At 45.3% G+C, this 144,179-nt stretch overlaps 1 protein-coding gene across 2 annotated transcripts; it reads right to left on the bottom strand.

Annotated features, from left to right (window-relative positions):
- Positions 1 to 29,270: 29,270 nt before the first annotated feature.
- On the bottom strand, positions 29,271 to 86,829 carry CDX1 (caudal type homeobox 1). Of its 2 annotated transcripts, XM_063928630.1 has the most exons (3): positions 86,397 to 86,829; positions 43,935 to 44,080; positions 29,271 to 30,915 (listed from the first exon to the last, which is right to left on the bottom strand). In XM_063928630.1, the coding sequence occupies exons 1-3, from the start codon at positions 86,827 to 86,829 to the stop codon at positions 30,703 to 30,705; spliced, it is 792 nt and encodes a 263-aa protein (XP_063784700.1). In that variant the 3' UTR covers positions 29,271 to 30,702. The 2 variants fall into 2 exon arrangements, 1 of the variants encoding a protein (XP_063784700.1); XR_010179700.1 differs by lacking the exons at positions 43,935 to 44,080; positions 86,397 to 86,829 and adding an exon at positions 31,562 to 31,854 and having other exon boundaries at positions 30,830 to 30,915.
- Positions 86,830 to 144,179: the final 57,350 nt, after the last annotated feature.

Genomic DNA, 144,179 nt, shown 5'->3' with positions numbered 1-144,179 from the left:
CCACTGCTGTACCTACCTCTGTGTCGTCATTAAGTATACTATCCATCTAGATTCTATACCTGTGGTGCATTTTGGTTTTGCAGTTTGCTGACACAGTGACCACCAGTATACTATATATAGCAGTACGGTACGGAAGGCCACTGCTGTACCTACCTCTGTGTCGTCATTAAGTATACTATCCATCTACATTCTATACCAGTGGTGCATTTTAGTTTTGCAGTTTGCTGACACAGTGACCACCAGTATCCTATATATAGCAGTACGGTACGGAAGGCCACTGCTGTACCTACCTCTGTGTCGTCATTAAGTATACTATCCATCTAGATTCTATACCTGTGGTGCATTTTAGTTTTGCAGTTTGCTGACACAGTGACCACCAGTATACTATATATAGCAGTACGGTACGGAAGGCCACTGCTGTACCTACCTCTGTGTCATCATTAAGTATACTATCCATCTACATTCTATACCTGTGGTGCATTTTAGTTTTGCAGTTTGCTGACACAGTGACCACCAGTATACTATATATAGCAGTACGGTACGGAAGGCCACTGCTGTACCTACCTCTGTGTCGTCATTAAGTATACTATCCATCTACATTCTATACCTGTGGTGCATTTTAGTTTTGCAGTTTGCTGACACAGTGACCACCAGTATACTATATATAGCAGTACGGTACGGAAGGCCACTGCTGTACCTACCTCTGTGTCGTCATTAAGTATACTATCCATCTACATTCTATACCTGTGGTGCATTTTAATTTTGCAGTTTGCTGACACAGTGACCACCAGTATATATAGCAGTACGGTACGGAAGGCCACTGCTCTACCTACCTCTGTGTCATCAAGTATACTATCCATCCATACCTGTGGTGCATTTCAGTTGTGCGCAGTATATATAGTAGTAGGCCATTGCTATTGATACTGGCATATAATTCCACACATTAAAAAATGGAGAACAAAAATGTGGAGGTTAAAATAGGGAAAGATCAAGATCCACTTCCACCTCGTGCTGAAGCTGCTGCCACTAGTCATGGCCGAGACGATGAAATGCCATCAACGTCGTCTGCCAAGGCCGATGCCCAATGTCATAGTAGAGAGCATGTAAAATCCAAAAAACAAAAGTTCAGTAAAATGACCCAAAAATAAAAATTGAAACCATCTGATGAGAAGCGTAAACTTGCCAATATGCCATTTACGACACGGAGTGGCAAGGAACGGCTGAGGCCCTGGCCTATGTTCATGGCTAGTGGTTCAGATTCACATGAGGATGGAAGCTAGAAAAATGAAAAGACTTAAGCTGGCAAAAGCACAGCAAAGAACTGTGCGTTCTTCTAAATCACAAATCCCCAAGGAGAGTCCAATTGTGTCGGTTGCGATGCCTGACCTTCCCAACACTGGACGGGAAGAGCTTGCGCCTTCCACCATTTGCATGCCCCCTGCAAGTGCTGGAAGGAGCACCCACAGTCCAGTTCCTGATAGTCAAATTGAAGATGTCACTGTTGAAGTACACCAGGATGAGGATATGGGTGTTGCTGGCGCTGGGGAGGAAATTGACAAGGAGGATTCTGATGGTGAGGTGGTTTGTTTAAGTCAGGCACCCGGGGAGACACCTGTTGTCCGTGGGACGAATATGGCCATTGACATGCCTGGTCAAAATACAAAAAAAATCAGCTCTTCGGTGTGGAATTATTTCAACACAAATGCGGACAACAGGTGTCAAGCCGTGTGTTGCCTTTGTCAAGCTGTAATAAGTAGGGGTAAGGACGTTAACCACCTAGGAACATCCTCCCTTATACGTCACCTGGACTGCATTCATCAGAAGTCAGTGACAAGTTCAAAAACTTTGGGTGACAGCGGAAGGAGTCCACTGACAACTAAATCACTTCCTCTTGTAACCAAGCTCCTGCAAATCACACCACCAACTCCCTCAGTGTCAATTTCCTCCTTACACAGGAAAGCCAATAGTCCTGCAGGCCATGTCACTGGCAAGTCTGACGAGTCCTCTCCTGTCTGGGATTCCTCCGATGCATCCTTGAGTGTAACGCCTACTGCTGCTGGCGCTGCTGTTGTTGCTGCTGGGAGTCGATCGTCATCCCAGAGGGGAAGTCGGAAGACCACTTGTACTACTTCCAGTAAGCAATTGACTGTCCAACAGTCCTTTGTGAGGAAGATGAAATATCACAGCAGTCATCCTACTGCAAAGCAGATAACTCAGGCCTTGGCAGCCTGGGCGGTGAGAAACGTGGTTCCGGTATCCACCGTTAATTCAGAGGCAACTAGAGACTTGATTGAGGTACTGTGTCCCCGGTACCAAATACCATCTAGGTTCCATTTCTCTAGGCAGGCGATACCGAAAATGTACACAGACCTCAGAAAAAGAGTCACCAGTGTGATAAAAAATGCAATTGTACCCAATGTCCACTTAACCACGGACATGTGGACAAGTGGAGCAGGGCAGACTCAGGACTATATGACTGTGACAGCCCACTGAGTAGATGTATTGCCTCCCGCAGCAAGAACAGCAGCGGCGGAACCAGTAGAAGCATCTCGCAAACGCCAACTCGTTCCTAGGCAGGCTACGCTTTGTATCACCGCTTTCCAGAAGAGGCACACAGCTGACAACCTCTTACGGAAACTGAGGAAGATCATCGCAGAATGGCTTACCCCAATTGGACTCTCCTGGGGATTTGTGACATCGGACAACGCCAGCAATATTGTGCGTGCATTACATCTGGGCAAATTCCAGCACGTCCCATGTTTTGCACATACATTGAATTTGGTGGTGCAGAATTATTTAAAAAACGACAGGGGCGTGCAAGAGATGCTGTCGGTGGCCAGAAGAATTGCGGGCCACTTTCGGCATTCAGCCACCGCGTACAGAAGACTGGAGCACCACCAAACAGTCCTGAACCTGCCCTGCCATCATCTGAAGCAAGAGGTGGTAACGAGGTCGAATTCAACCCTCTGTATGCTTCAGAGGATGGAGGAGCAGCTAAAGGCCATTCAAGCCTATACATCTGGCCACGATATAGGCAAAGGAGGGGGAATGCACCTGACTCAAGCGCAGTGGAGAATGATTTCAACGTTGTGCAAGGTTCTGCAACCCTTTGAACTTGCCACACGTGAAGTCAGTTCAGACACTGCCAGCCTGAGTCAGGTCATTCCCCTCATCAGGCTTTTGCAGAAGAAGCTGGAGACATTGAAGGAGGAGCTAAAACAGAGAGATTCCGCTAGGCATGTGGGACTTGTGGATGGAGCCCTTCATTCGCTTAACCAGGATTCACGGGTGGTCAATCTGTTGAAATCAGAGCACTACATTTTGGCCACCGTGCTCGATCCTAGATTTAAAACCTACGTTGTATCTCTCTTTCCGGCAGACACAAGTCTGCAGAGGTTCAAAGACCTGCTGGTGAGAAAATTGTCAAGTCAAGCGGAACGTGACCCGTCAATATCTCCTCCTTCACATTCTCCCGCAGCTGGGGGTGCGAGGAAAAGGCTAAGAATTCCGAGCCCACCCGCTGGCGGTGATGCAGGGCAGTCTGGAGCGAGTGCTGACATCTGGTCCGGACTGAAGGACCTGCCAACGATTACTGACATGTCGTCTACTGTCACGTCATATGATTCTCTCACCATTGAAAGAATGGTGGAGGATTATATGAGTGACCGCATCCAAGTAGGCACGTCAGACAGTCCGTACGTATACTGGCAGGAAAAAGAGGCAATTTGGAGGCCCTTGCACAAACTGGCTTTATTCTACCTAAGTTGCCCTCCCTCCAGTGTGTACTCCGAAAGAGTGTTTAGTGCCGCCGCTCACCTTGTCAGCAATCGGCGTACGAGGTTACTTCCAGAAAATGTGGAGAAGATGATGTTCATCAAAATGAATTATAATCAATTCCTCCGTAGAGACATTCACCAGCAGCAATTGCCTCCACAAAGTACACAGGGACCTGAGATGGTGGATTCCAGTGGGGACGAATTAATAATCTGTGAGGAGGGGGATGTACACAGTGAAAGGGGTGAGGAATCGGAGGATGATGATGAGGTGGACATCTTGCCTCTGTAGAGCCAGTTTGTGCAAGGAGAGATTGATTGCTTCTTTTTTTGGTGGGGGCCCAAACCAACCAGTCATTTCAGTCACAGTCGTGTGGCAGACCCTGTTGCTGAAATTATGGGTTTGTTAAAGTGTGCATGTCCTGTTTATACAACATAAGGGTGGGTGGGAGGGCCCAAGGACAATTCCATCTTGCACCTCTTTTTTCTTTAATTTTTCTTTGCATCATGTGCTGTTTGGGGACAATTTTTTTGAAGTGCCATCCTGCCTGACACTACAGTGCCACTCCTAGATGGGCCAGGTGTTTGTGTCGGCCACTTGTGTTGCTTAGCTTAGTCCCACAGCGACCTTGGTGCGCCTCTTTTTTTCTTTGCATCATGTGCTGTTTGGGGACAATTTTTTTGAAGTGCCATCCTGCCTGACACTGCAGTGCCACTCCTAGATGGGCCAGGTGTTTGTGTCGGCCACTTGTGTCGCTTAGCTTAGCCATCCAGTGACCTCGGTGCAAATTTTAGGACTAAAAATAATATTGTGAGGTGTGAGGTGTTCAGAATAGACTGGAAATGAGTGGAAATTATGGTTATTGAGGTTAATAATACTATGGGATCAAAATGACCCCCAAATTCTATGATTTAAGGTGTTTTTTAGGGGTTTTTGTAAAAAACACCCGAATCCAAAACACACCCGAATCCGACAAAAAATTTTCGGTGAGGTTTTGCCAAAACGCGTCCGAATCCAAAACACGGCCGCAGAACCGAATCCAAAACCAAAACACAAAACCCGAAAAATGTCCGGTGCACATCACTAGTTTATGTGGGTAAGTTCCTTGTCACATTGTCTACCTATTGTATTTTTTGGTCCTGACGACGGGGCTTTAAGCCCCGAAACGTTGACTGTCATATTACACAGACTGCTGGATTCGGGCACCTGAGCAGGCTGTGTGTTTTTGTGAGTGCTGGCTGCTGCTGTACTGATATATATATGTATATATATATACATACACACACACACACACACACACATATATACCAACATGCCCGACTCTCTCAATACTGAATTAAATGCACCAGGTGCCCTCACGGATAAGTCCATGCAACATCGAGGGTGCGGCATTCCTGGCGACTTGGAGAAAAAAAATTGTTAAACCTGATGAAAATGACGGAGTAAAAGTAATTGAAACGTGGCTTCTACACGCTGTTTAGCAAGTTTTTTCTCCAAGTCGCCAAGAGTGCCGCACCCTCGATGTTGTGTGTGTGTATATATCTGCAAATGATGAATGGCATTCCTTACTAGTACCGCACAACATGCTCCGGTGCCCGTCAAAGTTAGATAATATGTACGGAGGCAGGACGGCACTCAGAGACTGGTAAACCATAGAAAATCAGCACAGGACGCTGTAGCTGTTTGTCAACGTTTCAGAGTTAGACTCTTTTAAAAGAGTCTAACTCTGAAACGTTGACAAACAGCTTCAGCGTCCTTTGCTGATTTTCTATGGTTTACCAGTCTCTATGAGTGCCGTCCTGCCTCTGTACATATATATGTACTGTATGTATGTGTGTGTGTATGTACAGTATGTATGTATGTATGTATGTATATATATATACACACAAATATATATATACACACATATATTTATTACACATACATGCGCATATACATACACACCCACCCACGGAAACCCCCTTCACTAAATCCTGCGTTTGCCCCTGCTGGGGGCATATAATGTGTATCTGGCATTGCACTGCTGGGGGCATATGTGCATCTGGCACTGCACTAATGGGGGCATACAGTATGTGTAGTACGTTACTGGAAGTTTTGTGTATCTGACACTATACTGGGGACATTATATGTAAGAAACACTACTGTGGGCATTATGTGTAAGGCTGCTAATTGTGTGTGTAGAGGGTGTGTGAAAATAAATATATATTTAGAGTTTGATTATATAAAATTGCAAAGCCATGCCCACTTTCCCCGGAGCACACGTGGCTTCGGCGCACGCATTAGAGGGGTAGGGGGCGCTTCAATATTTTTCGCTCTGGGTGCTAATAGGTCTGGAGTCGGCCCTGCCGGGACTGACCACACAAGGTACAGCTCCTTGAAAATGATTGTGGCCGTTACATGCCCATCCCTTTTTAAACTTTGTGACAAACCAAAATTGACTCTATGAAATGACATGGACAGTGTGAACTGGGGACATGTTTACTACGTCTGAACTGGCATAAACAGGTTTAATTATTACTAGTTACTTTCTACAGCAATGTTGTTTCTGATGGTTCTAAACGCTGTCCACACTGTTGACATTTTGTCTAGGTGTAACTCTGTACTACCATAGATACTGGGAGCATGGCCTTACTGCAAATACTGAACTGTTTTCCAGAAAGTATTATGAACACCATCTGGGATGTGGTCCAAATGTCGATATTTACATTGTTAAAATGCCACAATTGAGCATGTCAACATGTGCACAATGTCTATATTCTGCATGGACCGGCAGCAGAGGGTCAGGGTTGGGCTGTGCCATGGAAGGGTTAGAGTTAGGCTGCAAAAGGGCAAGGGGTAGGCTGTGACAGGATACCGACGCCGGAATCCCATCAGCCGGCAATGCCAACAGCCGGAATCTCGGCGCAGAGGGGCTAATTCCACTCGTGGGTGTCCACGACACTCATAGCGTGAGAATAGAACCTGTGGCATGTGCAGCGAGCCACCAAGCCCTCTGCGTGGCGAGCACAGCAAGCCCGCAAGGGGACTCTTAGCGATCACCCCGCTGCCGGCCTACTGACGGGCAGAATGCCGCTGTTGGGATCTTGACAGCCAGCATCCCGCCCGTTGGTAAATAGTATGTAATCCGGCTGTGAGAGGGGAGGGTTAGGCACTAGGGGATGGGTTAGGGCACAGGTTCTCAAACTCGGTCCTCAGGACCCCACACAGTGCATGTTTTGCAGGTCTCCTCACAGAATCACAATAGAGATGTGCACTTGAAATTTTTCGGGTTTTGTGTTCTGGTTTTGGGTTCGGTTCCGCGGCCGTGTTTTGGGTTCGACCGCGTTTTGGCAAAACCTCACCGAATTTTTTTTGTCGGATTCGGGTGTGTTTTGGATTCGGGTGTTTTTTTCAAAAAACACTAAAAAACAGCTTAAATCATAGAATTTGGGGGTCATTTTGATCCCAAAGTATTATTAACCTCAAAAACCATAATTTCCACTCATTTTCAGTCTATTCTGAATACCTCACACCTCACAATATTATTTTTAGTCCTAAAATTTGCACCGAGGTCGCTGGATGACTAAGCTAAGCGACCCTAGTGGCCGACACAAAAACCTGGCCCATCTAGGAGTGGCACTGCAGTGTCACGCAGGATGTCCCTTCCAAAAAACCCTCCCCAAACAGCACATGACGCAAAGAAAAAAAGAGGCGCAATGAGGTAGCTGTGTGAGTAAGATAAGCGACCCTAGTGGCCGACACAAACACCGGGCCCATCTAGGAGTGGCACTGCAGTGTCACGCAGGATGTCCCTTCCAAAAAACCCTCCCCAAACAGCACATGACGCAAGGAAAAAAAGAGGCGCAATGAGGTAGCTGTGTGAGTAAGATAAGCGACCCTAGTGGCCGACACAAACACCGGGCCCATCTAGGAGTGGCACTGCAGTGTCACGCAGGATGTCCCTTCCAAAAAACCCTCCTCAAACAGCACATGACGCAAAGAAAAAAAGAGGCGCAATGAGGTAGCTGTGTGAGTAAGATAAGCGACCCTAGTGGCCGACACAAACACCGGGCCCATCTAGGAGTGGCACTGCAGTGTCACGCAGGATGTCCCTTCCAAAAAACCCTCCCCAAACAGCACATGACGCAAAGAAAAAAAGAGGCGCAATGAGGTAGCTGTGTGAGTAAGATAAGCGACCCTAGTGGCCGACACAAACACCGGGCCCATCTAGGAGTGGCACTGCAGTGTCACGCAGGATGTCCCTTCCAAAAAACCCTCCCCAAACAGCACATGACGCAAAGAAAAAAAGAGGCGCAATGAGGTAGCTGTGTGAGTAAGATAAGCGACCCTAGTGGCTGACACAAACACCGGGCCCATCTAGGAGTGGCACTGCAGTGTCACGCAGGATGTCCCTTCCAAAAAACCCTCCCCAAACAGCACATGACGCAAAGAAAAAAAGAGGCGCAATGAGGTAGCTGTGTGAGTAAGATAAGCGACCCTAGTGGCCGACACAAACACCGGGCCCATCTAGGAGTGGCACTGCAGTGTCACACAGGATGTCCCTTCCAAAAAACCCTCCCCAAACAGCACATGACGCAAAGAAAAAAAGAGGCGCAATGAGGTAGCTGTGTGAGTAAGATAAGCGACCCTAGTGGCCGACACAAACACCTGGCCCATCTAGGAGTGGCACTGCAGTGTCACGCAGGATGGCCCTTCCAAAAAATACTCCCCAAACAGCACATGACGCAAAGAAAAATTAAAGAAAAAAGAGGTGCAAGATGGAATTGTCCTTGGGCCCTCCCACCCACCCTTATGTTGTATAAACAGGACATGCACACTTTAACCAACCCATCATTTCAGTGACAGGGTCTGCCACACGACTGTGACTGAAATGACTGGTTGGTTTGGACCTAGAGATGAGCGCCGGAAATTTTTCGGGTTTTGTGTTTTGGTTTTGTGTTCGGTTCCGCGGCCGTGTTTTGGGTTCGACCGCGTTTTGGCAAAACCTCACCGAATTTTTTTGTCGGATTCGGGTGTGTTTTGGATTCGGGTGTTTTTTTCAAAAAACCCTAAAAAACAGCTTAAATCATAGAATTTGGGGGTCATTTTGATCCCAAAGTATTATTAACCTCAAAAACCATAATTTCCACTCATTTTCAGTCTATTCTGAATACCTCACACCTCACAATATTATTTTTAGTCCTAAAATTTGCACCGAGGTCGCTGTGTGAGTAAGATAAGCGACCCTAGTGGCCGACACAAACACCGGGCCCATCTAGGAGTGGCACTGCAGTGTCACGCAGGATGTCCCTTCCAAAAAACCCTCCCCAAACAGCACATGACGCAAAGAAAAAAAGAGGCGCAATGAGGTAGCTGTGTGAGTAAGATAAGCGACCCTAGTGGCCGACACAAACACCGGGCCCATCTAGGAGTGGCACTGCAGTGTCACGCAGGATGTCCCTTCCAAAAAACCCTCCCCAAACAGCACATGACGCAAAGAAAAAAAGAGGCGCAATGAGGTAGCTGACTGTGTGAGTAAGATAAGCGACCCTAGTGGCCGACACAAACACCGGGCCCATCTAGGAGTGGCACTGCAGTGTCACGCAGGATGGCCCTTCCAAAAAACCCTCCCCAAACAGCACATGACGCAAAGAAAAAAAGAGGCGCAATGAGGTAGCTGACTGTGTGAGTAAGATAAGCGACCCTAGTGGCCGACACAAACACCGGGCCCATCTAGGAGTGGCACTGCAGTGTCACGCAGGATGGCCCTTCCAAAAAACCCTCCCCAAACAGCACATGACGCGAAGAAAAAGAAAAGAAAAAAGAGGTGCAAGATGGAATTGTCCTTGGGCCCTCCCACCCACCCTTATGTTGTATAAACAGGACATGCACACTTTAACCAACCCATCATTTCAGTGACAGGGTCTGCCACACGACTGTGACTGATATGACGGGTTGGTTTGGACCCCCCCCAAAAAAGAAGCAATTAATCTCTCCTTGCACAAACTGGCTCTACAGAGGCAAGATGTCCACCTCATCATCATCCTCCGATATATCACCGTGTACATCCCCCTCCTCACAGATTATCAATTCGTCCCCACTGGAATCCACCATCTCAGCTCCCTGTGTACTTTGTGGAGGCAATTGCTGCTGGTCAATGTCTCCGCGGAGGAATTGATTATAATTCATTTTAATGAACATCATCTTCTCCACATTTTCTGGATGTAACCTCGTACGCCGATTGCTGACAAGGTGAGCGGCGGCACTAAACACTCTTTCGGAGTACACACTTGTGGGAGGGCAACTTAGGTAGAATAAAGCCAGTTTGTGCAAGGGCCTCCAAATTGCCTCTTTTTCCTGCCAGTATAAGTACGGACTGTGTGACGTGCCTACTTGGATGCGGTCACTCATATAATCCTCCACCATTCTTTCAATGTTGAGAGAATCATATGCAGTGACAGTAGACGACATGTCCGTAATCGTTGTCAGGTCCTTCAGTCCGGACCAGATGTCAGCATCAGCAGTCGCTCCAGACTGCCCTGCATCACCGCCAGCGGGTGGGCTCGGAATTCTGAGCCTTTTCCTCGCACCCCCAGTTGCGGGAGAATGTGAAGGAGGAGATGTTGACAGGTCGCGTTCCGCTTGACTTGACAATTTTGTCACCAGCAGGTCTTTGCACCCCAGCAGACTTGTGTCTGCCGGAAAGAGAGATCCAAGGTAGGTTTTAAATCTAGGATCGAGCACGGTGGCCAAAATGTAGTGCTCTGATTTCAACAGATTGACCACCCGTGAATCCTTGTTAAGCGAATTAAGGGCAGCATCCACAAGTCCCACATGCCTAGCGGAATCGCTCCCTTTTAGCTCCTTCTTCAATGCCTCCAGCTTCTTCTGCAAAAGCCTGATGAGGGGAATGACCTGACTCAGGCTGGCAGTGTCTGAACTGACTTCACGTGTGGCAAGTTCAAAGGGCATCAGAACCTTGCACAACGTTGAAATCATTCTCCACTGCACTTGAGACAGGTGCATTCCACCTCCTATATCGTGCTCAATTGTATAGGCTTGAATGGCCTTTTGCTGCTCCTCCAACCTCTGAAGCATATAGAGGGTTGAATTCCACCTCGTTACCACTTCTTGCTTCAGATGATGGCAGGGCAGGTTCAGTAGTTTTTGGTGGTGCTCCAGTCTTCTGTACGTGGTGCCTGTACGCCGAAAGTGTCCCGCAATTCTTCTGGCCACCGACAGCATCTCTTGCACGCCCCTGTCGTTTTTTAAAAAATTCTGCACCACCAAATTCAAGGTATGTGCAAAACATGGGACGTGCTGGAATTTGCCCATATTTAATGCACACACAATATTGCTGGCGTTGTCCGATGCCACAAATCCACAGGAGAGTCCAATTGGGGTAAGCCATTCTGCGATGATCTTCCTCAGTTGCCGTAAGAGGTTTTTAGCTGTGTGCGTATTCTGGAAAGCGGTGATACAAAGCGTAGCCTGCCTAGGAAAGAGTTGGCGTTTGCGAGATGCTGCTACTGGTGCCGCCGCTGCTGTTCTTGCGGCGGGAGTCCATACATCTACCCAGTGGGCTGTCACAGTCATATAGTCCTGACCCTGCCCTGCTCCACTTGTCCACATGTCCGTGGTTAAGTGGACATTGGGTACAACTGCATTTTTTAGGACACTGGTGAGTCTTTTTCTGACGTCCGTGTACATTCTCGGTATCGCCTGCCTACAGAAGTGGAACCTAGATGGTATTTGGTAATGGGGGCACACTGCCTCAATAAATTGTCTAGTTCCCTGTGAACTAACGGCGGATACCGGACGCACGTCTAACACCAACATAGTTGTCAAGGCCTCAGTTATCCGCTTTGCAGCAGGATGACTGCTGTGATATTTCATCTTCCTCGCAAAGGACTGTTGGACAGTCAATTGCTTACTGGAAGTAGTACAAGTGGGCTTACGACTTCCCCTCTGGGATGACCATCGACTCCCAGCAGCAACAACAGCAGCGCCAGCAGCAGTAGGCGTTACACGCAAGGATGCATCGGAGGAATCCCAGGCAGGAGAGGACTCGTCAGAATTGCCAGTGACATGGCCTGCAGGACTATTGGCATTCCTGGGGAAGGAGGAAATTGACACTGAGGGAGTTGGTGGGGTGGTTTGCGTGAGCTTGGTTACAAGAGGAAGGGATTTACTGGTCAGTGGACTGCTTCCGCTGTCGCCCAAAGTTTTTGAACTTGTCACTGACTTATTATGAATGCGCTGCAGGTGACGTATAAGGGAGGATGTTCCGAGGTGGTTAACGTCCTTACCCCTACTTATTACAGCTTGACAAAGGGAACACACGGCTTGACAAATGTTGTCCGCATTTCTGGTGAAATACTTCCACACCGAAGAGCTGATTTTTTTGGTATTTTCACCAGGCATGTCAACGGCCATATTCCTCCCACGGACAACAGGTGTCTCCCCGGGTGCCTGACTTAAACAAACCACCTCACCATCAGAATCCTCCTGGTCAATTTCCTCCCCAGCGCCAGCAACACCCATATCCTCCTCATCCTGGTGTACTTCAACACTGACATCTTCAATCTGACTATCAGGAACTGGACTGCGGGTGCTCCTTCCAGCACTTGCAGGGGGCGTGCAAATGGTGGAAGGCGCATGCTCTTCACGTCCAGTGTTGGGAAGGTCAGGCATCGCAACCGACACAATTGGACTCTCCTTGTGGATTTGGGATTTCGAAGAACGCACAGTTCTTTGCGGTGCTTTTGCCAGCTTGAGTCTTTTCAGTTTTCTAGCGAGAGGCTGAGTGCTTCCATCCTCATGTGAAGCTGAACCACTAGCCATGAACATAGGCCAGGGCCTCAGCCGTTCCTTGCCACTCCGTGTGGTAAATGGCATATTGGCAAGTTTACGCTTCTCCTCCGACAATTTTATTTTAGGTTTTGGAGTCCTTTTTTTACTGATATTTGGTGTTTTGGATTTGACATGCTCTGTACTATGACATTGGGCATCGGCCTTGGCAGACGACGTTGCTGGCATTTCATCGTCTCGGCCATGACTAGTGGCAGCAGCTTCAGCACGAGGTGGAAGTGGATCTTGATCTTTCCCTAATTTTGGAACCTCAACATTTTTGTTCTCCATATTTTAATAGGCACAACTAAAAGGCACCTCAGGTAAACAATGGAGATGGATGGATACTAGTATACAATTATGGATGGACTGCCGAGTGCCGACACAGAGGTAGCTACAGCCGTGGACTATTGTACTGTACTGTGTCTGCTGCTAATATAGACTGGATGATAATGAGATGTAGTATGTATGTATAAAGAAGAAAGAAAAAAAAACCACGGGTAGGTGGTATACAATTATGGATGGACTGCCGAGTGCCGACACAGAGGTAGCTACAGCCGTGGACTACCGTACTGTACTGTGTCTGCTGCTAATATAGACTGGATGATAATGAGATGTAGTATGTATAAAGAAGAAAGAAAAAAAAACCACGGGTAGGTGGTATACAATTATGGATGGACTGCCGAGTGCCGACACAGAGGTAGCTACAGCCGTGGACTACCGTACTGTGTCTGCTGCTAATATAGACTGGATTATAATGAGATGTAGTATGTATAAAGAAGAAAGGAAAAAAAAAACACGGGTAGGTGGTATACAATTATGGACGGACTGCCGAGTGCCGACACAGAGGTAGCTACAGCCGTGGACTACCGTACTGTACTGTGTCTGCTGCTAATATAGACTGGATGATAATGAGATGTAGTATGTATAAAGAAGAAAGAAAAGAAAAACCACGGGTAGGTGGTATACAATTATGGATGGACTGCCGAGTGCCGACACAGAGGTAGCTACAGCCGTGGACTACCGTACTGTACTGTGTCTGCTGCTAATATAGACTGGATGATAATGAGATGTAGTATGTATAAAGAAGAAAGAAAAAAAAACCACGGGTAGGTGGTATACAATTATGGATGGACTGCCGAGTGCCGACACAGAGGTAGCTACAGCCATGGACTACCGTACTGTGTCTGCTGCTAATATAGACTGGTTGATAATGAGATGTAGTATGTATAAAGAAGAAAAAAAAAACACGGGTAGGTGGTATACAATTATGGACGGACTGCCGAGTGCAGACACAGAGGTAGCTACAGCCGTGGACTACCGTACTGTACTGTGTCTGCTGCTAATATAGACTGGATGATAATGAGATGTAGTATGTATAAAGAAGAAAGAAAAAAAAAACCACGGGTAGGTGGTATACAATTATGGATGGACTGCCGAGTGCCGACACAGAGGTAGCTACAGCCGTGAACTACCGTACTGTGTCTGCTGCGACTGGATGATAAATAATGATATAAAAAATATATATATATCACTACTGCAGCCGGACAGGTATATATTATATAATGACGGACCTGCTGGACACTGTCTGTCAGCAGAATGAGTTTTTTATTTTATAGAATAAAAAAACACCACACAAGTCACACGACGTGTGTTTAACTTTTACAGGCAGACATTCACAATACAATATAGTATACTATATACTGGTGGTCAGGTCACTGGTCAGTCACACTGGCAGTGGCACTCCTGCAGAAAAAAAGTGTGCACTGTTTAATTTTAATATGTACTCCTGGCTCCTGCTATAACCTAACTGCTCCCCAGTCTCCCCCACAATTAAGCTGTGTGAGCATAGTCAGATATTATACATAGATGATGCAGCAGCACACTGGGCTGAGCACAGATATGGTATGTGACTGAGTCACTGTGTATCGTTTTTTCAGGCAGAGAACGGATTATATTAAATAATATAAAACTGCACTGGTGGTCACTGGTCAGTCACTAGTATAACTAACTAATACTATCAGCAAAATTCTGCACTCTCTGTCTGAGTACTCCTCCTAAGCTCCAGTAAATGAAGTGTCACTGTCTCACTCTGTCACTAGTATAACTAACTAATACTATCAGCAAAATTCTGCACTCTCTGTCTGAGTACTCCTCCTAAGCTCCAGTAAATGAAGTGTCACTGTCTCACTCTCACTCTCCTATCTATTTCTTCTCTAAACGGAGAGGACGCCAGCCACGTCCTCTCCCTATGAATCTCAATGCACGTGTAAAATGGCGGCGACGCGCGGCTCCTTATATAGAATCCGAGTCTCGCGATAGAATCCGAGCCTCGCGAGAATCCGACAGCGTCATGATGACGTTCGGGCGCGCTCGGGTTAACCGAGCAAGGCGGGAAGATCCGAGTCGCTCGGATCCGTGTAAAAAAAGCTGAAGTTCGGGCGGGTTCGGATTCCGAGGAACCGAACCCGTGGACCCCCACCAAAAAAGAAGCAATTAATCTCTCCTTGCACAAACTGGCTCTACAGAGGCAAGATGTCCACCTCATCATCATCCTCCGATATATCACCGTGTACATCCCCCTCCTCACTGATTATCAATTCGTCCCCACTGGAATCCACCATCTCAGCTCCCTGTGTACTTTGTGGAGGCAATTGCTGCTGGTCAATGTCTCCACGGAGGAATTGATTATAATTCATTTTAATGAACATCATCTTCTCCACATTTTCTGGATGTAACCTCGTACGCCGATTGCTGACAAGGTGAGCGGCGGCACTAAACACTCTTTCGGAGTACACACTTGTGGGAGGGCAACTTAGGTAGAATAAAGCCAGTTTGTGCAAGGGCCTCCAAATTGCCTCTTTTTCCTGCCAGTATAAGTACGGACTGTGTGACGTGCCTACTTGGATGCGGTCACTCATATAATCCTCCACCATTCTTTCAATGGTGAGAGAATCATATGCAGTGACAGTAGACGACATGTCCGTAATCGTTGTCAGGTCCTTCAGTCCGGACCAGATGTCAGCATCAGCAGTCGCTCCAGACTGCCCTGCATCACCGCCAGCGGGTGGGCTCGGAATTCTGAGCCTTTTCCTCGCACCCCCAGTTTCGGGAGAATGTGAAGGAGGAGATGTTGACAGGTCGCGTTCCGCTTGACTTGACAATTTTCTCACCAGCAGGTCTTTGAACCCCAGCAGACTTGTGTCTGCCGGAAAGAGAGATCCAAGGTAGGCTTTAAATCTAGGATCGAGCATGGTGGCCAAAATGTAGTGCTCTGATTTCAACAGATTGACCACCCGTGAATCCTTGTTAAGCGAATTAAGGGCTCCATCCACAAGTCCCACATGCCTAGCGGAATCGCTCTGTGTTAGCTCCTCCTTCAATGTCTCCAGCTTCTTCTGCAAAAGCCTGATGAGGGGAATGACCCGACTCAGGCTGGCAGTGTCTGAACTGACTTCACGTGTGGCAAGTTCAAAGGGCATCAGAACCTTGCACAATGTTGAAATCATTCTCCACTGCGCTTGAGACAGGTGCATTCCACCTCCTATATCGTGCTGAATTGTATAGGCTTGAATGGCCTTTTGCTGCTCCTCCAACCTCTGAAGCATATAGAGGGTTGAATTCCACCTCGTTACCACTTCTTGCTTCAGATGATGGCAGGGCAGGTTCAGTTGTTTTTGGTGGTGCTCCAGTCTTCTGTACGTGGTGCCTGTACGCCGAAAGTGTCCCGCAATTCTTCTGGCCACCGACAGCATCTCTTGCATACCCCTGTCGTTTTTTTAAAAATTCTGCACCACCAAATTCAAGGTATGTGCAAAACATGGGACGTGCTGGAATTTGCCCATATTTAATGCACACACAATATTGCTGGCGTTGTCCGATGCCACAAATCCACAGGAGAGTCCAATTGGGGTAAGCCATTCCGCGATGATCTTCCTCAGTTGCCGTAAGAGGTTTTCAGCTGTGTGCGTATTCTGGAAAGCGGTGATACAAAGCGTAGCCTGCCTAGGAAAGAGTTGGCGTTTGCGAGATGCTGCTACTGGTGCCGCCGCTGCTGTTCTTGCGGCGGGAGTCCATACATCTACCCAGTGGGCTGTCACAGTCATATAGTCCTGACCCTGCCCTGCTCCACTTGTCCACATGTCCGTGGTTAAGTGGACATTGGGTACAACTGCATTTTTTAGGACACTGGTGAGTCTTTTTCTGACGTCCGTGTACATTCTCGGTATCGCCTGCCTAGAGAAGTGGAACCTAGATGGTATTTGGTAACGGGGGCACACTACCTCAAGAAATTGTCTAGTTCCCTGTGAACTAACGGCGGATACCGGACGCACGTCTAACACCAACATAGTTGTCAAGGCCTCAGTTATCCGCTTTGCAGCAGGATGACTGCTGTGATATTTCATCTTCCTCGCAAAGGACTGTTGGACAGTCAATTGCTTACTGGAAGTAGTACAAGTGGGCTTACGACTTCCCCTCTGGGATGACGATCGACTCCCAGCAGCAACAACAGCAGCGCCAGCAGCAGTAGGCATTACACTCAAGGATGCATCGGAGGAATCCCAGGCAGGAGAGGACTCGTCAGAATTGCCAGTGACATGGCCTGCAGGACTATTGGCATTCCTGGGTATGGAGGAAATTGACACTGAGGGAGTTGGTGGGGTGGTTTGCGTGAGCTTGGTTACAAGAGGAAGGGATTTACTGGTCAGTGGACTGCTTCCGCTGTCACCCAAAGTTTTTGAACTTGTCACTGACTTATTATGAATGCGCTGCAGGTGACGTATAAGGGAGGATGTTCCGAGGTGGTTAACGTCCTTACCCCTACTTATTACAGCTTGACAAAGGCAACACACGGCTTGACACCTGTTGTCCGCATTTCTGTTGAAATACTTCCACACTGAAGAGCTGATTTTTTTGGTATTTTCACCAGGCTTGTCAATGGCCATATTCCTCCCACGGACAACAGGTGTCTCCCCGGGTGCCTGACTTAAACAAACCACCTCACCATCAGAATCCTCCTGGTCAATTTCCTCCCCAGCGCCAGCAACACCCATATCCTCCTCATCCTGGTGTACTTCAACACTGACATCTTCAATCTGACTATCAGGAACTGGACTGCGGGTGCTCCTTCCAGCACTTGCAGGGGGCGTGCAAATGGTGGAAGGCGCATGCTCTTCACGTCCAGTGTTGGGAAGGTCAGGCATCGCAACCGACACAATTGGACTCTCCTTGTGGATTTGGGATTTCGAAGAACGCACAGTTCTTTGCGGTGCTTTTGCCAGCTTGAGTCTTTTCATTTTTCTAGCGAGAGGCTGAGTGCTTCCATCCTCATGTGAAGCTGAACCACTAGCCATGAACATAGGCCAGGGCCTCAGCCGTTCCTTGCCACTCCGTGTGGTAAATGGCATATTGGCAAGTTTACGCTTCTCCTCCGACAATTTTATTTTAGGTTTTGGAGTCCTTTTTTTACTGATATTTGGTGTTTTGGATTTTACATGCTCTGTACTATGACATTGGGCATCGGCCTTGGCAGACGACGTTGCTGGCATTTCATCGTCTCGGCCATGACTAGTGGCAGCAGCTTCAGCACGAGGTGGAAGTGGATCTTGATCTTTCCCTAATTTTGGAACCTCAACATTTTTGTTCTCCATATTTTAATAGGCACAACTAAAAGGCACCTCAGGTAAACAATGGAGATGGATGGATACTAGTATACTTATGGATGGACTGCCGAGTGCCGACACAGAGGTAGCTACAGCCGTGGACTACCGTACTGTGTCTGCTGCTAATATAGACTGGATGATAATGAGATGAAATCAATATATATATGTATATATAATATCACTAGTACTGCAGCCGGACAGGTATATATTATATATTTATTATGTAATGACTGATGACGGACCTGCTGGACACTGTCAGTTCAGCAGCACCGCAGACTGCTACAGTAAGCTACTATAGTAGTATGTATAAAGAAGAAAGAAAAAAAAAACAACCACGGGTAGGTGGTATACAATTATGGATGGACTGCCGAGTGCCGACACAGAGGTAGCTACAGCCGTGGACTAACGTACTGTGTCTGCTGCTAATATAGACTGGATGATAATGAGATGAAATCAATATATATGTATATATAATATCACTAGTACTGCAGCCGGACAGGTATATATTATATATTTATTATGTAATGACTGATGACGGACCTGCTGGACACTGTCAGCTCAGCAGCACCGCAGACTGCTACAGTAAGCTACTATAGTAGTATGTATAAAGAAGAAAGAAAAAAAAAACAACCACGGGTAGGTGGTATACAATTATGGATGGACTGCCGAGTGCCGACACAGAGGTAGCTACAGCCGTGGACTACCGTACTGTGTCTGCTGCTAATATAGACTGGATGATAATGAGATGAAATCAATATATATGTATATATAATATCACTAGTACTGCAGCCGGACAGGTATATATTATATATTTATTATGTAATGACTGATGACGGACCTGCTGGACACTGTCAGCTCAGCAGCACCGCAGACTGCTACAGTAAGCTACTATAGTAGTATGTATAAAGAAGAAAGAAAAAAAAAACAACCACGGGTAGGTGGTATACAATTATGGATGGACTGCCGAGTGCCGACACAGAGGTAGCTACAGCCGTGGACTAACGTACTGTGTCTGCTGCTAATATAGACTGGATGATAATGAGATGAAATCAATATATATGTATATATAATATCACTAGTACTGCAGCCGGACAGGTATATATTATATATTTATTATGTAATGACTGATGACGGACCTGCTGGACACTGTCAGCTCAGCAGCACTGCAGACTGCTACAGTAAGCTACTATAGTAGTATGTATAAAGAAGAAAGAAAAAAAAAACAACCACGGGTAGGTGGTATACAATTATGGATGGACTGCCGAGTGCCGACACAGAGGTAGCTACAGCCGTGGACTAACGTACTGTGTCTGCTGCTAATATAGACTGGATGATAATGAGATGAAATCAATATATATATGTATATATAATATCACTAGTACTGCAGCCGGACAGGTATATATTATATATTTATTATGTAATGACTGATGACGGACCTGCTGGACACTGTCAGCTCAGCAGCACCGCAGACTGCTACAGTAAGCTACTATAGTAGTATGTATAATGAAGAAAGAAAAAAAAAACAACCACGGGTAGGTGGTATACAATTATGGATGGACTGCCGAGTGCCGACACAGAGGTAGCTACAGCCGTGGACTAACGTACTGTGTCTGCTGATAATATAGACTGGATGATAATGAGATGAAATCAATATATATGTATATATAATATCACTAGTACTGCAGCCGGACAGGTATATATTATATATTTATTATGTAATGACTGATGACGGACCTGCTGGACACTGTCAGCTCAGCAGCACCGCAGACTGCTACAGTAAGCTACTATAGTAGTATGTATAAAGAAGAAAGAAAAAAAGAAAAAAACACGGGTAGGTGCTAGGTGGTATACAATATTATATATATATTATATACAATTATATATATATATATATATATATATATTAAACTCATAAACTGGTGGTGATTATTAAACTGGTGGTCAGGTCACTGGCCACACTATCAGCAACTTGCAAGTAGTACTCCTGAGTCCTAAGCAGACAATCACAATATATATTATACTGGTGGTCAGTGTGGTCACAAACAATGGCAGTGTGGCTGGCACTCTGGCAGCAAAAGTGTGCACTGTACGTTATATGTACTCCTGAGTCCTGAGTCCTGCTCTCAGACTCTAACTGCTCCCCACTGTCAGTGTCTCCCCCACAAGTCAGATAATACAGTCACACTATCTCTCTCTATCACTTCAGCAAGTACTAGTAGTAGTAGTACTCCTCCTAATGCTCCCCAAAATTACTACTGTGTCTCTCTCTGTCTCACTCTCTTCTCGAATCTCTATAAACGGAGAGGACGCCAGCCACGTCCTCTCCCTATGAATCTCAATGCACGTGTGAAAAATGGCGGCGACGCGCGGCTCCTTATATAGAATCCGAGTCTCGCGATAGAATCCGAGCCTCGCGAGAATCCGACAGCGTGATGATGACGTTCGGGCGCGCTCGGGTTAACCGAGCAAGGCGGGAAGATCCGAGTCGCTCGGACCCGTGTAAAAAAAACTGAAGTTCGGGCGGGTTCGGATTCCGAGGAACCGAACCCGCTCATCTCTAATATCACAAGTGAAATAATTAGCTCCACCTGTGGACCTTTTAAAATGTGTCAGTGAGTAATTAATACACCTGTGCACCTGCTGGGTTACCTGCAAAACATGCACTGTGTGGGGTCCTGAGGACCGAGTCTGAGTACCACTGGGTTAGGGCATACCTCCCAACATGACCCTCTCCAGGAGGGACACAATGCTCTGCTTCTGGACTTTTCTCTTAATTTATGATTACCATCACCTGTGCTGAACAGGTTAATGGATAAGAAAGGTGTTTCATCACAGGTGATGGCAATCATACATTAAGGGGAAAGTCAAGGAGCAGAGCATTCTGGTCATGTTGGGAGGTATGGTTAGGGTCAGTCTGCAGGAGGGGATGTTGGGGTTATTCACTAGGGAGAGAGTTAGGGTTAGGGGTTAGGATTAGCGATACTAACCACAGGATGCTCCGCTGGAACGCCCAGAAGTCCTTGTTAGCTGGCCTCCGGATATAGGACGTTTTGTTGACATTTTAATAATGTTGACATGTCATCAGTGTCAACATGATGTATGTCAATATGGTCAATGTCGACACACAAAGCAATATTATGGCCATGTGGACCTTCTCATGGCGACATTATGAATGTCAACAAAATACACAACACCCCTTTGGGCTCAGCAGCTGTTTATTTTCTACAAAAAGAGACGACGATTGGAAATAGAGGAGTTTCATGTGTTACATACAGTATATGTGCTTTGCCGGTCCATAAATAATTACTCTCTTGTTCTTCCCGGTGTATTGACCCTTAACTCACGTACAGCTTACCTGTTGTGCGATCTCAGCTCTGCCAGCTGCTTCCACTGGTATCTCGGAATGTTTCAAGTTTATGACAGTGGGATTCAGTCTGTTGCAAGTCATAAACACTGATTAGACCAGGTTCTGTGACACTGGTCAGAATCCAAAGATTGTATATGGGCTTGGCCTTGTTCTTTAACCTCCTGCTGGCTGTTTATCTACTCGTTCAGCACACCTGTCCTTTCACTGGTTAATAATCCATTTAACCCTTTCTGTGCATTGGCCTAGGATATTTATGTAGCTTTTTAAACAGTAAGATCTCATTCCCATTGGTGTCAAATTTATATTTATGTTTATTGTCTTTAACACTAGAACCATTGGCGTTTCTATAATGGGTGCAGTGTGTGCGCCGCACACGGGCCCCTGAGTCCCGGGGGGGGCCCACACCGCACACACTGCACCCATTTCTCCTATACTTACCTTTCCGGAGTCCATCGCTGACCGTGTGTGGGCCCCCTCCTCTCCCGTAGCCGTCGTGCCGCTGCTAGCGCACTGACCACTAGAGACTCTGGCACAGTACCAGAGTCTACAGCGCATGCGCAGGACTCCGGAAAAATGGTGCGCGGTAGACTCTGGCACTGTGCCAGAGTCTAGAGCACTGAGAGCGCTAGCAGCGGAGTGACGGCTACGGGAGAGGAGGGGGCCCATACACGGAGTCTGCACATGGGTCCCCTCCTCTCTAGAGACGCCCCTGACTAGAACAATGCACAAAAACAGATCTGAAACCAGAATACATTGGTTTCAGTGTCCCCAGGTACACCTGTAACATAACTGACGTCTGGGAGAATTGCAGCAGTTGTTTTCCAAACCCAGGGGACGAATTAATGAGTGATATTCATGTTATCATCTGTTAAGAATGTTAAATGGGGCTCAATCCAATCAGCAGTGGTGCTGAGATGGGATGGGACTTGGGAGGGGAGGGCTGTTTATCCGGGCCCAGGACTGTTGGAGGGGCCCAGAGGTCCTGGGAGAGAGAGAACTGACTGCCCCTGCAGCAGCATGTTTCCCCAGCCCAGCACACGCTGCTCAGTGCTGAGCTAGGGAGAGAGGCTGCGGCAGTCAATCCTCTCTCTCCCTGCTTGAGCATTGGTGCCCCACCCTGTGCAGCGTACGCGGGCGCGTCGTGGCTGCACGTAGAGCAAAATTTATATTTTTTTTTAAGGAGGGTGTCCAGCCACGCCACCTCCTTTGGCCACGTTCAGGGCCGTCTTTTCGTATGGGCTCAATGGGCACTTGCCCAAGGGCCCCAGTAGTATAAGGGTACTATGCTGATAGCTGAGGGTCCGCTCTTTCCAGGGGTACCAGATTTTTGAAAATCGGCCCTGGTGAACCGGAGATATCCAACTTCAAAGCAGTGGTCCCCATCCGAGCCTGTTAAATGCTCTTCCCCCCCAGATATCTCGGGCTCTGTCTGACTTAGTTCTGAGGGTATACTCCAAAAGCTGGGACTCTCCCCTTTCACTGGACACTGGCCTATCAGCCTTCCAGCAGCTGCTCCCTGCTCCAGCTCCACATGCCTGGTATGCAGTTTTATAATTTCATCGGTAGATTGCTCTGGCTCCTGATCTCTGATCCCCAAGTCCCCAGTACCTCCTGAAAGGGACTCTCTAGTTTTATATCCCATTGAAAGCTAAGAAATCTATTTCCAGGAATTTGAGATATCTGCAATCAAGCAAGCTGCCCTCCCACCAGAAAATTATGAATATTAAGCCCACTCCACTATCTACCCTCCCCTGCGTATTAAACACCCCCTACCGCCCTGGAAGTCAAGTACTGGGGCCCTTTCATTCAGTGCAATGCCTCCTTCTACAGTTTAGTGTTCTCCCTCTCACCGCATCTCTCACCATCTGTGCAGTAAAGGAGTAATTAGCAGAAATTACTGCTCCAGGTCCTACATGCTGAGTGGAAGATATAACACCCACTACCGCCGGCGGGTCATCAAAGCTGTCGCTGATAGCACCCCCCACCCCTACTGCTGGAGGATGGGTAGGGGCCACAGTGCATTGCTGTGCCCAGGGGCCTACACTGCTGTTAAGACGGCCCTGGCCACGTCCCTTCCTTGTACCAGGGCCCTGCAGACCTGTTGGCGCCCCTGCCAATCAGCTCCTGTCATTTTTTTAAACAGTTAGGAGCTGATTAGTTGGAGCACCATATAACATTTAAGTGATAAAAAGAATATGACTCGTTGTTAAATCTGCTATGGGCAACTTCTCCTCTAAGGGGGAGATGTACTAAGCAGTGATAAGTGTGGAGAAGTGAGTAAGTGGAGAAGTTGCCCATGGCAACCAATCAGCTGCTCTGTATACCTTTATTGTATGCAAATTATAAATGTTACATCAATGCTAATTGGTTGCCATAGGCAACTTCACCACTAGCTCATTTCTACACTTTTATCACCTCTTAGTACATCTCCCCCAAGTCACTAGCTGGATGCAGCTCAGACAATTGGTCAAGAAGGAATAATTGTTCTATGTGGTGATGTAAAAACAGACTGGTGTGACTGCAGCTAAAACTGCTGCATCATAGACAGGGGTGCTGAGGTGGGAAGCGAAGGCAAAGTATAAGGGGCTGGGCCTGAGCAAGGTAGTCATAACCCTGCATCAATATGGTGTGGTCACACCTCCTTTAAGGGTGAATGCAGCTTTTACACAGGGCCCAAGTATTCAAAAGCAGCATGGCCATGCCCCCTACACACTTGGCCACAAACCCTAATACCAGGGCCCGATAAATCTCTTGACAGCCCTTATCACAGATGCTGAGCAATGATGCATATATGCAGCCTGAGACCAAGATACTACACATACATCATCTGATATTTACTGTAATAGGCTCCATGTGCACACAGGAGAGCGGGGAATGGGGGGGTAAAAAGTAGGCTCACCCCCAAGAAGGTGTGGCCAGTGGCCGCTCCACTGCAAAAGTGGTGGTACAGTATCTGCAACACTACCCAAGATTCACAACGGAATGTGGCCACTGTGCAGGGCAATGGGGCACATGGAGCTCCAACTCCAGGCCTCCATATAAAAATAGGCCCATCATGGCAGCATGATAATGACCAGCTGCGTAGCTGGACACACATAGGGGTCTATTTACTAAGCCTTGGATGGAGATAAAGTCGTTGGAGATAAAGTACCAGCCAATCGGCTCCTAACTGTCATATTTCAAACTCAGCCTGTGACATGGCAGTTAGGATCCGATTGGCTGGTACTTTATCTCCAGCGACTTTATCTCCATCCAAGGCTTAGTAAATAGACCCCATAGTTTGCCTTAAATCATTCATATTAGAATTGTATTTCTAGTTTTCTCACAAAATTCTGAAATGTTTCTATTTGTATTTAGGGAGGTGGCGGGGCTGATAGTGTAGGGTGGTGGTTCCCAAACTGAAGGAGCACTAACAGGTCATGTTTTCCAGATCACCCGGCAGGTGCACTGTGTATCACCAACTGTCACATTTCAAAAATCCACAGGTGACCTGGAAAACATGAACTGTCAGTGCCGAGTTTGGGAACCAAAGGTGTAGGGGGTTTACATGCCCACATGACTCTGGCCACACCCACACATCGTGGTCACAGCTCCTCCCCTTCTCAGTACAGGCCATTGAACATATTCAGCCCCAAGTTTATGCAGCCCCTACGTGTCCTCTCCACTGTGGAGCATGTATACTGTGCCTAATGAGCTGTCTCTTAATGGAACCACAGGGATGTAACTAATATGTACTGTAAGTAACTGACATTACTGATGAGAAAGCTCATTGTAAATAATGATACCATAAAATCAACCGGCTCGGGCACAAAAGAGAGACTGACGTTTATGAGGCTAAAGATTGACATACAGTATTTGCATATGTCCGACTCCTAAGCACATTTTCTAGGTCCATGTTTTTTCCTGTATTGATTTATTATTATGTGTAAAATACTGGTTGGGAATTTATGAATGTGTCCTTTTCTGAGCAGCAGATGTACTAACCCTTAAAAAGTGATAAAGTGGAGAGGGATAAAGTACCAGCCAATCAGCTCCTGTCATTTTTCAAACACAGGGGTCTATTCATTAAGCAGTAAAAAGAGTGGAGACGTGAGCCTGTGAAGTTGCCCATGGCAACCAATCAGCTGCTCCGTACAATTGTACAGTATGCAAATTATAAATGTTACTTCAATGCTGATTGGTTGCCATGGGAAACTTCTCTACTGGCTGACTTCTCCACACTTTTCACTGCTTCATGAATAGACCCAACAACCTGTAACATGGCAGTTAGGAGCTGGTTGGGTGGTACTTTAGCACTCTCCACTTTATCACTTTTCAAGGCTTAGTACATCTTCCTCTTAATGTCATTGGATTATGCCATCAAATTATCCTGCAATATAAGTTTTCTCACTGTGTGCATTCTAGTGTATGTATTATTTACGTTCTGCTTTCGCTGTGTAAAATTACCCCTACACCTAAATCAGAAGTTCCCTTACATGGACAGGAGGCTCTACTAACTTCCTAATGTTCTTCTTGTAGGAGCAATTAAACATATTCGCGTAGTACACAATGCACAAATCCCAGGAAAAGTATTAACGTAAACTAAAATAAATCCAGACCCTATGGGTGTGGTTCCCTAATAACATGAAACTAAACATAAAATACCAACCGATTCAATTAAAAACTTATATTGTAAAAATGTGAAATATATACATCAAAGGGTCCCCTCTGCTTAATGAAATGCAACAATTCACCCTCGCAGCAGAGCCCTGGGTGCCCTTAAGATTTCTCCATGCTCCTGCACCGAAACTCCCGGGTGTGGTATGGAAGGTAGATAGTAACTAGGTCGACAGTGTCTTGGTCGACCACTATTGGTCGACAGTAACTAGGTCGACAGGGTCTTTCGGTCGACATGATTTTTTTCTTTGGGTGTCTTTTCTTTGTGGAGTGACCGGGAACCCCAATTAGTGCACCGTGTCCCCTCGCATGGCTTGCCATGCTTTGGGCAAGGTGCATCGCTCCGCTACCGCTTCGCTCGGCACAGATTACCGTTCCAATCGTAGTCCACATGGATCGTTAGGTATGAAAAGGTTCAAAAAGAAAAAAATCGTGAGAAACTCATGTCGACCTTTTGACCTGTCGACGTAGGAACATGTCGACCTAGAGACCCTGTCAACATAGAAACCCTGTCGACCTAATTACTGTCGACCAGTAGTGGTCGACCTAGATAGTGTCGACCTAGTTACTGTCGACCTAGAGACCGGATCACGAAACTCCCACCTTAGTAAATTTGGCCCTCTGAATCAGGCTCATTTAAAAGCCTTAATAGACACAGCTACTTTAATACTCCTAATATTGTTTATTGCCACTGTCTGCCATTTAAAAAAAATAATAAATCATTAATCAGTGAATTCAAACATTTCAGAGCTGGAGATAATTTGGAGAAACCAAACGAAACACACGGCGGCTTTATAAAAATTTATCAATTATCACCTGAAATTATTAGTACAAGAATAATGACATAGAAGAATAGAAGATAACATTCCTGTGGCCTGAAATAAGTAAAACAAAAATCAGTGTCATTTTTACAACTAGAGTTAAGTCAAGACTAAAAGATTTACACCAAAATAAATAGGGAACTTTTCAACATAATATGTCCTTTTTATACAATAAATATCTGTGTCCAAAGACACGGCCATGAGGTCCTCTGCTTGAGCATCATACATCTGTGGGTTCTATTTATGAAGCAGTGAAAAGTGCGGAGAAGTGAGCCAGTGAAGAAGTTGACCAAGGCAACCAATCAGCTGCTCTGTATAATTTTATAATATGCAAATTCTAAATGTTACTTGAATGCTGATTGGTCGCCATGGGCAACTTCTCCACTGACTCACTTCCCCACACTTTTCACTGCTTCATGAATAGACCCGAGTATCCCTCGTCGCCGCGGGCCAGTAAAGCTGCAGCTGCATCTGAGGACACGTAAACTGGTTTTGGCACGTCCAAAAAATAGGAATGTATTTGATAAATGCTGCCTGGAAACTGATTTTATTGCTATGATCAACTTCCCCAACTGGTCCGCTCCCGTCCTTGCACTGCTTGATACATTAACCTATATAATAGGTATATTGTATGTCATACTGTAATATTGTAGAATCCACTTAATGTCCCAGTTTATAATACACAAAGATTTTACTGGATCACACATCCTACGCAGTGGCAAGCCCCCCCCTACCCAGTGGCAAACGCAGGATTTGCATGGGGGGGGTTTCCAGAACTGGGCGGAGCCAATCACGGGGGTGGGGACTGAGGTGACCCAGTATATGCTGGGTCCGTAAAACTAGTGTGTCTGTATATATATATATATATATATATCTACACACATATATATATATATATATACATATACACACACATACATATACACATAGCATATTAAACTTGCATACATACATACATATATATATATATATATATATATATGTACACACACATACAGTACACATATATATATATATATATATATATATACACATGTATATATATCACATGTGTGTGTGTGTGTGTGTGTGTGTGTGTGTATATGTATGTATGTATATACATGTGTATATATGTATGCACATGGATATATATGTACTATAATTAAAATAAAGTAAACTTTTATTGCACTTACAAGTGCCACCAGGAAGACAGCAGGCTGCAGAGGACGCTAGACAGCCATTAATAATACTCATGCAGCTTAAAAAAAAAAAATAATAATAATATTTTTTTTTTAAGTGGAGGGGGGTTTCTGGGTGCTCGGAAACCCCCCCTGGGTGCGCCACTGCTACCCCCCCCCCCCCCCCCCACCCCACCCCAAAAAAACAAACAAAAAAACAAATACATCAAAACCACAGAATGTTAAGGGAACATCATCATGATATTTGTGCTCTATAATAACTGTACATTATAATAAAATGTAAAGATAATATTTTTATGTCTCTTTTGCTTTCTCCATCACTGTAATTCCACAGGATCCTTCTACAACAGCCACTGTCACGGGGAATGCGTTTAATTTGCCGGCTTTCGGGATCCTGGCGGTCAGGATACTGACGCCGGAATCCCGCCAGCCGGCAATGCCGCCAGTCGGAATCCCAGCGCAGCAGGGCTATTCCCACTTGTGGGTGTCCACGACACCCATAGAGTGGGAATAGATCCTGTGGCAAACGCAGATAGCCACCAAACCCACAGCGTGGCAAGCCCAGCCCGCTGCCGGCATTCTTCCCGTCCACCAGTAAAGCATACTTAGGGGTATATTCAATTGAAGTCGGATCCATTCCGACATTCATTTGTCGGAAATGGATCCGACCCGGGCTATTCAACGCATTCACAATTCAACTTTAAAAAAAGTCGAATTGAGACGCGGGAGCTGAGACGGGGGAGAGCCGCGGGCAGACGGGGTAGAGCAGTGCTACAGCAGCAGCTTAATAGCCGCTGCTGTATCGCTGCTCTCCCCGTCTGCCCGCGGCTCTCCCCCGTCTCCCCTCCCCCCTCGTCTCTGCCTCTCCCCGTCCCCACATCTGCCTCTCCCCATCCCCGCATCACAGCCGCCGCTTGCTGGAGCCGGGTGGACGCTGCTGTGAGCGGCGGCTGTGACACATCCTCCGGCGCTGCTCTCCCCATCTGCCCGTGGCTCTCACCGTCTCTGCTCCCGCATCTCACTTCGACTTTTTTTAAAGTCGAATTGAGATGGTCGAAAAGGGGGCGCCCCATTTTCGACACAAGCACGCGGATTGACAGCTATTCCGCCGATCCACGTTCCTCAACTTGTTGAATCATTTGGGGTTAGATTGAATAGGTTGGAAGCCCTTCTGGCCTAAAAAAGTCGAAAACTGACGTCTTTTCGACAGACAGCAGCTTTCGACTTCAATTGAATATACCCCATAATCCCTGTCACGTATGTCTCTTGCAGTATTCATTCAAGGAGTGTTCCACATATGTACAGTACAACATTATTCACCAATTAGTGACTTTTGATGTGGCTACTGATGAGAGGAAAATCTGGGTATAACTGTAGCTGTACCATCCAAAGACTTTTATTCCAAAACTAGAACAGTTCAAAAATAGATTGTTTTGTAAACGTTCATCTATAGAAACAGGTAACAACTATACTCTAATTAAATTTACGTTAAACATACAAATTGTATACATTATGCACAATTGTGATGATAGAGGCCCTTTAATCTGGAGGAAAAAGAAACAATTTCTTCTTATATGAATAATTAGGCCACTTGACTTTCATCAAACATTTACACAAAAACATCACAGTAAGAAGAAATTTTCAAACATTTTACAATAACATAAAGCTCGTTACTGAAACTAAAAAATAAATCCCAATGTACATGTAAAAAAATGCCTTCTGTCGGTAACACCCTTTCTTTTAAATATACAGTAACACAACGATATGTCAGAAAGAGTCCAGCCGCACGCACAAATCATTTCACCTTCTTTTCTCTGGGTGTGGAGAGAATTATATCACCAGTTCTTCAGGAAAGGAGAAAACTCTATGATCAGTTCTGAAGTGACAGGATTGGCACCGAAATGCGTGGGTACCTTATTACTGAAGAGTATTCAAGAAATGCGTGGGTACCTTATTAAAGGATCTTCAAGAAATGCATGGGTACCTTATTAAAGAAGAGTCTTGAAGAAATGCGTGTGTACCTTATTAAAGAGTCTTCAAGAATTGCATGGGTACCTTTTTAAAGAAGAGTCGTCAAGAAATGCGTGGGTACCTTGTTAAAGAAGATTCTTCAAGAAACGCGTGGGAGCCTTATTAAAGAAGATTCTTCAAGAAATGCGTGGAAGCCTTATTAAAGAAGATTCTTCAAGAAACGCGTGGGTACCTTGTTAAAGAAGATTCTTCAAGAAACGCGTGGGAACCTTATTAAAGAAGATTCTTCAAGAAACGCGCGGGCGCTGTAGTAAAGAAGATTCTTCAAGAAACGCGTGGGTGCCTTATTACACAAGATTCATCAAGAATCAGGTTTGTTGAATCAAAATTTCTGGAAATAAGGAGCTTTTTTGTAGTCCTTGGTATTTATAGATCTGCAGACCTTATGGAAGGTACTCTTCTTTGATAGTCAGTGCTGTTGGTGATACCAAGTTACTATTGCTGCTACTGCTGCTACAAATGGCACCCATCCCTCCAGTGGAGCCGACGGTGGGTGGGGTAGGGACTGTGGTGCTGGCCTGTTGACTCTGCTGCTGCATTTTTTTCTTGTTGACTTTCCGTTCTTTTGCCCTTCTATTTTGGAACCAGATTTTTACCTATTGAAACAAAGATATTCAGACTGTAAGAAGTTTGCTATGGAAGCTGTGCACACAGTAAGGAACTACCAGAATTAAAATGCAAGCAGGCTATATATAAGCATCACATCACTTGGCTGGACTGAAATACAATTTATGGCTGTAAACATCTAACGTCTTCCAGCCCAACTCATCACTTACATGTCTGTGGGCAGTGATACACTGGGGCATGAAATGCCCACTGGGATAATGCAGTGGTAGGGGCCCATGCTCAGGGGTGTGGCCAGCCTCCAGAGAAGGTGTGGCCAGCCACCACAGAGGCTTGGGTAACCATAAGATAGTGCATGATCTGGGCCTCTTGATGAATATACTGTATATATAGTATATACTGCTAGTGCATGCATGATAATGTAGTAATGTGTCAGATTAATAACAGCACCTCAATGTAGAAAATACACCAGAGTTCTGTGCAGTATAATGTAATTCAAGTATACAGTCATAAAACCGATTCCTAGAGGAGGGGGTGGGCCCTCAGGCAGTGGGACCCATCGGGGTATTCCGATGTACCCCTGTGGGCTAGACCAACCATGTCTGGGTGTATCCATTTTTTAAACATGAATAGAATAGGGGCTCATTAAAAGATACCAGCAGCATTCTCAACACATACCTCCCAACAGCATATATTCTCAAGTAGGGACGCTCAGCAAAAAGGGGGTGTGGCCCCAGGGAAGGGGCGTAGCTTCACAGGAATGCCCGCTATCATGAGCCATGGCCCCATTATCGTCACAATCAGTGGCGGAACTGTGGGAGGCAATGGAGTCGGCTGCCGCCGGGCTCCTGACCTGCAGGGGGCACTTCTCCATTGCCTCCCACCCGACAATCCATCGCCGCGAGTGGACGGAGGAGCTGTGGACACGGCAGCAGCAGCAGCTGCCTCCTCGTATCTATGCACAGAGACGAGAGCTCAGCTGACAGCTGGCTGCAGCTAGGGGGAGCTCTAGCGCACAGCTGCTCACAGGACTTCCAACAGAGCTGGCCGGCTGAAGCTTTCTCTTCCTCCGTCCTGGGGATAGCAACAGGTAGGCACTGGCACCACCTGCCTCCAGCTGCTGCATTGTGTGTGCATGTGTATGTTTGTGTGTGTGTGGGGGGGGGGGGGGGGAAGGGGGGGGGGTGTATCTTTAATAAATGTTGGCAGCACTGTATGTGTCTGAATGTTTTTAAGTGAGGTGTGTGTCTGTGTTTTTTAAAGGAAAGTTGTGTGTTTAAGTGAAAGAGGCGTGTGTGTGTAATTGTGTGTAAGTAAAAGTGGCATGTGTGTGTTTGTGTAATTGTGTGTGTGAAAGTAATGTGTGTGTAATTGTAAGTGAAATTGGCGTGTGTGTAAGTGAAAGACGCATGTGTGTGTGTGTGTGTGTGTGTGTGTGTGTGTGTGTAATTGTGTGTAAGTAAAAGTGGCATGTGTGTGTAATTGTGTGTGTAAGTGAAAGAGGCATGTGTGTTTGTGTAATTGTGTGTGTAAGTGAAAGTGACGTGTGTGTGTGTGTGTGTGTGTGTGTGTGTGTGTGTGTGTGTGTGTGTGTGTGTAATTGTGTGTAAGTGAAAGTGGCGTGTGTGTAAGTGAAAGTGGTGTGTGTGCAATTTGTGTGTGTGTGGGTGTGTAAGTGAGAGGCATTTGTGTAATTTGTGTGTGTAAGTGAAAGTGACACGTGTGTGTGTGTGTGTGTGTGTGTGTGTGTGTGTGTGTGTGTGTGTAATTGTGTGAAAGTGGCGTGTGTATGTAAGTGAAAGTGGCGTGTGTGTGTAATTGTGAGTAAGTGAAAGTGACGTGTGTGTGTAATTGTGTGTAAGTGAAAAAGGCGTGTGTGTAAGTGAAAGAGGCGTGTGAGTTAGTGAAAGAGGTGTGTGTAAGTGAAAAAGGCGTATGTGTAAATCAGGGATGGGGAACCTTTGGCTCTCCAGCTGCTGTTGAACTACACATCCCAGCATGCCCTGCAACAGTTTTAGCATGGCCAAATAGCAAAAATGTAGCAAGGCATGCTGGTATGTGTAGTTCAACAACAGCTGGAGGGCCGAAGGTTCCCCATCCCTGGTGTAAATGAAAGAGACGTGTATAAGTGAAAGAGGCGTGCGAGTTAGTGAAAAAGATGTGTGTGTGTAAGTGAAAGAGGTGTGTGTGTTTTAAGTGAAAAAGGCATGTGTGTGCAAAGAAAAGAGGCGTGTGTGTGTGTGTATCTATACTATTTTGAAAGGCGCCTGAGTACACTGCTACTGTTCACCCTGTGTACCAGATATCTACATATGGCGTATGTGTATATATATATATATCCCTATATGTATATATATATATATATATATATATATCCCTATATGTATAGGGGTGGTGGGGGGTACCAACATTTTATCATGCCTCCGGGCGACTGGGGCGAACTTACGCCACTGGTCACAATGGAGGCATGCCCAGTACTCTGTGAGCTCCTGGCCATGCCCCCAGACTCTCTGCCTCCCGTGAATAGACGCTGTACGCATGTGCACAGCGTCTATTCACCGCTGTAGCAGCTTAATGTGTGACAGGAGTGTGACACCAACCAACCAGCTCCTGACATTTTTCAAACCCAGCCTGTGACATGACATTAAGAGCTGATTGGCTGGTACTTTATCTCCGTCCACTTTATCTCCATCCAATGCTTAGTAAATAGACTCCTATATTCCCTATCACACACATGGACACACAGGCATGTACTAAGATTATACTGTATTTTTGCCAGAATCCAGTTACTCTACCTGTATATTCTTGGATTGTGCGAGGAAACAGCAACAACCACTGGGAGAACATACAAACTCCACACCGTTATACCATGTTGGGAATTGAACCCAAGACCTCAGTGCATTGGACCAACTTGTATTTCTTGTATTTTTGGGTTGATGCCCGTTATAAAAGGTTAGCTCTCTTTGGGGTAAATTTATTAAAGCCCCTGAAACAGAGAATTGGTGATGTTGCCCATAGCAACCAATCAGATGCTGTCTATCATTTCTGCATTGCCTTTTAGAAAATGCTAGACAGCATCTGATTGGTTACTATAGGCAATATCACCAATTCTCTGTTTTAGAAGCTTTAGTAAATTTACCCCACAGTGCACAACCACGACTCTCTAAATCAGGCCCATTGAGTGTTGTATAAATTTCACACAGCATTAAAGTCAGTGGGCATAATTCAGACCTAATCGTAGCAGCAACTTTGTTATCAGATGAGGAAAACCATGGGCCTAATTCAGACCCTGACGCTGCTGTGCGAATTTGCACAGCAGACATTCAAGGGCTGAATGCGCATGCGCCGCAGTGCACATGCTAGATATGCGATCGGCATCTCAGCCCAGCGATCGCCTCTGCCTGATTGACAGGCAGAGGTGTTCGCTGGGCGGGAGGAGGTGGGCCGGCGGCGTTAAGCCGCTGTTTTGGGGTCGCGGTCCGGGCAACGCAGGCGTGCCCGGAACATGCGGGGTGGGGGTGGGGGCAGGCCGTGGCAGCTGTGTGACGTCACACGCATCCACTGCGACCCAGGACGAGGTGAAAAGTTGCCTACCAGCGCAGCAATGCTGCGCAGGTAAGGACTTACTTGCTTGGTGCGATGCATAGCCGTCGTGCGATGCTATCGCACCCGTGCGGCGGGGGGAGGGCCAGACATGCGGGGCGGACTAGCCCTGTGCTGGGCGTCCCCCCGTATGTAAGGATGGCTGATTGTAGCCGTGCAAAATTTTGCACGGCTTTGATCAGATCTGAATTAGGCCCCATGTGCACTGCAGGTGGGGCAGATATAACATGTGCAGAGAGAGTTATATTTGGGTGGGGTGTGTTCAAACTGAAATCTAAATTGCAGTGTAGAAATAAAGCAGCCAGTATTTACCCTGCACAGAAACAATATAACCCACCCAAATCTAACTCTCTCTCTCTGCACATGTTATATCTGCCCCACCTGCAGTGCACATGGTTTTGCCCATCTGCTAAAAAATTTGCTGTTACGATCAGGTCTAAATTAGGCCCAATATTTTTACTGTGTTAGTTGTAGGTCAGAAGTGGCACTGGCGTATATATAATGGGTGCAGTGTGTGCGGTGCACATGGGCCCCTGGGTCCAGAAGGGGCCCACACTGTACACACACTGCACCCATTTCTTCTAAATACTTACCTTTCTGGTATCCGGGTGTGGGTCACCTCCTCTCCCGAGTCCCGTAGCCGCAGCAGCGCTGTTAGTGCTCTGTCTGAGCACTAGAGACTCTGGCACTGTGCCAGAGACTACACACGGGTCCCCTCCTCTCTAGATACGCCCCTGAGAAGTGCACAGATCTATTATAAATCTATTTCACTGACTCTTCGGAAACAGAATGGGTGGATGGCGCTATGAAATGTCATTTCTATATTATATTGGGTGTCTGTAATATCAGGCTTAACATGTTTAGACTGCATGGAACCATTTTCAGGTACCTTTGTGTGGCTTGTAAACCAATACTACAAACCAGATTGTGTATTTAATAAAGGGTCTATCAGAAATGGGTGTGGCTACAGCAGATGGTTTGAGATATGGGTTTAGCAAATCAGAGTGCAGTTTTGGTATATCAGACCCTGGTATAACTATTGAATACTGGCAAATGTGTAAATGGGGGGTGGTATATTTTGTCAACATTCATTATGTCCACATTCATAATGTTGACATGAGAATGTCAACATGGCTGTCAACATGCTTGTCATGAAGGCATTGGCCATATTGGAATAAATCATGTCGACACTAACCTTAATCCTCCCCTCCCATATCCTAACTCTCCCTTCCCATAGCCTAACCCTAACCCTCCCACTAGTGCTTAGCCCTAACTCTCCCCACCTGTAATCTAACCATAACCTTCACCTTGTGCCTAATCGTCCAACAGCCTAATCGTAACCCTCCCCTTAGTGCCTAACCATAACAATCTTCTCCCATATCCTATCCCTAACCCTCCCATAGTGGCTAACTCTCCCCTTCCATAACCTAACCCTAACCCTCCCCCTAGTGCCTATCCCTAAGCCTTCCCCTAGTGCCTAGCCCTAATCCCCCCTAGTGTCTAATCCTTCCTTCCCGTAACCTAACCCTCGTCCTAGTACCTAACATAACCCTCCCCTCCTGTAACCTAACCCTCCCCCTAGTGTCTAACACTAGCCCTTCCCTCCCGTAACCTAACCCTAGTGCCTAACCCTAACCATCCCCTCTCTTACCCAACCCTTGTTTTGTTCATACGTTTGTAAATCCAGTCATTAGAACACAGAGACATGTGAGGTCACTGCTGTGCTGTTTATTCCATCACCAACTCCAGGCACACTGGACCACCCACTTCCCAGCATCCCCCTGGTCCCAGGGACCATCACTGAAGATTCAGGCTTACACAGATTAGTAAGGGAGTGTCTACAAATATTAAGCATTCTAATACACTAACATCACATCTTCTTTTCTTTAAAGCTTAGCCCTGTACGCTTCAATGCAACAATTAACAACGTCAGATTAAGAACATCATCTACCACGTTTCAATGAGTCTCTCAGGTCTGCGTATTTCCCTTTTGGGTCTTACATACACAGTCTGTGTTTCATCGACCATGTTGGACCTTTCTAGAATCGTGGTTTGTTCACCATTATCAGGATCATCATACATGTCAGATGAAGGGTATCCTTCAGTCATGTTGTCTTCAATATGGTTAGGTTCAGATCTTAAATCCACCCGATTTCTTCTTACTTCCGTTCCACGCTCTGTACGTATAGTATAGGATCTTGGTGCTACTTGTGCTTGCACAATACTTTTCTGCACCCAAATACCTTTCTCATGATCTCTGAGACGGACTTGGTCACCCGATTTTAGATCAGATAAGCTTTTTGCTTGCCTGTCATGGAACAGTTTCTGTTTCGCCTGTTGACGTTCCTTACTCAGTCTGACCAACCCTGAGTTATGTGTATTAAGCAGTTCCTCATGTATCGGGAGATTTGCTCTAATCCTCCTTCCAATCAGCATTTGTGCAGGAGAAAGTCCATTCTGTAAAGGTGTACTGCGGTAGATTAAAAGACTTTTGTAGAAATCTTCTTTACCTTCTTGAGCTTTTTTCATGAGACTCTTTACAGTTTTTACTGAACTTTCCACCAACCCATTTGAGCGTGGATAGTGGGGACTTGACGTAGTATGGACAAATTCCCACTCATCAGCAAATTGTCTAAATTCAGCACTGGAAAACTGAGGTCCATTGTCAGTGAACACTTCCATAGGAACACCATGCCTTGCAAAGATTTACTTCATGCAATTGATTACGGCTTTACTAGTAGTTGTATGTAGTGTCTTCACCTCAGGGTAGTTAGAGTAAGAATCAGTCACGACAATGTACGTTTTCCCATTACAATCAAACAAATCTGCGCCAGCTTTCTGGTACAGTCTCTCTGGCACTGCGTGAGGACTCAGTGGCTCGACTTATTGTTTCGATCTATACGTAAGACATAATTCACATGTAGCTGTAGTCTGTGCTATGTCTTGGTTCATTCTTGGCCAATACATAACTTCACGCGCTCTCCGCTTACATTTTTCTTCTCCTAAGTGGCCTTCATGTATCTTGCACAGCATAGTTTTTCTTAGTCGTGCAGGTATGACAAACCTATTGCCTTTGTAAATAATACCATCGACAACTGTAAGGTCACTGCGGTACATCCAATAATCATGGATAGACAGCGGGCACGCATGTTTTTCTGCTGGCCAACCTTTCAGAATATCTTTCAACACTTTCATTGTGTCATCTGTCTGTTTCTTTCCTAATCTGTTCTTGTCTTGCAAGAGACACTGGTAGAGAAGCTACGATCAAATTAACATAGGCTTCTATCTCTTCATCCATCAGACTTTTGGAACCTTCACTTTTGTCCACAGCATGAGAAAGTGTATCAGCAATGTGCATGTATTTGCCGTGACAGTACAGCAAGTGTACATCATATTTCTGTAGTCTGATAAGCATTCGTTGAATTCTCATGGGACAGTCATGTAATGATTTAGTCATGATAGCTACCAATGGCTTGTGGCCAGTTTCCACTGTAAATGTTTGACCATACACAAACTGATGAAATCGCTCACATGCATATGTGATCGCTAGAAGTTCTTTTTCTATCTGAGCATACCTTGTTTCAGCACTTGTCAGTACTCTTGATGCATAGATTACTGGTTGCCATGTATCCTCATGTTCTTGTAAGAGCACTGAGCCTAGGCCAAATTGCAAAGCATCTGCTGAAATTCTTATTCTTTTCGCAGGATCAAAGAATTTTAGCACTGGTTGCTCTGTAATGATCTGTTTCAAGTTTTGCCAACTTGCTTCTTGTTCATGTGACCACATCCACTCGTTATCTTTGTCCAACAACCATCTAAGACAGGCTGTTCGTTCGGAGAGTTGAGAAATAAACTTTCCTAAGTAAGTAAGCATCCCTAGGAATCTTCTGACGTCGTCTTTGTTGTTAGGACATTCCATGTTCACTATGGCGGATATTTTCCTTGGGTCTGGTTTTACACCTTGATCCGAGACCACGTCGCCCATAAAGGTTAAGTGTATTCACGCCAAATTCACATTTGTCCTTGTTTAGCTTTAGATTCACTTTCTTGACAAGTTCCATTACTTGTCTCAATCTAGAATCATGTTCTTCCTTTGTAGATCCTCAGACAATAATGTCATCCATCATTGTTTCAACACCTGGAATATGTTAAAAATCATGTGTATCTTTTTGTGATATACTTCTGGAGCAGACAATATTCCATATGGTAGTCGAAGAAATCTGTATCTACCTTCTGGTGTATTAAATGTACAAAGCTTTGAGCTGGCCTCATCTAGCTTCATTTGCCAGAATCCTGAAGATGCGTCCAATTTACTGAACCATTTTGCTCCTGCAAATTGCGACATGATTTAGTCCGTCTGGTTCGGGTTAATGCCTTTTTTTTTCGTTTTGCCAAGTACGTCCACAATAAAGACACTGGATCAGGTGAGTATAATTTTATTTTCAGGTACCCCGGACGTCGACATTGGAGATGTGGCCAGAGTCGGTGTGTCAACATAGGTAAGTATGTATGTGTCGGCATGTGTGAAATAAAGTTGTATTTTCACGGTGTGCAGGTCCTGTTTTTATTTGGGTATTTTTTTCCAGTAGAACTACAGGTACCAGCGGCCCCCCGCCCCCCCCCCCCCCCCGCATGCTGGTACTTGTGGTTCTCCAAGTACCAGCTTGCGGTGGAGGCTTGCTGAGACTTGTAATTCTTCTGCAAAAAACAATATTCTTTAATTTTTACACATGGCTATCAGCCCCCCATCCGCAGCCCTTGGATGGGTGGGACAGCCTCGGGCTTCACCCCTGGCCCTTGGGTGGCTGGGGGGGGACCCCTTGATTGAAGGGGTCCCCACTCCTCCAGGGTACCCTGGCCAGGGGTGACTAGTTGGGAATTTAATGCCACGGCCGCAGGCCGCTGTATAAAAGTGACCCCCGGCTGTGGCATTATCTGTCCAGCTAGTGGAGCCCGGTGCTGGTCCAAAAAATACGGGGGACCCCTACTCTTTTTGTCCCCCGTATTTTTTGCACCAGGACCAGGCGCAGAGCCCGGTGCTGGTTGTTAAAATACGGGGGATCCCCTGTCATTTTTTCCCCCGTATTTTGGCAAACAGGACCGGCTCAAAGAGCCCGAGGCTGGTTATGCTTAGGAGGGGGGACTCCACGCAATTTTTTTTTCAGGTTTTTTACCGTTTTTCTATAAAAAAAAATATATATATATATATATATATATATTTTAAAAAATATATAAATAATACTTGTGCCTCCTAAATAGACAAACCAAGTACCTAATCCCTTCTAATATAAATAGATATGCTATTACCAATAAAAAAAAACACAAAAAAAACATGTTTTAAATTTTTTTTATTAGATTCCGCCAGTAAAGTGTGTCGGATTGAAAATGACGAATTTACTGTCTAAAAGTACTGGTGTCGAATTTACAATCTTCAATTGAATATACTTTTGTCGAAATGCCGCATATGTACCATTGCAGAAATGTCGAATTTGATAAATGTCGAATTTCAAAAAGTTGAATTTGGAATGGCCGTTTTTTTGACGAAAAGTACTGTATTGCATTGTCAAATTTTTTTGGGGAGGCAAAAATGTCCCGTTTTTCGACATTTTCGGGAATTCGACCGCAATTGCATATACCCCTTAATCTCTGGTTGGTAGTTTGTAATGTTCTTGTTTAATAGCTTTGTTTAAATCTCTGGGGTCTAGACATATTCTGAGTTGTCCATTTTTCTTTTCAACAATTACTAAGGAGCTTACCCATTCAGTAGGCTCATCAACTTTCTGTATCACACCCAAGGCTTCCATGCGATTTAACTCTTGTTTCAGTTTTTCTCTCAGCGCAAATGGCACTTTTCTACAGGGGTGTATCACTGAAGAAACTTGCGTTTCTATATTTATTTTATACTATCCAGGCAAACAACCTAGATCTTCAAACAAATCTCTGTATTCTGTAAACATCGATTTGCAGTCATCTTCTACTTGTGATGTCACCATAAAAACTTTCTTTAGCAAGCTTAGTTTCTCACAGGAACTTAATCCTAGAATCGGTTGCATATTTGTATCCACAATCAGTAGAGATGTTTTAAACTGTTGTCCCTTATATTTCAGTGTCACTAAGCATGTACCTTTCACAGGAATTTCCTCCCCAGTGTACCCTGTAACTTTCACTTTGGCTGGATGAATTTTAGGTTTTACTCTAAAAGTCTTATAGTCTTGAAATTATATTAAATTCACCTGCGCGCCAGTATCAATCTTAAAGGGAATGACATTCTCGTTCACAGTTAAAGGGACAATCCATTCTTTCTTATCTGCACTGCAAATTTCAATGCAATCCACAAAGAATTCATCTGTTTGTTTAACAGCATGCACTTTGGTTGTTTTACTTTTAATTTTACAGCATTTGGCAAAGTGATTAATTCTACCACATTTCATGCAGGTTTTACCATAAGCAGGGCACATTTTAGGATTGTGAGCATTTCCACATCTACTACACATTTCCTTATTAGACTGTGGCTTAGACTGCTTCATTCTTGAGAATGGAGATTTGCTTTGCTCTGTTTTCTGCACTACATATACAGCAGCATCAGCGTCTTTGTGTAACTTTTTGGCTTGAAATCTAGTTATTTCTGCAGATCTACACATAGTCACTGCCTTTTCTAGTGTTAGGTCTTGCTCTCTCAGCAATCTCTCTCTGAGTCCATTATCAGGTATTCCACAGACAATACGATCTCTTATCAGTGAATCCTTTAAATCACCAAACTCACAGGTTTTACTGAGTGATTGCAGCTCTGTAACATACTGATCAAATCCATCTCCAGACTTCTGATCACATGTGAAAAACTTATATCTTTCATATGTCACATTTTTCCTTGGCACAAAGTAATCTTCAAACTTTTGCATTATAGAAGATAGCACCATATTCTGCCCCTCAGCAAACTGAAAACTATTATAAATGTCCAGCACATCCTCTCCTATCACATGGAGAAAAATGGATGCCTTCGTTTTGTCAGCCTCCGAATCAGCTCCACATGCAGCAAGATATATTTTAAACCTTTGCTTAAATCTTTTCCAGTTTTCAGACAAGTTACCAGACATCAGCATGCCGGTTGGAGGAGCTAGTTTATACATGGTTACTTACTGTTTGAAGAAAGGAGCACACGGCAGGCTTTGCAGACACTGAGTATCAGAGCCTTACAGACTTCTGCAGGATTCTTTCACACTCTGAGAGCACTAGCAGTCCAAGTTAAACTTCTTCTGACACCATGTTTTGTTCATACGTTTGTAAATCCAGTCATCAGGACACAGAGACATGTGAGTTCACTGCTGTGCTGTTTATTCCATCACCAACTCCAGGCACACTGCACACTGGACCACCCACTTCCCAGCATCCCCCTGGTCCCAGGGACCATCACTGAAGATTCAGGCTTACACAGATTAGTAAGGGAGTGTCTACAAATATTAAGCATTCTAATACACTAACATCACAACCCTAACCGTTCCCGTAGCAACTAAACCTAACTCTTCCCTCCCTGAACTAACCCTCCCCATAGTACCTAACTAACTCTCCCCTCCCTAATCTAACACTCCTCATAGTGCCTAACCCTTACCCTTCCGGGCCTCCCCTCCCACACCTTAACCCTCCCCATAGTGCCTAACCAATCCTCCCCTCCCTAACCTAACACTCCTCATAGTGACGAAACCTAACCCTCCCCTCCCTAACTTAACCATCCCCATAGTGCCTAACCCTAACCCTCCCCTCCCATACCCTAGCCCTTCCCTAGTGCTTACCCTCTTCCCCTCCCACAGCCTATTCCTAGCTCTCCACTGTTGCAACCTAACCCTCTGGTCCCTGCATTTCACATGATGGCATTGTGAACATGTTGACGTTATGCAGTTGCCAGTGTGTTCAGTGTCAACATTTTAGCATGCATTATAAATGTCAACATTGTGGTGTCGACAGTATGTCTGCATTATTCCAAGCAACCTCCCAATCAATTGTGTTGACTTAATGAAATACTACCAGAGATGCCAATCCCCTTTTTAAGAAGATAAGGATAGAATAAAAATCCCACAGACATAGGGGTATTTACACCTTTTGGGCTACATACAGCCCGGCGTACTCAGTACGTGCAATCATTGCCATAACAGGGCTCAAATGCGCACCTGTGCCGGACATGCCCCCTGAGCTCTTGATGTCATGACATGATGTCACTACGTCACGCAAAGGGGGTAAGTGCAGCGCTGACCGGAGCATCCTGATGGCACTCCGATTGGCTGTACAGACTATAGAGCGCCTGTCTGGTGCGTCCTGAAGATGCTGCAGCAGAGATCCTGACTGCAGGGTGTCGTTCCAGGCATCCTGCTAGCCAGAAGCCCTGGTCTCAGTGTAGCAGCACCTGCTGACCACCCCTAGTTATCTCCCAGCGTGCACATTGTAATTGCATCTGCACTTACAACTGAAGAGATGTAACTGGGCTGTAGCGGGAGTTCATGATGTAGGCAAAGCTCATTGACGGCGTGTCAGCGGAACTGTAAATATGGTGAGAGGTATATTTCTTGTTCATTTCAGAACTGTGGGGCATATGTATCAAAGCTTGGAGAGAGATAAAGGGAGCCATTTACTAAGCAGTGATAATAGCGGAGAAGTGAGCCAGTGGAGAAGTTGCCCCATCAACCAATCAGCAGCTCTGTATCATTTTATAGTATGCAAATTATAGATGTTACTTCAGTGCTGATTGGTTGCCATGGGCAACTTCTCCACTGGCTCACTTCTTCGCTGTTATCACTGCTTAGTAAATGTCCCCCAAAGTACCAAACAGCTTGCTCCTAACTGCCATGTTACAGGCTGTGGGGTCTATTCACGAAGCAGTGAAAAGTGTGGAGAAGTGAGCCTGTGGAGATGTTGCCCACGGCAACCAATCAGCTGCTCCGTACAATTGTATAGTATGCAAATTATAAATGTTACTTCAACGCTGAATAGTTGCCATGGGAAACTTCTCCACACTTTTTACTGCTTTATGAATAGACCTCTAAGTTTGAAAAGTGACAGTTAGGAGCTGATTGTTATTTTATCTCTCACCACTCTATCTCTCTCCAAGCTTTCATACATAGTGGTCTATTCATGAAGCAGTGAAAAGTGTGGAGAAGTGAGCCAGTGGAGAAGTTGCCCATGGCAACCAATCAGCTGCTACTTATAATTTTATAGAATGCATTTTATAAATGTTACCTCAACACTGATTGGTTGCCATGGGCAACTTCACCACTAGCTCACTTCTCCACACTTTTCACTGCTTCATGAATAGACCCCATATGCCCTTGTGTCACACTCTGCTACATAACATGCCTACAGGGCTTAGAACATTGAATGAATCAATGAGGGTGGGCATCCACAGAAAAGACGTTCTATGGCCGTAACATTAACCATCAATGCTTCAGAGGAACTGTCTTACCTGTCGTTCTGTGAGAGACAATGTAGCTGCGAGCTCTGCCTTCCTGCGGATTGTAATGTAACGGCTGTAGTGGAATTCCTTCTCCAACTCAAGGCGCTGGTGATCTGTGTATACAACGCGATATTTATCTTTTGTTCTGGTTTTACCTAGTGGAACAAAAAAAGAGACAGATGTGTTTGTCATTGAGATGTTATACCTATTGTGTTGCCGGTATATTGTCATTTTGGTACACCAGTTAAACCGTCAACGTTCCCTATACTAACTCAACAGTCTGCATTTGAGAGAATAGGGGGGTTGGTCATCGACCATTGAGTGCTAGCAAACATTGATGTCTTCTCCCAATGGTCTATGGTGTGAAATTACACACCCATTGCTTTTCTGTATTGGGCATCTGTGGCCAAGGTCCCATTGGTTTCTGCATGTCCAGTCTTGAATTATCGATGGTTGGACCATTGATTGTTTCCCCTGAATGTTATAAACCATCAACCAATACTAGTTATCCCATCCATGGGAAACTATATTCAGCCTAGTAGGCAGGACTGGGTTTTCCTGCAGACTTTCACTCAGCACCTGATACACTCAATTCCTCTAACCCTAGAAGACAGACACTGTAGCTTGAGTTTAGGCAGTGTCGGACTGGGGCATGTAGGGTCCACTGGGGGAATGCAGTGGTAGGGGCCCATATTAGCGGTGTGGCCAGTCTGCAGAGGGTGCGTGGCCTGCCACCTCATTGGTTTGAGTAACCATTAGAGAGTGCAACGTCTGGGCCCCTTCATAAATATATACAGTAAATTCGTCTGCTGCATGCATGACAGTGTACCAGATTAATAACAGATTAATAACAGCAATGCACTGTAGAAAATACACCATAGTCCAGTATAAGGTAATATATGTATAATGTATAATTCAAGTGCACAGTCTGGAACCTGATCCTTAGAGCAGGAGGTGGGCCCCCAGGCATTGGGGCCCACCGGTGGTTTCCCCTGTACCCCTGTGGGCCAGTCCAAGCCTGGGTTTAGGCCACCATGGCTAACAGCTCTGGTACTAATTTTGCTGTAGGGCCCTGATGAAGAGCTAAATGGTGGGTGGTAGATGAAGTTAATTAAAGAGATAAGCTTACATGAAAACAATTTTTATAATAATATTCCAATAAGGCAATCTCAATATAAGATAATGGCACACACGCAAGTATTACTGCCTGCAGGACCAATTTGGAAAAAACAATCACAATGCGCTACCAATGGTGTAGGAGCAGCCTACCAGTGACACAGGAACCTTCACCAAAATTCCAAGTTATACATATACAAAGAAAAATGGAAAGTGGTGGGCGCAACACCATATAATCTCACATATAAGAAAACGATGGACTGAAGGATTCTCTCTTAGTCCGACAGCAAGGGCTTAGTGGGTCTGAAGTGAATTCTCTCTGTATGTCTTCTCAAGGTATGGTTTTTATCTCGGTATGAAGAGACAAATCATAGAACAGACCAGTTTGACAAAAGACAACAGATTTATTCACACTAAGCACTCACAATTTGACAGTTAAAACGAGCATGTAACCACATGTAAAGTGGATGGGGCTAGCTGGCATCTGGTACTCAAATTACCCTCCCAAAAGGTACTGGAAACTCCGGAATCCACAGCACATCAGGAGATAACGACAGTCCAGGTCAAACAGCTAGAGCCCTTCACAATCGAACGCCACCAGCTTAACGCGGGCTTGTGTAGTCCGAAACACGTTAAGCTGGTGGCGTTCGATTGTGAAGGGCTCGTTTTAACTGTCAAATTGCGAGTGCTTAGTGTGAATAAATCTGTTGTCTTTTGTCAAACTGGTCTGTTCTATGATTTGTCTCTTCATACCGAGATAAAAACCATACCTTGAGAAGACATACAGAGAGAATTCACCTCAGACCCACTAAGCCCTTGCTGTCGGACTAAGAGAGAATCCTTCAGTCCATCGTTTTCTTATATGTAAGATTATATGGTGTTGCGCCCACCACTTTCCATTTTTCTTTGTGCAGGACCAATTTGGTCAAATCAGATGTTTCCGGCCAAATGGATGAACCAATCCCAGACCACACTGCAACCTATAAAGAAGACTGGCTAAATCTACGTTTTAAGAATCAGCACGTGCTTTTCCGTTTACTGAAATAAACCATTATATAAAGTAAGTTTGTCTTTCTGCCAGCTAACTAAATAACTATTGTGTTATAGCTATATAGCCAAACATCACTGAATTATGGCCAATATAACATTTACAGGTATATTACAGGATAAACTTTATTTAAGTTTGACAACCAGGGATTAAGTTTAACTACATTCTTCTTTCATGATATTCTGTTATGATTTGACAGTATGGATAGTATTCTGCTAGTCGAGCAGAGCTATATTGTTTTATTTTGTTTATAATTGCCCATCTCATCTGTCTGCTTTGCGGCTGGTCCATGGTAAGTCTAAGGGCCTTTACACAAAGACATTCATTTTATGAATTCAATGTACATTCTCACAGCCTAGTAAACACTGTAATACTGATAGTCATCAAATGAACCAGTACAATCACATTTTCATACAAGCTTTTGCTGTGAAGCATTTTTGCGCATGGACTGCAGTGCAGAGGAAAGCGGAATGGCAGCACTGTATGTAATGGTGTTCTTTTGGAATGCTCAGTAATCACGTTGTATAGTGGGCTGCAGGGAGACTACGGGATCACACCTGGGCGTAGCCAGAATTTTGTGGGACCCATAGCGCCATTTTAAAGGGGCCCCCCGTCTCTGCTTCTAGAGAGACACTTCTCTGCAACAGTTGTTCATTTTATGCCCTATAATAGTGCCCTAGTTCATTTTCGAAACCATATTAGAGCCTTATTTAATGTTATGCCCCATAGTAGTGTCCTAGCTTCTTTTATGAATCACAGCTGCCAGTACACATTATGCCGCACAGTGCCCCCAATCCCCATTATGATATATAGTGCTCCCTGTTCATATTGTGCCACATTACAGTACCCCGGTTCATATTACATAACATTAAAATGCCCTCCAATTAATTTTATACCAAACTACTATGAGCAGGTCCAGGGGCATACCTAGATATACTGCAGGCCCCAAGGAAAAAGTTTGAAAAGACGCCTACATACCACCCAATGGCGGAAAATGTATATAACACATGTAACTTTGACAGTAAAGATGGGCCCCTCTCAGCTCTGGGCCCCATAGCAGCTGCACTGCCTGCACCTATGGTAGCTACGCCCTTGGGATCACACCTCTAATACAATCAGAACAACATACTGTACAAGGTTTTCTCTGTTTTTGACAGCTGTTGTTTTTCAAAGCATAGAAGCCAGATTCTGAGCCACACGTAATGCAGAAGAAAAGTCGGACACCCGCTGCAAACAGATTGTGAATGGTATACCAAAGAGACTATACCCATCTTGTCTACTTTAAGAAGCTCGGAGAGGAGACGCAGGTGATAACTGTGATGGTAGACAGGGATGCAGAGAAGGACGCGGGGCTGGTTCTGATTACCCGGGAGGCTGCACACAGTATTTTTTTTTCCTGAGGGGGCGTGGCCATGTCACCCAGATTTGTTCACGCCCCATCCCAGTACCGAGGTGCTGTTAAGCTCTCCCTGGGGACCTAGCTGAACTAGTTGTGTCATTAGGCCACGAATGCAGAGAATTAGGGCTCTGTGAAGAGGAGATGGGGCCAAAATGATTTTCAGAAGATCGTGTCAATGGACCGGGATGCCAGGTTATCCAGTCTCTGTAATGAAGGAGAAGTAGCCAATAAGCTTCTTATATGTTAAGCTACCGGCTGCTGCTCTTCCATGACTGTGATGGGCTGGGAGTGTGCAGCCTACCAGTGCCAACTTCCACCTGCCTAGGTAAGAAGCGGGGGATGGAGGACTCAATTTGAAGTGGGGTCTGGCACAGACCCTGGAAGCGCTTAATCCATGCTCTGCAAGCAATGTCCTCCAATCTAGCAAACCTCTGCCACAAAAACCATCACCCTGGTCTATAGGTCCATCAGTAAAACTTGACGTAGTTGAACAAAAGTAAAAGTGTGACATTTCAGAAGAACAGTCCAAAATTCAAATAGGGGAGCCACATCAACTGCCACCACAAACACTGCCAAACATTACCGTTTGGAACTCACTGGCCAGAGCCGGCCCTAACCAATATGATGCCCTAGGCAAGATTTTGGCTGCTGCCCCCTAGCACCGCCGCTAGTTCTGCAAGAGATGTCTGGCATGAGTCAGCTGGCAGCTCTGCTAACGTCGGGCACCTTTTGTTTATGAAAATACATCTTATTTGCATTACTATGTGGCTAGGATGCACAAGCAGCTTCTGCTGATTAAAATGATATGCAGCATGCCTATATTCTGTGTGCGACTGCGGCTGTACCTGTATATGAAATGCTACATTACAGTGATTTCCAGGAATACCCACAGAATATAGGCATGCTGCATATCATTTTAATCAGCAGAAGCTGCTGGTGCCCCTAAGCATACCAAATGCCCTAGGCATTTGCCTAGTTTGCCTATGCCTAAGGCCGGCTCTGTCACTGGCAGTTGGTGTGGCTCCTCTATTTGCATTTTGGACTGCAGCCCCACCTCAGGAGCAGCCACTGGCAAGGCTGTCCAGGAACAGAGCATCTTGGGTTCTATTTACTAAGCCTTGGAGGGAGATAAAGTGGATTTAGATAAAGTACCAAACAACCAGACCCGTACTGTCATTTCTCTGACGTCCTAAGTGGATGCTGGGGACTCCGTCAGGACCATGGGGAATAGCGGCTCCGCAGGAGACAGGGCACAAAAGTAAAAGCTTTAGGATCAGGTGGTGTGCACTGGCTCCTCCCCCTATGACCCTCCTCCAAGCCTCAGTTAGGTTTTTGTGCCCGGCCGAGAAGGGTGCAATCTAGGTGGCTCTCCTAAAAAGCTGCTTAGAGTAAAAGTTTTGCTAGGTTTTTTATTTTCAGTGAGTCCTGCTGGCAACAGGCTCACTGCAACGAGGGACTTAGGGGAGAAGAAGTGAACTCACCTGCGTGCAGGATGGATTGGCTTCTTAGGCTACTGGACACTAGCTCCAGAGGGACGATCACAGGTACAGCCTGGATGGGTCACCGGAGCCGCGCCGCCGACCCCCTTGCAGATGCTGAAGAGAGAAGAGGTCCAGAAATCGGCGGCTGAAGACTTCTCAGTCTTCATGAGGTAGCGCACAGCACTGCAGCTGTGCGCCATTGCTCTCAGCACACTTTACACCAACGGTCACTGAGGGTGCAGGGCGCTTGGGGGGGCGCCCTGGGTAGCAATGAAAGTACCTATGCTGGCTAAAAATACATCACATATAGCCCCTGGGGCTATATGGATGTATTTAACCCCTGCCAGGTTGTCAGAAAAACGGGAGAAGAAGCCCGCCGAAAAGGGGGCGGGGCCTATTCTCCTCAGCACACAGCGCCATTTTCCTACACAGCTCCGCTGCTAGGAAGGCTCCCAGGCTCTCCCCTGCACTGCACTACAGAAACAGGGTTAAAACAGAGAGGGGGGGCACTTATTTGGCGATATTATTATATATTAAGATGCTATAAGGGAAAACACTTATATAAGGTTGTCCCTGTATAATATAGCGTTTTGGTGTGTGCTGGCAAACTCTCCCTCTGTCTCCCCAAAGGGCTAGTGGGGTCCTGTCCTCTATCAGAGCATTCCCTGTGTGTGTGCTGTGTGTCGGTACGTGTGTGTCGACATGTATGAGGACGATGTTGGTGAGGAGGCGGAGCAATTGCCTGTAATGGTGATGTCACTCTCTAGGGAGTCGACACCGGAATGGATGGCTTATTTAGGGAATTACGTGATAATGTCAACGCGCTGCAAGGTCGGTTGACGACATGAGACGCAATTAGTACCTGTCCAGGCGTCTCAAACACCGTCAGGGGCTTTAAAACGCCCATTTACCTCAGTCGGTCGACACAGACACAGACACGGACACTGACTCCAGTGTCGACGGTGAAGAAACAAACGTATTTTCCATTTGGGCCACACGTTACATGTTAAGGGCAATGAAGGAGGTGTTACATATTTCTGATACTACAAGTACCACAAAAGAGGGTATTATGTGGGGTGTGAAAAAACTACCTGTAGTTTTTCCTGAATCAGATAAATTAAATGAAGTGTGTGATGATGCGTGGGTTCCCCCGATAGAAAATTATTGGCGTTATACCCTTTCCCGCCAGAAGTTAGGGCGCGTTGGGAAACACCCCTTAGGGTGGATAATGCGCTCACACGCTTATCAAAACAAGTGGCGTTACCGTCTCCAGATACGGCCGCCCTCAAGGAGCCAGCTGATAGGAGGCTGGAAAATATCCTAAAAAGTATATACACACATACTGGTGTTATACTGCGACCAGCGATCGCCTCAGCCTGGATGTGCAGCGCTGGGGTGGCTTGGTCGGATTCCCTGACTGAAAATATTGATACCCTTGACAGGGACAGTATTTTATTGACTATAGAGCATTTAAAGGATGCATTTCTATATATGCGAGATGCACAGAGGGATATTTGCACTCTGGCATCAAGAGTAAGTGCGATGTCCATATCTGCCAGAAGATGTTTATGGACACGACAGTGGTCAGGTGATGCAGATTCCAAACGGCACATGGAAGTATTGCCGTATAAAGGGGAGGAGTTATTTGGGGTCGGTCCATCGGACCTGGTGGCTACGGCAACAGCTGGAAAATCCACCTTTTTTACCCCAAGTCACATCTCAGCAGAAAAAGACACCGTCTTTTCAGCCTCAAAAAGTCCTTTCGTCCCCATAAGGGCAAGCAGGCAAAAGGCCAGTCATATCTGCCCAGGGATAGAGGAAAGGGAAGAAGACTGCAGCAGGCAGCCCATTCCCAGGAACAGAAGCCCTCCACCGCTTTTGCCAAGTCCTCAGCATGACGCTGGGGCCGTACAAGCGGACTCAGGTGCGGTGGGGGGTCGTCTCAAGAGTTTCAGCACGCAGTGGTCTCACTCGCAAGTGGACCCCTGGATCCTACAAGTAGTATCCCAGGGGTACAGATTGAAAATTCGAGACGTCTCCCCCTCGCAGGTTCCTGAAGTCTGCTTTACCAACGTCTCCCTCCGACAGGGAGGCAGTATTGGAAACAATTCACAAGCTGTATTCCCAGCAGGTGATAATCAAAGTACCCCTCCTACAACAAGGAAAGGGGTATTATTCCACACTATATTGTGGTACTGAAGCCAGACGGCTCGGTGAGACCTATTCTAAATCTGAAATATTTGAACACTTACATACAAAGGTTCAAATCAAGATGGAGTCACTCAGAGCAGTGATAGCGAACCAGGAAGAAAGGGACTATATGGTGTCCCTGGACATCAAGGATGCTTACCTCCATGTCCCAATTTACCCTTCTCACCAAGGGTACCTCAGGTTCGTGGTACAAAACTGTCACTATCAGTTTCAGACGCTGCCGTTTGGATTGTCCACGGCACCCCGGGTCTTTACCAAGATAATGGCCGAAATGATGATTCTTCTTCAAAGAAAAGGCGTCTTAATTATCCCTTACTTGGACGATCTCCTGATAAGGGCAAGGTCCAGAGAACAGTTGGAGGTCGGAGTAGCACTATCTCAAGTAGTTCTACGACAGCACGGGTGGATTCTAAATATTCCAAAATCGCAGCTGTCTCCGACGACACGTCTGCTGTTCCTAGGGATGATTCTGGACACAGTCCAGAAAAAGGTGTTTCTCCCGGAGGAGAAAGCCAGGGAGTTATCCGAGCTAGTCAGGAACCTCCTAAAACCAGGAAAAGTGTCAGTGCATCATTGCACAAGGGTCCTGGGAAAAATGGTGGCTTCTTACGAAGCGATTCCATTCGGCAGATTTCACGCAAGAACTTTTCAGTGGGATCTGCTGGAAAAATGGTCCGGATCGCATCTTCAGATGCATCAGCGGATAACCCTGTCTCCAAGGACAAGGGTGTCTCTTCTGTGGTGGCTGCAGAGTGCTCATCTACTAAAGGGCCACAGATTCGGCATTCAGGACTGGGTCCTGGTGACCACGGATGCCAGCCTGAAAGGCTGGGGAGCAGTCACACAAGGAAAAAATTTCCAGGGAGTGTGATCAAGTCTGGAGACTTCTCTCCACATAAATATACTGGAGCTAAGAGCAATTTACAATGCTCTAAGCTTAGCAAGACCTCTGCTTCAAGGTCAGCCGGTATTGATCCAGTGGGACAACATCACGGCAGTCGCCCACGTAAACAGACAGGGCAGCACAAGAAGCAGGAGGGCAATGGCAGAAACTGCAAGGATTCTTCGCTGGGCGGAAAATCATGTGATAGCAGTGTTCATTCCGGGAGTGGACAACTGGGAAGCAGACTTCCTCAGCACGACCTCCACCCGGGAGAGTGGGGACTTCATCGGGAAGTCTTCCACATGATTGTGAACCGTTGGGAAAGACCAAAGGTGGACATGATGGCGTCCCGCCTGAACAAAAAACTGGACAGGTATTGCGCCAGGTCAAGAGACCCTCAGGCAATAGCTGTGGACGTTCTGGTAACACCGTGGGTGTACCAGTCGGTGTATGTGTTCCCTCCTCTGCTTCTCATACCTAAGGTACTGAGAATTATAAGACGTAGAGGAGTAAGAACTATACTCGTGGCTCCGGATTGGCCAAGAAGGACTTGGTACCCGGAACTTCAAGAGATGCTCACAGAGGACTCATGGCCTCTGCCGCTAAGAAGGGACTTGCTTCAGCAAGTACCATGTCTGTTCCAAGACTTACCGCGGCTGCGTTTGACGGCATGGCGGTTGAACGCCGGATCCTAAGGGAAAAAGGCATTCCGGAAGAGGTCATTCCTACCCTGGTCAAAGCCAGGAAGGAGGTGACCGCACAACATTATCACCACATGTGGCGAAAATATGTTGCGTGGTGTGAGGCCAGGAAGGCCCCACGAAGAAATTTCAACTCGGTCGATTCCTGCATTTCCTGCAAACAGGAGTGTCTATGGGCCTCAAATTGGGGTCCATTAAGGTTCAAATTTCGGCCCTGTCGATTTTCTTCCAGAAAGAATTGGCTTCAGTTCCTGAAGTCCAGAAGTTTGTCAAGGGAGTACTGCATATACAACCCCCTTTTGTGCCTCCAGTGGCACTGTGGGATCTCAACGTAGTTCTGGGATTCCTCAAATCACATTGGTTTAAACCGCTCAAATCTGTGGATTTGAAATATCTCACATGGAAAGTGACCATGATGTTGGCCCTGGCCTCGGCCAGGCGAGTGTCAGAATTGGCGGCTTTGTCTCACAAAAGCCCATATCTGATTGTCCATTCGGACAGGGCAGAGCTGCGGACTCGTCCCCAGTTTCTCCCTAAGGTGGTGTCAGCGTTTCACCTGAACCAGCTTATTGTGGTACCTGCGGCTACTAGGGACTTGGAGGACTCCAAGTTGCTAGATGTTGTCAGGGCCCTGAAAATCTAGGTTTCCAGGACGGCTGGAGTCAGGAAAACTGACTTGCTGTTATCCTGTATGCACCCAACAAACTGGGTGCTCTTGCTTCTAAGCAGACGATTGCTAGTTGGATGTGTAGTACAATTCAGCTTGCACATTCTGTGGCAGGCCTGCCACAGCCAAAATATGTAAATGCCCATTCCACAAGGAAGGTGGGCTCATCTTGGGCGGCTGCCCGAGGGGTCTCGGCTTTACAACTTTGCCGAGCTGCTACTTGGTCAGGGGCACACCCTGGCTGAGGAGGACCTGGAGTTCTCTCACTCGGTGCTGCAGAGTCATCCGCACTCTCCCGCCCGTTTGGGAGCTTTGGTATAATCCCCATGGTCCTGACGGAGTCCCCAGCATCCACTTAGGACGTCAGAGAAAATAAGAATTTACTTACCGATAATTCTATTTCTCGTAGTCCGTAGTGGATGCTGGGCGCCCATCCCAAGTGCGGATTGTCTGCAATACTTGTACATAGTTATTGTTACAAAAATCGGGTTATTATTGTTGTGAGCCATCTTTTCAGAGGCTCCGCTGTTATCATGCTGTTAACTGGGTTCAGATCACAGGTTGTACAGTGTGATTGGTGTGGCTGGTATGAGTCTTACCCGGGATTCAAAATCCTTCCTTATTGTGTACGCTCGTCCGGGCACAGTATCCTAACTGAGGCTTGGAGGAGGGTCATAGGAGGAGGAGCCAGTGCACACCACCTGATCCTAAAGCTTTTACTTTTGTGCCCTGTCTCCTGCGGAGCCGCTATTCCCCATGGTCCTGACGGAGTCCCCAGCATCCACTACGGACTACGAGAAATAGAATTATCGGTAAGTAAATTCTTATTATTTCAAACACACCCTGTGACATGGCAGCTAGAAGCTGATTGGCTTGTACTTTATCTCTGTCCACTATCGCTCGCCAAGGCTTTGTATTTAGACCCCTTAGTACCTAATGAAATGGGTCATGTTGGAGGATATGAAAATATTGTAACTTTATCTCAAATATCTTCAGGTCTGAACGTTTTATAGTTTTTCTTATCTGTTAGTTAATGTTATTTGTAGCCATTTTATAGGTATACTCCCTACTGTAAATTACATAGCCACTATTATTAATATATAGAAAACATTCATTATGAGATCAGCACAAGCTTGGACAGCTCACCATGGCGAATACAACCTTCATGACTTGGTAAAGCTGAGGAAGAATGCCCTGTTTTGGGATATGATAGTATCTTTAAAGGCTGTTGCTCATTGTAAAATATACTAAGTTTGCATGATGATCATGTATTGTTCTGTATTTGCATTACTTACATTAACTGATAAAACACTATACAAACGTAAACTTTATTCAGTACTTAAATGCCGACGCAATATACATTGCCAAAAAACTATTATTTATTGTTAACTGTTTACTGTCTTATTTAGTTTATTGTTGAGTTGTTAGTCTTATAATATAATATGCAATAATTATGTCAATGCAGTGCCGTTTCTTGCGGCAGGCAAACTGTGCGATCGCACAGGGCACCCGTCACGACACCTGCTGGCTGGTATCCTGCTGCTCCCCCTCCTCCCATCCACAGTACTCCACCCGAGGGGCGGAGTTTTGCTAAATTGCGTGGTTGCGTTGTGACGTCATGACGCAACCGTGTCATTTCGCAAAAATCTGCGCCCCGAGCAAAGTACTATGGACAAGAGAAGGGGGATAAGCTAATGGGCATGGGATGAGGGGGAGCAGAACATGGACGAGGGCAGGTGGAGCAGAGACTGGCACCAGAGCATGAAACCACTGGCAATGAGAATGACACCCAGTGCATGAAACCACTGGCAATGAGAATGACACCCAGCGAATGAAACCCCTGGCACACGAGCATGACACCCAGAGCATGAAACCACTGACAATGAGAATGACACCCAGCGAATGAAACCCCTGGCAACGAGCATGACACCCAGCGCATGAAATCCCTGGCAACGAGCATTACCCATGGCAACGAGAATGACCCCCAGCGCATGAAACCTCTGGCAACGAGAATGACCCCCAGCGCATGAAACCTCTGGCAACGAGCATGACACCTAGCACATAAAACCCCTAGCAACGAGCAGGTAATTGAAAAGTAATTAGAAGCCTTACTGTAGGGCATAATGTATCACGGGCATTGCGGTGTGTGGCATAATATGGTGCAGGGGACATAATATGGTGCAAGGGGCATTACTGTGTGGGGCTTAATATAGTGGAATTTTTTTCTTTCCTGAGGTAGTGGAGGTCTGTTGTTGCAGGGTCAAAAACTGGGGTGTAAGATAGTCTTTTCTTGTGAAGCTGCGCCCATTTTATCGAGACCAAACCCATTTTAGTGAGGTTACACTCCCTTGTCGGGAGCGGGTTCACATATTGAATGTCTATGGGAGGGGGGGCGCATTTGGTTACTGCTTGCACTGGGAGCCAAATTGTCTAGAGACAGCCCCGTGTTAATGTATTATATGTATTATACAATATGCTGCATTTCCATTTTGGATAATTCTTTTTTCTGTCCAGTCCAGTTCCAGGCAGGCACATGCTCCCATATAATTGTGGTCGACTTTATTGGTCAAGTGTTTGACACTTACAACTTCTCTTTCATGTGAACATACAATAGTTACTAAAGTATATTGCAACCAGATTAGTGAGCAAAATTCAGCCATTCAGTACTCAGGCACCGGACCTGGGACCATTCCAGCTGAATGAATCTACTGATGACAGTGATTATCAGGAAATGCAGATAGATTAGAGTTACCTCTGGGAGGGGTCAGTCAGGTCGGTCAGTGTGGAGGGGCGATGCATAGCTAAGTAGGCAGTCACCGGGGGGGGGGGGCATGATGCCGCGTTTGTGTCAGCATGACCTCACCCCCGCTACTCATTGTCATAATTGCTGACATTGTTAAGCGGGAGCGAAGTCCTTGATGATGCGAATCGGCACAAATGAAAGTCGGAGTGGCTCCAGGAGACTTTTTTCTTGGTTGGACGGGAGAGTCACCCAGGATTCTGGAGTCTACTGGATGTTCCGGTAAAGTAAACAAGTATGTATCAATGTAATATTAGGCTAATTCTTCTGCAAGATTCCAGGTCGTGTGGTTGGTCAGTTTGTCAACCTAAGGAAATGTCGTCACTTTTTGTTTTTTTCAGAAATTAATAAAATAGGCGTTTGCACACTTATCCGTAGTAAGTGCTAAAAGTCCTGCATCACCTTGTAACTGTAGGTGAGTACTGGCACTGTCACAAGCAATTATATTTGGAACAATCAATGAAGTGGTCACACTTAATTACAGTCTCTTTACTTTAGGAAACTTGGATTGTCACAAGTCAGACGTGAAGTGGTTAATTGTCACCCTTTAAGATCAAAAGGTGTAGCAAAGTTTGCCAAGCACTTATTTATTGATTTCTCCATTCTTTAGCAACCTCTACTGTCAGTAATGTTAGGCTATCCCTTGTAGACACGGAGTCTTATTGTCTACGAGTGGCATTTTAATTATTACATTTGCAGAAATCAATAAAATCTTTTGCTGACTTACAAACTTCCAACAGTCCCGGGACTTACAAATTTGTCTCTGGAAAATGTTTTTGTTTTTTTGTCCCAAAATTATTTTTTCATATAGTATTATAGATACTTTATTTTACTTTACGTAAAATACAATTACTGGTACGTACCTATTTCGTGTTCCAGTGTTGTAACGTATCTGGGTGTAAAATAAAATGTTGGTGACATAAAAATGAATGAAAGAACAAACATTATTTTTATTTGCAGGCTTGTTAACCTAGATCAGTGGTTTCCAAACTCAGTCCTCAAGGCATCCTAACAGTCCAGGTTTTAAGGATATCCGGTTTTAAGGATATGCAACCCCTGCGAACAAAAACATGGTGGGTAGCTGCCTGTCTCGGCAGCTAAGCTGTGTAGGCAGGGAGATACTCGCCAGGTGCGAAAGCATCGCCGCTGTGCGATTCTTTCGCACTTGTGCAGGGGGGTAGGGCCTGGCACGCAGGCCGGACTAGCCCTGTGCTGGGCGTCCCCCCGCATGTCAGAGTCTTTGATTATAGATGTGCGTTTTTAGTACAGGGCAAGCAGGATTTTTGCCCGGGGCGCCGCCTTCCGGAGGGCGCCGCCGTGGCAAGATCCATTCCCATAGATTCGAGGAGCGGCGCTGGCGGACGGAGACGGAGGGCAGCAGCGGCCGGGAAGCAAGAGCGGGGATTGTAAGTATTAATTTTTTTTTGTAAGTGGCGCAACTAGGGGCACAACTCTACAGGGGGCACAGTACTGTGACAATACTACTGGGGGCACAACTGTACTGGGGGCACACTACTGGGGGCACAACTCTACAGGGGGCACAACTCTACAGGGAGCTCAGTACTGGGGGCATAACTGACCACGCCCCTTCTCCATGAAGCCACGCCTCCATGTTTTTGCCCTGGGCGCCACAAGGTCTCGATCTGGCCCTGGTTTTTAACACACATGTACGATCAGGCCTGAAGCGGGCCCCTAGTTTGGGAACTGCTGACCTAGATTGTGGAATTTATTTATTTTTGTCCTTTTGATCTGTTCTACGCTGCCCTTAGTAGAATGTCATTTTTAGCACCATAATAGATCCAAAGACTCATATAAGAGCCAGCATAATAACCCCAGTGTCCAGCATAGATGTAGGCCCAATGTCAAGCATGGTAGCTCTAATGTACAAGCTGCTTGCACAAATGGCTAGTATAAGATCCTCCAAACTAATGCTGATAGGGGGAGATGTATCAAACCTTGGAGAGATATAAAGTGGAGAAGTTTCCAGAAGCAAGCAACCAGCTAGTTTCATTTATCTAGAACAGCCTTTGAAATGACAGCCATGACACATTCCGTCCTCAAGCAGTCGTGCTGAACATTTGGTTACCATAGTCACTTGCCCCGCACTAAGGGGCTAATTTATCAACGAGTTTCATCATACACAGCAGGGATTTAAATCTCGTTGCGTATGATAAGTGGTGCTCTAGCCAATTATCTCCTAACTGTCATGTGTTTGAAAAATGACAGTTAGGAGCTGATTGGCTGGAGCACCATTGATCATACGCAACGAGATTTAAAACTTGTTTCGTATGATTAAATTAATTGATAAATCAGCCCCTAAAGTTTGAATGCCTAGGATAGTATCTGCAGTGTCTATCCTAGTAGATAGCGTAGCAGCCTTCATGCATGTACAGTAACGTGTTGCAGACATCAGTCAACAGTTCAGCTTTGGCTATTGTCAAAGTAGACATTGGAGCAATGGATTGGGTAACTGTATAATGCTGATGTCTACTTACTGTACAGTGCATCCTGATTAGTAGATTGTGAGCACAGCGCTAGTAGCCATTGACACAGCCAGATCTGCGTCCATCTCCTCACATGCTGGGGGCCGCCCAGCAGAGGGCAAGGCCACCCAGCATGTGTGACAGGCCGCCTCCCAAAGCGTCCGCAATTAGATGACGGATGCATCAAACTAAGGTTGACCCCTGGCGCGCTGTCAGGTGGTCGGCCATTATTTTTTAGATCAGAGTGCCTGCATGTGACGTCACACAACCGCCCTGAAAATGGTCAAGGCACGCTCCTGATTGGACCGTCCTGCCCCCCCAAAGCCGTGCGCCGTGAACGCCCACCACTGTCAATCATCTTGCGGCCGCATCCTTCCTGGATGCAGCCGCAAGGAGAACGGTCAGCCGCGTCCATCTTTAAATCAGCCCCTTAGTCCCCATGTCTGCTACAGCCCCCTTTATCTTAAGCTGGCCATACCTCAGACCAATTGTCCTTCAACCGTCCAACTAGTTGGCTGATTGGAATGAAAATATGGTAATATATGAGAGCAAATGATAATCAGCAATTTGCTCCCAAGTTCCAGAAAACAGACAAAAATGGTCGTTAAGTCAAGTTGGTTAAATCTGTTTGATCTGCACAACTTGTCTGAATGAAAGTTTTTGTCCATTTTCCAGTGTTTGGGAGCAAATGGCTGATTGTCAATATCTGCCATGGGATGGTATCGGGATACCGGCGCTTGAGACGCCGGTAGTTGAAATACCGATAGTTTGTTAGTAAATGTTCTAAGTCACTCCCTCTACCCCCCTAACCCTCCTTTCCCAGAGACTGACCCTAACACCCCCCCCACACACACACACACACACACACACACACACACACACACTCTCCCAGCAGCCTAACCCTAACACCCCCTACTCAGGGGCAGAAGTATTAAGCTTGGAGAAGTGATAAAGCAGTGATAAGTGGAAAGTGATAACGCACCAGCCAATCATTACGAGTTAAAAAAAAAATGACAAGAGCTGATTGGCTGGTGCGTTATCACCTTGCACATATCACTGCTTTATCACTTCTCCAGGCTTAATACATCTGCCCTTCAGTGCCTAAAACCTAACCGCACACCCAGCCATGTCACAACTGTTTACACCTAAACAATCAGGAGTGTTAGGAGCAATGGTTGCATAGTTATGTAGCTAGTTATGCAAAACAAAGAAGCTGAATGGAGGAAGAGGAGGTTTGGGCCCATACGAGGGACCACTGTCACTTACAAAAGGAGCAATCAAAGGGAATGACCACACGGCGGGAGTAGCTGCAGGAGAATGGGACAGCACCTTTGAGCCATGTTCACATTAGTATCCACGTAAGCCGCCTGTTTCTTTATCGACGTTAATGAGCCACTTCATAGTCCTCTGATGTATTATGATTTACAGCTGTCCATATGATAAGCAGGGGTATTAATTTCCTATACCAGCTGCAGACAGCTGGCTAATCAGAGCAGCCTTTTTTGGTCCCACCTATTATTGATTACCAAGCATAAGCTGTTGTGAGTAAAGTACTAATCATTGGCACATTAACCCGATGGTTAATTATGTGGTGTGAGAACTCTGGCAAGTAGAGATGCATCAGGTCATTGTAGTGCAGAGCAAGCGTCAGTAGTGCTATATCCCATCTGTTTCTATAGCCACTGATCCTAAAGGCAAATTGCCTTTGAGATATATATATTGGTTGGTATCGGGAGACCGGCGTTTTGGGTCCCAGAGGTCACCATACCGACCCAATGGATCCCGGCCGTCAGAATACCGGCGAGGGGTTGAGCGTGACGGAGCCCCTTGCGACACCCGCGATTGGGAATAGTCCCTGTTAGTCGGCATGCCGACTGTCGGGCTGGCCAGAGATTGGGATTCCAGCATCGGTATAGTGACCGGAGGGATCCCGACCGCCGGTCACATGACTACATCCCATATATATACATACACATACAGGGAACCGCCGCACTCGCCATACCCAGAAATGGGGTGCACATCTCTGCACTCACCACCCCCAGGCGGGGTGCAATGGCCTGTGATTACATTGCTTAAATAACATCACACCGAGAGCCCAGCACTCACCTTAGTAAGTTCATTCACCTCTATACATCAGAACATAAATAAATAATGGGTTTTAGAAGTTCCTGGATTGTACAATGCATTTAAGCTTGCAGCCCAACTTCACGGGACCCCATCTGACTACAAGTCCTACTCTATCACCTTGACTTTTAAAACCTGCCCATTGCTATCACATCAGAGACAAATTAAAACTGTGCTTCCAGGTTTAAAGCTCACCTGACATCAGATGCGACTACACCAGGCAGTGTTTTATCTGACCTGGTCGCACAGAATGCGACCAGTCAGATAAGCAGTGCTATCAGCGGCAGGGAAGGAAAACTTCCATCCGCTGGTGCTGTCAGAGGGACCGGAAGGTCCCTCTGCCTCCCTGCACCCTCCCCACAGTGTTGCTGTGCACAGCACAGCGGGATCCACCCTCCCCCAGCAGCTGCAGACTATAGCAGCCAGTGGGGAAGTGTAAAACAACCCCCCCCCCCTCCGAAGCCACCGCCAGCCACCCCACCCCCCTCTTGTGTTCCTGGCGGCTGTCCAGGCTCTACAAGCTAAAATCACAATGGGCCCAATGTTACTGATGTTCTGATGGTTGCGATGTTTACAATCAATGTTTCAATGTTTGGGGGGGAAATTATTTAAACAAGAAAAGTTTTTTGTTTTTTTTACTAAAATCATTTTGCATCGGGTTAAATTCATGTTCTTCACCTAATTCACTCAGTCAGTTAAGTGGTTAAAAGCCATAAGTTAGTTGGCAGGTGAGCTTTAAACCTGGAAGCACAATTTTAATTTGTCTCTGATGTGATAGCAATGGCCAGGTTTTAAAAGTCAAGATGATAGAGTAGGACTTGCAGTCAGGTGGGGTCCCGTGAAGTTGGGCTGCTAGCTTAAATGCATTGTACAATCCATCCCCACCCCAATGCAAATTTGCTCCAATCATGACGGTTTCCACATGAGGGAGTGGGGCCTAATGACGTAATTAGCCCTGCCCAATTGCCTCCCACCTGCTTCTCCTCTCTCAACATCTCCCATAGAGGAAAGCATTAATGTCGTAAGTATGTACTTGAGTCTTCCAGAAATTACTGGAGAGTGGGCAGGTATGACATTATGATGCCTTTATAGAAGCTTGGCTAATTATTTTACTGTGCATACATCTTTATATTACAAACTGCAATAGGTCTACTTTACATCATTTACTATGGCAGTGCAGTATCTTCTGCACACATGCAGGTCTTCGGGAAAATGGCGCCTGCACCTTATTCCCTGGGACTTTTCTACTGTGTATTTGCAAATCACTTGGAAACTGGCAGCCACACCATGTTCCCTGTGATTTCTGCAGCGCCGGGCTGGAGGTATGACTATGTATGAGCGCTGGGTGTGCAGTGTGCACCCCCCTTGTCCCAGGGGCTCCTGCACCCATAAGATATAAATATATTGGCTTTATATCTAATAACTATCTCACTGGAATTGCACTGGGTCCCACAAATCACAGACTTTTACATTTGGGCCAATGTCTCATCACCAAACCAATACCCTTAAAGTGCACATTCCCTACAAGAAGTAGAAGCATGACATTCGGCAGTGATGGTTTAATTGGTCCAATCTCACAAAAGTAATAATAATAATAATAATAATAATAATTTCATTTATATAATACTTGAGAACGTGTGGTGCTCTGTTACCTGTACTATTTCTGTTATTTATTTATTGTAATGCTAAGTTTTGTCTCCCTGTACTGTCCTTTGTACAGCGCTGCGAAGCACATGTGGCGCCTTATAAATAAAATGTAATAATAATAATAATACTTTTCTCCCAGTAGGACTCAAAGTGCTTTACATTTGCATAAAAAAAAACTCACAAGAAGCAAAATAAGCTCATCAGAAAGAGAAAATAGCATTTGGGTTGATTTTTTTCTTTAGATACTAAAGGGACATTAGTGAAACGCGTGAGTAAACAGGTAAGTCTTCAGTATGTATTTGAAGAACTCATATATAGCTTCTGCTGATGACAAAATGGCTGCCTTTACTGCATGTAGGTGACAAGTGCACTTCAACTTACAGTAATTACCCGTCACACATAACAGGAATAAGAAACTACAGAATTGGCCTACAAACAGACTTCCTACCATTTTATAGGTTTATGTCTGTATATGTATAGTTATACAATTGCATTTGAATCGTTATATGATGTCTGTATATGTATTACTCCTGACATTACACTGTTTCTCGTAAAAGAAACATAAGTTATTACTATAATTGTTTTTTTTTCTGAGAAAAAACAGTATATGTCAATTGGAAATATTGTAAACCAATTAAAAGTAGCAGACTTTAGTTTTAATAGTAAAGGCTTTTGAACTTACAATTCAGGATTACTACAACAACTAAAGGTGGCTACCACTGGCATCCATTTTGTACGTATGGTATTAGGCACCTACTGACACAGATTTGCAATATGCAGAGAGATTTAGAGCTGGAAAGGGATTGCCCTAGCTTAATTATATATTTCAGTGTAAAACAAAGCTGTCCGGTATTTGTTCTCTACATGCACAGGCAAACAGAATATTCCTGCATGTAAATACATAAATACATTTACACCCTCTGTGTTGCAGAATGGTTTATTCTAGAAGCAAAGTGCTCTTTATTTGCTCCTTTATTTCATTTGTCCCTAACTCTGAATCAGGACCTTAATACAGTGGTTCTCAAACTGTGTGCCGTGGATTGATGGTCCAGGACAATTAAAATTATTTATGGTCAATGGGGGTCATTCCGACCCGTTCGCATGCTGCGGTTCATCGCAGCGGTGCGAATGGGTCAGAACTGCGTATGCACGGCGGCCGCATTGCAAAGGCGCGTCATTGCCCGGTGATGGCTGTCGCCAGGCAGCGCTGCCGCGTATGAATAAAGCGGTCACAGCGGCGACAGCAAGAAGATTGACAGGAGGAAGGCGTTCCGGGGCGTCAACTCACTGTTTTCCGTGCGTGGAGGCCTTTGGAGGGCGGATGTCTGACGTCAATTCCGGGACCTTCATCGCTGGATCCATCGCACAGGGTAAGTAGCTGCAGAGCTAGTCTTGTTTTACACAAAACTTTGTTAGCATAGCAGGGCTCCACAAGCGATCGCAGCCCTGCTATGCTAAAATACATTCCCACATAGGCGGCGTCAAGTTGATCACACGAGCAGCAAAAAGTTCCTACGTGCGATCAACTCGGAATGACCCCCAATGTAATAGGCAAAACCAGTGCTGGTTGTTACCAATCATAAAATATGTGCACAAACAGAAGCAAATCTTGTCTCTCACCACACAATTGAACCTAAGGATGATATATTAATTCAGTTAGGAGAAAGAATTGACTGCATAGGAGAGGAATGGGTTAAACATCCTGTGAGGGGGTGTACCCAGAAGTGAGGTAGTACAGCCTTAGGAAAAAGGGGAGGGTGAGGTATATATAGACTGCAGCGGCCATTTTAGGCCTCTTTGCTGCTTGAATCTTTTTGGGGTAAGTCTGCCTAGCAGATCGTTTCCCCTTTGAAACTTTAACCATTTGTTATGGCCTCCAGCCGCCCTCGTCGTTCTGCGGGCGCCCCGGCCCGTTATCAGGCCAGCGAAGCCGAACCCGGGGCCGGGATCTCCGGTGCGGGGGAGGCTGTGTCTGGGCTTGGGGCTGCTGCAGGACCGTCGGGTGCAGGGCGCCGGACGCGCTCATCCGGCGGCACTGCGGTCGTGAGTGAGGCTACTGGCGGCCGCGGTGGGCGGCAAGGGACGGCACGGAGGTCTGGTACCCTGGAGGGGGGGGACCAACGGTCCTCACCTCCGGGCTCAGCTGCGGGCGTCGGGGCGGTGGTGGCCCGCGGGCGCGCGCTGGCGCGCCTCGCTGGACGCCGCCCGGCTCCTGTCGCGATGTCCATCAACCAGTCTCCTCTGCCAGGGCCGCTTGCAAGGTCCACGCGGCGGGGGAGAACTGGGAGAGCAGCAGAGACTACGGCGATCCGGCCTGGGCCCGTTGAGGCGCCCAGCGCGGGATCGTCGGGTGCAGATGATACACAACAGGCCGCTTCGGCGGCGGAGGACGCCAGGATGGGAGGCGCTGGGGCGCGCGCACGGCTGGCGCGCGCACCAACGCGCGCCTCCGGCGGCGTCACGCGCACACGTGTGCGCGCAGCGCCGCCGCATGGTTCAATGTCCCCTCATCCCTCCTCGCAACGGAGTAATTCCGGCGGGGCGAGGGGGGCAAATAGGCCTGGCGGTGATCAACCAGGTTTGCGGCACTTGTCCGCCAGCAGGGTGGACGGGAGGGACAGCATAGCACCGCGGCCTTCACATGAGGCACGGAGCAGGGCCCTCATCGCCGCAGGGGTTCCTGGGCGGGCGGGCTCGGCAAGCGGGGGGGGGTTTAGGTCCGGGGTGAGGCACCCAGTCAATACGGACCTTTCCCCGCAAGGCCGACCGGTTTGTGGTCCTGATGGGTCATGGCTTCCCGTGCCCATCAGCGGGTCCACACGGCGCGTTCCACCCGCTCGACACCCAGCGGGGGACGCTCCGTCGCCAGGGGGTGCGGATGTTGATCAGGACGCGTTCACTACGGCCCTCGCCACGGTGGTCGCAGCTTTGGGCCCGCTCTCAGCGGCCCCCGACCGCGAGGTCGGGTCAGGGGGGTTTCCTAGCGGAACGGGCGCGGGCTCAGCCGCGCAGAGGGTCGCGCGGGCGTGCCGTGAGCTTGGTGCGGCCGCGGCTCAGCTGCAGCAGCAGCCACGGCGGGGTGGGAATGTGCGTTCACGTAGCACGCCATCGCATGGTAGGGCTAGGCCCTCGCCACTCTCTGTCTCTGGGTCCTTTTCCCCCTTTTTGCCCGCAGTTGATCGGAATGATACGGAAGAAGCGGAATCGGAAGTTGAGGACGTTTCATACATCGCCCCGGATGAATCTGGATCCGATCATTCTACGGCTTCAGGTGAGGCGGAGCAGTCAGTGTCGGTCGCGAGTACTTCCTCAAGTTCTCGCAGCTCGTCCTCTTCTTCCTCGTCTTCCTCCTCCTCCCTTTCCTCGGCAGTGTCCGACATAAGTAGCACGGCCAGGGCGAGGAAACGGGCGATTAAATACGCCAAAAAGGCAGCCGGGAGACAGGAGCGGCATAAGAGACGAAGGCGGGTTAGCAAAGAATCTCGCAAGGCTAGGAAGCGACGCGACTTGCCGGGCGTGGTCCGCTGCGAATATACAGCTGTCATGCGAGGGCTCAGGGATAGCTGCAGCAAAAGCATTCGCAAAGGAGACTTCGTGGATATCTTCGTCTTGACGAAGGGCGCGAAGAAGGAATTCAAGGCAGCTACCGCTAAGGAGGGCATAGGGGCCGAGGCATTTCGCACGTTCGATAATTGGCTTGCAGGGTTCTGGGTTTTCGCAGCTTGTTACCTCGAGGACAGGCCAGACGAGCACATGAACATCATCCGGTACCTGCACCTCGTACATGACATGCAGCGCACGTCGGCGGATGATGAATGGCGTAGGTATGACGAGGAGTTTAGAGAAAAACAAGATGGGTTGTACATTATGGACTTTGGGTTCAAAGACGTGGAGGTCTGGCTTAGGGTCACCAGGGCCTCACAACAGACCACGGAGCCCCGGGGCGCTGGGGCGGACGGACCCCGGGTTGGTCCGTCCGCCCAAGCGCTCGGCGGGGTCGGGGGGCCGGCCAAGCAAGTTAGGTCGGCCGTCCGGACTGGTAAACAGGCAGGAAATAAGGGGTTATGCTTCGCGTTTAACAACGCGGCATGTACATACGGCAAGCAGTGTCGGTTCCGCCACGCTTGCCTGCATTGCGGGGGTTTCCACCCGGCCTCCTCCTGTTTCAAGAATGCTCGGCAGGGTCCCCGCGCTAAACAACCCTATTCGAAGGGAGCTCCCGGCGGGAGTGCTCCGCAGGGCACCAACGCCAGTTAGGATAGAAGCTATGCGCAAATGGCTCAATTGGTATCCGAATAAGGACGATGCCAGGTTTTTGTTAGAAGGTTTTAGTTTTGGTTTCCGCTTGCCTGTTGCAAGCGAGGTTACAGTTAGGGCGCAGAGGAACCTTCAGTCGGCTAGGTCCTTGCCTTTAGTGTTGCGGGAAAAAGTCGATAAGGAGGTCAGGCTGGGCAGGATGGGGGGGCCTTTTGCTGCACCCCCCGTGGCTGACCTCGTCATCTCCCCGGTGGGGGTGGTGCCCAAGAAGACACCTGGGGCCTTCCGTCTGATACAGCACCTTTCCTACCCACCGGGGGCCTCGGTAAACGACGCTATACCTCAGGGCCATTGCTCGGTAGTATATCAATCGTTTGACGAGGCGCTCAATTTGGTCCGCAGCTACGGAAACGGGGCCCTCATGGCAAAGATTGACGTCGAATCCGCTTTCAGGTTGCTACCCCTCCATCCGGACTCATTTCGTTTTATGGGATTCCGGATTGGATCGGAATATTTCATCGACAAATGTTTGCCGATGGGATGTTCCGTTTCATGCTCGTATTTTGAACGTTTTAGCACCTTCCTGCATTGGTGCGTGGAGTCTTCGTCGGGTGGACACGGAGTTGCCCATTACCTCGATGATTTCCTTTGTACGGGTCCGGCAGGTTCGCCGCGGTGCGGCAACCTGCTTTTCAGTATACGAGCTTTGTTTTGTCACTTCGGAGTGCCAGTTGCCGAAGACAAAACGGAGGGGCCGATCTCTTGCCTGTCATTTCTGGGTATCGAGATCGACACAGTGGCGGGCGAGTGTCGCCTGCCTTTGGACAAAGTAGCTAAGCTTCGCGAGGTCATTGGACAGTTCCTGGGCTCGCGTAAGGTTAAGCTGCGGCAGGCGCAATCCTTGCTGGGCATGTTTAACTTTGCTTGTCGGGTCATCCCGATGGGCAGGGTTTTCTGCCGGAAGCTGGAAAGAGCAACCGCGGGATGTTCCCGGCCGCACCACTTTGTAAGGTTGCCAGCCGAGATAAAAAGAGATCTGGCAGTCTGGGCCTCGTTCCTGGAAGATTTTAACGGGGTTCGGATATGGCTAACACCAACGACAGATAGCGCCAGATTGCAGCTTTTCACAGACGCGGCGGGAGCATCCGGTTTTGGGTGCTATCTTGAAGGAGCTTGGTGCGCAGCAGCATGGCCAGCGGAGTGGCATCAGGCTGGTCTCACTAGGGACCTTCTGCTCCTGGAGCTTTTTCCCATCATGGTTGCGCTGGAGATTTGGGGCGAGCGGCTAGCGCATCGCAGCATCCTCTTCAGATGCGACAATCTGGGCGTGGTACACGCGATTAACAACCAGAGGGCTAAATCGCTCGTGGTGCTGAGGGTCCTAGGGCAGTTGCTGCTTACTTGTTTGCGCAGGAACGTTTGGTTCCGTGCGCAGCATGTGCCGGGTCTGGAGAACGGGGTCGCTGATGCGCTATCGCGAGGGCACTGGGATAGGTTTTACTTGCTGGCTCCCGAGGCCGATCAACAGGGTTTTCCTTGTCCCGGTTATGTCTGGCAGGTCATCGAGCCGGAATGGAAGGGCTAGCGCTGCGGTCGGTCGCGCCATCCACGCTTAAGGCTTACGAACAGGCCTGGAGCGAGTGGGAAGACTTTACCAGAGGACGGAAGCAACGAGGTAAGAGCGGGCATCGGATGATGCTTTCTTTTATTTGGCAGCTTTATGTTTCGGGTAGGTCCAGAGCAGTGGTGTCCCGGTACCTGGCTGGCATTGCGTTTTTCTGCAGAATTAAAGGTGTTCCAGATCTGACAAAAAGCGGGATTCTGCTTAAAGCTATGAAAGGATGGGCGCGCGTTGCACCTACGCCACCTGACAGAAGGAGGCCCATTGATGCAGCACTGTTGCCGGACATCATTGGGTCGGTGGGAGCCATAGCATCGTCTTTGTTTGAATCGCTGCTTTTCAGATTGGCTTTTTCTATGGCCTACCATGGTGCCTTTAGGATTTCGGAGTTGGTAGCGCCTTCTAAGCGTACGGATTCGCGCATGCTGGTGGGTGACGTGGTGGTGAGTGAGGGGTCCCTGCTGTGCAGACTGCGACGCTCTAAGACGGACCAGATGGGAAAGGGCCGATGGGTCACCCTGGTTCCGGCATTGGATGAGAGCATATGCCCAGTACGGTTGGCGGTACAATATGAAGCAGTAAGGCCCGACTGTCAGGGGTCGTGGTTGATGCACTATAATGGGCTGCCAGTAACTAAGTTCCAATTTCGGTGGATGATGGGTCGCTGTCTGACGAGCTTGGGCCTTTCCCCCTCCCACTTCGGTACACACTCCTTCCGCATTGGGGCTGCTACGGCGGCAGCGGCAGCGGGTTTTTCGGGAGCCCAGATCCAGGCGGTGGGACGATGGAAGTCGTCCTGTTATAAGCGATACATTCGCCCCGTCGCCTGAGATTTGTTGCAGAAGCGTAGCTGGCATCGATAAGTTAGAGTAAGTTAAGGTTTGCTGTTTTTATGATCATGTCATGTTCACTATATGTTGGTTCGTTTACCAGTTTGTGATCCTACTCAGGGATTAGCCACTTGCCGCTGCGGGCGTGAGCCGGCAGCGGGGGTCTGGAGTTATTTTGCTATTTTTGCCTGACTTGACGGACTGAATTCTAATCATTTAATTCGGCTAATCTGTGCTATCAAAGTCCCTCAGCAGGTTTTTATGCTTTCACCTCCAGCTGAGTTATTTCATGTTTTACCCTCTTTTTTCATACCCCCTCCCGCCCCCCCCCCCCCCCCCCCCCCCGTTTTTATTTTCGTTTATTTTACCTTTCCCCTAAAGCCTTAATTGCTTTGCTCTAAATTTAATAGTATATCGGGAGATCGGCTAGGCCGTGACTGCTGCGGCTTAGGAACTATGGACAAAGAAATTTTTCTTTTTTGGCAGATCCTTCAGGTTAATGCAATTTCTATCTTCTGGTATAGATTTTAGTAACACATTTTACCCCTTTTCCCTTCCATTCAGGTTGTTGCGCTGATGGCTTGCGCGTTTGGGTGGTTGGCCACTCTTATGTCTTTTGGGCAGCTAGGTCCTTGGCCTCGGATACGGCTCAAAGGTTCCCTGGAGGTCAGGGAATCAGATGGCTTGGTTGGCGAGGAATGATGTGGACAGATCTATTGAATAGATTAGTCAGTCAAGCTAGGAAGCATGGAATTCCCAAGGTATTGGTTGTCCATTTAGGTGTCAACGACTTGGGGAAGAGGACTTCTTTGGAGCTAAGGTGGGCCATGATACAGGATCTGGCGAAGGTGGCCGCAACATGGACCAATTGTGTATTGGTTTTTTCCCTGATGGTGCCAAGGTTGAGTTGGCGCGGTGTGGAGGACGGACGCGTAATAGATGAGGCCAGGATAAAGGTGAATGGGGCGGTGGCGAAGTGGGTCTTGGCTCACGGAGGCAAAGTGGTTCGCCACCCCAGGATTCGGTTCCGAGACAAACACCTTTTTCGGCCTGATGGTGTGCATCTATCCGATGAGGGGATGATGTTTTTCCTGGAGGATCTGTTCCTAGTGTTGCAGGAGTTAGGGTAGTTTATGGTGGCGGTGCGAGGACTCTGGGTGGGAGTCCTTCGCTGTTGGCGGAAAAGAACGGCAGTTTGTAGTTGTATCGCTTATATATAGGTAGTAAGCTTCAGTTTATTTGGTTTAGGTGCACTCACCTCCATCGACTTAATGGCCGCTCGACCACCCATCCGGGAGGCAGCGGCAGGGCACCCAGGAGCGGTGGGAAGTCACTGTGGGGGTTGTGTTGACACCTATTACCGGTTTTTGATAAGGTGTTGGACGGTTTCGGTCAGTTTAATAATTTAACCTTACCAATAGTTAATTGAGCCGTTCTTTTTTCTGCCACCATTTTGCCGGCTGATTCGGCAGCTTAACAAATTTTTCCATTCACAGGTTTGCTATGGTTAGGGTCAAATAAATAGCTAGCAATTTTTCTGCCAAAATCATGTCTCCGTGTCTTTATTTACTGAGTTTTAGAAGGTAACTAAGGTTTACTTTAAGAAGGGGGTACACCAATTACTACTAGGATGTTTAGGAGAAAGAATTGACTGCATAGGAGAGGAATGGGTTAAACATCCTGTGAGGGGGTGTACCCAGAAGTGAGGTAGTACAGCCTTAGGAAAAAGGGGAGGGTGAGGTATATATAGACTGCAGCGGCCATTTTAGGCCTCTTTGCTGCTTGAATCTTTTTCCCGCCCTCCCGCCCTATGGGGATGAAGGTTGTCTTAAATCATGCGGAGTGCATTGGCGTTTTGATTGCTGGCTGGTTTTTTCATTCGTTGGCTATTTATTGGCGGAAAAGAACGGCAGTTTGTAGTTGTATCGCTTATATATAGGTAGTAAGCTTCAGTTTATTTGGTTTAGGTGCACTCACCTCCATCGACTTAATGGCCGCTCGACCACCCATCCGGGAGGCAGCGGCAGGGCACCCAGGAGCGGTGGGAAGTCACTGTGGGGGTTGTGTTGACACCTATTACCGGTTTTTGATAAGGTGTTGGACGGTTTCGGTCAGTTTAATAATTTAACCTTACCAATAGTTAATTGAGCCGTTCTTTTTTCTGCCACCATTTTGCCGGCTGATTCGGCAGCTTAACAAATTTTTCCATTCACAGGTTTGCTATGGTTAGGGTCAAATAAATAGCTAGCAATTTTTCTGCCAAAATCATGTCTCCGTGTCTTTATTTACTGAGTTTTAGAAGGTAACTAAGGTTTACTTTAAGAAGGGGGTACACCAATTACTACTAGGATGTTTAACTTAATTTAATATTTATTTCTACATTTCTCAATACGAAACTTTTGACCTAGGGGTGCCCTGAAAATAAAAAAATTCCGATACTCTAGGGTGCCGTGATTCTAAAAAGTTTGAGAACCACTGCCATAATTTGTATACCTGCAACCTGTTAGAAAAAATAATTCCTGAGCAATATATTGTCAAGTCGCCATGTAGTGTGGATTTCTCATTATAAATACATTTTGTGGGTTTTTACAAGTTATCAAGAATTTATACCAAAATGTTATCCTGTATACTTTTTTATTATTATTATTATTATTTACAAAGTGCACTAAAAAACTTTTGAATTTGTTATTACCTGGTTATTTATTAGAAGTACTGGAAATTAACAGTTTGAGGGCAACCTTATAAAAATCATGTCAATTTGGGAAAAAAGGGTCGGAGCAGTCACTCAGATGTGGACAAAGGGGGTAATTCAGACCTGATCGCTAGGCTGCGATTTCATATAGCGGGCGATCAGGTCTAAACTGCACCGCAATGCGCAGGAGCGTCGCACGGGCACAAAGCGGATCGCCGCTCAGCGATGGAGATTGGAGGAAGATGGCGTTTGTGGGTGTCAACTGACCGTTTTCTGGGAGTGTTGTGCAGGCGTGTCCATGCGTTTGCAGGGAGGGTTCCTGACGTCACTTCCGGTCCCGGACAGGCTGATGTGATCGCAGTGGAAGAGTAAGTCCTGGGCTGCGCAGAGACTGCACAAGATCTGTTTGTACAGCTCTGCTACACATGCGTGCACACTTGCACAGCTTAAATACACTCCCCCGGTAGGTGGCGACTATCTGTTCGCAGCAGTGCAAAAATCGCCTGCTAGCGATCAGGTCTGAAGTAGGCCCATGGACACATATGGGGAAGTCAATTCCAGGCGAAGGGTGCAAATTGCCATTGCTGCAGAGTTTAAGCGGGAAGTACGGATGGAGTAATAGTTAGCATTGCTGCCTCACAGCACTGAGGTCATGGGTTCGATTCCCACCACGGCCCCAACTGTGTGGAGTTTGTATATTCTCCCCATGCTTGCGTGGGTTTCCTCCGGGTATTCTGATTTCCTCCCACAATCCAAGAATATACTGGTAGGTTACTTGGCTCCTGACAAAAAAAATTAACCCTAGTGTGTAAGTGTGCATATCTTGTTTAGGGCAGACTAGATGGGCCAAGTGGTTCCTATCTGACGTCAGGATATAATCTAATCAAACTGCACCACATCCCACACCATTAGCCCACCTGGCCAAATCCTGAATATGCACAAAAGTGCTCACTACCCTATAGGGTAGCAAACAGTTCTAAGCGAGCTTGGGCTGCCGTAAAGTGTGGCAGCTGATTCAGCCAGACAGATGACTTAGCCCGTATTTGAATTCCCCCCATACTATCCACAGTATGACTGGAACTTAGCATTGGTCGATATCATTATTAGGTATATCAACACTACATCTGTCAATAGTTCCAAATTTCAGAGACACGCTTTAAAAAACTGTTTTGGGAAATTATAGGCAAAGTAATATTTACCTAAAGAGCTTGTTTTACTGTCTATGCCAGAGGTTCCCAAACTGTGTGCCGTGGCTCCCTGGGGTGCCTCGGGACACTTGCAGGGGTGCCCTGGGTTGGTGGTCCAGGACCAAATTCTAATTATTCATGGTCAATATAATAGGCAAAACCAGTGCTGGTGGCTGCCAATCATAAAATATGTGGCCAAACAGCAGCAAATCTTATCCCTCACCACACAACTGACCCTAAGGGTGACATATAAACGCAATATTTCTTTCTAAATTTATCAATAAGAAATTTTTGGCCTAGGGGTGCCGTGAAAAAAATTCTGATATTCTAGGGCGCCGTGATTCAAAGAAGTTTGGAAACCACTGGTCTATGCTGTAATATGCATTTTTATATACATTTTATTTTTGTCATTATTAGTACTTTGCTACACTGATGACATAAATATATGAATATTACATATATATATATATATATATATATATATCTGTCAGTGAGGTGTGGTGAGGTAAATGGCTCAGGAGGCACTGGCTAGTACCAGAGCTAGATGTACACACAGATATATAAACCCAAGGGGTTCATATGGGCATTATACACAGGTGCAGCAGTGTATACTGCTGGAAATTTGAGTTTTGATCAGAGGTGTGTGGAACAGGAAGGCATCTGTCACAGACCAGTATACTCCAGAGTTTTGACTATAAAAATTATTCAAATAATACATAGAAGATATTTATAATATCTTCTTTGTATTTTTCATTTAATTTTTATATTCCAAACCCTGGAGTATACTGGAGTATGACAGGAGAGGCTCTGCCTCACATGCCTCACCTGAGAATATATATAAACACAGTTCTAACAGCGTTTCATTTCTGTTATCTATAAAAAAAAAGGGGGATTACGGTCCTTAGGTCGACCTTACTCGACATGCATTAGGTCGACACCTAGAAAAGGTTGACATAAGCATTAGGTCAACATGGCAAAGGTCGACACATGAAAAAGTCAACATGATGTTTTTAACAAAAAAAATATTTTGAACTTTTTCAAACTTTACCATCCACGTGGACTACGATTGGGAATAGTAACCTTGCCCGAAGCATGGCGAGAGAAGCGAGCCATGCAAGGGGACATGGTGCACTAATTGGGGTTCCCGGTCACTTTACGAACAAAACAACACTAAAAACAAGCAAAAAACTCATGCAAACATTTTGCATGTCGACCCTTTTAGGGTGTCGACCTTTTGCCTGTCAACCAATAGTGGTCGACCTAATGAGTGTCGAACTCAATAGGGTCGATCCAACAAACCCATTCCAAAAAAAAGCTCTCGGCCTACAGACACTTCTTACCACATGGTCATAGAATTCCTGTATGACTTCTAATATCCATATAATGTACAGTAGTAAGTCTATTATCTATGATTTTAACACAAATAGGAAATCTGCACAGAAACTCAATGTGCGAAAATCAGAAAGTAAAATATGTACAGGGGTAGTAATTTTTGGTGGTAATATAATACAGAGTGTGGGAGATATAGTATATCAATCCTTCTAAAGAGGGCAAGTAAAAATGTTGCCATAGAGACATTCCGATTCTAGCAATCACTTTATAGAATGTACTGGGTAAATGACAGATATGTTTGGTTGTAACGGGCAGTTTCTCCATTTGTCCTCTGTAGATGGCTTGATTCACTTCCCCCAGTATCGCTGAAATGTCCTATTGTCACTGTGAGGCGCATTGCTAAGTCAGATGTAATTTTTTTTTTATTTATTTAAAGAAAATTTCATTTTAAATATTTGAGGCATAGTACTCTAAACTAAGGGAACATATTTATCTATGGAACCTTGGATAGGCATTCTGGATAATAGATTCCATACCTGTATTATTATCTTTCATTTTTATTGTGCCAATATTGGGCTAGATGCATCATCGCTTGGAGAGTGATAAAATGGAAAGTGATAAACTACCAGCCAATCAGCTCCTGTCATTTTTCAAACCGAGCCTGTGACATGGCAGTTAGGAGCTGATTGGCTGGTGCCTCTTCTCTTTCCATATTATCAATCTCCAAGCGATAATGCATTTAGCCCAATATATTTCAATATGATATCTCCCCAGTCGGGTGGTCTTCAGGTTGCCGGCTGTCAGGATCCCGGCGCACAGTATACCGGCGCCGGAATCCCGACAGCCGGCATACCGACACTTTTTCTTTCCTGGAGGGAGAATAGATAGCGTGGCACACGTAGCGCGCCACCGTGCCCACAAGGGGCTCATTTGCGCTCACAACGCTGTCAGTATGACGGCGGACGGGCTTCCGGCGCCGGTATGCTGGTCGCCGGGAGCCCGGTCGCCGGCATACCCTACTACACCCTCCACAGTCAATAAGGCTCCCTGAAAGCAGCCTAAGCAAAAACATAGATCTTTTATTTACTACGGCTACAAAATATTCTCTAAATATCTTGAGAGGTTAACTATATTTTCTAGTTATTCTGTACCATGATATCCAAACTCAGCAACTTATGTTTATTATACCGAGAACAAGAAACCTGACCACAGTTGGCTAAATGTACCTGGACTTTCTCATGCAATTTTTTTTTTTTAAATGTATTCTTTGTATCCAATGAGCAAGTAAAACCTTCTGAATTTAAAATGGAAGGATTGTGTCAAAGATCAAAGCTTTTTCCTGTTGTATCCCCGCCCCAGAACAGGTCAGCATAAAGCCTTAGAACAATTGGAACTATTAAGGCTTTCGTCTGTCTCCACCCTCTTCCTGCACAAGAGCCTGTCGGAGACATCTCTAGAAACTGATTTGCATCAGAAAAAAAGGCGCTCGTAACATTTTGATTTCTCCAAAGAGAGTCACTTACAGATTCAACCATTAACCTGTCCCTCGTGACCTTTATAACCTGAGCACGTTGCTAGCTAGCACTCATGTAAAGCTCTATAATACAGGATATTTGCATAGGTGTGAACAGACTTGCTCCTAATTCTATCTTGCAATACTCTTATGTAGCTTCAGATGTATCTATGAAAGGGGGGATATTGTGTCAAAATGGTATTTCGAATTCGGGGAAAACTCTTTGCATAAAAACACCAGAAGAAAAGAATAAAAATATTGCGCACCAATTTTAGTAACATGATCAGTTCAAAAAGATTCCTCTCCATAAAACCAAAGCGATCATTTCAAAAAAGGAAAAACAAACCAAAGAAAAACATTCACAATGTGCCATTTGCAACTTGTTGGAACATTGTATCTAGTGGCAAATCTTGACCAACATAAGAGATTAAATGTAAACTATTTAAAAGATTAAGGGGTATATTTACTAAGTGATGGATTTTCAAAACCCACAATTTTTGCACATTTTGCCACCTGCCATATTTAAAAGGGGCACTGATAGCAGTCATTTAATCATGAAAAATAATACCAAAAATAAAATAGGAAAATGCTGACCAGACCTTGTTTGACACTACAAAGCTAATGTTAACGACTCTCTAGAACAATAGCTGTATAGAATGAAAAAGGGTTAATCTATTGCCTGCTTTCAAATGCAGCCCAGGCACCCTTTGAACTGCAATTTGCAAAACATGCTTATTTGGTTTTTCATGTGGATTCACTTCCACTTTCTTTAAGGAGGGAAACCAGTTACAGTCTTACCTTGTCCGCGTTCCTCACCCTTGTACTTGCTGGGGCTCAATATAAGATTCTCTATGAGACAACAGAAACTAGGTATAATAACCAGATACTGGATCCTGACAGCTTAGAATGCGGTTCTACAATTATATACATATTATATATATTATATATACAGTATTCACGCATATGCAAGATGTGACAGCCCAAATAACATGTAATATGATAACTGAAGACATTATGGTTTTTCCTTCTATATGAGCTTCAGGATTACAAACAAACAAAGTTTGTCACTGCAAAATACATTTTCCTCCAAAATTCAATATTTCGTTTTAGGTGGAATTTAATGGCAAAGCGTTCTACAAAGGTTACATATCTGGTGCCTGGAGGTCAAAATATACTGTGGTACCCTGATATCTTCTGCAAGATGCTGTTGACATATCCACTCCCATGTGTAGCATATTGTTGATGGACTACACCAGTGCTTCTCAATCTAGTCCTTGGGACACACTAGCAGTGCATGTTTTCCAGATCTCCTTGCTGGAGTCCAAGTGTATCCTTTGAAGACTGACATATTTTAAAAGGTAAACAGATGGTTCTAATTATTCCACTTGTGATTATTTGAGGAGACCTGGAAAACATGCACTGTTAGGAGCTAATTATTTTCGCCAGAATCCTCCTAGAGCCTTTATCTCGCAGCTTGTTTCATAAGTCCCTTCTTGTGTTCTCAGGACTGGATTTAAGGAGCCCTGGTCTACACAATGTTTGTCCGAAATAAGACCAGGTCAGCAGGTGCCAAGAGAGAGTGGCAGACACTCCTGGACTCTTCACGCTTCTGCCATTCCAGCCTTTTACCAGCCAAGCAGCACATAATCCACTGACATTTGTGAATTAGAATCAGAATCAGCTTTATTGGCCAGGTGTACTCACGTACACTAGGAATTCTTTGTGGTACAATGCATCGCCAAGCAGCAACATGAAGGAGGAAAAACGTAGCATACATTACAAACATTACACATATGAGTTCATACTGCACATATGCAACTGTACAGTAGACATATTATACATTTAAGACTAAAAACGAAGGCTGTTTGGCAGAGCAGCACCGAGGCAGCCATCCGCGGCGCCAACTAGAACTCACACAATGCACATAATACAGAAGATTTAAGCATTACATCAAAAGATAAACCATACAGACAAAGACACAGAAAGAATAATGCATGATTGGTGTAGGCATTTTGGGTAATAACCTCCAGGGGTTGTGTATTCCACCCTCACAAGGCACCAGGTGCGGCAGCCATCTTAGGCGTACTGCGTAGGATTACCCAGGGTGGAATAGTCCACCCCTAGAAGAGAACACAAAATGGGGAGATTGCAGAGTCCTTAAGTTCAGAGTAGGGTTCCAATAAAAACATCAGGTCCACGCATTTTTCATCCCATCCACAAGCGCACCAGATAAGGCAGCCATGTTGGGCGCACTACAAAGGTTACACAGTGGGAGATGAGCCATACAGGGGCCAAATGCATGTATGGGAGAACTGACACGTGTGTAGGAGTATGCTATACCCTGCATGGAAAGATCCAAATGAAGCACACCTTTTTGTGGCCATAAAGGTCTAGGCAAGAAGAACTGATTCAGCCGCACAGGTGGCATGTGCGCAATTGTCTAATGCTGGCCGCACATACTGCCATATTGCAGCTAACATTGTAACGTGACTGCCCTGCAATCACTCACAATGCCATTCAGTTCAGCATTAGCCAAATATAAGACAAAATGATCTTAGATATTAGAGTATTATTATTATTAGCATTAGCATTTATTTATATGGCGTCACAAGGGCTGCACAAAGCCTTACAAAGTACATAAACAAAAGCAGTGTAAACATACCAAGAGAAAAGTGCAATAGGCTCACAGTACAAAACATAGCAGAACATGGGATCCACACTAAATAATCATTACTGCACATGCAGGGATAACACCCAGAGAAGCAGTGACGGCTGAACCCAAAGGGAGAGTAGAGGACGGTATAAGTGAAGGAAGGATAAGCACATGAGAAAAGAGGGCCCTGCTCGTAAGAGCTTACAATCTATAGGGGAGTGGTAGTCTATCTCAGAGTAGTGTACTGGATCATATACATTAGTCTGATTACTGTTTATTATCATTTACTAATACAAATATGTTTCAATCTATATACAGGTTGAGTATCCCATATCCAAATATTCCGAAATACGGAATATTCCGAAATACGGACTTTTTTGAGTGAGATTGAGATAGTGAAACCTTTGTTTTCTGATGGCTAAATGTACACAAACTTTGTTTAATACACAAAGTTATTAAAAATATTGTATTAAATGATCTTCAGGCTGTGTGTATAAGGTGTATATGAAACATAAATGAATTGTGTGAATGTATACACACTTTGTTTAATGCACAAAGTTATAAAAAATATTGGTTAAAATGACCTTCAGGCTGAGTGTATAAGGTGTATATGTAACATAAATGCATTCTGTGCTTAGATTTAGGTCCCATCACCATGATATCTCATTATGGTATCTAATTATTCCAAAATACGTAAAAATCCCATATCCAAAATACCTCTGGTCCCAAGCATTTTGGATAAGGGAGACTCAACCTGTAGTATATTTTCCAATCAGGCATGCCGATTTTATAATTTGCCCCCCTGCATTTACTGTATCTTCTTGATCTCTACAAATACTGCACCTCTCATGGAATAGTTTTGGGCCCAGTTCTTTAGGGGGTACAGTCAAATGTTAGGGCACGTGGACACACCTCCAGTGTGAATTTTGTATCACTGGAAGGGGGATACCCTGCCATCTCGGGGGCATGACTGCACTTCATTGCAAGCTGTCCTTTCCAAACTGCCCTTACCACCCGCCAAAAATCTCTGCATGCCAAGTGTGTTATCTAGCAGTATGGAAGATGGATGAATGCCTTTGGATAATAACCTTAATAATAATAAAATACATATCACTAAGATCAACAGCATTGTCAGTGTTTCCTCTAAGCTGGGCGGCTTGGGAATGAGTTATTATAATGAGAACTCTACCCTACAGGTGGGTATTGAGAATCCAATGCTCAATGTAAGGGCCTGATCACAGTTGGTGCAAATAAAAAAAAATAGAGCAAACAAGGAGCAATTTGCTCCTGAGACAAACCATGTTGCAATACAAACAGGCTGCAAATTCATTTTTTTTTTTTTTTTTTTTGCATGCATGCAGGGAAAATACTGACTGCTTTTACAAGGAGCGACACCAACATTTAGAATTAAGCTAGCTAGGACATGCCCATACTAAGGGCCTAATTTAAGGTTGATTGCAAAATAACATTTCCGTCTAATGGGCAAAACCATGTGCAGTGCAGGTGGGGCAGATGTAACATTTGCAGAGAGAGTTAGATTTGGGTGGGGTGTGTTCAAACTGAAATCTAAATTGCAGTGTAAAAATAAAGCAGCCAGTATTTACCCTGCACAGAAACAATATAACCCACCCAAATCTAACTCTCTAATACCACTTTCACATTGCACAAATAAACCGGTATCGACACGGCATATTGCCGTGTCGACACGGGTCAGTGTGCGATGTGAAAGCACTTTGCACTAATTAGCGGGTCGCCTGACCCGGTAATTCAACCCGGTAAAAAAGAAGGGTTATTACCGGGTTGAATACCGGGTCAGGCGCAGTGTGAATGGGAGCCGCGTCGATGCGACACGGCTCCCATTCACAGCATAGGGAGAGGCGGCGCAGGAGATGAGCTTATCTCCCAGCGCCGCCTCCACCCCCGCCCCTGCTGCTGCTGCACCCCCCCCCCCCCCCCCCCCCACTGCTATGGCAACCGACCCGGTATATTTTCGGGTCGGAAAGCCAGCAAAGCAGAGCAAATGCCGGATCCCACCCAGTAAGGACACGTTTCTCGGGCATTTGCGATCTGAAAGCGGTATAACTCTCTCTGTACGTTATATCTGATCCCCCCCCACCCCCACCCTGCAGTGCACATGGTTTTGTCGATTAGAGGAAAAACATTTTTGCAATCTACCTAGAATTAGGCCCTAAATCTAAATCTCTGCACATTTTATATTTATATTTCCCCATCTGCAGTGTAGCATGGTTATGCCAAGATGCAAATTGCTCCTTTATTTTAATTTGCTTCTAACCCTGAATCAGGCGCAAATGCTCCTAGTTTAAAGCTAAACGTAATACCAGCTAGAAGGTGGAAATTTGCACTATGGCTAAACCATATTGATCTGCAGGAGGCACAAATGCAAAATGTACAGGTAGCTTAAGACTTAAGGGGGGTACACACGGAGAGATCCGTGCTTAAAATCTAAGCAATCTTGCTAGATTGCTTAGATTTTAAGCACGGATCTGCCGTGTGTATGCCCTCCAGCGATAGCGATGCGCGGCCCCGCGCATCGCTATCGCCGATGCTAGATTGAGCTGCATGCAGGCTCAATCTAGCGGGTCGCTCACTTCACCGTTGTGTGAAGTGAGCGGCCCCCCGTCGGCTTTCCCCCTCGCTCAGCACATCGCGCTGTGCTGAGCGGGGTGAGAGATGTGTGCTGAGCGGTCTGTGTTAAGATCGCTCAGCACACATCTCTCCCGTGAGTACCCCCCTTTAGGACAGGGACGTATCCTAACTCATTGCTAAATCGCATTGTTAAAATTAAGCTGCCCAATGTTTAAGTAGTACAAGCAAGTGTGAGGTGTGTGATCATTAGTCCTGGATGTGAGCACAAGTCACCGCCTGCATTTGCAATCTGGTTTGCCAAGGTACGAATGTACACCCATTCTATTTATTAAGGTGGATTTCAATTAAAAGTGTAGAATTGAGCCAGTGGAGAAGTTGCCCATGGCAACCAATCAGCACTGATTTAACATTTATAATTTGCATACTATAAAAGAATACAGAGAAGCTGGTTGGTTGCCATGGGCAACTTCTCCACTGGCTCACTTGTCCCCCATAATCTCCGTCCACTTTATCTCTTTCCAAGGCGTATTACATAGACCCCATAGGGGTTATTAAATTGGCTACATGTTTTTATACAGGCAATGGATAAAAGCGATATATGAAAGAAATCACCTCATTATTATGTGAATACTTTTTTGTTTGGTTCTCAACATTTTTAAATCACAGTTTTAATTTGTTTTTAAAGATAACAGTACTGAAGATATGTGACAACTTTGTTGAAATAAAATAAATCATTTCAAATAAATATAATTTAAAGAAAAAAATTATTAGTGTGAATATTGTAGATGGAACTCCGTCAGTGACAGGATGACAGCTTATGATAGAACTATCCAGACTCTTTTTCAAGCTTTACAGAATTGTCATCATAAATGCATTTTCTGCCTTTGTGTGATAGTGTTTTTATATTTTAGTGGAAGGAGAAAAAGTAGCAGCCAATCAGCTCCTAACTGTTATTTTTCAAACACAGCCTGTGGCATAGCAGTTAGGAGCTGATTGGCTGGTACTTTTTCTCCGTCCACTTTACCTCTATTCAAGACTTAGTAAATAGACCCCTTTGTATATTGACCGTAAATGACATAATAATGGAGCTTAGGCGCACAGAAAAACCTTGAATAGTCATATGGTTGGAAGACGAATATTAACATACAGAGCAAATGTTTTTCTCCCTGCTGCAATATAAGTCTTTTAATTATAAGAGTTATTACAATATTTATATGATCTGTGTATATCAAATAGAGATGAAGATTCATGTAACAAACAATTCACAGCTCATTTAGTCCCCCATACAGCAATGGTTCTTTGTGTGACTGCAGGTGATCCCAGATGTACAAGTACTTGGTTGAATAGGAAATACGTAAATGTCTGCGTTTAGTGGTAAACCCAGGTAATGTAGTAAATATTTATAAAATACAAGCATGAATGTTCTTCACCTGCCCATGTCCAATCTATAAGGGGTAATGTACTATTGTACATTCTATATATATATTAGAGGTCATTCCTTTGCATTATAAAGCACAAATCGACAGGCAAAGTTTTTTTTTCTAAATACAGGTCATGAAAATCGTAAATGAATTCTAATGCCCGTAATAGAGAACTGTAGTGGGTATTTATTTAATTACTGATAATACACAAATGTTATCCACACAAAACCACACACACAGAGAATAGCAATGCAGCACGCTGACACACATTCATATTATAGCATAACTAGAACTTTATATTTATATAACGCCAGAACATTCTGCAGTGCTGTACAATTGGGACATACAGTAGAGTAGAAATATACGCTGCAACCAAACAAACACTGACACTCATTGCCACATACATGTGAGGTCACATAACCATTTTTACACAGGAATTATAAATTGTTTATTTTTAGTTTTTTTTTATGATAGATAGATAGATAGATAGATAGATAGATAGATAGATAGATAGATAGATAGATAGATAGATAGATAGATCTAGACATAAAATGATGCATCTGTACAAGACTTTCTTCAGAGAATTTTTTGATCCCTGGATAAAGTTTTGTATTGAACACTGAAATGTTGCAATTAGAATTTGTGCTTTTGTGAGTTCCATCATTCTATTATATTATACATTTTGTTGTGCTGGCTATGACCATAAAGTGTAATTGCCGGATTTCATAAAACATATTCTTTAATCCTGTTTTTGGATGCCACATTACAGCCAGGATTGCAAATTATGATAGTATTTAGATGGTGAAACCATTGTTCAATAAAAGTATTGAGAGATTACACCGACCAGACTCAATTTCTTAATTCGATTTTATTCCTGGCACTTCAAACAATTGCTTTTGAAACTTTTTTTCTTCCTTTAAATGACTTTTGTTTACAAAACTATTGTTGTCCCCCACCTCAAACTGTAGGGTCTCTCAGTGTCAAGACACAATGCGGTTAAAGCCACACTGACACATATATATTATCTATAAATTGCATTCAACGAGCAATATCAATACTAAGCATTGTGGTTATATCATTTGTGGATTTCATAATTAAGATCCCGGTATTAGATTTATACTGCACACTTCTTTATACTAAAGACTAAAGATTGCAAGCTCTAAAGATCGTTATAATATACATATATCACCAAGTCCCAATGTATTGGAACAATTACTATGTTTAAAAAGAAGACATGAGCGTATATCTAAATGTTACATTCAACAAGGAACAAGGAAATTGAAAGTGAAAACACCATTAAACAACAAAAGCAAATATTTTAATTGACCTTGCTAAGTATAAAGGCTTAATTAAGTGTAATAACGCGTAAATTAATGACTGGATATATTTTCTGCTAAGACCATTTCTATTTTAGGATGTTTTTTTTTTATATATATTTTTTTAACTAGATAAAAATAGCCAATGAATTAGGCCTATAAAACGGATAATAAAAAATTACAAGGAACATGGCAAACAAGATCCAAACTGTGTGTCGTTCCTATGTAAGCAAGTGTTTGACCAAACTACTTTATTATTTATTTATTTATTAACAGTTTCTTATATAGCGCAGCAAATTCCGTTGCGCTTTTAGGATTTGATTTGACAGATTGTATAATACTTGGGAACTGATTTCACCAGTCGGAAAACCCTGGTTCGTGACGGATACTCTTCTAACTTGAGTTTTAGTAGGAGGGTGATTCTTAGTAATTTAGTTTGCTTCACCAGACCTTCTCCTTTTTTTCTTTTTTTATAGGATGGGGCGGGAGGGATTTGGGATTTTATATATTGGTAATCGTTATATTTTACCCTGATTGTGTATATGATCAGCTGGCTCGTCATTAATGCCACGATTTCTAGCCTATATGGTCTTGATTCTCTCTTCTTCATTATACGTCATTTGTAATACTGCTTATATTTTCTGTTTCATGCTTCTGTGTACAAAAAAAAGGGGGGGGGGGGGGCAATCTTCCCTTTCTACATTTTGTGCCAAATGAGATATCTGTATTTACTGATTGCCATGCTCAATTAAAGCAAAAAATAAATCATTATAGCGCCACGGACAATGTGGTAACTCAGTGCCGATTTCCTCCCAAAATCGAAAGACGAGTGACATTTTGTTTGCATTCAACAGTTGGACTAAATTGGCCCCGTTGCTGCATGGTCGTGCGCCCAAAATAGGGGAATTAGACTGTACGCTCCATTCCGACAGAGACGGGCTAGTATAAATAAAATTTTCTGATTGTCCAGTGTTGTGTAATTTGTGTTGTATTAAATAAAATAACATAATATAATAATAATAATAATAATAATGTATATAAGTCTGAGAGCAGGCCCTTATGACTCTGACAGTTATTACGCTATTTTGTTTTATTTTGTTACAATGTTTCTTCCTAATATTGTAAAGTGCTACTGAATATAAACTTAATATAATATAATATAATATAATATAATATAAAGTAGTTACTGCCAGGGTACACCACTGTCAGATTTCACTCTCTCAATAATAAACCTGATTTTCTTTAGCATACCTGAGTAATAGTTGAGGATTACTTTACTATACTATTGCTTTTTATATATTTTTTTTTATCTTGCAACATATTTTGTGTGTTGCGCATCTGTGTGTACACATATAAACCATAAATACAACATAACCTAGAGAATGCACCATACACATTATAAACAGAGGCTGAAGTTCATATTTGCTGACAGAAGCGCTCAGGTACGCTGAGATAATATATATCCTGCAGAAAAACTGAGCAACAGTGCAAAGATGGTAACTTTGGCTTGTTATAATAAAGCTGCCTTTGTTATTTGTTAACAATTACATATCTATAGCGCCAGAATATTCTGTTACGCTTAACAGTTGTGAATAAATAAGTAATAAAACAGACAAACCGGAAAGATTTTCATGTTATGTGAAAGAATATTAAACCCCAGCGGGATAAGATTTACCAACTTAGACTAGGGAAAGCTGTGGCTAGCCAGTTGCTGTGGAACTGTAAGTACCAGCATGCCATACTCAAATTATATTATCTGGCCACAGGCCGGGATGATCTGCTGGGACTTGTAGTTTTAGAGACACACGTTGTCTAAATGCAGCTGAGAGGACACATTGTGCCACTAACTACTGAGTATTATCCAAACCTTATATTATTTCATAACAATAGCACATGCAATAATGCCGTCCTATTTACATTACTGGCCCAATTCTTCATCATTCTCATAGGTGTTATATTTCATTTTCCTCTATAACAAATTATTTTCTGCAACTAAAAAAATAATTATTTCTGCCAAACCAACAGTCCTCAAATATCTTACAGTGTTATATGTATCTGTAACCAATATATGGGATACTCTTGGCTGCAAGAATACTTATTATAAATAAGTTTGTATTTCCTAAAAACAGTAAGATTGGTCAATGGAATGTTTCTCCTATGTAACCATCATCTAGAATAATTCCAATAACAGTGTATTTTAATATAAAAATAGAATTGCAGTTTCTGATATAATAATGAACACACACACACACACACACACACACACACACACACACACACACACACATATAAATAGTAAATATATATATATATATATATAAAAATAAATCTATTATACATATATATATATATCTATATATAGCCATATATCTATCTATATATATCGAATATCTATCTATCTATATATATATATATATATATATATATTTTCGCGCCTTGCCAGATTTTTCCCACCAGCCATTCCGTATAGCAGTGTACTCACCACTGCTTGGGTTGCTAGGGGGAACGCCACTGCGCCTCATCCATTCATAGGGGTTGCGCCTTTGCGCATTGGGAGATAAAGGGGCCACTGAGCTGTTGATAGCCGGTGGCAGAAGCCCTGAGCCTGGAGGCTGTACAGGATTGAAGTCAGTTGGGCTGAACCCAATCTGTCCAGGGTTAGCTGAAGATGCTGCTGGACCTGGTCCATAGGAGTGCCAGTCTTCTCTGCTTGGTGCGTAAGGAGAGCTCCAAGTGCCCCCCGGCTGCCCATGGTGGGGATCACTGTTAATTCCAGGGACGTGATGATAGCTGGCAAAATCTGAATACTGTGGGGGTGCTGGAACATAATTTTGGGGGTTCAGGTTGAGACCAGGGTGCCTGACAGGGTTGGGGTACATGTTGTTGTCCTTATCCAAAAGATAGCCCACGTACATGTTTGCCAGTCAGTCCTGTGCACATACTGTGCCTGCCCGGCTGTCCTGAGTCCTGGAGGTTTCTTCAACTCTGTCCTACTTCTTCCTGGTTGACTGCTGTTCCCTTCACCTTCCTTGGCAGCTCACAAGCAATCACTATGATAGGCACCTCCCTGTCTAAGCCCTTTTATTGGGCAAGTAGGCATAGGATTTGCATTGAAAGGCAGCTTTGCATTTCAAAGGGACTCAAGTGCAAGAATCAAAGTGGAAGCCACTAGGTGAATTCAAATGGTACAAATTGCTTAACAGATAGCCCTGGTGTGTGTCCGTGTGTGTCTCCAAGGGAGGAAGAAAAAAAAAAAACCATCCCTGGGACAATACTATAAACTCAATTAACAAACCAAAGCACTTGTGCATTCAAGTCAAACACTAAAATGTTTTACTATGTTAAAGTTACAAACCTTCCAGTGCTCACATTGACAAGTTGTGTAAAGAGCAGGTGTATGTAGCCCAGGGAACACTACAACAGCCCCACACTGCCAGGGAAGCTGGGAACCGCTCAGAGCAACCACTGAAAAGAACCTTTAAATGCATATTTATACTGCCACATATTGAGAGTAGTCTTTATTAATTCTCTTATCTGACCTACGTCAGATCACCTTTGTACATTTATTTATTCTTACAATTGTAAGACGGTGCTCATTACTATACATACGCACCAGATTAGTGTTGTTTATGTTATCTGTCTTGTGTTTAAGTGGTCAAAGGTTATACTTATGTATGCCGGGTACTTTTAATTTAATATGGAAAAAACAATGTAAACTCAATTTACCTATTAATTAAATTTCCACATAAGATTAAGGCTCAAATGATGAGTGTGAATCTGGTTCACAACAAGCTGGGCCTGTATAATATTATTATTATACTTTTTGTTTTTTTATTATTATTATTATTATTATTATTATTACTATTATTATACCTTTTTTTATACATTATGGTATTTCTTTATATAGCGCCACTGAATTATGCATTGCTGTACAGAGAATATTTGTCACCCAACACCAGTCCCTACCCCATTGAGCTTACAGTCTAAATTCCCTCACACAAAAGCACACCAATATAACAGCCGGAATATCACGCAGGGCTTTACAGGGAATGTTTTTTGTTATTGTTTTTTATATAATATACATCACTCATGGGCATTTTTTGATTATGATGATGATGGAGGTTTCCTGAAGTGCAGTAGAACAAAAACTCAGCCCATCTGTGCGGATTTTGCTCCAAACACCACACTGGAGGGTGAGAAAGGGAAATGTATATCACTCCAATGCTTCTTAAGGCCAGTATACACTAGAGAAATGTGTGCTGAGCTATCTGTCACAGACTGCTCAGCACACATCTCTCCCCCCCCCCTCCCCCGCTCATCACAGTGCAATGTGTGCTGAGTGAGGGTGGGTGGACGGGGGGGCGCTCATTTCGTGAAATGAGCGATGCGCTAGATTGTGCCTGCATGCATTCACTTTCCATGTAGAGTGCCAGGGGCGCAGGTATTGCGCTTTTAAGATGACATAGTCAGAAATGACGCTGTTGGCTGTATTTCTCAATGCTAAGGGGTCGATTTATCAAAGGCTAACTATTGCAATTGCCTTTAATAGGATGAGGAATCCTATTTATTATCATCAACTTCAGTGGCAGACTTTGTGAGTTGTGGACCAAGGTGCAAAAATATAATTTGGGCTTCCCCCCTCCTCCACCCGGACCCAAGTTCACAATATGCCACATGCATGTTTCTTGGCATCATAGGCAAAACTTCAGCCACACCCCCTCCCCACTGCAACCACCAATTCCCACTTCCCAGTCCCTCAGGTGAAAGTGTGGAGGCAGCATTTTATAAGTTCCACAGCTGCATTAAGTACAACAAGCAGGTCTCTCTCAGAAACATCCTTAATTTTGTGATCGCAGACCCAAAATGACGGTGCCCTCGGCAGTGGCAGATTCAGTGGTGCCCCCTAAATACTGGTGCCCTAGGCAGCTGCCTAAAGCTGGTAGAGCCGGCCCTGGTCAAACAGCAGTGGGTGACAGGGAGAGGCAGAAGGTGACAATGGAAGAAGAAAATAGGCAGGGGGTGACAATGGAATGCAGGGGGAGGCAGAGGGTAACAGGGAGAGACAGTTGGTGACAGGGAAAGACAGTGGGTAACAGGGAGAGACAGAGGGTGACAGGGGTAAAAGCACAATGTCCTGTGTGGTGTGAAGAACAGGGGGCATGCACCTTAGTGGGGGCAGGAACATTCTGCTCTGTCTATGACAGGGGCCCACACCCCTTGTGCTTTCCTCAGTTTGGCACTCAGTCAGACAAAAGAACAGCAGTTACCTGAAACATCTCCCTGATGCACCAATTTGTTTTTTCATGTTCATATAATGCATGGGTTTTATCCTGTGATTGCGCTCTTCATGTTTTCTTTCTGCCGGTGACTGGCAATATAACTGTGCACAGACTTTTATCTAATATATATTTTTTTGTATTTGGGCTCTATTCCTACTGTGGGCTCCATTCCTACTGTGTTCACCATTCCTACGTGTTTTTAGTCACAGATTAGTGGATTGAGCCACAGGGGTGCAGAGAGGCAGGGCCCTAGCAATCAGGGTCCCAGAGCTGCTGAGGAAGCACAGCCACACCCACAAGATGTGTGGCCACACCCACTTTAGTGTGCAGCGCAGCATATAAAGGGGAATCTGGTACTCCCAAAAAAGTGTGTCCAGGGTGAAAGTCAAGGGGTCTTTTTGACACCTGCATTTGGCTTGCAGCATACCTGAATAGTGGACATACAAAGTGGATAGTGGATTTAAAAAATAAAAATGTATTATTATTGTTATTATTACTACTATTATTTTTATTATTAACATATCTTATATAGCGACAGCATACTCTACAATGATATGTATGGGTCTGCATTATATTGACTGTATGAACCCTCACTCCTATCTTATTACCACATTCCACATTTTAATGACTCATTTTTTTTAAGGCGCATTGCTGACCTGTCCTCAGTCCTGGCCAACATACTGTATATTAGTTGTGCATACAGCCCATAATTATCCCCAAATAGTCTAATTTATCGCACAGTCTAGTTTTTAATATATGTGATGGTCATGTGGCCTATGATAAGGGTTTGATTTGGGTAAATGGCTGGATGTGAATGATCAGTGGCAGGATCTGGCTGGATTATGGACATGGCCTTGGTGGACTGAGACCTTGGCCTGGATGGATTCAGGATATAGTATAGGTGGTTTGAAGACATGCTAGATGCATCATCGCTTGTAGAGTGATACAATGGATAGTTATAAACTACCAGCCAACCAGCTCCTGTTATTTTTCAAACAGGGCCTGTGACATGTCAGTTAGGAGCCGATTGACTGACACTTTTTCTCCATTTTATCACTTTCCAAGCGATGCCGAATCTACCCATTGTATGAATGGGTTAAGGGCTAGGTCTGGATTGTCTGAGGTCTTTGTATGGAAGGATTGAGGGCATATTCTGGGTACAAGTCTATGTGGATTGGCTTGTTCCCAGAACAGGGGTCTGGGTGGTTTAAGGACACATTTTGGAAGATTTTATGGCATGTTCTAGGTGGATTGATGGCATGGTCTGGATTGATTAAGGACGTGATTTTACAGGATTGAGGGCATGGTTTATTAGGATTGAGGGAATGGTCTTGGTGGATTGAGAAGATGATCTGAAAGAATTGAGGTCATATTCTGGATCAGTTAAGGGCAGGGTCTTTGTGATGAGCACGTTTCTATAGGATTAGTGCATGATTTGATGGAATGAGAATCTGGGTGGACTAAAGGCATGGTTTTGGTGTAGGTTGTGGGATTTGGTGTAGGTTCTGGGTGAATTGAGGACATGATCTGGATAAATTTAAGGTCTGGTTAGATTGGGGACATGACCAAATGCAACTAGATTAAAGCATTCTAAAGATGAAAAAAGGAAAAGAGACAATCTTAAAAATAATCATTTTTATTTATTAGTACACTTCTTCTAAATCACTTGTCTTTATTGACATGTTATTTATGTTTAGGGGATCCGGTCTCTAGGTCGACAATGTCTAGGTCGACCACTATTGGTCGACAATAAGTAGGTCAACATGGTTTCTAGGTCGACGGGGACTCTAGGTCGACATGACAAAAGGTCGACATGAGTTTTCACATTTTATTTAATTTTTTGAACTTTTTTATGCTTTACGATCCACATGGACTACAATTGGGAACGGTAACCTTGCCCAAAGCACGGCGAGCAAAGCGAGCCATGCGAGGGGACACGGTGCACTAATTGGGGATCCTGGTCACTCTACGAAGAAAACGACACAACATTTTTAAAAAAAACTCATGTCATGTCGACCTAGAGTCTCTGTCGACCTAGAAACCACATTGACCTACTTACTGTCGACCAATAGTGGTCGACCTAGACACTGTCGACCTAAGTCTAGTCTATCTAACATACCACACCCTATGTTTAGGTCTAACCACTCTTTGCTGGTGAAAGTTTTCTCTTTATGTACAGTACTTGCTCTTGATCTCAATAAAAGTGCTAAAAAAAAATCACATTGTTCATATCTGAATTAGTAGCCTTTATTTCTATTGCACCAAAATATTACACCAGGGGTGGCCAACCAGTCAGAGACAAAGAGCCAAGAAATCTTGTTAGGTACATCAAAGAGCTGACTTCGAGCCGAAGGCGCACTTGCAAAAATGGGGTGTGACCTTGTGCCTGCTAGGCCACGCCCCTGGTATAAAATACATTGAAAAAGCCAGATCCAACATAAAATACAATGAAAATGCCACTTCTACATCAAATAATTGAAAAAGCCAGATCCGCATAAAATATATTGAAAAGCCAGATTCACATAATACACTTCAGTTCCCCCATGTGTCCCTCCAGCCAGCACCCTCTTGTCACTCCAGCCAGCACCCGCCTGTGTCACTCCAGCCAGCTCCCCCATGTGTATTTGGCTCCCTCAGTTCTCAGTCTACGTAATGCTGCTGCATGTCTGGCTGGAGTGCAGCTGTTTACAGATCTCTTGTGGTCACGTGACTTTGAGTGTTGGGAGCCACATTTGAATAAAGAAAGCCGCATGTGGCTCTAGAGCCACGCGTTGGCCACCACTGTATTACACAGTGCTTCACATGACATGTTTAATCTTTCACATCAGTCTTGTCACTCACGGCACCAACAGAAAAAGACCTTAATTTAAACCTGATAAGTAAATTAATTGTGACTAATAGGACACACTGAAATATTTCCTACAGATTGTATTTTAACAAAAATATATTTCAGTCTATCTCAAATATTTCTTTTGCCATTTTGTGAAGTTTGTAATACACAAAAAATTTATATCTCCTGCTACACCTTGATAAAGACTTTGTCGAAACGAAACTTTATGTCGAAACTAAGGACACTGCTACCTACAGTACTTACACAAGACATTTGACCATTGAAATAGCTGCAAGTAAAGCCTTTTTGAAACTGCTGTTTTCCCCCAAATCTTCCCCGTTCTCTTTTTCTTTTCTTTTTTTTTTTTTGCATAGGAGCCAATGATGTCATAGGTCATGTTACTGTAACTGTTGCAATAAAGTTTTGCAGAGATTGTTCTGTAATCTTCCAGACATTTATGTTTTATATACTACTCTTTACTGCTCCAGACATTTCCATTTATGTTCCTCTTTATCTTCTTCAACTGTCCTATGGATGTGACGTGTCAGATCCCAACCAAATAAAAAAGTATCTTATGATGTCATGTGATGCTTCCTAAAGTCACTTGATATACCGTAGCATAAATAAATATTAATACAATTATGAACCCATTTCTGAGCTGCCTGTTTCAAATAAATTGTGACAAAGAGCCCACTCACGCGGACTTATACACAGGCCCAAATTCGACAGCTCCCAAACTCAGAGATCAGTACAATGTAGTATATATATATATATATATATATATATATATATATTTGTTTTTACACTTCCCATTGACATTGATATATGGCCCTTATTGCAGTATGCTTCATATGCCACATAACATAAAATGGCGCCATGAAGTGTGTAAATTGACCATAAACTTTCTAAGTAAAGATATAACCCATTAAGTCATTATCCAAAATCTATGAAAGGCTTTAACCAGGACAGGTTTATGGAAGTTTACATGTTGATTATCGTCTGTCTGTCTCTTATGAACTGTTATGTACTAAGGAACTGTGCAAATACTGAAGGTTAAGTGACGTTTCATTGTAACGTCGCTGAGTCCTGATATAGCACTGATTATAATGGAGATCTAACTACAACTAAAATAAATAAAATAATCCACATAAAACATGAATTGTTAAAAAAAGAAAGTAATAAAACAATAATAATAATAATACATTCAATCTGATATCAGCATGTTTATAAGCGTAATAACAGTGATAGACATCAGCAAGTTTATATGCGTGTAGCAGTTGACAGCAAATAGAACTGTAGGACATTATAAAGGATACGAGTAATATAATAGTTATATTAGTTTATATATTCATTCACAGAGTTCCTTAATTGTAAAAAAAAATCCCTTGTTCAGTATTTTTTTTCTCATAGCTGTTTTATTATTACTATTTGTAGTATTATTATTATTATTTACATTTTGTTATAGTGTTTGTTTGTTTTCACCTTTCCATTTCCACTGTGACACAAGATCAGAATCAAAAGCATAAACTACTATAATTACCGACTATAACCATAAATATCACACCAGCTATTTGTTCTAATCAATACAACTACAGCAATATACAGGGCAACATCAGATACAGGAGATTTATGGTGATCAAATTAATGAAATTAAATTATTCCTATGTCTATGGGTGTGTTGTCCACTTATTACTGCTGTCGTTATCATTTATGTTATTATTATTAGTGCTTTTAGGTGTTTCTATTTTGTATGTAGTATAGTAGTTTATGATGGCTAAGACTATGAACACACACACGCACACACACACACACCTACGTATATATATAATTACACACACGTGTATATCTATATATATATATATATATATATATATATAAAATTATTAGAATAATACAAAGAAGATAGTTATGACTTATTATAAATATAATTGTTGTATTATTAAACTCATCTTTGTATTATTGTAATCATTTTTATAGTCAAAATTAATCACCAAATCATATATGTGCGTTTAAATCTGGCTTTTATACTAGCTAGTGCCTCCCCTAGCATTGACCTCAAGGCACCTTTAAGCGAGACACCAACTCACACTAAGACCATATAACAACAAATAACGACACATATGCCCAAGATTGAATGTGTGTGTGTCTGTACCTATATATATATATATATATATATATATATATATATATATATACATTTTATATATATATATAGAAATGGGGGGAATAAGGGTACCGGCGACTTGTGTTGTTTAAAATGCAATAGTTAAAAATAGATTTTAAAGCCAAAAAATATGTAATAATACAAACGAGCTTTATTATCACATAAAAGCGAATTACAATATAAAACGTACTTCAGAATATTAATAAAAGCATAAAAACATAAACATAAAAGGTCTTTGTAAAAAGGTAAGGAAGTTCTGACTTAACTCTTTAAAAATAGGCAAGGGAGTCACCACAGGGAGACCAACGCGTTTCGTCGCAACTGACTTCTTTGAAGTTTTATATTGTAATTCGCTTTTATGTGATAATAAAGCTCGTTTGTATTATTACATATTTTTTGGCTTTAAAATCTATTTTTAACTATTGCATTTTAAACAACACAAGTCGCCGGTACCCTTATTCCCCCCATTTCTATACATTTCCCAGCAGTACTGTACCAGGACTGCATTCTTAAGGGTTGGCAGACACCTTCTAGCGAGGTTACGTGTGTTTTATCAGCAATTTTGTTTTATATATTTTATATATTTTACTGAGGACCCACCTCACAAGTGGCGCTGTGTCATTCTATTTTTTTCGCATATATATATATATATATATATACACAGGTTGAGTCTCCCTTATCCAAAATGCTTGGGACCAGAGGAATTTTGGATATGGGATTTTTCCGTATTTTGGAATAATTGCATACCATAATGAGATATCATGGCGATGGGACCCAAGTCTAAGCACAGAATGCAATTATATTTCATATACACCTTATACACACAGCCTGTAGGTCATTTTACCCAATATTTTTAATAACTTTGTGCATTAAACAAAGTGTGTGTACATTCACACAATTCATTTATGTTTCATATACACCTTATACACCGCCTAAAGGTCATTTAATACAATATTTTTAATAACTGTGTGTAATAAACAAAGTTTGTGTACATTGACCCATCAGAAAACAAAGTTTTCATTATCTCAGTCTCACTAAAAAAAATTCTGTATTTTGGAATATTCCGTATTTCGGAATATTTGGATATGGGATACTCAACCTGTATATATATACATACTGGCACTGAGAGAGCGAGAGAGAGAGAGTGATACAAAATACAATTAAATATGAACATGAGTCTTGATTTATTTGTAAACTTGTTAAGCAATGTACTTTTGGTATTTTTTATTTTATTTGTTAAAATGTTAATATATCAGGTTTATGTGTTTGTTTTAAATATACTTTTTTACATTTTCTTTTGTTAACATAACTTAATGTTGTGCACCAAAACTTAGAATTGATGTAGTCCTGATAGGTGCCATTATACTGCAATGTAAAAGAAGCAGATTGCTGCTATAGCAGATGCATTATAATACGATACACAGATAATGACGTCAGTGACGTGGGGTGAGGCAGGATATATATATATATATATATATATATACATGTTTCTATACACACAACTATATATAAACATATCTGTACATATATTTATAAACACTATATATATATATATATATATATATATATATATATATATATATATATATATTCATTCCGTCCCCTCTTCTCCCCTACCCACTGAGAGATCGGGGGCAGGGGCTCCTGCCACGTGCCGGCCGTGGCTTTGTCCTTTTGGTCACCCCACCCCTCCAGCCTCTATCCCTTGTCTGAGCCCCCTGCCCCCTCCTGTCCCTATTCCACCGTCAGAGACTATCAGGCTCCTGGATATCGGGAACCGGCCCTGCCAGACAAAGAGATCCCACTCTGTTCCTCTAGGACATCCTTTCATCCCTTGGTTCCACCTCACACCTCAGCCCTGGAACCAGCTCTCCTGCTATTGTTTCACGGGTGGCAGGAACTGAGAGAGCCACATGAAATACAAAGAGCCAACAGCTCTCCTCCAAATCATAAAATGCTAAATAAATGTATTTCCCAGCCGCTGTCCCCGCTCACTGCTCGCATTCCCCACTGGTGCGCTCTCTCTGCCTTACAGTAACGTAACTGCGTTATCTCCATTCCGTTCCAGGCGCACACTGCGCAAAGGCGCAAACCAGGGAGCATGGAGCAAAAGTGTTTGTAGTGAAGAAAATATAAATGTATCAAATCATTATTAAACTAAACTATTGTGGATTTGTATTTGTAATGTTTATTTCACGGCTATTGCAGAGCCTGAGCAAGTGAAACAATATGCAGCAAGCAGGCAGGGGCACTTCTCGCAGGAGATCCTCAGGAGACATCAGTGACTGCTGGGAAGTGCCGGAGTGGCACATTGTTATCAGCTCGTAGACTGCTCAAAGTACCAGAGTGTGAAAATAAACAGCTTTAACTGCTTCCATCCCGCTGTGACCTGCACTGGTGTCACCGACAGACCTACAGCCCTGTCCCCTAATAATCCAGCAACCAATGCTATACTACGATACAGTCACAGCTCCACAGCACCACTGACCACCTACATTATTATACAGAACAGGAATAATTATTTTCCCTTACCGCAGCAACTATAACCCCAGAACACTTTGCTAAAACATAGTAAAAATAAATAAATAAATACCTATATCTATCTTTTTATATATATATATATATATATATATCACAGAATTGCAGGCGGCACTCACGGACTCACTTAGAAAACGACCAGGGACCCCAGGTCTGCTTACTTATAGTAAGCAGACCTGGGGTCCCTGGTCGTTTTCTAAGTGAGTCCGTGAGTGCCGCCTGCAATTCTGTGACATGCTTCATTAACAAGAGGAGGGCACCCGGCATTGAATCTGGTTGTTGTTTTGGAGTGCCGGATATCATTTGCTATATATATATATATATATAATTTTATATATGTATATATTAGATGCATAGGTAGATAGATGTAGATATAGATGTATAGATAGATTAGATAGAGTGATGTAGATATAGATGTATAGATAGATAGATAGATAGATAGATAGATAGATAGATAGATAGATATCCCTGCACTCTCCTTGGCAGCTTCATTCACCTTAATGCTTTAGTATACATCTGAATAAACTTTAAACCAGGTAAGCACATTTGTCCCTATGAGACAGCAGTAGCCAGGTCCCTAAAAAATCTGTGAAAGTTTATGTGATAGAGTAGGACTTGCGGTGAAATGGGGTCCCGTGGAGTGGGCTGCAAGCTTACATGCATTGTACAATTCATAAACCAAAAGCCCATTGTTTATTCACTTTATTCAGATGTATGCTAAGGCATTAAAGTGAATGAAGCTGTCAAGGAGAGTGCAGGGTTCTCTGTACATGTATATTTGAGTCCGGTGGTCACAGCCCACCGCACACCAACCTAGGGGTGGGGAGTACATGAGTGCACCCCTCTCCTTGAAATGGCGAGTGCAGTGGATCATTGTATGTATATAGAGAGAGAGAGAGAGAGAGATGTATATATATATATTATATATATATATATAGAGAGAGAGATGTATATATATATATATATATATATGTAAACTATAATGTTATTTGCAGGTGATCAATTTTGGATTATTGATTGCGTGGATTACTGTTTTTGTTGTGTTGGGACTACTTTGACACTGTCAGGCGTTAAAGACATAACATAGGATTGTTAACACATTACTTGAATTATATGACACAATTTTTAACATGGTTACATTTGAGATTTTTTTTTAACTGTATAATATTAATTAATTATTATCATTGTATTTGATACATCTGGAAAATACATGCTGATAGAATGAAGATTTGGTGCTGAGCTAGTATATAAATGCAGTCAGCTCTGCAAAATTTGTATATATGTACAAATTCGTTTTAATGATTTGGTTATTTATTTATTGGGAAACATTGTGTAGAGTGATCAGTAGAAGTACGATGTAACTGAGACCTATGGTGATGATTTAGCAGAGTATGAAGTAGGAGAGATACAGTGTAATAATTATTTATTTATTTATTACCAGTTATTTATATAGCGCACACATATTCTGCAGCGCTTTACAGAGAATATTTGGCCATTCACATCAGTCCCTGCACCAGTGGAGCTTACAATCTATATTCCTTATCACATGTACATACACACACATTCACACTAGGGTAAATTTTTGTTGGGAGCCAATTAACCTACCAGTATATTTTGGATTGTGGGAGGAAACCGGAGTACCCGGAGGAAACCCACGCAAGTACGGGGAGAACATACAAACTCCACACAGTTAGGGCCATGGTGGGAATCTAACCCATGACCTCAGTGCTGTGAGGCAGTAATGCTAACCATTACACCATCCGTACTGCCCTAATAATAATAATAATAATAATAATATCTCATACATACATATACCCCATTACAAACATCACCACAGTAATACAGAAAGGTACACACCCTGCCAATTGCAGTAGTGATACCTGATATGTAGCAATCTACACAAAGCACATATAGCTATATACATCTGTGAGCCATTACACTGAACAGCAAGTGCCCATGTGACGGCACAATAGCATGTGGAGTGGATATAGAGCATCCTATATTATAAAAGTACATTTTATATATATATATATATATATATATATATATATCAGCAACAATTTGCTATAAGGTGAGCATTATTCACATTCCTTATTATATACAAGTATTACTAATGACCATCAAGGTAATGACATCAGAACTCACAAATAATAATAGATGAAACCACAACTCATCATAAATATATACTTATACATGCACTCATATATTTAAATAGATATGTATGTGTGTGCCTATATACAGGTGAAACTCAGAAAATTAGACTATCGGGGGGTAATTCTGAGTTGATCGCAGCAGGATTTTTGTTAGCAGTTGGGCAAAACCATGTGCACTGCAGGGGGGGGGGGGGCAGATATAACATGTGCAGAGAGAGTTAGATTTGGGTGGGTTATTTTTGTTTCTGTGCAGGGTAAATACTGTTTGCTTTATTGTTACACTGCAATTTAGATTGCAGATTGAACACACCACACCCAAATCTAACTCTTTCGGCACATGTTATATCTGCCTCCCCTGCAGTGCACATGGTTTTGCCCAACTGCTAACAAAAATCCTCTTGCGATCAACTCAGAATTACCCCCATCGTGCAAAAGTTCATATATTTCAGTAATTCAACTTAAAAGGTGAAACTAATATATTATATAGAGGGTGCGCACGGTTGCTTACACTTGTTGTTATAATATATTATATAGACTGATTACATGCAAAATGAGATATTTCAAGCCTATATTTGTTATAACTTTGATGATTATGGCTTACAGCTTAAGAAAACCCCAAATCCAAAATCTCAGAAATGTAGAATATTACATAAAATTAATAAAAAAAAGGATTTTAAATACAGAAATGTCGGCCCTGTGAAAAGTATAATCATGCATATGTACTCAGTACTTAGTTTGGGCCCCTTTTGCAGGAATTAGTACCTCAATGCGGCGTGGCATGGATTCTATCAGCCTGTGGCACTGCTGAGGTGTTATGGAAGACCAGGATGCTTCAATAGCGGCCTTCAGCTCTTCTGCATTGTTCCGTCTCATGTCTCTCATTTTTCTCTTGGCAATGTCCCATAGATTCTCTATGGGGTTCAGGTCAGGCGGCACTCCGGCACTTCAGGAATCCCCACGGTATATAGCTTGCTCAGGTGTCACCCATAGGGGCTTTCACCCCTAACATGCAAGTAAAAAAAAGTAAGGTGGCACTCAGAGGCTTTGAAACACATCAAAAGGTGTATTCGTACCATAAACGTTTCGGGGACCTCCTCAGGACCTGAAGACAAGGAGGAGGTCCCAGAAGAATACACCTTTTGATGTGTTTCAAAGCCTCTGAGTGGCGCCTCATTTTTTTCTCCACACACACACACACACACACACACACACACACACACACACACACACGCGCACACATACAAGCACACACAATGTATTCATTTGGATCAATTATTATTATTAATAACAATTACATTACAGTAAAATGTTTTAAAGCTTTTAAAAATCATTCTTCAAGAAGCTTTCATGCATTTAAGTGAAAATGTCATTTGTCAGTAAGAAAGCATAGATGTCAGTATAATGCTACATGACACTTTTACAGAGGTATCTAATTACCCGCAATAGTGGCGCGGCCGAAAAAAAATGGTGTTTTTCACCCCCTATCGAATTAGGTAGTGTGAAAAACACCCATTTTTCATGCAAAAATACATAGGTCCCACGAAAAGCCGCAGACCTACAGTATGTATTTTCACGGCACTTATCAAGGGTCTAGGGTCATGTATTACAGATTATATTTCGCGTGCCTGATATGTGCCAGCATCAGGGATAAGCGACGGCTTATCGGTGCTAAGTGGTAATTGACCGCAGGTAATTGGATACCGCCCTTATGCTAATAACACTTACTGCAATAATATCAGAGGATTGGTTCCGCGTCTCTAGCCCCATAAGCTGCCAGATAATAATGAAAGTCAGTGGGATCACTGTTATTAATTCTCTACTCTTAGTAAATGATGAGGGTTCAGAGGCACAGAAGTAGCTGTCTCACACCAGTGTTGGTTCCCTTTCCAGGAATAAAAAGCCAGACGACGTTTTAAAAATGTTCAGGCTTAATTAATTAATAATAATAATAATAACAAATATTATTAGTATTATTATTATTATTATTATTATTAATTAATTATTACCAGTTATTTTATATAGCGCACCCATATTATGCAGTACTTTACACATAATAGTCAATCACATCAGTCCCCGCCCCACACACATACAGTACTGTACAGTATACACTAGGGTTGTTTTGTTTTTTGTTTTTGTAAAAAGGCAGTTAAGCTACTGTACCTCCATGTTTTCAGATTGTGGTAAGAAACCAGAGTACCCCTATGGAAACGCGGGAAGAACATAAAGATACCCACACAGATAGGGCCTTGGTGGGAATTGAACACAAGACCTCAGTGCCGTGAGGAAACAAGCTAATCATTGGGCCACCATTCTGCCCCATATATTTGTCAAAGCTAATATAGCTATCCAACGTGCAGCACTTAAACATCTTGTGTACTGTTATGGGGTGGTGGTGGGGGGGGGGGGGGGGGGGTCAGGCAGGATTGCACAACCTGGCTAAAATTGAATAACACCAAAAAAGTGAATTCAAAGTCCAGATTTATGGGTAGCGTCCTGGTTCCACATTATGTCAGAAGTTCTCCCTGGTAGTGGAGGAAGCAATACAGATGGTTTTTGCAGCTGATAACCCATTGGAATCCCAGTGGCACTATTAATTCTGGAATGGTGGGATTATGGATACTTTTTTTTTTTTTTTTGGAGTTGCCCTCGTATCTCTAATAATTGTTCTGTTCTTCCTAAAAATCTAGAATGTCTGGAATCATCTTTATTACGGGTATGGGTCATTGGGTCGACACAACTTAGATCGACAGTCATTAGGTCGACCACTATTGGTCGACATGCACTAGGTCGACAGGGTCATTAGGTCAACATGTACGAGGTCGGCAGGTCAACAATGTTGACATGAGTTTTTTTTAACTTGTTTTGGTGACGGGGAACCCCAATTAGTGCACCGTTTCCCCACACAGCTTTGGTAAAGGTGGCTCGCTACACTCGGCACAGGTTACCGTTCCTAATTGTAGTCCAGGTGGATCGTAAAGTATGAAAAAGTCCTCAAATTGCAAAAAAAGTGAAAACTCATGTCGACTTTTTGAAATGTCGACCTAGTACATGTCGACCTAATGACCATGTCGACCTAATCACCATGTCAACCTAATGCAAGTCGACCAATAGTGGTCGACCTAATGACTGTTGACCAATAGTGGTGTCGACATAATGACCGTATCCCTTTATTACTATTCAACTATTTTAACTACAAAGTTTCCATATAGGGCCAGTTTATGATAAGTATAGAGGTCATATATATACACAATTCAGTGCATCTCCACTTGCGATTAAGGGGCATGACTGGCCTGTGACAGGGTGTTCTCACTTACTACCTGAGCATGTGCCATCTGAACTACAGAATATGCAGAGTTCTACAGAGATTCAGCGGGTGGTGCGGGGGGGGTGAGGGTGAGGGGAGTGTGGTAGCCTGCTGTGCTGCCTCCAACAAGTGGTGCCCCAGGCATGTGCTTCACGTGCCTAGTGGAAGATCCTCCGCAGAGTGATGTCGGCATAATGGGGGCATGGCTACGGTAGTGAGGTGAAGGCTTGGCTATTCTTGAAACCTCCAGAGACCTGGCCCGGGCAATTACTACTCCCCCCCCCCCCCCCCATCCCCCTCCTACACTCATGGAGATACTGGATTCATCCCTTATTAAAATTTACTGATACATAAACCATGCACAAACTGATGTTTCTGCATGATTTTCAGGGGAAACAGGGGAGGGATAATTAATACATAGACCCCTAAGATGGGTACGAGTCCATTGTACATTGCTCTTGAGTTGTCATTTTTACAGCTGGGAAAACGGGGCCCAACCATATAGTATACACATTGAACCTTATATAAAAGCTTGATGGACTAGGATCGGAACAATCTGCTTTTTGTAAAATTCTATTTATGTGGATGCCTTTCAGAAAGCGGCTGGTGGCAAATGCTGGCGTACGGGCCCTAAATGTAACCACAACCCATTCAGAAACCTTTTACAGTTACACTTTTGCCAGTGACGGGACTATTCTGTGCAATCTGAGAATAATCTTTTTTTTTTTTTAAAGACATGGGGTTGATGTATTAAGCAGTGAAAAGAGTGGATAAGTGGACACATGGAGAAGTTGCCCATATCAACCAATAGTGAAGAAAATATTATCTGCGCAAGCTCCTTAAAATGAAAGAATTTCAGAATTTAAAGGTGCAGCCGTAGAACGAACCGGTACCCTTACTGGTTATGGATTAGAATGTAAGATCTTGGCGCAGCATTAAATTAGAAAGATAGAAAAAAAGAAAGAATGTAGGAAAATGTCAGACTGAATAAATTAAAACACGTTTAATCATCACAAATAATTAAAATCTATATAAGCACGATTGATACATATGGGGATTTGACCGGTACACACAATTCGTATCTATAAACTTTTTCCCGGTACCAATACCCTCTATTTAAATGGATAAAAAGTAAAACTCGTCCACAAAGTCACAGCCTAATCGGCTTTAAATGTCCTGAGACCTGATATCCTTTGCCATAAGGGCTTCCAGTATTTTTAACCGGGCTGGTCTTTAAAAATGATATGCTTATAAAATCATAATGTAATCTCGTTTAGTGCTTGTATAAATGAATGGTCCAAAGCAGCAAGACCTTATACACCCTATTTGAAATGATGTATGCTGACACAGGTAGGTTAACCCTGCTGGTTCCTGATAGCAGTATGTGTTTGATGCTGGTGTACCTTTCACCCTCCGCTCCGTTCGCCGGATCTCCGTCTCCGTCCGGACCCCCTCCTTGGTTGTTAACCGGCCGCCGCCTCCCAGAGCCACAGTGCTTCTCCGCTCTGCACTGCTCGTGGGCTTTGGAACGCACCACTGTAGCTTCCGGTTTCGCGGTCCGCGGCTTCCGGGGGTGTGAGCGAGGTGTGTGCAGTCAGCGTTTACTCAGGTGATTCCGTCCACTTGGAGCTGCACCAACGGGGGTCCGGACGGAGACAGAGATCCGGCGAACGGAGCGGAAGGTGAAAGGTACACCAGTATCAAATACATACTGCTATCAGGAACCAGCAGGGTTAACCTACCTGTGTCAGCATACTTCATTTCAAATAGGGTGTATAAGGTCTTGCTGCTTTGGACCATTCATTTATACAAGCACTAAACGAGATTACATTATGATTTTATAAGCATATCATTTTTAAAGACCAGCCCGCTTAAAAATACTGGAAGCCCTTGTGGCAAAGTATATCAGGTCTCTGGACATTTAAAGCCGATTAGGCTGTGACTTTGTGGACGAGTTTTTATCCATTTAAATAGAGGGTATTGGTACCGGGAAAAAGTTTATAGATACAAATTGTGTGTACCGGTCAAATCCCCATATGTATCAATCGTGCTTATATAGATTTTAATTATTTGTGATGTTTAAACGTGTTTTAATTTATTCAGTCTGACATTTTCCTACATTCTTTCTTTTCTATCTTCCATATCAACCAATCATTAAAGACACATTTGTCAAGTACATTCTGTAAAATGATAAGTAGAAGCTAATATAGGAACTTTTTTGTTCACACAGGTGTTTGGAAAGCTTCTCACTACCATACTGGGAGGGGATCTGATCAGGATCCCTACAGTTGGGATCCCAGCAGTCAAAATACTGACACCGGAATCCCAACACTACACGGAATGCCAGCATCAGGTCTCGACCACCGGAAGGATGACATATAATCACTATCCTGGCGCCAGGTTCTCGACCATTGAAATCCCAAATGAGAGGTAAGCCGTGTGTGTGTGTTTGGGGGGGGGGGGTAGGTTAGGTGTAGGCTGCGGGGAGAGGTTAAGGGTTAGGCTGCGGGGGCGGTTGAAGGTTAGGCTGCGGGGAGGGAGGGTTATGGTTTGGCACCCCCAGGGAGAGGTTGGGTATGCGTGACCAGTCAGCATACCGACATCGGGATCCCGGCATCGAGATTGCTGGCGTGGGTGGGGGTTGAGTGCAACAAACCCCTTGCAGGCTCGGTGGCGAGCTGTGCTCACCATAGGTTCTATTCCCACTCTATGGGTGCTGACTTTCGGGATTCTGAGGGGGTGGGATGTAGGGGGAGGGAGTCCGCCGGTCATATAACTACATCCTCCAGGGAGGGTTAGGCTGCAGGAGAGGGAGTATTAGGTTTAGGCTGCGGGGAGGTAGGGTTAGGCACCCCCGGAAAGGGTTAGGGTTAGGCTGTGGTGGTGGTGGGGGGGAGGGAGGGGGTTAGGTTTAGGCTGTGGGAAAGGTGGGTTAGGGTTAGGGAGGTTAGGGATCAGGGTTAGCTTAGTTAATTAGTTTATGTCAGTATTTTAAACTTTGGGATGCCGCTGTCGATATTTTAACAGTCTGCATCCCAACCGTCAGGATCTCGATACCCACCCACTGAGAGGGCACAGGCCACTTTGATTCAGTTTTGTACATAGAATTCATATCAGTCATACTCAAGTAATCTTAAAGGCTTGCACTTAAAATGTTTCCAGTTGACCAATACAGAATATCACTTTTATATTATTACTTCACATATGAGTCTGTTGTAATTTGTACAGCGATTTGTGCCCCATGGCAAATAAACAGTACATCATTATTACATTTATTAATTTATTTAATTTTAAAGGCATAACTTCCCTTTTCAGTGTGTTGATAAACATTTTCATTTATTTAAGGGTGATATTTATTTAATTTGCTTTTATTGATGTCATAAAAATTAATAAAGTCTTTGATCGATGGCCTAGACTTCAGCCGGAAATTACAATTATAATGTTACTTGATTGTGAAAAGTTCAATAAAAATTATGTTTCATAGAAAATATATATATATATTTTTTTGGTCTTCAATTAGCAAATGCCTGCATAACGACTGGGACAGACTGGGACAGAAAGTCAGGTAGCTTTTTGTGTGTGGGAATAGCTACAGGGGTGGGTGGGTTTAGGATGTGGCAGGTGGGTCTGTTTGAAGTGGACAATTTACATTAATGAGCCCCATCAACCTCTGAGTGACCTTCAATAAATGGACAAGTCAGGAAGACCTGGGACAAGCAGTCTGTTCCTCTTTCAGTGATGAGTAAAAGGGTCTTGGATGTTTCTTTTTTTCTTTCTGGTCAGGTAGGAGATCAAAAACACACAAACAAAAAGTACCATAGATTGGAAGCAAGCTCTGTTTTTTTAGATGTTTGTAACATCTTTATAGTGTAAAGTAAATTCATAACATTAAGCTATACTAGATTTGTGCCAAATGTACTAAAGTAGCCATGCTACCATCTCCTTGATGTGCATAGAAAATGCTTCGTACTTAGGGCATGATGTATCATACTGTACATCCCATATTGTATGCGATACATCCCACTACGTTTCACATGTACAGAGGCGTTTATTAACGCTGTATGGATGAATCATTGTAACTATTTACATAAAGGACAGCTTTTCCAGTAAGAGCTGTCCTTTGTATTGTGTGGACTTCCAAATTTATAACACAGCAGGCCTATTGCGCATGCGTGGCCATTGGCCCAGCAGCATCGCCCAGCAGAGCTCAGCCAAGCCCAGCAGTGATGGCCATGAGCAGCACTACTGGGGACATTATGTGTATCTGCCACTACTGGGGGCATTATGTGTATCTGGCAATATTGGGGGCAATATGTCTATCTGGCACTATATTGGGGACATTATGTGTATCTGGCACTATTGGGGGCATTATTTGTATCTGGCACTACATTGGGGGTATTATGTGTATCTGGCACCATATTGGGGACATTTTGTGTAATTTGCACTATACTGGGCGCATTTTGTGTAACTGGCACTATACTGGGGGGCAGTATGTGTATCTGGCACTATAATGGGGGCATTATGTGTATCTGACACTATACTGGAGCATTATGTGTAACTAGTACTATACTGAAGGCATTATGTGTAACTGGCAGTATACTGGGGGCATTATATGTATCTGGCACTGTACTGGGAACATTACGTGTACCTGGCATTATACTGGGGGCATTATGTGTATCTGGCACTATACTGGAACATTATGTGTAACTGGCACTATACTGGGGGCATTATGTGCATCTGACACTATACTGTGGACATTATGTGTAAGGAGCACTACTGTGGGCATTATGTTTAAGGCTGCTAATTGCGTGTGTGTGCGTGTGTGTGTGAATGTATGTGAGTGTGTAGAGGGGGTGTGATAATATATATTTAGAGTTTGATAGCATAATATAGAGTTGCAAGGCCATGCCCACTTTCCCAGGAGCAAGCACACCGAAGGCTTTAAAATTTCTCACTGAGGGTGCTAGTAGACCTGGAGCCAGCCCTGGATACAACGGGGTAAATTCAATTGTGGCAAATTGTGGCAATGCTAGCAATATGACTTTGCAACGATGCTGGAACACCTGCAACTAAATCGCCCTGATTTTGCCTCTTAATCAGTAATCAGGAATTTTAGTTTGTAATCCTATAGGGGTGCATATTACACTACGCAATTCAGGGGCTACCGTAAATGCAGCTGATGTGCGCACCACATTTCTCCTTATTGAACTGACCCCAGTTCACCAACTGGCTCTACAACTGCACAAGTATCACCTTATTATTCGAGATACCAATACTCACAATTGACTATGGCTCTCATTCCGAGTTGTTTGCTCACTAGCTGCTTTTAGCAGCATTGCACACACTAGGCCGCCGCCCTCTGGGAGTGTATCTTATCTTAGCAGAATTGCTAACGAAAGATTAGCAGAATTGCTACTAAATAATTATTTGCAGTTTCTGAGTAGCTCCAGAACTACTCACAGATTGCGATCAGCTCAGTCCGTTTAGTTCCTGGTTTGACGTCACAAACACGCCCTGCGTTCGGCCAGACACTCCCCCGTTTCTCCAGACACTCCCACGTTTTTCCCTGACACGCCTGCGTTTTTTAGCACACTCCCGGAAAACGCTCAGTTACCACCCAGAAACGCCCCTTTCCTGTCAATCATTCACCGATCAGCAGAGCGACTGAAAAGCGCAGCAGGATCCACAGCAAATCTGCTAAGTTTTTAGTTAAATAACTAAGCGCATGCGCCCTGCGTGCCTTGCGCATGCGCAATTAGCAACAAATCGCAGCATAGCAAAAATCAGCAACGAGCGAACAATTCGGAATGACCCCCAATATTGGGTACCTTATGATACATATTTATATAGCCCATATAGTAACTACTAACCACCTATTCCCTGGGAATCGTAAAAATTGTATTTAATAATCCCTAATAAATTATTTCCAATAGGGTGTTACAAATTTGTTTTTTCATTCACTTTATTATCTTTTATGCAATATTTTGCTGTTTCGATACATGAATATAATTGAACAACATGAATATAATTGAACAATTTTAACATTGAATAAATAAAAGGTATATTTTAAAACATTTTCATTCCCTAGTGCGCTAGAATCAGACACCTTGGCCTATATTTACTAATAATCCGAGTTTGTCCGATTTGTGTTTTTTTTTTCTAAGTCCCAACACGGGAATTCACTAAGCACAAATCTCGGCAGTGTTTGGGCTATTTGTAATGGTTTTACCGGCAAAGTTCAGAAATCCGAATGAATAGACCATCGGTCAAACGCGGCTGTTATTTCATACAACACGGGTATTCACTATTAATTCGTATTTGGGTGTTAGTCTCTGAGTGCTCAAGTGCGGGTGTATTTTTTTGCGATTCGTTAAAAAAAGCAGCAAAAAAATAGACCTGCTTTTTCCAGGCGAGTTTGGATAATCATGCACGGATCAGTGAGATCTGTGCATGGTTATCTATGGGAAAGGGTCTGTTTACTGTAAAAACTGAAAAAAAAATTGCGTGGGGTCCCCCCTCCTAAGCATAACCAGCCTCGGGCTCTTTGAGCTGGTCCTGGTTGTAAAAATACGGGGAAAAATTTGACAGGGGATACCCCATATTTAAACAACCAGCACCGGGCTCTGCGCCAGGTCCTGGTGTAAAAAATACGGGGGACAAAAGACGTAGGGGTCCCCGTATTTTTCACACCAGCACTGGGCTCCACTAGTCAGAGAGATAATGCCAAAGCCGGGGGACACTTTTATCTTGGCCCCTTGATTTAAGGGGTTCCCACTCCTCCAGGGTACCCCGGCCAGTGGTGACTAGTTAGTGATTTAATGCCAGGGCCGCAGGGACCAAGATAAAAGTGTCCCCCGGCTGTGGCATTATCTCTATGACTATTGGAGCCCGGTGCTGGTGTGAAAAATACGGGGGACCCCTACGTCTTTTGTCCCCCGTATTTGTTACACCAGGACCTGGCGCAGAGCCCGGTGCTGGTTGTTTAAATATGGGGGATTCCCTGTCAAATTTTTCCCCGTATTTTTACAACCAGGACCGGCTAAAAGAGCCCGAGGCTGGTTGTGCTTAGGAGGGGGGACCCCACGCAATTTTTTTCTGAATTTTTAACACTTTAAACAGTTTTTTAAGGTACACAATGAAGCCCTGCACGGATCTCACAGATCCGGCCGGGATTCCTTGTGTTTTGTCAGGCAGTGTTTTACTTATCACTCCCGTAAAACACTGCCTGACATTACGAATCACATCGTCATCGGAAAAAACGAATGTGGAAAACTCGGCAGCTTAGTAAATGACCGTATCAGGATTCAAAAAGTTGCAGTAAAATGTACCCGATACCATTCAAGATCAAACACCCTTAAAAACGGCTAAAACACGAATATTAGTAAATAAACCCCCTTGTCTTTCCTTTGTTCTTATTGCCACTTAACTTGACCTGTAGACCAGCCCTGTTTCAGACTCTTGTCATGGTAGCTCTCTCTCTATGGAGGAACCTCATTCTCCTGGCTGCTGTCCAATTTGTCAGTGTTTTATACCAGCACTTCACCTCTCTCTGTGCTGCTTCTATCCACTGACTCTGGCTTCTACTTAACTCCTCCAGCTTCCACTCTCCAATTCTCTGTACTATCACTCCTCTCAGACCAACTGCCACTCACCAACTGCCTCTAATATTTTATCAACTATCCCCAAGCTTCCATATGACCTCAATGCTTGTGCAATAGCAGTAAAGTGCAGTGCTGTATGGATATCGTAATACCCCACTTTGTGCAAGTGGTATCGCTGCCCAGAGCACAGAAGCCTTGGAGGGATCACTGTCATTCCCCATAGCACCCGCATTTAGCATGCAGAAAGCACTAGAATGGCTTCCCAAGGCCACTAGAAATACTGGCAAACTCAGTGGTGCAATAGACAAAATGTCATAGTGGTACTGTGCATACAAACAGTGGACGTGTCCACATGGCACAAGGTGCATGGCTACTCAAAATGGGGGCATGTCTGCAAGATACACCACCCATTTCTTGTCAGTCTTGCAGCATGGTTGTTTCTCAAATGGGGAACCTCTGAAGAAGTGTATGCTTCCTGGGAAGATGGCATCTTCAGTTGGTATTCACTATTCATGAAGGAGATCTCATGGTCTGGAAGATGCTTGTTTGTCTAGGAATATTACCAAGGTTATTATCATACAACAGAGGTTCAACCTGACTCATGCCCTAGCCTGTCAACTCCTCCCCCTGGGTCTCACAGCCACATCATTATATCCTCCCTGCATCTCACAGCCACACCATCATCTCCTTCCTGTGTCTCTCAGCCACACCATCATCTCCCCATGTCTCTCAGCCACACCATCATGTTCCTCCTGCATCTCTTAGCCACATCATTATCTCCCCCCTGTGTCTTTCAGCCACATCAGCATCTCCCCTGCATCTCTCAGCCACACCATCTTCTCCACCTGCATCTCTCAGCCACACCATCATCTTCCCTCTGCTTCTCTCAGCCATGCCAACACCCTTCCCCCAGCATGTCTCACCATCCCCCTCACCATGCATCTGTCAGCCTTCCCATCCCCTTCACTCTGTGTCTCTCAGCCTTCCCCCTTCACTCTGTGTCTCTCAGCCTTCCTATTCCCTTCAATCTGTGTCTCTCATCTTCCCCACTCCCTTCACTCCCAAACCCTTCACTCTGTCTCTCATCCACATCTCTGCCTTCTTTGTCTGAGGCGGACATTGAGACCAGGCAGGTGCCGCTGGAAGAATATAGCAGGTCCGACTCTCCTTTGAGCGTGATGTGATGTCTGCGTCTTCTGGCAGCCCTGGCTAAATGCTGTCTCGCCCCCATGCACTGCGACATAGTGTAGAATCTAATTGCAGCTAATGGCAGCTGCAAAGTTGGCGGGCAGTGCGGTGTACCAGCTGTAAAATTCTTAACGGTACACGGTACCCGCATACTTGCACCAGTTGCTAAACCTTTGGATGCTGCAGGCAGTGCTTTCTTTTCTAATGTCGATGACTCCGCCTCCTCTGTGTAATGTCATATGTTCGTGGGGAGGAGCTTGCTGTTACCGGAGGCACTGCTGCCAAAAGTGTAGCCAGTTAACTCCCGGAAAGCCCGCCTCACCGTGAGTGAGTGACGGTACACCCAGCTGCTGCAGCTGCAGAGTGACATTCGGAGGTTTCCCTTTGTGTCTTTCCTTCTCCTCCATCCGCAGCATCGAAGAGAGCAGATGTGGGGGGAAAGGCTTGGAACCAATTTTATTGGTGGCGGACCCCACAATCTTGTTGCCCCACACCGCACACAAGCCTTAATCCGACCCTTTCTTAATGTTTATAAGTCACAATAAGAATTCATAATGTGGTACAAAGTGATAAAAATGAAACCGAGAAACAAACTTACACTGCCTAGCTGAGCTCTACGAGTGGAGGAGTGCCCAGCTGGCTGAGACTGAACCCTGATAAAACAGAAGTCCTGATGATAGGTCACAGGACAAGACTGAAGCATAGCCAACTGACAGGACTTACGCTTGGGGGTTCAGAACTATAAAACTCTGAACATGTGCAGAATCTTGGTGCTGTCCTGGATGGCGGCCTGACACTTAACCACTTGCCTGGCATGGTCGCATCAAATGCGACCATTCCTGCAAGTGCTCTATCTGACCTGGTCGCACAGGATGCGACCAGTCAAATAGGGAGTGTTAGCAGCAGCAGGAAAGATAAACTTCCCTCCGCTGCTGCCTCCCTGCACTCTCCCGCTGTGTCTGCATGGTCAGCACGGCAGGATACCCCCCTCCAGCGGCTGCAGACAATGGAAGCCGCTGGGGAGAGTAAATTAACCCTCCCAAGCCACCCCCAGACCCCCCTTTGTACCTGCAGGCTGTTCCGGCTTTCAAAATGAAAGCCGCGATGGTCGTGATGTTCCCGATCAATGTTTCGATGTTTGTGAATTTAAAAAAAAAATGTAAATAAAAAAATATTTTTTTTCCCTTTTTTTTTAACTAAAATCATTTGGGATAGGGTTAAAGTCATGTTCTTCACCTAATTCACTCATAAAACCCCCCGACAATTTCGGAGCGGTTTTCGGCGAAATAAATCGTCTGTCACTGGCCTAGACTGAGGGTGTTGTGAACTCGGGGATTCTTCCGATGGTTGGGAAGAGGAACAACAACTGAGCCGGAAAAGGGGAGGCCTAATATAGGATTTCCTCATACAGGACGCTGACAGTGGAGTTTGATGAAATATTGAAGAGTTTTATTGCAGGGAAAACAACTTAAAGTCAAATGACAAAAGGAATAAATGTGGGAAATGTCCAGACCCACTGAGGGGTTTTATGAGCAGGATTAGAGATGCTGGTAACTGAGGAAACTGTGGGTGATGTTTAAAAGTCACTGATAACTTATAAATAATGATAAGGCACAGATGGATAAAGAACTTGTGAGCGGTGACAGAGACGCTGATGATGTGAAGAACTGAAGTGCAGGGGTATTAGACGCTGTTGTTTTGTAGAACTAGAGAACGGTGACTGAGACGCTGATGATATGAGGAACTGAAGTGCAGGGGTTTTAGACGCTGTTATTTTGTAGAACTTGAGAACGGTGACTGAGACGCTGATGATATGAGGAACTGAGGTGCAGGGGTTTTAGACGCTGTTGATTTGTAGAACTTGAGAACAGTGACTGAGACGCTGATGATGTGAGGAACTAAAGTGCAGGGGTTTTAGACGCTGTTAATTTGTAGAACTTGAGAACGGTGATTTAGGCCCGCAGCCACGCTGATTCCTAGGAGCACTGGTGACTGGACCGCGGAGAGATATACCGGCCGCTGAGTACACTGGAACTGGTGCAGCGAACTGGCAGACTGGAAATGCCGGAGACACTGGAGTACAACTGCAGAGATCCTTGCCGGGAACGAGAGCGCTGGCATCTACGTCAGGGAAAGACGATACTCAGGCACTGAGGCTCCGTCCGGCGTCAGACTTTGAATTCCCCGCCACCGCAGGATTGGCGGAGCAGTCAGATGACGTCACCCGCCCCCCCGTCCACGTAAAGCCGGGTGTCATGGCGGCGCCCATGCCCCGGAGAACCGCCGGGAGCCGCGCCAGCCAGACGCCGGAGCCCGTGGCCCACCGAAGGCAGAGGCCGCAACACCGACCAGCAGACACGCAGGGGTAAGTGCGGCGAACGCCGCCTCTGGTGTGTGACAGTACCCCCTCCTCCAGGAGTGGCCCCTGGACACTTTCCAGGTTTTGTTGGATGTCTGGAATGGAACATCCGCACCAGTCGGGGAGCCGTAACTTCAGTAGCTTTGACCCAGCTCCTTTCCTCGGGGCCAAAACCTTTCCATTCCACCAAATACTGTAGATTCTTGTGAAGATAGCGAGAATCAAGAATAGCTTTGATCTCAAAGTCCGTACCCTCTTCAGCCTCTGCAGAGATTGGCCTTGGGGACTTGGAATGAAACCGGTTCAAAACAAGAGGGCGAAGAAGAGAGACATGGAAGGAATTTGGTATCTGGAGATGGGAAGGCAATCCCAATTTGCAGGCAACCGGATTCAAAACTTGTAACACGGGATAAGGACCAATGAACCTTGGAGCGAACTTCATAGTGGGCACCTTTAAACGAAGATTGCGGGTAGAGAGCCATACCCTGTCACCAACCTTGTATTGAGGAGCTGCCCGTCGCTTCCTATCCGCAAAGAACTTGTAGCGACCGGAAACTCTCTTGAGATTGGCATGGACTCAACTCCAGATTTGACTAAAATGCCGGAGAGTAGAGGCTGCAGCAGGAACTTCTTCTGGAGGACAAATGGGTAATTCTGGAACTTGGGGATGAAATCCGTAATTAATGAAAAATGGAGACTCACCAGTCGAGGAGTGATATAAATGATTATGGGCAAACTCGGCCCAAGGCAACAACTCCACCCAATTATCTTGTGAGGGGGAGAGGTAAACACGGAGAAAAGTCTCTAGATCTTGATTGACGCGTTCAGTTTGCCCATTGGTCTGTGGATGGTAAGCAGATGAAAACTTGAGTTTTATTTGTAGGGCCGTGCAGAGGGCTCTCCAGAATCTTGCCGTAAACTGTACCCCTCGATCCGAGACTATTTCCAGAGGTAACCCGTGCAGGCGGAAGTGTTCCCGAATGAATAACAAAGCCAACTTAGAAGCTGATGGTAATCCGGTCAACGGAACAAAATGTGCCATCAAAGAGAATCAGTCGATAATCACCCAGACGGTGTTATGACCCTTAGAGAGAGGCAGTTCAGTAACAAAAGCCATAGAGATATGAGTCCAAGGCCTCTTAGGAATTGACAATGGGTGCAACAACCCCGCAGGAGGCAGACGAAGAATTTTGTGCTGAGCACATTGAGGACACGAGTTGACATATTCTTGAACGTCCTTCTTCATAGTGTCCCACCAGTAAGATCTTCGTAGAAATTCCCACATCTTTTGAACTCCCGGATGGCCAGAAAACTTGGAAATGTGAGCCCACTGCAACAATCTTGGTCGAAATTTAGCTGGCACGGACATTCTTCCAGGAGGAGGACCCAACGCAGTGGGAGCCGCAGAAATAGAGACAGGACTGAGGATCAACGCCTTTTCAACGGAATTCTCCTCATCCGAAGCCATTAAGGAACGGGATAGGGCATCCGCCTTGGTGTTAAGAGTTCCAGCCCGGTACTTAATGACAAACGAAAATCGAGCAAAGAAGAGTGCCCATCTTGCTTGACGGGCATTCAAGCACTGGGCCGTCTTAAGATACAGTAAATTCTTGTGATCCGTGAAAATCGTAATTAGGTGTTTAGCCCCTTCCAAAAGATATCTCCATTCTTCTAAGGCAGATTTTATTGCCAACAGCTCTTTGTCTCCAATGGTGTAATTTAATTCAGCAGGGGAGAACTTGCGAGAATGGAAACCACATGGATGTAACTTCCCATCTGAAGCATACTGCGAAAGTACGGCACCTATGCCTACCGTAGAATCATCAACCTCCAGAAAGAATGGTTTTAGAAAGTCTGGTTGCTGAAGCACCAGAGCGGTCATAAAGGCTGCCTTCAACTGGGCGAACGCTGCTACAGCTTCAGAGGACCAATGGCTTGGGTCAGCCCCTTTCTTGGTTAGGGCAGTAATAGGCGCCACAATAGTAGAGAAACCCCTTATGAATTTCCGGTAGTAATTTGAGAACCCTAGAAACCGTTGTACTGCTTTCAAGGAAAGAGGCTGAGTCCAGTCCCGAATAGCAGAAAGTTTCTCCGGATCCATACGCAACTCCGTACCTGAAATAATGTAGCCCAGAAATGGAATAGAGGGGACCTCAAAGGTGCATTTGGAAATCTTGCCGTAAAGATGGTTCTCTCACAACCGAAGGAGTACCTCCTTAACTTGTATTCTGTGCTCAGTGAGATTCTTCGAAAATATCAGGATATCATCCAAATATACCACCACATTTAGGTATAACATGTCCCGAAAGACTTCATTAATGAATCCCTGAAAAACAGCGGGGGCGTTGCTGAGGCCAAACGGTAGATTACCAGGTACTCATAATGCCCGTCCCTAGTATTGAAGGCCATCTTCCATTCGTCCCCTTGTCGGATACGTATCAAGTTATAAGCTCCCCTTAAGTCGAGCTTAGTGAAGACTCGAGCTCCGCGAACTCTATCGAAAAGCTCCGTGATGAGCGGCAGAGGATACTTATTCTTAATGGTTACTTCATTTAGACCACGATAATCGATACATGGCCTCAGGCCTCCGTCTTTTTTCTTCACAAAGAAGAAGCCTGCTCCCGCTGGGGAAGTAGAGGGGCGGATGAATCCCTTCTGCAGATTAGACTTGATATATTCTGACATGGCTTGAGTCTCAGGTACTGACAAAGGATAGGTACGACCTCGAGGTGGCATTTTCCCCGGAATGAGCACAATAGGACAGTCCCAAGGTCTATGCGGTGGTAACTTATAGGCCGCCTGTTCCGAGAAAACATCTGTAAACTCCCGATAAGCCTCTGGAATAAGCTCTACATCCGACTTGGATGATGCACGAAGCGGGTAGACAGGAGTAAGACAATTCGAATGACAGAATGGACTCCAAGAAATTATCTGTGTCGACCTCCAGTCGACGTGAGGGTTGTGTAACTTGAGCCAGGGAAGACCAAGGACGAGATCGTGAGACATCTCCTGAATCACAAGGAACTACAGATGTTCTTGGTGCAAAGCTCCCATTTGCAGCTTGATTGGCATTGTATGACTTGTAATCAGAGCATTAGGAATTTGGGTACCATTAATAGCAGTTATCGTAATAGGTCGTTCGACTGACTGTAACTTCAAACCCAGATTCTGGGCACATGAAAGGGAAATAAAATTCCCCGCAGCTCCTGAATCCAACAGTGCCTTAACGGTTTTGACTTCAGACTCAGTAAACAGAGATACAGAAAGCAGACAGTCCACTGCCGGAGAAGATTGAGAAACAACCCCTAGCTTAACTTCTCCAGAACAAGCTAGGACTGCCCGTTTCCCGGGTGAGACTTGCAAGACTTGAGGAAATGATCCGCGGCTCCACAGTAGAGGCAAAGTCTACCCTCACGCCGACGCTGACGCTCTTCTGGGGACAGCCGAGACCGATTAATCTGCATGGGTTCGTCTGGACTGGAATTAACTGTTTGCTTAGAAGGAAGAGATCGGAGTCTCAACCGATCTGACCGACTACGTTCACCACCTCGTTCCTGCATACGAAGATCCACCTTTACACAGAGTGAGACCAACTGTTCCAAAGAATCTGGCAGATCTCTAGTAATCAATTCGTCTTTTAAACGATCCGAGAGCCCGTTCCAAAAAGCAGCCCGAAGGGCATCATTATTCCAGCTCAGTTCAGAAGCTATAGTTTGAAAGTGAATTACATACTGTCCCACTGTACGAGAGCCTTGTCGAACTCGGAGCAAGTCAACTGAGGCAGCAGTCGTCCGGCCAGGCTCGTCAAAGATCCTTCGGAACGACGTAATGAAGTTGGTATAACTAGAGACTAACGGATCTGATCGCTCCCACAACGGTGACACCCACTCCAACGCTGAACCCTCAAGCAAAGAGATAATGTATGCCACTTTAGACCGATCAGTAGGGAAGTTATGTGAGAGGAGTTCGAAGTGTACCTCACACTGATTGAGGAATCCACGGCAATTTTTTTCGGATTCCCGTTATAACGAGGAGGAGTGGGAAGCTGAAGGCGTGACCTGGTTCCAGACAAGGAGGGAACATTGCCAGATACAACCACTGGAGCGGATACTGGAACTGGAGCTGGGACCACTGAAGCCAGCGAAGTCTGGATTTGATCCAGCCGGCCAGATAACTCCTGGAGATAATGCATCACCTGATTCTGTGCTGCTTCCTGACTCTGTACTCGGGAAACCAGGTCCTGCATGGCGCTTGCCTCTGGGTTCTGATTCCCGGGTCCATGGGGCCTGAGTATACTGTCACTGGCCTAGACTGAGGGTGTTGTGAACTCGGGGATTCTTCCGATGGTTGGGAAGAGGAACCACAACTGAGCCGGAAAAGGGGAGGCCTAATATAGGATTTCCTCATACAGGACGCTGACAGTGGAGTTTGATGAAATATTGAAGAGTTTTATTGCAGGGAAAACAACTTAAAGTCAAATGACAAAAGGAATAAATGTGGGAAATGTCCAGACCCACTGAGGGGTTTTATGATCAGGATTAGAGATGCTGGTAACTGAGGAAACTGTGGGTGATGTTTAAAAGTCACTGATAACTTATAAATAATGATAAGGCACAGATGGATAAAGAACTTGTGAGCGGTGACAGAGACGCTGATGATGTGAAGAACTGAAGTGCAGGGGTTTTAGACGCTGTTGTTTTGTAGAACTTGAGAACGGTGACTGAGACGCTGATGATATGAGGAACTGAAGTGCAGGGGTTTTAGACGCTGTTATTTTGTAGAACTTGAGAACGGTACTGAGACGCTGATGATATGAGGAACTGAGGTGCAGGGGTTTTAGACGCTGTTGATTTGTAGAACTTGAGAACGGTGACTGAGACGCTGATGATGTGAGGAACTAAAGTGCAGGGGTTTTAGACGCTGTTAATTTGTAGAACTTGAGAACGGTGATTTAGGCCCGCAGCCACGCTGATTTCTAGGAGCACTGGTGACTGGACCGCGGAGAGATATACCGGCCGCTGAGTACACTGGAACCGGTGCAGCGAACTGGCAGACTGGAAATGCCGGAGACACTGGAGTACAACTGCAGAGATCCTTGCCGGGAACGAGAGCGCTGGCATCTACGTCAGGGAAAGACGATACTCAGGCACTGAGGCTCCGTCGGGCGTCAGACTTTGATTTCCCCGCCACCGCTGGATTGGCGGAGCAGTCAGATGATGTCACCCGCCCCCCGTCCACGTAAAGCCGGGTGTCATGGCCGCGCCCATGCCCCGGAGAACCGCCGGGAGCCGCGCCAGCCAGACGCCGGAGCCCGTGGCCCACCGAAGGCAGAGGCCGCAACACCGACCAGCAGACACGCAGGGGTAAGCGCGAACGCCGCCTCTGGTGTGTGACATCGTCAGTTAAGTGGTTAAACATCAGATATCAGCCACAATCAAATCCTCATTATTTCATCTGAAGAGCATAGCCAGAATCAAGCACTTCATTCACTCAGAAGACCTGCCTAAAGTCATACATGCTTTTGTATCATCATGCCTAGACTACTGCACTGCCCTCTAAATTGGGTTCCCAGCAAAATAATTGCACCGCTTGCAAATGGTACAAAATACAGCTGCCTGACTATTAACCAACCAGCCCCGTTCCAGCCACATAACACCCATTCTCTACTCCCTTCACTGGCTACCTGTAAAATAGTGAATAGTTTTCAAGATTGGCTCCCTCACTTTCAAAGCCTTACATGACCAGGGCAGAGCCGGCCCTAACCAATATAATGCCCTAGGCAAGATTTTGGCTGGTGCCCCCTAGCACCACCGCTGGTTCCGCCTCTGATCTTGCACCTCTTTCCCAGCACCATCACCCGTCATCCATAGCAGTCCTTATTTTGGTGTTTGTACCCCCTATATTTTAAATAGGAACAGTTCGCACATTTGGCGCACAGCACAAAAAGGGGTGTGTTTTTGCTGGCAAGGGGCATGGCCACACAATAGTAACCCCAATTCCAATTACGCCACACAGTACTGCAACTTTATTCACATTTAATCATGTGATAGTGTCCATAATTCATATTACATCCCACAGTAGTATCACTTTACCTTATAAACATTACTCCTCACAGTAGAGCCCCTTATTCACATTACATCACACTGAATTGCTCCTTATTCACATTACACCACACCCTATTGCTCTTTATTCACAATAGATGACACAGTAGTGCCCTTTCTATATGCAACGCCACATAGTAGAGCACCTTATACACATAATGCCACACAGTAATGCCCCTTACACATATGAGACACATTATTAATGTCCTTATAAACATAATGCGCCTTACACATTATGACAACCTTTATTAATGCCCTTTTACACATAATGTTCCTTACACATATGCTGCACATTATTAATGCCCTTATACACATAATGACACACATAGTGCCCCCTACACATTTGCTGCACATTATTAGTGCCCCTATACACATAATGACACACATACAGTAGTACCGTTACACATATGCCGCACATTATTAATGCCCTTATACACATAATGACACACATAGTGCCCCTTACACATATGTTGCACATTATTAATGCATTTTTACATGACACACATAATGCTCCTTACACATATTCCGAACACTACTGCACAACCAACCCACTCACATGCACACAGCACTCACACTGCCACTAACTCTGTGACCTCTGCCTCTGCTTGGATACAGATGTGTCCTCATAAATCTTGCCTCAATGCTAACGTCGGGCACTTTCTTTATGAAAATGCATCTTATTTGCATTGCTATGTAGCTAGGATGCAGAAGCAGCTTCTGCTGATTAAAATGATATGCAGCATGCCTATATACTGTGTGAGACTGTGGCTGTATCTGCATATGAAATGCTACACACAGAATATAGGCATGCCGCATATCATTTTAATCAGTAGAAGCTGCTGATGCCCCTAGACATATCAAATGCCCTAGGCAATTGCCTAGTTTGCCTATGCCTATGGCCGGCTCTGGACCAGGGCCCAAGATACTTAAAGCAGCTTCTGAATCCTTACTGCCCCACTCGATTACTACGATCTGTAGATGAAGAACTACTAACAGTACCTAGAATCTCCCGGAAATCATCTGGGGGTGGAGCTTTCAATTTTGTGACTCCGACTCTATGGAACTCTCTTCTCCGCACAGTGCGAGAAGCCGCCACTCTAGAATACTAAATAGACTAAATACTTACCTATTTAACCAGCATTTCACTAATATCTACTGTTAAGCTTGTTTGTATTTTGAGGGGTTCAATATGAAATCCCGACTCTCGGGATCCCAGCGGTCGAAATGCCGATGCGGAAATCCCGACAGTCAGAATTCCGACCTCGAGCACAGTGTGTCTCCTCGTGAGTTTGCTGCGTTTGCCACGCGTCAGGTCCGGTGGCGACCTTCTATTCCCCCTCGGGTGGTGGCGTGGACCACCACTCAAGTGGGGAATCTGGCCGGCGGTCGGGATTCCGACCTCTGGCATTTCAATGGGTGTCAGGATTTCAGCGTCGGGATTTCAGCCGCTGGGATCCCGACTGTTGGGAATTTAACTGCGTCCCATTTTGAAAAAACACCAGAGCAGATGGCTGAGAAGCTGGGCAATGACACAAGTGTATACTGTATGTTCTGAAGTTTTACAGTTAGTAAATGGCCATAATATATAGGAACATTTATCCTGTAGATGGCGATCTATACAAATATTAGAATACACAATGCACTGAGGAGATCTTGATACAAATACCGTACATACATTGACATACAGTAAATAGAAGGGGACGAAGGCCCTGCTCAAAAGAGCTTACAATTCAATAATAATAATAATAATAATAATAATAATTTTATTTATATAGCGCTCTTTCTCCAACAGGACTCAAGGCGCTTTACAGACATCAAAAACAATACACATAATATAGAAGATTTAAGTAATACAGCAATAGATAAGCCACACAGACATAAAAGAAAACCTTAAGCACACAGAAAGCATAATGCAGGATTGGTGTAGGCATTTTGGGTAATAACTTCCAAGGGTTGTGTATTCCACCCTCACAAGGTACCAAGTGCGGCAGCCATCTTGGGCGCTCAGCGTAGGATTACCCAAGGTGGAATAGTCCACCCCTAGAAGAGATGACACAAAATGGGGGTGATTTCAGTGTCCTACAGTTTAGAGTAGGGTTCCAACAAAACCACAAGGTCCATGTATTTTTCATCCCATCCACAAGTGTACCATATGGGGCAGCCGTGTTGGGCGCACTTTGAAGGTTACACTGTGGTAGGTGAGCCATACAAGGGCCAAGTTCATATATGGGAAAACTGATGCTTATGTAGTAGTATGATGTACCCTGCATGTAGGGCACAATGGCAAGGTGTGCAATCAGTGGAGGTTAACATTACAGGAAAAACACATGGTGGGGTGAAGCGAGCAATGGAAAAACAAAACAAAACAAATAAAAACACAATAGCAGGTAATTAGCGGCAGAAGTAAAATTGGGATAACATTATTTTGATCAGATCTTAGTTCAAGACGTGACCAAGCACTTAATACGTAAGGTAACTGATGACGGGAAGTGTGTGGCTACTGTACAGTGGTATTATTGTCAGACTTCACCAATAAAGCAGCCTTTGTGACTGTCTTTCCTTTGCAGCTATGTGTGATATGGTCTTGTTGGACTAGACAGTGTAGGCATGACAGACGGACCAGTCATTGTGGAAACCTTAGACTGTTGAAGGACACCATGACTGACCTTCATCCAGGGGTGTAACTAGTCATTTGTGGGCCTCATTAAAAACATTTGTAAGGGCCACATGTACTACCCAATGGCAATCAAAACCCCCTCATAGAAACACAGAACAGACACAGAAGACAGGTCCACTCTTTGAAGTTACACCATTGCCTACACCAGCTATTGTAAATGATCAGATTTCCTCTTCTGGCTCAGGAGAAGGCATAAGCATGTTTTACAGAGGTTCTCCCAGCCACATCTGCCTCTGAGGAGTCCACAGAGATTACCAATGGAGGGAAAGAGACGGTAACATCACTGAAGGCAGAACTTGCTGGGACTAGCAGCTGCACTGAGATGGTATTCCAGTAGATATAACAAACATAACCAGATCCGCTATCATCAGCAGTGCATAGGAGCCACTGTGTGCTGGATCATCCAGCTGAATTCCAGGAATACAAGACAAAGAAGCTCATTCCATACGGCAGAGGTTCTTAGCTAGGGGGGAAAGCCAAACCCCTTGGGGCCATGGGAACTAAACAATGGGGGTTTTGAGACTCGATCACTGAACAATAAAAAAATTAGAATAAACTAGTTGGAAAATTGGACACTTCTGTATGAGTGCAAATGGGACAAAACAGGTGAGTGTTATAGTCCACCATTCCTTGCCCTTTACCTGCAGTGTAACCATACGTTCCTGCGGGACCGTTTGCATCGATACGCATTCCAATTATTAACATGGGACTTTCATTCACAGGGTCTGGTGCTCAGTTGTCTTGGGCATTAGAGGAGATGTGGGTGTGTTACGCTTATGCTCCTTGAGGAGGTAAGTTGATGTGCATTATTGTATTTTAAATCAAATTTGGCGGAAGTGACTTGATATGTCAGGTGACATGCGAGTAACACTATCGGTAACATGTTTTGATGGCACCCAGACAATAGCAAAATTCCCCCTAGTTGTAGCTTGCTTGTGAATCTGTGATTGGCCATCTTCCAATATTTAAAAAGGATATCATTTGTATGATCTATTTTCGGCAATTCTATTCCTGTCTATCCATATGTAAAGTAAAATCAAGTTATTGGCATCTTCAGAAGTCATATTGGTACCTTATAGGACTAGTAATGACAATGATGACAATTTTAACAGTCTTCCCAAGGCTGTTACCAGGGCTAGCCCTGGGCATAGGCCACTTGTACGAATGCCTAAGGTGCCATTGCTTCAGATGTCACCCATCAGACATGGTTCCGGTATGAATGGTCGACCATGTTATGGTCGACAGTCATTAGGTCGACCACTATTGGTCGACATTGACATGGTCGACATGGACACATGGTCGACACATGAAAATGGTCGACACATGAAAGGTCGACATGAGTTTTTTAACTTTTTTGTGTCGTTTTTTGCGTAAAGTGACTGGGAACCCCAATTAGTGCACTGCGTCCCCTCGCATGGCTCGCTTCGCTCGCCATGCTTCGGGCATGGTGCCTTCGCTTCGCTCGGCACACTTTACCGTTCCAATCGTAGTCCATGTGGATCGTAAAGTATGGAAAAGTTCCCCAAAAGAAAAAAAAGTTAAAAAACTCATGTCGACCTTTTCATGTGTCGACCATTTTCATGTGTCGACCATGTGTCCATGTCGACCATGTCAATGTCGACCAATAGTGGTCGACCTAATGACTGTCGACCATAACATGGTCGACCATGTGAACGGATACCATCAGACATAGCAATGCTTAGTGGTGGGAATGGCTCCAAGTTGCTAAATTCTTGCCTAGTGCACCAAATTAGTTGGAGCTGCTCTGGGTATGGGGATATTTTGGCCTATCCTTTGTGGTGGGTCTGTAAGCGTAAAAAGGTTAAGAACCATCTGCCATAAGGGATCATCTATAAATATAATAAATGGTGGTCCAGCCAATCAGCTCCTGTCATTTTTCAAACACATGACAGTTATGTAGGAGGCTGGAGCTGATTAGATGAGCACCATTTATCATTCAGAACAAGTGATAACAACAATATCACTCGTTGTTAAATATGCCCCAAACTCTCTCCAAGCTTTGATAAATCAGTTAGCAGATTTCCTCTTCATGTCATTTTGGAACATGTCAGTGCTTGCCTGATTACTGATCCATTGTCTCCCAGCACACTTGTGTCTGCAGTATGCTATAGCTGGTAGCCACTGTGGTGGTAATTTGCAAGTTAGTGAGGAAGGGGGATGGTAGGTAAACAGAGGGGAGCTGGGAGAGGTAAGGTTGTCCAGGATGGGTGGTATTCTCATGTGACCGCCGGTCAGCAGTACTACACCCGTCCAGGATAATTCTTTGCTGCTGGGCATCGGCAGTTTAAAGAATACAGCTATTATTATTAGCAATATGTATTATCATTTATTTCTGTAGTGCCAGCAGATTCCATTGCGCTTCACAAAACAGCAATAAAACTGGATAATAACAGACAGACCGAGATATAAGGGTTAAGGGGCTCACAGGCTTCCAATCTATAGGGTGACTATCTGTAACAGAGGTCCTCAAACTCGGTCCTCAGGACCCCACACAGTGCATGTTTTGCAGGTCTCCTCACAGAATCACAAGTGAAATAATTAGCTCCACCTGTGGACCTTTTAAAATGTGTCAGTGAGTAATTAATACACCTGTGCACCTGCTGGGTTACCTGCAAAACATGCACTGTGTGCACCCCCGAGGACCGAGTTTGAGGACCTCTGATCTGTAATATACTATTATAAAGTTGCTGAATAATATGCCTTACAATCTATAGGGCAGAGATTTTCAACCTTTTACAACTCGCGGCACACTGAACAAGATTTAAATATTGACAAGGAACACCATTTTTTTTAAACTCAAATATGGTGATGCATGGTGCAGTTGAATGTCCTAGGACAGGGGTGGGGATCCTCGGTTCCGGTATGAATGGTCGACCATGTTATGGTCGACAGTCATTAGGTCGACCACTATTGTCGACATTGACATGGTCGACATGGGCACATGGTCGACACATGAAATTGGTCCACACATGAAAGGTCGACACATGAAAAGGTTGACATGAATTTTTTAACTGTTTTTTGTGTCGTTTTTTGCGTAAAGTGACTGGGAACCCCAATTAGTGCACCGCGTCCCCTCGCATGGCTAGCTTCGCTCGCCATGCTTCGGGCATGGTGCCTTCGCTCCGCTACCGCTTCGCTCGGCACAGATTACCGTTCCAATCGTAGTCCACGTGGATCGTAAAGTATGGAAAAGTTCCCCAAAAGAAAAAAAAAGAAAAAAAACCCATGTCGACATTTTCATGTGTCGACCTTTCGTGTGTCGACCATTTTCACGTGTAGACCATGTGTCCATGTCGACCATGTCAATGTCGACCAATAGTGGTCGACCTAATGACTGTCGACCATAACATGGTTGACCATCTGAACGGATACCGGGAACCTCAGGCCCGCGGGCCGTATAAGGGGGGTCATTCCGAATTGTTCGCTAGCTGCTTTCGTTCGCAGCGCAGCGATCAGGCAAAAAAATAAGAATTTACTTACCGATAATTCTATTTCTCGGAGTCCGTAGTGGATGCTGGGGTTCCTGAAAGGACCATGGGGAATAGCGGCTCCGCAGGAGACAGGGCACAAAAGTAAAGCTTTTACAGGTCAGGTGGTGTGTACTGGCTCCTCCCCCTATGACCCTCCTCCAGACTCCAGTTAGGTACTGTGCCCGGACGAGCGTACACAATAAGGGAGGATTTTGAATCCCGGGTAAGACTCATACCAGCCACACCAATCACACCGTACAACTTGTGATCTAAACCCAGTTAACAGTATGATAACAGAGGAGCCTCTGAAAGATGGCTTCCTAAACAATAACCCGAATTAGTTAACAATAACTATGTACAAGTATTGCAGATAATCCGCACTTGGGATGGGCGCCCAGCATCCACTACGGACTCCGAGAAATAGAATTATCGGTAAGTAAATTCTTATTTTCTCTATCGTCCTAAGTGGATGCTGGGGTTCCTGAAAGGACCATGGGGATTATACCAAAGCTCCCAAACGGGCGGGAGAGTGCGGATGACTCTGCAGCACCGAATGAGAGAACTCCAGGTCCTCCTTTGCCAGGGTATCAAATTTGTAAAAATTTACAAACGTGTTCTCCCCTGACCACGTAGCTGCTCGGCAGAGTTGTAATGCCGAGACCCCTCGGGCAGCCGCCCAAGATGAGCCCACCTTCCTTGCGGAATGGGCCTTAACAGATTTAGGCTGTGGCAGGCCTGCCACAGAATGTACAAGTTGAATTTTGTTACAAATCCAACGAGCAATCGACTGCTTAGAAGCAGGTGCACCCAACTTGTTGGGTGCATACAGTATAAACAGCGAGTCAGATTTTCTGACTCCAGCCGTCCTTTAAATGTATATTTTTAAGGCTCTGACAACGTCCAACAACTTGGAGTCCTTCAAGTCGTCTGTAGCCGCAGGCACTACAAGAGGCTGGTTCAGGTGAAACGCTGATACCACCTTAGGGAGAAAATGCGGACGCGTCCGCAGCTCTGCCCTATGTCGAATGGAAAATTAAATAAGGGCTTTTATAAGACAAAGCCGCCAGTTCAGATACTCTCCCGGCCGAAGCCAGGGCCAGTAACATAGTCACTTTCCATGTGAGATATTTCAAATCCACATTCTTTAGTGGTTCAAACCAATTGGATTTGAGGAAATCTAAAACTACATTTAGATCCCACGGTGCCACCTTAGGCACCACAGGAGGCTGTATATGCAGTACTCCTTTGATAAAAATCTGGACCTCAGGGACTGAGGCCAATTCTTTTTGGAAGAATATTGATAGGGCCGAAATTTGAACCTTAATAGATCCCAATTTGAGACCCATAGACAATCCTGATTGCAGGAAATGTAGGAAAACGACCCAGTTGAAATTCCTCCATCGGAGCACTCCGCTGCTCGCACCACGCAACATATTTTCGCCAAATACGGCGATAATGCTTCGCGGTGACTTCCTTCCTTGCCTTTATCAAGGTAGGAATGACTTCTTCTGGAATGCCTTTTCCTTTTAGGATCTGGCATTCAAACGCCATGCCGTCAAACGCAGCCGCGGTAAGTCTTGAAAAAGACAAGGACCCTGCTGAAGCAGGTCCCTTCTCAGAAGTAGAGGCCACGGATCGTCCGTGACCATCTCTTGAAGTTCCGGGTACCAAGTCCTTCTTGGCCAATCCGGAGCCACTAGTCTTACTCCTCTTTGCCGTATAATCCTCAAAACCTTTGGTATGAGAGGCAGAGGAGGAAACACCTATACCGACTGGTACACCCAATGTGTTACCAGCGCGTCCACAGCTATTGCCTGCGGATCTCTTGACCTGGCGCAATACCTGTCCAGTGTCTTGTTGAGGCGAGACGCCATCATGTCCACCATTGGTTTTACCCAACGGTTTAATAGCATGTGGAAAACTTCTGGATGAAGTCCCCACTCTCCCGGGTGAAGGTCGTGTCTGCTGAGGAAGTCTGCTTCCCAGTTGTCCACGCCCGGGATGAATACTGCTGACAGTGCTATCACGTGATTCTCCGCCCAGCGAAGGATCCTGGCAGCTTCTGCCATTGCCCTCCTGCTTCTTGTGCCGCCCTGTCTGTTTACATGGGCGACTGCCGTGATGTTGTCCGACTGGATCAACACCGGTCTTCCTTGAAGCAGAGGTTTCGCCTGGCTTAGAGCATTGTAGATTGCTCTTAGTTCCAGAATGCTTATGTGAAGAGACTTTTTCAGGCTCGACCACACTCCCTGGAAATTTCTTCCCTGTGTGACTGCTCCCCAGCCTCTCAGGCTGGCATCCGTGGTCACCAGGATCCAATCCTGCATGCCGAATCTGCGGCCCTCCAATAGATGAGCCTCCTGCAACCACCACAGAAGGGATACCCTTGTCCTCGGCGACAGGGTTATCCGCAGGTGCATCTGAAGATGCGACCCTGACCATTTGTCCAACAGATCCCTTTGCATGGAATCTGCCGAAAGGGATTGCTTCGTAAGAAGCTACCATTTTTTCCCAGGACTCTTGTGCATTGATGTACAGACACCTTTCCTGGTTTTAGGAGGTTCCTGACCAGGTCAGATAACTCCTTGGCTTTTTCTTCGGGAAGAAAAACCTTTTTCTGAACTGTGTCCAGAATCATCCCCAGGAACAGCAGACGAGTTGTCGGCATTAATTGGGATTTTGGAATATTCAGAATCCATCCGTGCTGCTTTAGCACCTCTTGAGATAGTGCTAAACCCATCTCTAGCTGTTCTCTGGACCTTGCCCTTATTAGGAGATCGTCCAAGTATGGGATAATTAATACGCCTTTTCTTCGAAGAAGAAATATTATCTCGGCCATTACCTTTGTAAAGACCCGAGATGCCGTGGACAAACCAAACGGCAGCGTCTGAAACTGATAGTGACAGTTTTGTACAACGAACCTGAGGTACCCCTGGTGTGAGGGGTAATTGGAACGTGGAGATACGCATCCTTGATGTCCAAGGATACCATAAAGTCCCCTTCTTCCAGGTTCGCTATCACTGCTCTGAGTGACTCCATCTTGAACTTGAACTTCTTTATGTACAGGTTCAAGGACTTCAGATTTAGAATAGGCCTTACCGAGCCATCCGGCTTCGGTACCACAAAAAGAGTGGAATAATACCCCTTCCCTTGTTGTAGAAGAGGTACCTTGACTATCACCTGCTGAGAATACAGCTTGTGAATGGCTTCCAAAACCGTCTCCCTTTCTGAGGGGGACGTTGGTAAAGCAGACTTCAGGAAACGGCGAGGTGGCTCTGTCTCTAATTTCAACCTGTACCCCTGAGATATTATCTGCAGGATCCAGGGATTTACCAGCGAGTGAGCCCACTGCGCGCTGTAATTCTTGAGACGACCGCCTACCGCCCCCGAGTCCGCTTGCGAAGCCCCAGCGTCATGCTGAGGCTTTTGTAGAAGCCGGGGAGGGCTTCTGTTCCTGGGAAGGAGCTGCCTGTTGCTGTCTCTTCCCTCGTCCTCTGCCTCGTGGCAGATATGAATAGCCCTTTGCTCTCTTATTTTTAAAGGAACGAAAGGGCTGCGGTTGAAAGGTCGGTGCCTTTTTCTGTTGGGGAGTGACTTGAGGTAGAAAGGTGGATTTCCCGGCCGTAGCCGTGGCCACCAAATCCGATAGACCGACCCCAAATAACTCCTCTACGCATCGCCTGTCCACTGTCGTGTCCATAAAGCTCTTCTGGCCGAAATGGACATAGCACTTACCCGTGATGCCAGTGTGCAGATATCTCTCTGTGCATCACGCATATAAAGAAATGCATCCTTTATTTGTTCTAACGACAGTAAAATATTGTCCCTGTCCAGGGTATCAATATTTTCGATCAGGGACTCTGACCAAACTACCCCAGCACTGCACATCCAGGCAGTCGCAATATCTGGTCGTAGTATAACACCTGCATGTGTGTACAGGGGCGGAACTACTGGCGGGGCAGGCAGTGCATTGCACTGGGGCCCCGCCGCACTCAGGGGCCCACAGCCGCCGGCCGGCATTTAGAACAGATTGACATGCGGACGAACGTCCGCATGTCAATCTGCGGTCTCCTCTCCCTCCCTGCTGCGGTGCCTGCTCCCCCGGCCCCCTCCCTCCCTATGTGTTGGAGGGACACGAGCGCATCGCGCGTCTCTCCTGTGTCCCTCCTGGTTCTCCCCCAGCTGTCTAAGGAAGCATGTGCCGTTCGTGAGCTCTGATTGGCTCACGAACGGCACTTCCTTCATTAGACCGGCCGGGGGGAGAGCCAGGAGGGACACAGGAGAGACGCGCGATGCGCTCGTGTCCCTCCAACACATAGGGGGGGGGGGGGGCCGGGGGAGCAGGCACTGCGGCATATACCTGGCACTGGGGGGACAGATCTGGCACTGGGGACATATACCTGGCACTGGGGGGACAGATCTGGCACTGGGGACATATACCTTGCACTGGGGGGGCATATACCCGGCACTGAGGGCATGTCCCTGGCACTGGGGGGGCATATACCCGGCACTGGGGGGGGGGCATATACCTGGCACTGGGGGCATGTACCTGGCACTGGGGGCATATACCTGGCACTGGGGGGGGGCATATACCCAGCACTGGAGGCATATACCTGGCACTGGGGGGGAAGCAGGCACTGGGGGGGGAATATCTGGCACTGGGGGCATATACCCGGCATTGGGGGGGCATATACTCGGCACTGGGGGCATATACCTGGCACTGGGGGGGAATATCTGGCACTGGGGGCATATACCTGGCACTGGGAGCATATAACTGGCACTGGGGGGCATGTACCTGGCACTGGGGGCATATACCTGGCACTGGGGGCATATACCTGGCACTGGGGGGGAATATCCGGCACTGTGGGAGAATATCTGGCACTGGGGGGGCATATACCCGGCACTGGGGGCATATACCTGGCACTGGGGGGGGAAGCAGGCACTGGGGGGGCATATACCTGGCACTGGGGGCATATAACTGGCACTGGGGGCATGTACCTGGCACTGGGGGCATATACCTGGCACTGGGGGGGAATATCTGGCACTGTGGGAGAATATCTGGCACTGGGTGCATATACCTGGCACTGTGGGGGAATATCTGGCACTGGGAGCATATGTGGCACTGGGAGCACGGCCCTAGCAACAAGCACTACCCACTAGCAACGAGCATGACACCCAGTGCATGAAACCCCTGGCAACGAGCATGACATCCTGGCACCGTGCATGGAACCAAGTGCATGAAACCCCTGGCAACAAGCAGGTAATTTAAAAGTAATTGGAAGCCTTACTGTAGAACTTAATGTGTAATGGGCATTACGGTGTGTGGCATAATGTATCACGGACATTGCGGTGTGTGTCATAATGTTTCAGGCATTACGGTGTGTTGTATACTATATCACGGGCATTGTGGTATGTGGTATAATGTCTCAGGATCATTGTGGTGTGTGTCATACTGTGTCACAGACATTGTATGTGCTATAATGTATCAGGGGCATTGCAGTGTGTAGCATAATGTATAACGGGCATTGCGATTCCTGGCATAATGTGTCACACGCATTACGGTGTGTGGAATAATGTGTCACAGGCATTACGGTGTGTGGCATAATGTGTCGGGGGCATTACGGTGTGTGGCATAATGTGTCGGGGGCATTACAGTGTGTGGCATAATGTGTAGGGGGCATTACGGTGTGTGCATATTGTGTCATGTGCATTATTGTCAGTGATCGCAAAAACGCGCTATGGCGCGTATTTTACCCAGAAACAGCCGCCCAGGACTCACATTTAGAAGATGAGCGGGTCCCACAGGACGCGCTCATCTGAATATGTGTTTGCATGTGTTAAGCCTGTCAGCGGAATGCAGGAGGTGACTGGCTGTTTCCTCGGCCAATCACCTCCTGTAGTCTCCATCCAATCACAGCCTGCAGCATCTCCCGCTTTGAATCCTGCTCCCCGCCAGCACATGAATCTGTGCTGCAGGGCTGACAGACTGGCCCCGCTCATCCGGCTCCACTGCCGCTCTGCCGCCAGCACCCTCCTCTGCGACTGGGAGTACAGCTCCGGATCTGCCCGCCGCCACCCCCCTACCCGGGACCCGCTCAACGCCCCACCTAGACCCGACAACTACCTTCCAGCAGGAGCCGGCCGGGCTGCGCAGCTCCCGCTGTAGGTAAGCAGTAGACAGTGCTGCATCGCCCCGCTTCACCTGGAGTAGCTGGTGCAGATGCGGGATGTCCGGGGGCTGCAAGCTCCGTGTGTGCAATGTGAGGCCGCTCAGAGTGTCAGGGCCTCACTGACACCATTTTTCTGACAGCACAGTGCTGTGAGTGCACTGGCACAAGTAGCCAGCCTGCGCCGCAGCATGAAGGAGCTATCTGTGAAATCGCAAGCAGAGGCTGGCAAGAAGGAGCTCCTCCGATCGCTTCCCCTGACGGGCTGGCCACTGCTAAATATACCAGTAATCAGTACAACTGTGCAGTGACACTGACTTTCCCATTGCACCTGGGGCTCCACTACTTTGACACAGTTGGAACTGATTATCGGTATATTTAGCAGTGGCCAGCCCGTCAGGGGAAGCGATTGGACGAGCTCCTTCTTGCCAGAGAACAGCCTCTGCTTGCGATTTCACATAGAGCTCCTCCAGGCTGCGGCTACTACAGGCGCAGTCTGGCTACTTGTGCCAGTGCACTCACTGCACTGTGCTGTCAGAAAAAATGGTGAGTGTCAGTGAGTTGCTGCTGGGGGCGGAACCACTTGTGTCAAACGGCTCCTTCGTGCAACTGGAGGTGATAAGTGAGTGGTTACTGCAATGTGCCTCAGTGCTCTACCAGGCGCATTGTGTATAATAACGTGCTCTACCAGGCGCATTGTGTATAATAACGTGTTCTACCTGGCGCAATGTGTATGATAACGTGCTCTACCTGGCGCAATGTGTATGATAACGTGTTCTACCTGGCGCAATGTGTATGATAACGTGCTCTACCTAGTGCAATGTGTATAATAACGTGCTCTACCTAGTGCAATGTGTATAATAACGTGCTCTACCAGGCGCATTGTGTATAATAACGTGCTCTACCAGGCGCATTGTGTATAATAACGTGTTCTACCTAGTGCAATGTGTATAATAACGTGCTCTACCAGGCGCATTGTGTATAATAACGTGTTCTACCTGGCGCAATGTGTATGAAAATGTGCTCTACCAGGCGCATTGTGTATAATAACGTGTTCTACCTGGCGCAATGTGGCTGATAACGTGCTCTACCATGCGCATTGTGTATAATAACGTGTTCTACCTGACGCAATGTGTATGATAACTTGCTCTACCTAGCGGCAATGTGTATGATAACTTGCTCTACCTAGCGGCAATGTGTATGATAACATGCTCTACCTGATGCAATGTGTATGATAACTTGCTCTACCTAGCGGCAATGTGTATGATAACATGCTCTGCCTGGCGCAATGTCTATGATAACGTGCTCTACCTGGCGCAGTGTGTATAACGTGTTCTACCTGGTGCACTGTGTATGATAAAGTGCTCTACCTAGCGGCAATGTGTATGAAAACGTGCTCTACCTGGTGCAAAGTGTATGACGTGCTGTACCTGGTGCAAAGTGTATGACGTGCTGTACCTGGTGCAAAGTGCATGACGTGCTGTACCTGGTGCAAAGTGTATGACGTGCTGTACCTGGAGCAAAGTGTATGACGTGATCTACCTGGATCAGTGTGCATAGGAGGTTCTACCTGGTGCAATGTGTACAAGCGCCACTACTGTGTGGTGTAATGTGAATTGACACTATTATGTGGTCACGCCCCTTCCCTATGGGGAATCTGCCTGCCGCTATGTATAAAAATGGGGAATCTGCCTGCCGCTATGTATAAAAATGGGGAATCTGCCTGCCGCTATGTATAAAAATGGGGAATCTGCCTGCCGCTATGTATAAAAATGGGGAATCTGCCTGCCGCTATGTGTAAAAAGGTAGAATCTGCCTGCCGTAATGTGTAAAAAGGGCACGCTATCTGCCGTTATGTGTAAAAGTGTATGGTGTCTGCCGTAATGTGTAAAATGGGGACACTGTCTGCCGTAATGTGTAAAATGGGGACGCTGTCTGCCGTAATGTGTAAAAAGTGCACGCTGTCTGCCGCTATGTGTAACGAGGGCACGCTGTCTGCCGCTATGTGTAACAAGGGCACGCTGTCTGCCATTGTGTAAAAAGTGTATGCTGTCTGCCGCTATGTGTAACGAGGGCACGCTGTCTGCCGTTATGTGTAAAAAGTGCACGCTGTCTGCCGTTATGTGTAAAAAGGGGAATCTGTTCGCTGTAAGGAGTAAAAGGGTCTCTACCTGGTGTAGTGGTGCTACTGTGCGGCGTAATTTGAAGAATGGAGACTACTGTGCACCGTTTTATGAATTGGTATTATTTTGTGGACACACCCCTTCCCCGCGAAGCCACGCCTACGGCGCGCACTGCCCATGGGGTGGACTTGGATGGGATGGGGGGGGGGCCCAAAGCATTTTGTTGCACCTGGGCCCACCGCTTGCTTGTTCCGCCACTGTGTGTGTATATACCTTTTTGGATATTTTCCATCCTCATATCTGATGGATCTTTAAGTGCGGCCGTCTCAGGAGAGGGTAACGCCACTTGTTTTGATGAGCGTGTTAGCGCTTTGTCCACCCTAGGAGGTGTTTCCCAGCGCTCCCTAACCTCTGGCGGGAAAGGGTATAAAGCCAATAACTTCTTTGAAATTAGCAGTTTTTTTTTTTTTTTTTATCGGGGCACCCCACGCTTCATCACACACGTCATTTAATTCTTCTGATTCGGTAAAAACTACTGGTAGTTTTTTCACACCCCACATAATACCCTGTTTAGTGGTACCTGTAGTATCAGCTAAATGTAACATCTCCTTTATTGCCAAAATCATATAACGTGTGGCCCTACTGGAAAATACGGTTAATTCGTCACCTTCACCACCGGAATCAGTGCCTGTGTCTGGGTCTGTGTCGACCGACTGAGGCAAGGGGCGTTTTACAGCCCCTGACGGTATTTGAGGCGCCTGGACAGGCACTAATTGAGTGTCCGGCCGCCTCATGTCGGCAAACGACTGCTTAAGCGAGTTGACGCTATCCCGTAATTCCACAAATAAAGGCATCCATTCTGGTGTCGACCCCCTAGGAGGTGACATCCTCATATTTGGCAATTGCTCCGCCTCCACACCAATAACGTCCTCATACATGTCGACACACACGTACCGACACACAGCAGACACACAGGGAATGCTCTATACGAAGACAGGACCCACTAGCCCTTTGGGGAGACAGAGGGAGAGTCTGCCAGCACACACCAAAAAGCGCTATATATGACAGGGATAGCCTTATGATTAAGTGCTCCCTTATAGCTGCTTTTATATTAATATATTGCCATTTATTTTGCCCCCCCTCTCTGTTATACCCTGTTTCTGTAGTGCAGTGCAGGGGAGAGACCTGGGAGCCTTCCTGACCAGCGGAGCTGTGACAGAAAATGGCGCCGTGTGCTGAGGAGATAGGCCCCGCCCCTTTTTCGGCGGGCTCGTCTCCCGCTATTTAGTACATTTAGGCAGGGGTAAATATCTCCATATAGCCTCTGGGGCTATATGTGAGGTATTTTTAGCCTTTTTAAAGGTTTTCATTTGCCTCCCAGGGCGCCCCCCCCCAGCGCCCTGCACCCTCAGTGACTGCCGTGTGAAGTGTGCTGAGAGGAAAATGGCGCACAGCTGCAGTGCTGTGCGCTACCTTAAGAAGACTGCAGGAGTCTTCAGCCGCCGATTCTGGACCTCTTCTTGCTTCAGCATCTGTGAGGGGGCCGGCGGCGTGGCTCCGGTGACCATCCAGGCTGTACCTGTGATCGTCCCTCTGGAGCTTCATGTCCAGTAGCCAAGAAGCCAATCCATCCTGCACGCAGGTGAGTTCACTTCTTCTCCCCTCTGTCCCTCGTTGCAGTGATCCTGTTGCCAGCAGGAATCACTGTAAAATAAAAAACCTAAGCTAAACTCTCTAAGCAGCTCTTTATGAGAGCCACCAAGAATTGCACCCTTCTCGGCCGGGCACAAAAATCTAACTGGAGTCTGGAGGAGGGTCATAGGGGGAGGAGCCAGTACACACCACCTGACCTGTAAAAGCTTTACTTTTGTGCCCTGTCTCCTGCGGAGCCGCTATTCCCCATGGTCCTTTCAGGAACCCCAGCATCCACTTAGGACGATAGAGAAAACGGCAGTTCTGCGCATGCGTATGCGGCGCAATGTGCATGCGCATCGTACTCTTACAACGAACGATGTAGTTTCACACAAGGTCTAGCGAAGCTTTTCAGTCACACTGCTGACCGCAGAGTGATTGACAGGAAGTGGGTGTTTCTGGGTGGCAACTGACCGTTTTCAGGGAGTGAGTGAAAAAACGCAGGCGTGCCAGATAAAAACGCAGGCGTGGCTGGTGAAACGTAGGCGTGGCTGGCCGAACGCAGAGCGTGTTCGTGACGTGAAAACAGGAACTAAATAGTCTGCAGTGATAGCAAGCTAGGAGTAGGTCTGGAGCTACTCTGAAGCTGCACAAAATTATTTTGTAGCCGCTGTGCGATCCTTCCGTTCGCACTTCTGCTAAGCTAAGATACACTCCCAGAGGGCGGTGGCTTAACGTTTGCACGGCTGCTAAAAGCAGCTAGCGAGCGAACAACTCGGAATGAGGGCCAAGGCCCGCAGAGCCACTTGATTCGGCCCAGCCAGGCTCACCTAACCAAGGGAGATGCCGGGCGCCCGCTGAGATTTTGTTACTAGCAGATGCCCGGCTCCTTCCCCTCATCAACAGCCGGATGCAGGAGCTCACTCCTGAGCTCTGGCAGTGTGCGTGTGCAGCTGTGCGGTGCTATGGGAGAGATGTCATGACATCTCTTCCATAGTTCTGAGGAGCGGGCGGCCAGGCGGAGGGCAACGGTCCGGAAGCAGAAGTGGGGCTGGTGAGTATTGTGGGGTTTTTTTTCTTTTAATGTGTATGTGTAGGCGTTGCTACTAGGGGGCATATTTAATGGGGCATAACAAGTGACTGGGGGCATATGTACTGGGGGCATAACAACTGACTGGGGGTATATCTACTCGGGGCAGAACTACTGACTGGGGTCATAATAACTAATGATGTGCACCGGACATTTTTCGGGTTTTGTGTTTTGGTTTTGGATTCGGTTCCACGGCCGTGTTTTGGATTCGGACGCGTTTTGGCAAAACCTCCCTGAAATTTTTTTTTCGCATTCGGTTGTGTTTTGGATTCGGGTTTTTTTTTACAAAAAACCCTCAAAAACAGCTTAAATCATAGAATTTGGGGGTCATTTTGATCCCATAGTATTATTAACCTCAATAACCATAATTTCCACTCATTTTCAGTCTATTCTGAACACCTCACACCTCACAATATTATTTTTAGTCCTAAAATTTGCACCGAGGTCGCTGGATGACTAAGCTAAGCGACACAAGTGGCCGACACAAACACCTGGCCCATCTAGGAGTGGCACTGCAGTGTCAGGCAGGATGGCACTTCAAAAAAAGAGTCCCCAAACAGCACATGATGCAAAGAAAAATGAAAGAAAAAAGAGGTGCAAGATGGAATTGTCTTTGGGCCCTCCCACCCACCCTTATGTTGTATAAACAGGACATGCACACTTTAACAAACCCATCATTTCAGCCACAGGGTCTGCCACACGACTGTGACTGAAATGACTGGTTGGTTTGGGCCACCACCAATAAAGAAGCAATCAATCTCTCCTTGCACAAACTGGCTCTACAGAGGCAAGATGTCCACCTCCTCCTCATCGTCCGATTCCTCACCCCTTTCACTGTGTACATCCCTCTCCTCACAGATTATTAATTCGTCCCCACTGGAATCCACCATCTCAGGTCCCTGTGTACTTTCTGGAGGCAATTGCTGGTGAATGTCTCCACGCAGGAATTGATTATAATTCATTTTGATGAACATCATCTTCTCCACATTTTCTGGAAGTAACCTCGTACGCCGATTGCTGACAAGGTGAGCGGCTGCACTAAACACTCTTTCGGAGTACACACTGGAGGGGGGGCAACTTAGGTAAAATAAAGCCAGTTTCTGCAAGGGCCTCCAAATTGCCTCTTTTTCCTACCAGTATACGTACGGACTGCCTGACGTGCCTACTTGGATGCGGTCACTCATATAATCCTCCACCATTCTTTCAATGGTGACAGAATCATATGCAGTGACAGTAGACGACATGTCATTAATCGTTGGCAGGTCCTTCAGTCCGGACCAGATGTCAGCACTCGCTCCAGACTGCCCTGCATCACCGCCAGTGGGTGGGCTCGGAATTCTTAGCCTTTTCCTCGCACCCCCAGTTGCGGGAGAATGTGAAGGAGGAGCTGTTGACGGGTCACGTTCCGCTTGACTTGACAATTTTCTCACCAGCAGGTCTTTGAACCTCTGCAGACTTGTGTCTGCCGGAAAGAGAGATACAACGTAGGTTTTAAATCTAGGATCGAGCACGGTGGCCAAAATGTAGTGCTCTGATTTCAACAGATTGACCACCCGTGAATCCTGGTTAAGCGAATTAAGGGCTCCATCCATGTCCCACATGCCTGGCGGAATTGCTCTGTTTTAGCTCCTCCTTCAATGTCTCCAGCTTCTTCTGCAAAAGCCTGATGAGGGGAATGACCTGACTCAGGCTGGCAGTGTCTGAACTGACTTCACGTGTGGCAAGTTCAAAGGGTTGCAGAACCTTGCACAACGTTGAAATCATTCTCCACTGCGCTTGAGTCAGGTGCATTCCCCCTCCTTTGCCTATATCTTAGGCAGATGTATAGGCATGAATGGCCTTTTGCTGCTCCTCCATCCTCTGAAGCATATAGAGGGTTGAATTCCACCTCGTTACCACCTCTTGCTTCAGATGATGGCAGGGCAGGTTCAGGACTGTTTGCTGGTGCTCCAGTCTTCGGCACGCAGTGGCTGAATGCCGAAAGTGGCCCGCAATTCTTCAGGCCACCGACAGCATCTCTTGCATGCCCCTGACGTTTTTTAAATAATTCTGCACCACCAAATTCAATGTATGTGCAAAACATGGGACGTGCTGGAATTTGCCCAGATGTAATGCATGCACAATATTGGTGACGTTGTCCGATGTCACAAATCCCCAGGAGAGTCCAATTGGGGTAAGCCATTCTGCGATGATGTTCCTCAGTTTCCGTAAGAGGTTGTCAGCTGTGTGCCTCTTCTGTAAAAAGCGGTGATACAAAGCGTAGCCTGCCTAGGAACGAGTTGGCGTTTGCGAGATGCTGCTACTGGTGCCACCGCTGCTGTTCTTGCTGCGGGAGGCAATACATCTACCCAGTGGGCTGTCACAGTCATATAGTCCTGAGTCTGCCCTGCTCCACTTGTCCACATGTCCGTGGTTAAGTGGACATTGGGTACAACTGCATTTTTTAGGACACTGGTGACTCTTTTTCTGACGTCTGTGTACATTTTCGGTATCGCCTGCCAAGAGAAATGGAACCTAGATGGTATTTGGTACCGGGGACACAGTACCTCAATCAAGTCTCTAGTTGCCTGTGAATTAACGGTGGATACCGGACACACGTTTCTCACCGTCCAGGCTGCCAAGGCCTGAGTTATCCGCTTTGCAGCAGGATGACTGCTGTGATATTTCATCTTCCTCGCAAAGGACTGTTGGACAGTCAATTGCTTAATGGAAGTAGTACAAGTGGTCTTCCGACTTCCCCTCTGGGATGACGATCGACTCCCAGCAGCAACAACAGCAGCGCCAGCAGCAGTAGGCGTTACACTCAAGGATGCATCGGAGGAATCCCAGGCAGGAGAGGACTCGTCAGATTTGACAGTGACATGGCCTGCAGGACTATTGGCTTTCCCGTGTAAGGAGGAAATTGACACTGAGGGAGTTGGTGGTGTGGTTTGCAGGAGCTTGGTTACAAGAGGAAGGGATTTAGTGGTCAGTGGACTGCTTCCGCTGTCATCCAAAGTTTTTGAACTTGTCACTGACTTCTGATGAATGCGGTCCAGGTGACGTATAAGGGAGGATGTTCCTAGGTGGTTAACGTCCTTACCCCTACTTATTACAGCTTGACAAAGGCGACACACGGCTAGATACCAGTTGTCCGCATTTCTGCTGAAATAATTCCACACCGAAGAGGTGATTTTTTTTGTATTTTGACCAGGCATGTCAATGGCCATATTCGTCACACGGACAACAGGTGTCTCCCCGGGTGCCTGACTTAAACAAACCACCTCACCATCAGAATCCTCCTTGTCAATTTCCTCCCCAGCGCCAGCAACACCCATATCCTCATCCTGGTGTACTTCAACAGTGACATCTTCAATTTGACTATCAGGAACTGGACAGCGGGTGCTCCTTCCAGCAATTGCAGGGGACGTGTAAATGGTGGAAGGCGCAACCTCTTCCCGTCCAGTGTTGGGAAGGTCAGGCATCGCAACCGACACAATTGGACTCTCCTTGGGGATTTGTGATTTAGAAGAACGCACAGTTCTTTGCTGTGCTTTTTCCATCTTAACTCTTTTAAGTTTTCTAGCAGGAGGATGACTGCTTCCATCCTCAGGTGAAGCTGAACCACTAGCCTTGAACATAGGCCAGGGCCTCAGCCGTTCAAGTTTACGCTTCTCCTCAGACGATTTTGATTTAGATTTTTGGGTCATTTTACTGAGCTTTATTTTTTTGGATTTTACATGCTCTCTACTATGACATTGTGCATCGGCCTTGGCAGACGACATTGATGGCATTTCATCGTCTCGGCCATGACTAGTGGCAGCAGCTTCAGCACGAGGTGGAAGTGGATCTTGATCTTTCCCTATTTTACCCTCCACATTTTTGTTCTCCATTTTTTAATGTGTGGAATTATATGCCAGTAATAGATCAACGTATAATACTGGTGGTCACTGGTCAGCAAAACTCTGTACCCCCACAATAAAGCAGTGTGAGCACAGATATATGCAGCACACTGAGCACAGATATGGAGCGTTTTTCAGGCAGAGAACGTATAATACTGGTGGTCACTGGTCAGCAAAACTCTGCACTGTACTCCTCCTATATAATATACTGGTGGTCCCCAGTCCCCACAATAAAGCAGTGTGAGCACAGATATATGCAGCACACTGAGCACAGGTATGGAGCGTTTTTCAGGCAGAGAACGTATAATACTGGTGGTCACTGGTCAGCAAAACTCTGCACTGTACTCCTCCTATATAATATACTGGTGGTCCCCAGTCCCCACAATAAAGCAGTGTGAGCACAGATATATGCAGCACACTGAGCACAGATATGGAGCGTTTTTCAGGCAGAGAACGTATAATACTGGTGGTCACTGGTCAGCAAAACTCTGCACTGTACTCCTCCTATATAATATACTGGCGGTCCCCAGTCCCCACAATAAAGCAGTGTGAGTACAGATATATGCAGCACACTGAGCACAGATATGGAGCGTTTTTCAGGCAGAGAATGTATAATACTGGTGGTCACTGGTCAGCAAAACTCTGCACTGTACTCCTCCTATATAATATACTGGTGGTCCCCAGTCCCCACAATAAAGCAGTGTGAGCACAGATATATGCAGCACACTGAGCACAGATATGGAGCGTTTTTCAGGCAGAGAACGTATAATACTGGTGGTCACTGGTCAGCAAAACTCTGCACTGTACTCCTCCTATATAATATACTGGTGGTCCCCAGTCCCCACAATAAAGCAGTGTGAGCACAGATATATGCAGCACACTGAGCACAGATATGGAGCGTTTTTCAGGCAGAGAACGTATAATACTGGTGGTCACTGGTCAGCAAAACTCTGCACTGTACTCCTCCTATAATACTGCTGGTCCCCAGAATAAAAATATTTGCACCCTGCTGAAACAAAGTGAGAGGACGCCAGCCACGTCCTCTCACTATCATTTCCAATGCACGAGTGAAAAATGGGGGCGACGCGCGGCTCCTTATATAGAATCCGAATCTCGCGAGAATCCGACAGCGGGATGATGACATTCGGGCGCGCTCGGGTTAACCGAGCAAGGCGGGAGGATCCGAGTCGCTCGGACCCGTGAAAAAAAAGGTGAAGTTCGGGCGGGTTCGGATCCCGAGGATCCGAACCCGCTCATCACTAGTCATAACTACTGACTTGAGGCATAACTACTGGGGGCATATCTACTGGGGGCAGGCTAATTTTTATGTTGATAATTTTTGTATGGCCCCCGTAGGATTTTATAAATATCCAAATGGCCCTTGGTAGAAAAAAGGTTCCCCACCCCTGTCCTAGGATGTCATGTCGCAGCTTCTCCATAGGTAACGCCTGAGCCACATCTGAGAAAGCCAGAAGAGCCCAACACTGCCTGGGCCCAAAATTAGAACTATCTCTGCAACCACTAAACCCACCAGTATTGATCGTTCCAGGGCCTCAGTAGCGGCAAAACACTGACGGGCCTGGCTCTGCTTCTGCACCCACCCTCACATACAAGGCCATCTCTAATTCCACTGCTCCCTACATCTCCAACCTCCTCTACCTTCATACTCCCTCCCGCCCACTACGGTCGGCCAATGACCGTCGCCTCTCCTCTGCCTTGGTCACTGCTTCCCATGCACGAGTTCAAGATTTTGCCTGTGCTGCACCCCTTCAGTGGAACGCGCTCCCCCGCTCCATTAGACTCTCCCCAACCTTGCAAAGCTTCAAACGGGCACTGAAAACCCGCTTATTCATCAAAGTGTACCCATCCGATGCATAACCTAGTCCTGAGGCTGCTCCTTCATCCCCCTGTCCCATGCCTTGAACATCTCTGCTTTGCTTACATACTGCCATCAGGCTACCTCCCGCTTGCTTGCACCTCATGTCATCTATCTGTCGCTACCTTCCCGCTAGATTGTTAGCTCTTCAGAGCAGGGCCCTCTTTCCTCTTGTTGTCAAAGCACTCTTCTCGACACATTTCACTTGCAGCTCTCTTCTACTCAGCGACCATCTTTACCCGCTTTTTCTCCTGCTGGTAAAGGCTCATCTCCATCTATGGCCGCCAGCCCCAAGTAGTACAATGATTACTCCCTCGCTACTTACATCTTAGCTGTATTATGTATGAGAATTGTGGTGCTCTCAGTTACCTGTACTCTGTTTTTGTTATTTATTTACTGTAATGCTAAATTTTGTCTCCCTGTACTGTCCTTTGTACGGCGCTGCGAAACACTTGTGGCGCCTTATAAATAAAATGTAATAATAATAATAATATGGTGGCACACCTGGAGACTGCTTAGGGCACACTAGTGTGCTGTGGCGCAGTGGTTGAAAAACACTGCTATAGGGTGACTATCTGTATTATACTTATATAAAGCAGATGTATAATATGCCTTACAATCTGTAGCTTGACTATATGTAATATACTTATATAAAATTGCTGTATAATATCCCGGGTGTGGTTCATTAGGTCGACATGGTTATTAGGTCGACCTGGTCATTAGGTCGACCTGTATACGGTCGACATGAGTTTTTTTATTACTGTTTTTGGAGTCGTTTTCTTCGAAAAGTGATGGGGAACCCCAATTAGTGCACCGCGCCTCCTCGCATGGCTCGCTTTGCTCACCATGCTTCGAGCAAGGCGCCTCGCGCCGCTACCGCAGCGCTCGGCACAGGTTACCATTCCCAATTGTAGTCCACGTGGATCGTTAAGTTTGACAAAGGTCAAAAAATGGAAAAAATTATGAAAAACTCATGTTGACCTTTTTGCATGTCGACCAAGTACATGTCGACCTAATGACCATGTTGACCTAGTGACCATGTCGACCGAATGCATGTAGACCTTCTGTGGTCGACTCAATGCTTGTCGACCTAACGACCGCCATCCAATATCCCTTACGTTCTACAGAAATAATAGAGAGAGTAATACAGATACAGGTTGAGTATCCCATATCCAAATATTCCGAAATACGGAATATTCCGAAATACGGACTTTTTTGAGAGAGAGTGAGATAGTGAAACCTTTGTTTTTTGATGGCTCAATGTACACAAACTTTGTTTGATACACAAAGTTATTAAAAATATTGTATTAAATGACCTTCAGGCTGTGTGTATAAGGTGTATATGAAACATAAATGAATTGTGTGAATGTACACACACTTTGTTTAATGAACAAAGTTATAAAAAATATTGGCTAAAATGACCTTCAGGCTGTGTGTATAAGGTGTATATGTAACATAAATGCATTCTGTGCTTAGATTTAGGTCCCATCACCATGATATCTCATTATGGTATGCAATTATTCCAAAATACGGAAAAATCTGATATCCAAAATACCTCTGGTCCCAAGCATTTTGGATAAGGGATACTCAACCTGTAATGTGAATCTGTTTTCAGACACATAATTGTGGGAAAGCTGTAAACCAGCCGATTAACTTACCACTATGTTTGGTGTGAGGAAAAACATACAAACTCCACACAGACACACAGATAGGGTCTTGGTGTGAATTAAACCTAAGAACTCATTGCTGTGAGGCAACTATGCTAACCACCATGCCAACCGCATTGATATGTTGACACAAATAAATGACTG

This window comes from Pseudophryne corroboree, chromosome 6, assembly GCF_028390025.1.
Source record: "Pseudophryne corroboree isolate aPseCor3 chromosome 6, aPseCor3.hap2, whole genome shotgun sequence".
In the NCBI taxonomy this organism is placed as follows: Eukaryota; Metazoa; Chordata; class Amphibia; order Anura; family Myobatrachidae; genus Pseudophryne; species Pseudophryne corroboree.
This window is presented reverse-complemented; position numbering and strand designations above follow the sequence as displayed.

Excerpts from the sequence above, each read along its gene's own strand:
- CDX1 (XM_063928630.1), bottom strand. The coding sequence starts at position 86,829 with ATGTACGTGGGCTATCTTTTGGATAAGGACAACAACATGTACCCCAAC. Across the intron at positions 44,081-86,396 it reads CCCTAGCAACCCAAGCAGTG|GTAAAACCAGAACAAAAGAT; the intron begins GTGAGTACACTG and ends TTGTTCCACTAG. Across the intron at positions 30,916-43,934 it reads TGTCTCTCACAGAACGACAG|GTAAAAATCTGGTTCCAAAA; the intron begins GTAAGACAGTTC and ends TTGTTTCAATAG.